The sequence below is a fragment of the Vulpes vulpes genome, chromosome X (genome assembly GCF_048418805.1).
Source record: "Vulpes vulpes isolate BD-2025 chromosome X, VulVul3, whole genome shotgun sequence".
In the NCBI taxonomy this organism is placed as follows: domain Eukaryota; kingdom Metazoa; phylum Chordata; class Mammalia; order Carnivora; family Canidae; genus Vulpes; species Vulpes vulpes.
This window is the reverse complement of record NC_132796.1, coordinates 71,062,279-71,206,457: the sequence shown is the minus strand read 5'-3', so window position 1 is coordinate 71,206,457 and position 144,179 is coordinate 71,062,279. Positions and strand designations below refer to the sequence as shown.

General features: G+C 40.0%; 2 protein-coding genes and 2 pseudogenes across 14 annotated transcripts; 2 read left to right on the top strand and 2 right to left on the bottom strand.

Moving 5' to 3' along the window:
- Positions 1-34,431: 34,431 nt before the first annotated feature.
- Positions 34,432-35,816, top strand: LOC112925754 (dnaJ homolog subfamily A member 1 pseudogene; annotated as a pseudogene).
- Positions 35,817-37,333: 1,517 nt separating this feature from the next.
- On the top strand, positions 37,334-116,357 carry SYTL4 (synaptotagmin like 4). 12 transcript variants are annotated; one of them, XM_072743866.1, is made up of 21 exons: positions 37,609-37,757; positions 38,259-38,351; positions 85,000-85,076; positions 87,123-87,248; positions 87,739-87,886; positions 89,481-89,661; positions 89,919-90,134; positions 90,270-90,379; positions 90,614-90,716; positions 99,809-99,910; positions 100,373-100,448; positions 101,553-101,643; positions 101,755-101,858; positions 102,605-102,697; positions 105,091-105,269; positions 105,569-105,671; positions 106,378-106,539; positions 110,349-110,457; positions 112,416-112,515; positions 113,274-113,482; positions 115,289-116,357. In XM_072743866.1, the coding sequence occupies exons 6-21, from the start codon at positions 89,552-89,554 to the stop codon at positions 115,435-115,437; spliced, it is 2,016 nt and encodes a 671-aa protein (XP_072599967.1). In that variant the 5' UTR covers positions 37,609-37,757; positions 38,259-38,351; positions 85,000-85,076; positions 87,123-87,248; positions 87,739-87,886; positions 89,481-89,551; the 3' UTR covers positions 115,438-116,357. The 12 variants fall into 12 exon arrangements, with proteins under 12 accessions (XP_072599969.1, XP_025862360.2, XP_025862358.2 ...); XM_072743867.1 differs by lacking the exon at positions 87,739-87,886 and adding an exon at positions 39,038-39,190; XM_072743864.1 differs by lacking the exon at positions 87,123-87,248.
- LOC112925753 (ubiquitin-conjugating enzyme E2 B pseudogene) lies at positions 50,874-51,373 on the bottom strand (annotated as a pseudogene).
- A 2,723-nt stretch (positions 116,358-119,080) lies between the features above and the next one.
- Positions 119,081-140,749, bottom strand: SRPX2 (sushi repeat containing protein X-linked 2). 2 transcript variants are annotated; one of them, XM_026006571.2, is made up of 11 exons: positions 140,392-140,749; positions 138,480-138,562; positions 134,200-134,280; positions 126,923-127,114; positions 124,971-125,147; positions 124,548-124,674; positions 124,277-124,398; positions 122,821-123,000; positions 122,337-122,470; positions 120,645-120,766; positions 119,081-119,610 (listed from the first exon to the last, which is right to left on the bottom strand). In XM_026006571.2, the coding sequence occupies exons 2-11, from the start codon at positions 138,559-138,561 to the stop codon at positions 119,430-119,432; spliced, it is 1,398 nt and encodes a 465-aa protein (XP_025862356.1). In that variant the 5' UTR covers position 138,562; positions 140,392-140,749; the 3' UTR covers positions 119,081-119,429. The 2 variants fall into 2 exon arrangements, with proteins under 2 accessions (XP_025862356.1, XP_025862357.1); XM_026006572.2 differs by lacking the exon at positions 126,923-127,114.
- Positions 140,750-144,179: the final 3,430 nt, after the last annotated feature.

The following is a 144,179-nucleotide window of genomic DNA, read 5'->3' as shown; positions in this document are numbered from 1 at the left end:
GCTTTTTTCAGAATCCATGTGTTTTGGAGTAGCTTTTTTTGAGGTATAATTGACAAATAAAAATGTATATATTTAAATTTTACAATGAAATGATTTGACATACATATAATTTGTGAAATTATTCTCAAAAACAGGTAAACTAACAATCTGTCACCTCACATAGTTACCTTTTTTAAAAAAGATTTTATTTATTTATTCATAAGACACACACACACACACAGAGGCAGAGACACAGGCAGAAGGAGAAGCAGGCTCCATGCAGGGAGCCCAATGTAGGACTCGATCCTGGGACTCCAGGATCATACCCTGAGCTGAAGGCAGATGCTCAACCGTTGAGCTACCCAGGCGTCCCCACATAGTTACCTTTTTTATGTATGATAATATCACTTAAGGCCTATGCACTTTAAAATTCCAAGTACACAATTGTTTTGTAAACTGTAGTCAACGTGTCATTATAGCATGTACATTAGCTTCCCAGGGGATTTTCACTTATAACTGAAGTCTTGTGCCCCTCGATAAGCATGACTCCATCCACCCTACCCCCAAGCCCCTGGTAACCACATTTCTACTATTTCTGAGTTATTTCTCCCATTAGATTCCATATATAAGTGAGACCAAACAGCATTTTTTGCACTAATTTCACTTAGCATAGTGTCCTCTAGGTTCATCAGTGTTGTAGAAAATGGCAGTATTTTATTCCTTTTTAAGGCTAAATAACATTCATTGTGTGTGTGTGTGTATGTGTGTTTTCACATACACTACATCTTTATCCATTTATTCAATGATAGACACTCTTTTTCTAAGATTTTATTTATTTATTCATGAGAGACATACAGAGAGAGAGAGGCAGAGACACAGGCAGAGAGAGAAGCAGGCTCCCTGCAGGGAACCTGATAAAGGACTTGATCTCCAGATGCCAGTGTCATGACCTGAGCTAAAGGCAGACACTCAACCACTGAGCCACCCAGGCATCCCCATTGATAGACACTTAAGTTGTATCCATGTCTTAGCTATTGTGAATTTGCTACAGTGAACAGGGAAGAGCAGATATCTCTTCAAGATACTAATTTAATTTCCTTTGGATATATACCCAGAAGTGGGATTGCTATACCATATGGTAGTTCTATTTTTACTTTTTCTAGTAATCTCCATAATGTTTTCCATAATGGCTGTATCAATTTACATTTCCACCAACAGTGTACAAGGGATTTGATTTCTCCACATCGCCACCAACAACTGTTATCTTTTGTCTTTTTGACAAAAGCCATCCTAACAAGGATGAAGTGTTATCTCATTGTGGTTTTTATTTGCATTTCTCTGATGATTAGTAATGTTGAACACCTTTTCATGTACTTGTTCACCATTTTTATGTGTTAGGCAAATGCCTATTCAGGTCCACTGCCCTTTTTAAAAAAAGATTTTACTTATTTATTTGGGAAAGAGAGATGGAGAGCATGAGTGAGAGAGAGTAGGGGAGGGGCCGAGTGAGAGATAGAATCTCAAGCAGGCTCCCTGCTGAGTGGGAAGCTCCATGAAAGGCTTGAACTCATGATCCTGAGATCATGACCTGAGCTGAAATCAAGAGTCTAACACTTAACTTAATAAGTCATCCAGGTGCCCTTCCATTGCCCTTTTTAAATCAGAGTATTTGTTATTTTGCTATAGAGTTGTATAAAATCCTTATATATTTTGGATATTAACCTCTTATCAGATAGATATATGGTTTATAAATATTTTCTCCAAGTCATATAATGTTGTATCATTTTCTTATTTCCTTTGCTCTAAAAAAGTTTTCTAGGTTGATGTAGCCTCACTTAGTTATTTTTGCTTTTGTTGCCTGTGCTTTTGGTGTGATTTGCAAAAAATCATTACCAAGACCAATATCAAGGAGGATTTTATCTATATTTTGTCTAGGAGTTTTATAATGTCAGGTCTTGCATGTAAGTCTTTAATCCATTTCAATGTTTTCATACTGGAATCTCTATTCTGTTCCATTGGTCTATGTATCTATTTTTATGTTAAATACCATACTGTTTTGATTACTATGGCTTTGTTAATATAGTTTGAAGTCAGGAAGTGCAGTGCCTCTACCTCTGTTTTTTACTTGGGCTGTTTAGGATCTTTTGTACTTCTAAACAAATTTTATGATTATTTTTACTCTTTCTGTGAAAAAAATGTCATTGAGATTTTGATAGGGACTGAATTGAAACTGAAGATCACTGGGTAGTTATACATATTTTAATAATATTAGTTCTTCCAATCCATGAACATGGATTATCTTTACATTTATTTGTGTCTTCCCCAAATTTGTTCTATTCTTTTAAGTTTTTATTTTAATTCCAGTTAATTAACATTAAGTGTTAGTTTCAATTGTACCATATGGTGATTCAACAATTCCATACCACACCTCGTACTCATCATGAAAAGTACACTCCTTAATTGCCATCACCTACTTAACCCTCCCAACCATTCCCCTCTGGTAACCATTACTTTGTTCTCTAATTAGGAGTCCATTTCTTGGTTTCTCTCTCTCTCTCTCTCTCTCTCTCTCTGTTTTCCCTTTTGCTCATTTGTTTTGTTTCTTAGATTCCACATATGAGTGAAATTATATGGTATTTGTCTTTCTCTGACTTATTTCACTTAGTATAATACTCTCTAGCTCCATCTATGTTGTTGCAAATGGCAAAATCTCATTAGTTTTTATGGCAGAATAATATTCCATTGTATATATACTCCACTTCTTTATCCATTCACCAATTAATGAACACTTGGGATGCTTTCATAATTTGGATACTGTAAATAATGCTGCTATAAACATCAGGGCACATTTATCGCTTTAGATGAATATTTTTGTATTCCTTGGGTAAATACCCAGTAGTATGACTGCTGAATTGTAGGGTAGTTCTATTTTTAACTTTATGAGGAAACTCCATATTGTTTTTCACAGTGGCTACACCAGTTTCCATTCCCACCAACAGTGCATGAGGTATCCTTTTTCTTTTCTATACATCCTGACCAACATCTGTGGTTTCTTGTGTTGTTGGTTTTAGCCATCCTAACAGGTGTGAGGTGATATTTCATTGGAGTTTTGATGCCCATTTTTAAACTGGATTATTTGTTTTTTTCGGTGTGTTGAGTTTTATTATTTCTTTATATATTTTGGATACTAGTCCTTTATCAGATATGTCATCTGCAAATATCTTCTCCCATTCCACAGGTTGCCTTTTAGTTTTGTTGATTGTTTCCTTTGCTGTGTAAAAGCTTTTTATTTTGATATAATCACAACAGTTTATTTTTGCTTCTATTTACCTTGCCTCAGGAGACTTATCTGGAAAAAAGTTGCTATGGTGGATGTCAAAGAAATTGCTGCCTGTGTTCTCTTCTAGGATTTTTATGGTTTCAAGTCTCACATTTGGGCCTTTGATCCATTTTAAATTTATTTCTGTGTATGGTGTAAGAAAGTGGTCCAGTCTCATTCTTTTGCCTGTTGCTATCCAGTTTTCTCAACACTGTTGAAGAGACTGTCTTTTTCCCATTGGGTATTCTTTCCTGCTTTGTCAAGGATTAATGGACCATATAGTTGTGGAGTTATGCCTGGGTTTTCTATTTTGTTTTACTTATCTATGTGTCAATTTTTGTGCCAGGACCATATTGTTTTGATTACTACAGCATTATAATATAACTTGAGGTCCAGTATTGTGATGCCTCTAAGCCCTGCTTTTCTATTTCACGGTTGCTTTGGCTTTTTCAAGGTGTTTTGTGGTTCCATACATTTTAGCATTGTTTGTTCTAGTTTTATGAAAAATGCTGTTGATATTCTCATAGGGATTGCGTTAGATGTGTAGATTTCTTGGGGGTACTATAGACATTTTAACAATATTTGTTCTTCCAATCCATGAGCATGGAATGTCATTCCATTTTTTCATGTCATCTTCAATGGCTTTCATCAGCATTTTCTAGTTTCACAGTACAGGTCTTTCACCTCTTTGGTTAGGTTTGTTCCTAGGTATCATTTTGTTTTGATGCAATTGTAAATGAGATTGATTGCTTAATTTCTCCTTCTACTACTTCATTATTGGTGTATAAAAATGCAATTTATTTCTGTACATTGATTTTGTATCCTGCAACTACTGAATTTATCAATGTAGCAGTTTTTGGTGGCGTTTTTCAGATTTTTCATATATTGTATCATGTCCTCTGCAAATGTGGAAGTTTTACTTCTTCCTTATTGATTTGGTTGCCTCTTATTTCTTTGTGTTGTCTGATTACTATGGATAGGACTTCCAGCACTATGTTGAGTAAAGGTGGTGACAGTGCATATCCTGTCTTATTTCTGACCTTAGGGGAGATCTCTCATTTGTTCCCCATTAACGATGGTGTTTGCTGTGGGTTTTTCATATATGGCCTTTATTATGTTGAGGCATATTCCTTGTATACCTACTTTATTAAGGGTTTTTTTTTTTATCATGAATGGATGTTTTACTTTGTCAAATGCTTTCTTTGTGTCTGCTGAAATGATCATATGGTTCTTACCTTTTCTCTTATTGATGTGATGTACTATGTTGATTGATTTGCAAATATTGAACCACCATGGCAACCCAGGAATAAATCCCTCTAGATCATGGTGAATGATTTTTTAAATATATTGTTGGATTCAGTTTGCTAATATGTTATTAAGGATTTTTACCTCTGTTTTCATCAAGGATATTGGCCTGTGGTTCTCTATTTTAGTAGTCTTTTGTATCAGGATAATTCTGGCTTCATAGATGAATTTGCAAATTTTCCTTCCTTTTCTATTTTTTGGAATAGTTTGAGAAGAATAGGTATTAATTCTTCTTTAAACACTTGGTAGTGCTCGCTTCAGCAGCACATATACTAAACATTTGGTAGAATTTGCTTGAAGCCATCTGGTCCTGGACTTTTGTTTGTTGGCAGTCTTTTTATTACTGATTCAATTTCTTGGCAGGTTATCAGTCTGTTCATGTTTTCTATTCTTCCTGTTTCGATTTTGCTAGTTTATATGTTTCTAGGAATTTGTCCATTTCTTCTAGGTTGTTCAATTTGTTAGCATATATTTTTTCATAATATTCTTTTATAATTGTTTGTGTTTCTCTGGTATTGTTTTTTATTTCTCCTCTTTCATTAGTGATTTTACTCATTTGAGTCTTTTTTCTTTTTTTCTTGATAAGTCTGCCTAGATAAATAAAAATGAATTTTTTTCATTTTTTTTAAGAACCAGCTCCTGGTTTCATTGATCTGTTCAGTTTTTTTTTTTTAAGTTTCTATATCATTTATTTCTTCTTTTCTCATTATTATTTCTTTCCTTCTGCTGGTTTTAGGTTTTGTCTGTTCTTTTTCAAGCTTCTTTAGGTGTAAGGTTAGGTGGTTTGAGATTTTTCTTGCTTCTTGAGGTAGGACTATACTCCTATATACTTCCATCTTTGGACTACTTTTGCTGTATCCTAACGGTTTTGGACCAGTTGTTTTCATTTTCATTTGTTTCTATGTACTTTTTAAATTTCTTCTTTTATTTACCTGATTGACCCATTCATTGTTTTGTATCATGTTGTTCGACCTCCATGTGTTTGTGGTCTTTGTGGGTTTTCTTGTGATTCACTTCTAGTTTCATAGTGTTGTGGTCAGAAAAGATTCGAGGTATGACTTCAATCCTTTTGAATTTGTTGAGGCCTCTTTTGTGGGCTAAATGTGATCTATTCTGGAGAATGTTCCATGTGCACAGAAAATAATATGTATTCTGCTGTTGGATGGAATGTTCTGAATATATCTGTAAATCCTTCCGGTCCAGTATCTTTCAAAGTCATTGTTTCTTTGTTGATTTTCTGCATAGATGATTTGCCCATTGAGGTAAGTGGGATATTAAAGTGTCATACTATTTTTGTATTACTATTTATTAGTTCCTTTATCTTTGTCATTAACTGTTTTATGTATTTGGGTGCTCCCATGTTGGGTGCACAAATATTTATGATTGTTAAGTCTTTTTGTTGGATTGTCCCCTTGATGATTATATTGTATCCTTCTTGGTCTCTTGTAACAGTCTTTGTTTTTAAGTCAATTTGTCTGATATAAGTCTTGATACCCTGGCTTTCTTTTCACATTCATTTGCATGATAAATGGATGTTAAATATTTCTCCATCCTCTCACTTTCAATCTGCATTTGTCTTTAGGTTTGAAGTGAGTCTCTTGTAGGCAGCATATAGATGAGTCTTATTTTATTTTCTCCATTCCGTCACTCCCTGTCTTTTGATTGGAACATTTAGCCTATTTACACTCAAAGTCATTATTGATGGGTATATATTTATTGTAATTTTGTTATTTGTTTTTTGTTTGTTTTCATGAATATTCTCTGTCCCTTTCTTTTCTTAAAAGATTTTATTTATTTATTCATGAGAGACACAGAGAGAGAGGCAGAAACACAGGCAGAGGGAGAAGCAGGCTCCCTGCTGGGGAGCCTGATAAGGGACTCAATCCCAGAACCCTGGGATCACAGATCACGACCTGAGCTGAAGGCAGACACTCAACCACTGAACCACCCAGGTACCCCTCTCTGTCTCTTTCTTCCCTTGCTCTCATCTTTCACCATAGTTGGCTTTGTTTACTGATATACTTGGCTTCCTTTCTCTTTATTTTTTACATATCTATTATTGCTTTTTGATTTGTGGTTACCATTAGGTGTGTATATAATACCTTCTGCATATATCAGTCTATCTTAGATTGATGGTCATTTAAGTTTGAACCCATTCTTTACTCCTCTCCTGCCCATGTTTTAGCTATATGGTGTCATACTTTGCTTCCTTTTATTTTGTGAGTCCCTTGACTGATTTTTTACAGATGTACTTATTTTTACTGATTTTGTGCTTCTTATTTATCATACTATTACTTATGGTTTTTCCTTTCCACTCGAAGAGTCCCCTTTAACATTTCTTGTAGGGCTTGTTTAATGGTCATGAACTTCTTTAGCTTTTGTTTGTTTGGAAAACTCTTTATCTCTCCTTCTATTATGAATGATAGACTTGCTGGATAGTGTATTCTTGGCTGAAGCTTATTCCTTTTAAGCACTTTGAATATATCATATTACTCTTTTCTGGCCTGCAAAATTTCTGTTGAAAAATCTGCTGATAGTCTTATGGGATTTCCCTTGTATGTAACTATTTTATTTTCTATTGCTGCTGTTAAAATTATTTCTTTACCACTGTTGTTGCCATTTTAATTACTATGTGTCTTGGTGTGGACATTCTTGGGTTGATTATGTTGAGGGGATCCCTGTGACCCTGGATCTGAATATTTGTTTCCTTCCCTGCTATTATTTCTTCAAATACATTTTCTACCCCCTTTTCTCTCTGTTCTTCTTCTGGGACCAGTATAATATGAATGTTATTACACTTGATGGAGTCACTGAGTTCCCTATGTTTATTCTCATTTTGCATAATTTTTTCTCTTGCCTCAGCTTGATTACTTTCCATCACTCTGTCTTTCAGGTCACTTATTTAGTCTTTGCTCCTTCTATCTTGCTATTTATTTTGTCTAGTGTATTTTTAACTTCAATTATTGTGTTTTTCATCTCTGATTGGCCTTTTTAATCTCTATGGTAAGGGTCTCAGTGTTCTCCAGTCTTTTATCCAGTTCAGTGAATATCTTTATGATCATTAGTTTAAATTTTCTATCAGACATGTTACTTATCTTTGTTTCATTTAGATTTCTTACTGTGATTTTGTATTACTTTTTCATTTGGGACATATTTCTCTGTCTCCTCCTTTTGTCTAGGTCTGTTTCTCTGTGTTGTGAAGGTCAGCTATATCTCTTGCTCTTCAAAGTAGTGGTTGGGGTTTACACTTTTAACAAGGTAACACTAGTCCTCTTTGGCAGGGGACATGCAACCACTCCTAAGAGTGTGCTGGCTGAGGCTGCTCTGTAACGTGTGCAGATGGGCGTGGGGTGCCCACAAGTTGTACATGTTGGTCCTCTTCCACAAGGGATGCATAGTCACTGTGGAGACAAGGGGTGGCCAGGGCCACTTCACAAAGCATGCATAGGGGGGCAGTTTTAAGAGTGTGTGTGTCCTCCACAGAAGCTAACTATCCACTGCCATAAGGACCAAGGCCCTGCAAAATGCACAGTCAAGGGATGCAGTATTAAGAAGATGAAGAGTTACTGGTAGAGCCCTTGGGCCTAACCATCACATGGATATAATACTAGAACAGTATGTTTGAAGCCTGCAATTGCACCACAGGGTAGAAAAGAGAGGAATGTTGGAGAGTTTTGTTGGAAGGGCTCAGGGCATCATGCCACTGAGACTAGGCAATGAAGGGATCAAATCCCTTTACAGGCAATTGACTTTCTGGAAGTGATGTCTAGATGACACTTACCGCACCCTTCCCAATTTCTGTACATCAATATTCTACAAACTAACTGGATCTACAATTGCCCATACATAAAACCCATCTCGTTACAGAAACTGTGCTTCCGTGATTTGTCCATCGTCCTCATGGGTTGATCCCAGGAATGCTTAAATAGCTTCTGTGAGATCTTTCTTAGCCTGGGATGTAAATATGCCTAGAATCCTTATGTGTTTTGAGAAATAATTTTTAAAGATTTTATTTATTTGGGAGAGAGAGAGAGAGAGAGCAGGAGCAAGGTGTGAGGAACAGAAAGAGAAGCAGACTCCCCACTGAGCAGGGAGCCCAGTGCAGGGCTTGATCCTGGGACTCTGGTATCATGACCTGAGCTGAAGGCAGACAACCCACTGAGCCACACAGGTGCCCCTCTTTATGTGTTAACTATTCAGGGGATAAAAGGGCAGCCACTCATTCTGTTGCTGAATGCCCCTGATGGCCCCAGGGAGTTTTAAACAGTTTATTCCACTAGCAACAGGCATCAGATACGAAGCTCAGTTCTCAAGGAAGCCTCCAAGTTGCATCAGGCTAGCCTGTCCCCAGCTCTTGACCAATACCCCAACTGTATAGCCACATGGGAACATTACTTGCCCCTTGGTGGGCGCCACTCCAGGGGACCTCACCCACAAATAATATGGGCTCTTTGCTGGAGAGGACACCATCTCACATGATATCACCCCAGCCTAGGAGTTCACACCTGGAGATGCCTGTGCCTCCTACACCAGAGATAACACCCCAGGGACATGTCATTACATTGGAGACCTCACTGCTTGCTCAGATGGCCCCACACCTCCATATATTTGTGGTATTCCTAGATTTTTTTCTTGTGATTGACTTCTAGTTTCATAATGTTGTGGTCAGAAAAGATTAGTGATATGACTTCAATCTTTTTTAATTTTTGAGTCCTTTTGTTAAAGATTTCATTTATTTATTCATGAGAGACACACAGAGAGAGGCAGAGACATAGGCAGAAGAAAAGCAGGCTCCCTGTGGAAAGCCTGATGTGGGGCTTGATCCCAAGACTCTGGGATCACACTCTGAGCTGAAGGCAGATGCTCTACCACTAAGCCACTCAGGCATCCCTGTTGAATCCTTTTTTGTGGGCTAATATGTGATCTCTTCTGGAGAATGTTCCATGTGCACTTGAAAGGAACATGTATTCTATATTTTAGGATGAAATGTTTTGAATATATTTGTTAAATCCATTGGGTCCAGTGTGTCATTCAAAGCCACTGTGTCTTTGTTGATTTTCTGTTTGAGTGATCTGTCATTAATGTAATTGGAGGTGTTAAAGTCTCTTTCTATTATTGTATTATCATCAATGAGTTCCTTTATGTTTGTTACTAATTGTTTCATATATTGGGTGCCCCCATGTTGGGTGCATAACTATTTATAATTGTTATATCTTTTTGTTTGACTGTCCCCTTTATGATTATATAGTGCCATTCTTAATCTTTTGTTATAGTCTTTGTTTTAAAGTCTAGTTTTTCTAATATAAGTACTGCTACTCTGGCTTTCTTTTGACATTCATTTATGTGATAAATATTTCTCCATTCCTTCACTTTCAATCTTCAGGTGTCTTCAGGTCTACAATAATTCTATTATAGGCAGCATATAGATAGGTCATAGTTTTTCTTATCCATTTTGACACCCTATGTCTTTTGATTGGAGCATTTTGTCCGTTTACATTCAGAGTGATTATTGATAGATATGAATTTAGTACCATTTTATTACTTGTTTCGTCATTTTTTCTGGAGATTTTCTCTGACTCTTTCTTTGTCACTTTTGGTCTCCTTTCCACTTAAAGAGTTCCTTTTTAGCATTTCTTTCAGAGCTGATGTAGTGATTAAAAAACTCCTTTAGTTTTTGTTTGTCTGGGAAACTCTTTATCTCTCCTTCTATTCTTAATGTTAGCCTTGCTGGATAGAGTATTCTTGGCTGCAGATTTTTCCAATTCAGCACATTAAATATATCATGCCACTCTCTTCTTCTTTGCCAGGTCTGTTGGGTAATCTGCAGTTAGCTTTATGGGTCTTTCCTGGTAATTAAGACCTTCTTTTGTCTTGTTATTTTTAATATTTTTTCTGTATAACTATATTTTGCAAATTCAATTGCAATATGTCTTGGTGTGGGCCTGCTTTTGTTGATTTTTAAAAGATTTTATTTATTTATTTGACAGTGAGATAGGGAGTACATGAGTGGGGGAGGGGCAGGTGGAGAGGGAGAAGTAGACTCCTTACTGAGCAGGGAGCCTGATGTGGGACTTGGTCCCAGGACTCTGAGAACATGACCTGAGCTGAAGACAGATGCTTAACCAACTGAGCCATTCAGGCACCCCTGCTATTGTTGATTTTGACAGGAGTTCTCCTTGCCTCCTGGATCTGGATGTCTGTTTCATTCCTCAAGTAGAAGTTTTCAGCTATTTTTTCTTCAAGTAATTATTCTTCCCCCTGTTCTCTCTCTTCTTCATCTGGAACTCCTATAACAAGAATACTATTACATTTAATGGGAGTCCCTGAGTTCCTAGGTCCACTCTCATGCTGCATAATTCTTTCTTCTCTCTTTTGTATAGCTTCATTAATTTCCATTAGTTTGTTCTTTAGGTCACTAATTTGTTCTGCTGCTTATTCCAGCCTGCTGTTCATTGCATCAATCCTGCTTCCAATCTTGTTTATTGCTTTCTTTAACTCTCATTGATTCTTTTTTAACTCCTTTATCCTATGGTAAGGGTCTCACTGATGTCTTATTCTTTTCTGAAGCCTAGTGGGTATCCTTATGATTGTTGTTTTAAATTCTCCATAAAGCATGTTGCTTATATCTGTTTCACTTAGATCTCTGGCTATAGCCTTATCTTGTTCTTTCATTGGAAATAAATTCCTCCATCTTGGCATTTTGTATAAATCTCTGCCTTCTCTGTGTTAGTAACCCTAGTTTATTCTCCTGCTCTTGAAAATAATGGCCTTATGAAGAGGTCACATAGTGTTCAGGGCCTGACGCTTCAGGAAGTGTCTCTGGTGTGTGCTGTGTGCTCTCTGCTGTTGTGTTTGGCTGCTCTGTCCTTCAGGCCAGTCATCTGCAGAGGCTCTCCTTGCCTATTATGGACAGTATTTGGTCCCTGGTGAGTTTTAACTAAGTTTTTTTCTGGTATGCTTATGAAATGAGACCTTACACCACCTCTACCAGAACTTAGGCCCTGTAGAACTCTGGTTCTGGGTGGGTGAGGTGTGGTGGGCAGAGGTTTGTGCTGGTCTTCTGGAGGAGGGGTCTATCATGCTGGGGTTGAGGTAAGCTTCACTGAGAAGGGCAGTCCTGCCAGAGCACTGGGGGTTTGGGTTCATTGTATGCAAGTTAGTTATTCTGTGTTGGTGCTGTACTGCTTCCTGTAGGAGACTCTATGTTTATGCTGAGAGGCTCAGGAGGGAAATGGTACCAACCAGCTCCTTTGTTTTTGCAGAGATGTCTCCATGAATGCTGCCTCTCCTTGATGCACTCCAAGAAGAGGGAATAGTCTTCCCATGGTGTGCCCCAGTCTTTAGATCACTGTTTCCATGCTGTCTGCCCTCAATTGTTTGCCTTCCTTTTCTCTAGGAACAGCACAGTGCCCTCCAGGCTATATAAAAGCCAAGCCACTGACACTTAAAACTCTAAGCTTTAAGTCCCACTGGTTTCAAGAACTCATGAAATTCAGCTTCTCTTGTTTTCTAAGCCAATGGTTTTGGGGAAATGTTCTCCTTGTTCATTCTCTTGTGTGCTTTTCTCTCTAGCCCTACTATGCAATCAGGACTCTCTCCCCTCCATAGCACCTGTGATTTGTTTCTCCCTAAATTATGTCCCCATACTTGCTACATTGTTCAATTTGGCTTCGTCTATCCCTTTAGTTGTGGAGTTTGTTCTGTCAGTCTTCAGGTTCATATCTGAGGTATTTAGGATGATTTTTTAAGGATGATTTGATAGTTATCAAGTTATGTTCATGGGACAAGATGAGCATAAGGTCCTACTCTGCCACCATCTTCCTTCTCCCTCATTTTGAGTTAATTTTTATAAATAGTGTGAGGTAGGGAGTCTACCTTCATTGTTTTGCATGTGTTCTGCACAAAAGATTCACAACAGCTGTGTTTCAGTTTCAAAAAGGAAAGGAAACTTTATTATTACAGAAACCTAATAGAAACGGAAGAGGAAAGGAATCTATACAAAGATGAAGGTAATAGTAGGCAGTAAATGAGAATAAGGCAAAGTTACATCAAATCGGGTATTTACAACATCCAACTTCATCAGCTGGGGAAGCCCTGAGGAAACAGCCAGGCTGGAGTCCCAATTGAGAGGGCTAGGAGGAACATCCTTCCCTCAGGTGATACTTCCAACTAATCATTCCCATAAGGGCCATATTTATAGCCATATTTAGAGGGCAAGTAATAGGGTTTGAAATTAAACATTTGTTTGACTATGTGCAGTTTAGAGTGAGCTGCATTTCCATGTTATCATGTGTTTATAGTTTCAAGGAGCCTGGGAGATGTGTGTCTGCCTCCTCTCTCAGATTCCATTCTTGGGGAGCCAGCCCAGCCTGGAGTAGGAGGGGATGTGAGAGACAAGATTTATATAGCTCTTGGTGTCCAGAACAGAAGGGCAAATTTTAACCTAAGGCCAGATAATAAATTTTAAAGAATTAGGCTCCCAAAGTTATTCACACAGCATGAGTCTCACAAACAACATTCTTTAGCCTGCCGGTGTATATGTAGGTCCAGGTGGTCAGTTATGAGGGACAAATCACAAAAACATGTATCTATACAGAAAGCATGTGTATATCCATTGTACCAGTATTATTGATTAAAATGTCTATTCTTTTCCTATTACATTTCCTTGACATCCACTGGTCTATATGTCTGTCTTTATGCCAATACAATAGTGTCTTGATTCTATAGGTTTGTAATGAGTTTTAAAATCAGAAAATATGAGTCTTTCAATTTTGTTCTTCTTTTCGAAAATTAATCTGACTATTCTGAGTTCCTTGAATTTTTATATGAATTTAAAATCATCATGTCAGTTTCTTCAAAGAAAGCAGCTAGAATTTTGATATGAATTGAATTGAATTTGAGAATCAATTTGGGATATGTTGCCATACTAACAATGTTGTCTTCTGATTCTGTGAACATGGGTTGTTAACATTGGTTTTCTACTGTTGGTGTAACAAATTTACACAAATTTGCAGCACAAAACAACACAAACTTACTATCTTATAGTTCTGCAGTTCATAAGTTTGAAATGGGTTTGTTTCACTGAGTAAAAATCAATATGTCAACTATGGGGAGTATATTTCCTTGCTTTTTCCACCTTCTAGAAGCCACCTCCATTCCTCATGGTTCATGGCCCTTACTCAGTCTTGAAAGTCAGCAGTGCAGCATGCTTTTAATCCTTCTCTCTAACTCATACTTTTCCCTCCCTCTTATAAAGAAACTTCTGTTACATTAGGCCCACCCAGATATCCAAGATAATCTTCTCAATTCAAGACCTTTAATCGCATCTGTAAAGTCCCTTTTTCTATGTAAGGTAATATATTCTCAGGCTTTGGAGATTAAGATGTGGACATCCTTGTAGTCCATTATTCTACTTACTACAGATATCTTTTCACTTATTTAGATCTTCTTTAATTTCCTTTAACAATGTTTTATATTTTTCAGAGTGGAGTTTTGTTAAATTTATCCGTTGATATTTTATTCTTTTGGTTGTTTTCACAAGCAGAAATGTTTTCTTATTTTTATTTTCATATTGTTCATTGTAGAAATACAATTGATTTTGGGATTTACAAAAATCCAATTGTTTTACATAAATAAAATTGGATTTTTGTATATTACTTTTGTATCCTTAAACCTTGTTGAACTCATTTGTTAGCTCTAATAGTTTTGTGTGTGCGTGTGTGTGTATGTGTGTATTACTTAGTTTTTTTATACACAAGGTTATGCCATCTAATAATAGAATGTCTTGTTTCTTCATTTCAAATTGTATGACTTTTGCTTCTTTGTCTATCTTAATAGCCCTGACGAGAACCTTCAGTAAATGTCGAGTAGAAGTGATAAGAGCAACATTCTTGTTTTGTTCCTTATTTTAGAGGAAAGCAGTCTTTTGCCATTTAGTATGATGTTAGCTGTGGGGTTTTCATAGATGTTCTTTATCAGGCTGAGGAAGTTACCTTCTACTCTTAGTTTGTTGAGTATTTTTATCATGAAAAGCTGATTAAATTTTGTCACATGCTTTTTTTTGCATCAGATGTGCTGATTATGTAGCTTTTTTTTACCTTAATTCTATTGATATTTTATGTTATATTGATTTTCAGCTACCAAACTAATTGCACTCCTGGAATAAAAGTCTACTTGGTCATAGAGTATAATTCTTTTTATACCTAGCTGGATTCAGTGTGCTAGTATTTTGTTGAGGAGTCTTGCATGTATATTCATTAAGAATATTGGTGTATAATTTTTTATGTGATGTGGTTGCCTGGCCTTGGTATCAGAATAATACTGGTCTCAATGTGAGTTGGAAAGTGTTTTCTCTCATTTTTTGGAACAATTTTTTGGAACAGTTTGTGAATAAGTTATACCAATTCACCAGGAAAGTATTTGATGATTCACCAGGAAAGCTATCTGGACTTGGGTTTTTGTGTGTGCATGTGTTCAGGGTGGGGGAGGGTAGTTTTTGGATTACTGATTCAATGTATTTTCTTGTGCTAGGTCTATTCAGATTTTATAAATATTCTTGAGATAGTTTTGGTAGTTGTGTTTTCCTAGAAATTTATTCATTTCATCTAGGTTATAGAATTTTTTGGCACACAGTTATTCATAATATTCTCTTATGATTCTTTTTACTTCTGTAAGATTAGCACTGATTTCACATCCATAATTCCTGATTTTAGTAATTTGAATCTTTTCATTTTTTGCCTTGCCACTTTAATTCAACATGTGTCAATTTTATTGATCTTCTCTAAAAACTGACTTGGGGGGGGGCAGCCTGGGTGGCTCAGTGGTTTAGTGCCAACTTCAACCTGATCCTGGAGACCTGGGATCAAGTCCCACGTCAGGCTCCCTGCATGGAGTCTACTTCTCCCTCTGCCTGTGTCTCTGCCTCTCTCTCTCTCTCTCTCTCTCTCTCTCTGTGTGTGTGTGTATGTGTCTCTCATGAGTAAATAAATAAAATCTTTAAAAAAATTTAAGAAACTGACTTGGTTTCATTGATTTTCTATATTGTTTTTATATTTTCTATTTCATTTTTTCTTACTCTAATCTTTATTATTTTTTCCTTCTATTTGTTTTTGGTTTAGGGTTTTTTTATCCAGTGTCTTAAGATGGATAGTTACAATATTGATTTGAGATTTTTCTTTTTTTTTAATTTTTATTGGTGTTCAATTTACCAACATACAGAAAAACACCCAGTGCTCATCCCGTCAAGTGTCCGCCTCAGTGCCCGTCACCCATTCCCCTCCAACACCCGCCCTCCTCCCCTTCCACCACCCCTAGTTCGTTTCCCAGAGGTAGGAGTCTTTATGTTCTGTCTCCCTTCCTGATATTTCCCAACATTTCTTTTCCCTTCCTTTATATTCCCTTTCACTATTATGTATATTCCCCAAATGAATGAGAACATACACTGTTTGTCCTTCTCCGATTGACTTATTTCACTCAGCATAATACCCTCCAGTTCCATCCACGTTGAAGCAAATGGTGGGTATTTGTCGTTTTTAATTGCTGAGTAATATTCCATTGTATACATAAACCACATCTTCTTTATCCATTCATCTTTCGATGGACACCGAGGCTCCTTCCACAGTTTGGCTATTGTGGACATTGCTGCTAGAAACATTGGGGTGCAGGTGTCCCGGCGTTTCATTGCATCTGAATCTTTGGGGTAAATCCCCAACAGTGCAATTGCTGGGTCGTAGGGCAGGTCTATTTTTAACTCTTTGAGGAACCTCCACACAGTTTTCCAGAGTGGCTGCACCAGTTCACATTCCCACCAACAGTACAAGAGGGTTCCCTTTTCTCCGCATCCTCTCCAACATTTGTGGTTTCCTGCCTTGTTAATTTTCCCCATTCTCACTGGTGTGAGGTGGTATCTCATTGTGGTTTTGATTTGTATTTCCCTGATGGCGAGTGATGCAGAGCATTTTCTCATGTGCATGTTGGCCATGTCCATGTCTTCCTCTGTGAGATTTCTCTTCATGTCTTTTGCCCATTTCATGATTGGATTGTTTGTTTCTTTGCAGTTCAGTTGAATAAGTTCTTTATAGATCTTGGAAACTAGCCCTTTATCTGATATGTCATTTGCAAATATCTTCTCCCATTCTGTAGGTTGTCTTTTAGTTTTGTTGACTGTATCCTTTGCTGTGCAAAAGCTTCTTATCTTGATGAAGTCCCAATAGTTCATTTTTGCTTTTGTTTCTTTTGCCTTTGTGGATGTATCTTGCAAGAAGTTACTGTGGCCAAGTTGAAAAAGGGTGTTGCCTGTGTTCTCTTCTATGATTTTGATGGACTCTTGTCTCACATTTAGATCTCTCATCCATTTTGAGTTTATCTTTGTGTATGGTGAAAGAGAGTGGTCCAGTTTCATTCTTCTGCATGTGGATGTCCAATTTTCCCAGCACCATTTATTGAAGAGACCGTCTTTCTTCCAATGGATAGTCTTTCCTCCTTTCTCGAATATTAGTTGACCATAAAGTTGAGGGTCCGCTTCTGGATTCTCTCTTCTGTTCCATTGATTGAGGGGTCTGTTTTTGTGCCAGTACCACACTATCTTGATGACCACAGCTTTGTAGTACAACCTGAAATCTGGCATTGTGATGCCCCCAGATATGGTTTTCTGGAATTTTATCCCCTGGCTATTCGGGGTCTTCTCTGATTCCACACAAATCTTAAAATAATTTGTTCTAACTCTCTGAAGAAAGTCCATGGTATTTTGATAGGGATTGCATTAAACGTGTAAATTGCCCTGGGTAACATTGATATTTTCACAATATTAATTCTTCCAATCCATGAGCATGGAATATTTTTCCATCTCTTTGTGTCTTCCTCAATTTCTTTCAGAAGTGTTCTGTAGTTTTTAGGGTATAGATCCTTTACCTCTTTGGTTAGGTTTATTCCTAAGTATCTTATGCTTTTGGGTGCAATTGTCAATGGGATTGACTCCTGAATTTCTCTTTCTTCAGTCTCATTATTAGTGTATAGAAATGCCACTGATTTCTGGGCATTGATTTTGTATCCCGCCATGCTACCAAATTGCTGTATGAGTTCTAGCAATCTTGGGGTGGAGGCTTTTGGGTTTTCTGTGTAGAGTATCATGTCATCGGCGAAGAGGGAGAGTTTGACTTCTTCTTTGCCAATTTGAATGCCTTTAATGTCTTTTTGTTGTCTGATTGCTGAGGCGAGGACTTCCAGTACTATGTTGAATAGCAGTGGTGAGAGTGGACATCCCTGTCTTATTCCTGATCTTAGGGGAAAGGCTCCCAGCGCTTCCCCATTGAGAATGATATTTGCTGTGGGCTTTTCGTAGATGGATTTTAAGATGTTGAGGAATGTTCCCTCTATCCCTACACCCTGAAGAGTTTTGATCAGGAATGGATGCTGTCTTTTGTCAAATGCTTTCTCTGCATCTAATGAGGGGATCATATGGTTCTTGGTTTTTCTCTTGCTGATATGATGAATCACATTGATTGCTTTATGAGTGTTGAACCAACCTTGTATCCCGGGGATAAATCCTACTTGGTCATGGTGAATAATTTTCTTAATGTACTGTTGGATCCTATTGGTTAGTATCTTGTTGAGAATTTTTGCATCCATGTTCATCAGGGATATTGGTCTGGATTCATTTTGGTGGGGTCTTTGTTTGGGTTTGGAATTAAGGTGATGCTGGCCTCATAGACCGAATTTGGAAGTACTCCATCTCTTTCTATCTTTCCAAACAGCTTTAGTAGAATAGGTATGGTTTCTTCTTTAAACGTTTGATAGAATTCCCCTGGGAAGCCATCTGGCCCTGGACTTTTGTGTCTTGGGAGGTTTTTGATGACTGCTTCAATTTTCTCCCTGGTTATCGGCCTGTTCAGGTTTTCTATTTCTTCCTGTTCCAGTTTTGGTAGTTTGTGGCTTTCCAGGAATGCATCCATTTCTTCTAGATTGCCTATATTATTGTCGTTTAGCTGTTCATAATATATTTTTAAAATCGCTTGTATTTCCTTGGTGTGGGTAGTGATCTCTCCTTTCTCATTCATGATTTTATTAATTTGAGTCTTCTCTCTCTTCTTTTTAATAAGGCTGGCTAATGGTTTATGTATCTTATTAATTCTTTCAAACAACCAACTCCTGGTTTTGTTGATCTGTTCCACAGTTCTGGTCTCGATTTCGTTGAGTTCTGCTCAAATCTTAATTAACTCTCTTCTTCTGCTGGTGTAGGATCTATTGCCTTTTTTTCTCTAGCTCCTTTAAGTGTAAGATTAGCTTTTGTATTTGAGTTCTTTCCAGTTTTTGAATAGATGCTTGTACTGCGATGTATTTCCCCCTTAGGACTGCTTTTGCTGCATCCCAAAGCTTTTGAACGATTGTATCTTCATTCTCATTAGTTTCCATGAATCTTTTTAATTCTTCCTTAATTTCCTGGTTGACCCTTTCATCTTTTAGCAGGATGGTCCTTAACTTCCACGTGTTTGAAGTCCTTCCAAACTTCTTGTTGTGATTTAGTTCTAATTTCAAGGCATTATTATGGTCTGAGAATATGCAGGGGACGATCCCAATCTTTTGGTATCGGTTCAGACCCAATTTGTGACCCAGTATGTGGTCTATTCTGGAGAAAGTTCCATGTGCACTTGAGAAGAATGTGTATTCAGTTGAGTTTGGATGTAAAATTCTGTAGATATCTGTGAAATCCATCTGGTCCAGTGTATCATTTAAAGCCCTCTTTGGAGATGTTGTGCTAGATTGAAGTCACCAAGTATAAGTGTATTATTATCTAAGTATGTCTTAACTTTGGTTATTAATTGATTGATATACTTGGCCACTCCCACATTCGGAGCTTAAATATTCATGATTGTTAGGTCATCTTGTTGGATAGATCCTTTAAATAGGATATAGTGTCCCTCTTCATCTCTTACTACAGTCTTTGGGATAAACTTTAATTTATCTGATATAAGGATGGCTACCCCTGTTTTCTTTTGAGGACCATTTGAATGGTAAATGGTTCTCCAACCTTTCATTTTCAGGCTGGAGGTGTCCTTCTGTCTAAAATGAGTCTCTTTTATACAGCTAATTGATGGGTCTTGCTTTTTTATCCATTCTGAAACCCTGCGCCTTTTGATGGGGTCATTAGGCCCATTTACATTCAGAGTTACTATTGAAAGATGTGAATTTAGTGTCATCATGTTACCTATTCAGTCCCTGTTTTTGTGGATTGTTTCCTTGGACTTCCTCTTTCTTTTACAGGGTCCCCCTTCATTTTTCTTTCAGAGCTGGTTTGGAGGTCACATATTCTTTCAGTTTCTGCCTATCTTGGAAGCTCTTTATCTCTCCTTCTATTCTGAATTAGAGCCTTGCTGGATAAAGTATTCTTGACTGCATGTTTTTGTCATCTAGGACGCTGAATATATCCTGCCAGCCCTTTCTGGCCTGCCAGGTCTCTGTGCAGAAGTCTGCTGTTAACCTAATGCTTCTCCCCATAAAAGTTAGGGATTTCTTGTCTCTTGCTGCTTTAAGGATCTTCTCTCTTTATATTTGGAGTTTGCAAGTTTCCATATGAAATGCTGAGGTGTTGAGCGGGTTTTATTGATTTTTTTGGGGGGTGGGGGAATCTCTTTATCTCCTGGGTCTGAATACTGTTTCCCTTCCCAAGTTAAGAAAGTTCTCAGCTATGATTTGTTCAAATACACTTTCTGGACCTCTGTCCCTTTCAGCGCCCTTGGGAACCCCAATTAAATGTAGATTTTTCCTCCTGAGGCTGTCATTTATTTCCCTTAACCTATCTTCATGATTTTTTAATTGTTTTTCTATTTTTTGCTCAGTTTCCCTCCTTGCCATCAACTTGTCTTCTATGTCACTCTCATTCTTCTACCTCATTAACCCTCATCGTTAGGACCTCCAGTTTGGATTGCATCTCATTTAACTGACTTTTAATTTAGGCCTGATTAGATCTAAATTCTGCAGTCATGAAGTCTCTTGAATCCTTTATGCTTGTTTCCAGAGCCACCAGTAGGTTTATAATTGTGCTTCTGAATTGGCTTTCTGACATTGAATTGTCATCCAAATTTTTTAACTCTGTGGAAGTGAGGACTATTTCTGATTCTTTCTTTTGTGGTGTTTTTCCTTCTAGTCATTTTGCTCAGTGCAGAGTAGCCAAAGACAAGTTGTTCTTGATAGAAGCGCAAACTCTTCTCAGTATAGCATTCTAGCTGTTGTCTCTTTAAATCTCAGACCAAATTCGTAGGCTTTCAGGATGATTTGAAATTTATCTAGGTAAGTTGGTGGGGACAGGTGACTTGGGGACCCTACTCTTCCACCATCTTGCCCCCTCCCCTGCTGTGTCTCTGTTTATTTGGAGTACCCTATGGGCTCCTCTTCCATTGTTCTGGCCCTCACTGGGCTCTGGTAACTCTATTACTTCCTCTGACCCATTGGCTGTAGGGATGGTAATGGTTTCTCACTCATACTTCACTACCCATTGTTTCTTCCTATGACTCTGTCCACTCACTGTAATTAGTCATTTCACAAACTATTAATCCATATCATCTGGAGTGAGTTATTCTGTTGTCAGCACCCTGCTGATAAAGTCTGTTTGTATCTTCATCTTTTGCTTTATTTCCATGATCTTAAATAACAATAATGCTGGAAGTGGAAAACTCCCCACTAGGGTGTTTTTCTGTACACTTTCTGGGCTGTTCTACAATGCTTGGAGATAGAGCACCAGGAAAATAAAAATGACTCACCTAGGAGGTTTACTGTTTTAAAAAAGAAGCTTAAAAAATCTATACAAGTAATACATGGTCCTGACAGAAAATTTAGGAAACTACAAAGTGAAAATAAAAATCTCCAGTGATCTCACTCTACAGAAATAACCACTGATAACATTTTGAAAAATACCTTTTTAAACTAAGTTGTACACCTCCTAAAACATCCACAATTCCTGAGGCAGTGCTAGCTTGAATTCTTGGGTTTTTAGAATTTTCACAACTTCTCCCATCTGTGATAGTTTGTACAAACAGGGGCGATTGAAGAAGAGAGAAACACAATGGAGGAGGAAGTAGATATGGGATGCTTTCATAATTCAGCCCCTTTCTGGACTGTCATATTTGATGCACTGGATGGACCCCACCCACACCAAGTCCTGCTGTGCTGGGCTGGGCTTGTGTGCTCTCTGGGAGGGGCTGCCTTTTCCAGTTCTCACACTCAGAGGAATCTAAGCCAGAAGCATAGGTAAATAAGCCAGTTGCATAGCTGGCTGCTCTGTACAAAGCTCCTTTGGAATACATGGAAACCTCTAGAGCAGCCAGCCCAGAGAGAGAGGTTAAGAACCAATTAATTCTTCAGCAGCCCTGAAAAGGTTAATACCAAATTAACTGCGGAACACAAATGTGTTCCCACAGGGCAGAATCTAATCTCATAGCGCATAATAACTTCAATCTTCAGAACTGGAGCTTATTTTCTATATGCCAAGGTCATTTTGTTTTCCCGCATAATCTAAAGAGCCAAAAATCCCTGCTATTTGATTCTTGTGTCTCCTCAAAAGAAATTACACTATTATGTATGTGTAGAACATCTTGTACCTATCCCCTGTATTTGCTTTTCCACTGCCCAGTGTTATGCTGACCTCAGATAATCAACCCTTTTGTCATCAAGTTTATAAATTAGGCTGGGTCTATAAAATAGACCCCAAAGCGGGGGTATCTGCACAGGCAGAAATGTACACACAGTGGAGTTACTCTCAGTTAGCTGATTGGTGCCAATGTACAACTTTTCTTCCTGGGGAATATCCCTTCTGACTTTTGTCTCACTACTTCAGAACAAGTGAAGTATCAGCTTTCTACTAGTTTCCTCTTTGGGAGAGTTAGCAGTAGTAACAGAAGGATGGAATTTAGATATCATCCTTCTTGCTTGTGCTTTCTTTCTTGTTCTCTTATTCTTCAAGCCCCTAGTTTCATTCTAAATAGATCCTTTTATGAGTCTGTTTTTTTTTTTTAAAAACAAGATTTATTTATTTGAGGGAGAAAGAGAGAGAGAGAGAGAGAGAGAGAGAGAGAGAGAGAGAGAAACACAAGCAGGGAGGAGGGGCAGAGGGAGAGGGAGAAGCAGGATCTCTGCTGAGCAGGGAGCCCTATGCAGGGCTAGATCCCAGGATCCTGGGACCATGACCTTGGCAGAAGGCAGAGGCTTAACCAACTGAGCCCCCCTAAGGACCCTATAGAGCTGCTTTTTTAAAGACATAAAGGAAGAGATATTATGTGAAAAATCTGTCATTGGCCAACTGTAGGATTCAAAGTACAGCAAGAACCAATCTTCCTATTTAAAAAAAGACTACTTTCACTTTAACTCTGCTAGTCAAATAAATATGTTTCTTTTGGAAATCTTGTTGCACCTTTTCAGTTAATGTTGAGGTGAGCTAGTTGTAACTTTACTGAGCTTCAAATAGAAAGGTATCTGGGAAGGGTGGACTCTCAGTAAATTTGTTTGCTCAAAATTAGTGCCAGGATTCAACAGATTTGCTGAAGCTTCCTAGTAACTGCTTGCACATCTAACTGAAATCTATTTTTGTCAAGCTTCATTCTCACAGACCTTTGGATACATTTTAGGAAGAGCCTCAGGATTGTCAAGCAGAAGTGCAAGAAGAACAACAAAGAGAACTTTAGGAGAAGAAAGCAGGAACTAAACCCAGGGGAAGAGATTTGCAGATAGTCTCTTGTGTAAGTCTGAAGAAGGAAATTTTGATACGCATTATCAAAAAGGAATGGCAACAGCAAGTTAGATGGAGATGTGACCTCAAGATCCTTGAAGATGAAGCTTGTGATATTAACATAAGGTATAAACAGAGTGGGTGAAAGGCCAGTAATGCAGGTTGTGGTATGAAATGCTTAGACTATATATCAGCAAAATTGTTCTTTGCATTGAGGCAACAGTTGACAATTGAGTAATTGAGGCATTATAAGGCAGACAGAATTCTATTATAATGACCACTATTCCCATGGAGAATTATATATGGTGCTAGAGCAGTCTTCAGTGGTGTTCTTAATAACAAGAAAAAAGTTGTACAATCCTTGCTTTATTTTGATTCTGGCCCATCTAATAGTCACTGCCTGTAAGGGAAGGATTTATTTAGTAATGATATAAAAGACTGCATAAAAAGAACTCTTGTGATTGTTTTCTGGAGTACTGAGATTGTTTACCACTCTACAGAATTGGGGAAGGAGAATATTGAGAACTCTGAGGAGATAGAAGAGATAGCAGCACTTTTGGAAAGAGGGAAAGGCAGACTGAATCCCAGAGGCCTTTGGCAAGAGAGTGGGTTTGGGCCTGAGAAGGGACCCTGAAGTTACACATTAGAAAGGCCTATATGTGGGGGCACCTGGGTGGCTCAATTGGTTAAGCATCTGCCTTTGGCTCAGGTCATGATCTCAGGGTCTTGGGATTGAGCCCCAGGTCAGACTTCCTGCTGAGCAGAAAGCTTGCTTTTCTCTCTCTCTCTCTCTCTCTCTCTCTCTCTCTTTCCCTCCCTCCCTTTTTGCCCCTCACCACCACTCATTCTCTCTCTCTCAATAAATAAATAAAATCTTGTAAAAAGAAAAAAGAAAGGCCTATACATGGAGTATATTACGTCCATCATGGCCTATTTTATCATAATCAAACTTTATCATTTTGCAGATGAGAAACCAAGGAATAGTGAGATAAATGCCATAGTCATGGTTTCAAGTACACATGACTACTTTTATGAGTATCTTTTGATTCCCAGGTCAGGAATGGGAATCATGCCTTATTGGACTATAGTGCCTCCAAATAGAAATGTACCAGAAGAAGATGGGGCTTACTCAAGTATAAAGAACCAAACAAAGAGTTAATTGATTTTAGAGTAGATGCCAAATTTTTTTCCTTTTAAAGTTTAACAGAAGCAAACAAAATGTGGAAAGTATTAGATGATATCTTCTGCCTTAAGAACTTGATTTATATGTGCCTTGAACACTGAATCATCCTACTATGGTATAATAGAAGGATATCGTATTTAAAGACTTATTTTTTCACTTCAAATTAATGTTACCTAATTTCTACTGAGCCACAGCTTCCTCATCTGTAGAATGGAGATAATAAAACTGCCTAATTTTTAGTGCTATTGTGAGGATTAAAAGAGATAATGCATATAAAGCACTTTATAAAAATAGCTCAACAAATACTTGTTTCTCTTTCCTTTTCCACTTGTACAGAAGCTTGTCTTGTGTGTTTTAGCTTGAGTCAAAAGCAGTGGTTCTAAACAGTTTTCTGAATTTATTGAAAGCCCTTTGAGTCATTTGTAGAATGGTCCATCTCCCTGTAAGTCAGCATTTTTCCAAATATGGGTTTTAGCATACATTCAAATGTACTTTTGCTCATCCAGCAAGACCAAGTGAAACCCCAGCCAACAAGAACTTTATCGTTATGACTTCTTTTTCCTCCTCCTTATTATCTTAGGCCCCAGAAGACAGGACTGAATTTCATAGGCAGCTCTGTAATTCAGCACAAGAGAAACAAAGCTAAAAAGCACATCATAGTTGAGGGGCTTTACTTGCTCTCAGGCAGGGTTTTCTTAGCCTTAGCACTATTGATGTTTTCAGCTGGATACTTCTTTGTTGTGAGAGACTGTCCTGTGCACTACAGGGTGTTTAGCAGCATCCCTGGCCTCTACCCACTAGATGTGAGTAGCATCCTTCCCTGAGTTGCAACAACCAAAAATGTCTCCAGGCCTTGACAAGTGTCCCCATGGGAAGGGGTTTAACATTGTTACCAGTCTTAGAAACAGATCAGCTAGCTGTTTGGCATACAAGTGTCCTATAGAGGAAGACTAATGCAATCTTTAGGAATGATTGGAAATTCAAAGGACAAGGAAGATTGAGGGAGATGAGAGTTCACGTAGCAGAACAGTCTGGATTTAGAAAGAGAACCTAGTTCATATGCCAGGCCTTATGGATACAAAGATTAGTAAGACATAGGTCCTGCTTTTGAGGAGCTCACATTTTAGTAGGATAAGCAGCCACTGGAACAATGGGAAAACTGGAGTGAGTGTTAGAGGAGCAGCACCCATCCTAGAGAGTACAGGGAAGGCTTTCCAGGAGAGATTACATTTGAGCTGAAGAATAAGTATTAGCATGGATAAGATGATGGGAGAATGGGAGACATGTAAAAGAATTTGGGATTTGGAGGGAAATGCAGATCATTTAGATTAGGAGAAGAGCACTCAAGAACAAGGAGTGGTGGAAGAGAAAGCTTATTAAGATAGATTAGATAAGAAACAGATCTTTAAAGTCCTCCAAAGCCATGTAAAAGACTCACTTCTGAGAACTCTCAGGAGTCACTGAGTTTCTCCATGATCCAATTTGGATTTAGGGAACATTACTTTGGAAGCAGTGTGAAAAACAGATCAGGAGCAGGGTGACTAGTTAGGAGGCTATTGTAGTCCAAGTGATTATGACCTGAGTAGTGGCAGTGGCATGAAATCAAGACTTACTTAGGTGGTGAGAATAACAGGATCTGGGGACTAATTATATATGAGGACAGTTTCTGGCTTGTGCTGCTAGGTAGACTGTAGTGCTGCTATTCACTGGGATAGAAAACATTGGTGCCAGAAGTTTGGAAAGAGGATGAAGTTTACATTTGGAAAAGTTAAATTTGAGGTGGTTGTGATCATTGAGGTGGGGATATTTGGTAGGCATTAAATATATGAGTCTAAAGATCAGGATAAAACTTAAGGGAAATTTATAAGATCGAGAGTCATCAGGGGAAATTGAAGCCATGGGAATGAATGAAATCATCTAAGGAGAATGTGTGAAAAGGGATGGGGGCAAGGATATTCCTGTGGTTTGCTTCTTTATTTGTGTCACCTCCTCGAAGAGTCTCTCCTTGAGTGTATAAAATATCACCCTATCACTCTCTATTTCTTTACACTGCTTTTTGTTGTTGTTGTTGTTTTTTAAATGATACATTGGTATCTTTTGTTATATATGTAACCTATTTACTTTTCGGTTATTCCCAGATATTTACAGTAGTTTAACTCACAGGCATTAAAAAGTTCAACCATTCAGACTAAAATTTTCCATCTCACATTCAATTTAAAGCTTCTTCTCCAGCCTCCAACCTCCAGCACAGCTCAATTGGAGATCCCACAGATCTCTAGTGGAAAATTGTTCTTTCATGCTCCTTTCTGCACCTCCTCCCCTACTTGCTCTGCTGCTTCTGACTCCTCTGGGGTTGAGGAGTGGGGTGGGTAGGGAGAAGGAGTCTTAAAGGGAAAGTGAGAGGCTTAATTCACTGAAGCTGGTATAATCTGGCTATCAATACCCTTTGTGAGGTTGATGTCCAAATACTGGCTTTTATTGTGCTGTGCTTTTGTGGTTTCTTTAGAGACCCCTTCACTCCACATCCTCCTAGTGGGGACATCTACCCAAACCATTTCGTGATGGGAACAATGGATCCTCTGACTGTTTTCCCACACAGCTTTCTTCTCATGAGATCATCATTCTTCTGCTAGAGTTGCCAGCTATACTAAGAAGAAACTATCTGGCCCATAGAAGACATGGTCCCTTGGAAGTCTAGATACTTTTCTTTTCCCTGCCACTGTGAACAACTTTAACCAGGCTTCTGTCTTTAGACTTCTTCAGGTAAAAGTCACGCATAAGTTTCTATGTTCTCCAGATACTACAGGACATGAGTGAGGTTCTCTCATGAACTCCTTCTGCTTCAGTGGCAACACCAGAAGGCCTACAAATTTCTGTAGCACGGTAAGCCTTCAGGCTGGAAGTAAGATGCCAGTCTCCCCCTTGAAAGGTTTAATTAGGACATGTTTACTTGGCTTGAGGAGAGGAGCCATAGTGCTTTTTACTTTCATGAATTTCCTCCAAAAAAATCATCTTTTCCTTCCTCAAATTCATCTCTAGAATTCTATGTAAACTGGAGTTGAATGGTGAAGAATTATAATTGAAACACCAGTTTGGCTACTTCTTAGCAAGCTCTATTTGATATATTTATCACTGAGAGGTGATACAGATTGCTACTTAAGAGCATGGACTCTGGAGCTATACTGTCTGACTTCAAATCTTGATTAATCATTTGACCTCTCTGTGCCTCAGTCTCTTTATGTGTAAAATGGGAGTAATAATAGTGTCCACATCATGGGATTTTTGTGAGGACTAAATGTGTGTGTGTGTGTGTGTGTGTGTGTATCTTAGATTCATACCTTAAAACAGTATTTAGAATAATAATACGTGCTATGTGTGTTTGCTGTTAGTGCTATTGCTTATTTTTCTTTGACTTAGAATGTAAGCTCCATGTGCACAAGACCTTTTTGTTTACTGCTGCATTTCCAGCTACTAAAACAGTGCATATAAGAGGCACTAGTAAATGTGAGTGCTCTTGGACACCTTCTGAAAAAATTAATGTGACATTTAAGCCTTAAATGTTAAGATGTGGACAGAGCAAGTGGGGTTTGAGATGATTAAGAAAGATAAGCAGAGAGGAGATTCAGGAGGCTGTGATGTTCCAGAAGCCATAGGAGAGGAAAATTTAACAAGGAAGGATTGGGCAACAGTGTCAAACATTGCTAGAATGTCTTGTGTCCACATCATGGGATTTAGGAAAATAAAACTAAAATACAGTCAGTACATTTTGTAATAAGGAGCCCCTATAGTTTTTCTTTCATACCCTGGTAAGTAATGGTTTTATTTTACCCAGAAATGCTTTTATTAAAATGAAAAACCACTTTGAATAGGTCTTAAAGTCTTTAGCACTGCATTATCAACCTCCAAAGAACAAACCAGTCCTGGACTTACTTAGTTTTGTCCATAAACACAAAGGACCCAGCCTCAATACAATTTAGTACATTTCCCCTTGATCTGGATTCTCCTCTTGAATCAAACAACAAAACCTACTGTGAACATCTGCTTCTAACTCCATGCTACTTCCCCTTCTGAAAATGTTCTACTTTCCTCCTACCCACCTTCTCTCTTTTCAAAAGTATAAGTGGAATGTATAAAAAGCTCTTATAACTCAGTAATGAAAAGATAGGGGCACCTGGGTGGCTCAGTCAATAAAGTGTCTGCCTTTAGCTCAGGTCATGATCCCGGGGGTCCTGGGATAGAGCCTCGCATAGGGCTCCCTGTTTAGCAGGGCATTTACTTCTCCCTCACCTCCCTGCTCATGCTCTCCCTTGCTATCTCTGTCACTATCTCTGTCTCTCTCTCAAATAAATAAAATCTTTAAAAAAGATAAATAACCCAATTAAAAAATGGACAAAGGATATGAATAGACATTTCTTCAGAGAAGATATATTAATGGCTAGCAAATACATGGAAAGATGGTTAACATCATTACTTACTATGGAAATGCAAATCAAAACTACAATAAGATACTACTTCACACCCATTGGGATGTCTATAATAAAATAAATTAGTACTAACAGATGTCACTGGGGATGTGGAGAAATTGGAAACTTCATGCATTGTTGGTGGGAATGTAAAATGGTGCAACCACTTTGGAAAGCAATTTGGTGATACCTCAAAGGTTAAATATAGAGTTACCATATGACTCAGCTATTCTACTCCTAGGTATACAGACCAGAGACTTGAAAACATGTGTTCAAAAAAATCTCATAGGGACCCTGGGTGGCTCAGCGGTTTGGCGCCTGCCTTCAGCCCGGGGCATGATCCTGGAGTTCTGGGATCGAGTCCTGCGTGGGGCTTCCTGCATGGAGCCTGCTTCTCCCTCTGCCTGTGTCTCTGCCTCTCTCTCTCTCTCTGTCTTTCATGAATAAATAAAAAAAATCTCATAGATGAATGTTTATATCAGCATTATTTATAAGAGCCAAAATGGGGCAATAACCCAAATGTCCATTGACTGATGACTGAATAAGCAAAATATGGAGTATTTGGTGGACTATTATATAGCCATAAGCAAAGAATGAAGAATGATTTGAGTGATGTCATCAATGAGAATAGAGAACGCTAGAGCTCCTTTAATGGTTGCAATTAGCCACTGAGTGAAGTCCAGATTTCTTAACATGACTCATAAGGTTTCTGAAGTTTTATTCTCTACCCATCTATTGTGTTTTAAATTGTGTCCCCCCTCCCCAATTCAAATGTTGAAGCTCTAAATCCCAGTACCTTAGAATGTACTCTAATTTGGCAATAAGATCATTGCATATGTAATTAGTTAAGATGAAGTCATTTGGTTGGGCCCCAATGAAATATGACTGTTATCTTTATGAAAAGGGGGAAATATGGGCACAGGGACACACACACAGGGAGAATGCCATGTGAAGATGAGGGCAGAGATCAGGGTAATGCTTATATAAACCAAGAAAGGCCAAAGATTGTCAAGAGACCACCAGAATCTAGGAGAGAGGCATGGAACAGATTTTTACAGCCCTCAGAAAGAATTATCTCTGCACCATGATCTCAGACATCTAGGTTCCTGAACTGTGACACTTGAACTTTCTGTTCTTTAAGCCACTCATTTTGTGCTATTTGATTATAGCAGGCCTAGAAAACTAATACACCATCTTTCTAGCCTCATCTCTTGTCATTTTTTCTTTACGCTTTATGTTTCAGCAACACCAACTTTATTGTACTTACTTCCTTTGCATAGACCTGGTGTTTCTAGCCTTTTAGTTTTTGCTTATGCTATTCTTCTGCCTGCAATGCCTTTTTAATCTAGGTTGGCCCTACTTATTCTTTAAGATTCAGAGAAGGTATTACTTTTTCCAAAGACTCTTCACTAACCACTCCCCACAAGGATATAAGTAGCCTTCCTATGTGCTTCTACATGTCCTGTGCATCTCCTCAGCTTTGTATTTTCCACACTGTATTATAATTTCCTTCCACCTCATGCAATATACTATGAACTCCTTGAGGAAAGGGCCACCAAAATCCTATGGCCTAGCACAGTATACTTTGTACATAGTGGATGCTCAGTACATTTCTTTGAATGAAGGGACTTGTTTTCAGTGTTTATTCATTTTCTTTTTTTTTCCCATAGCACCTACTAAAGTGCTTCACATACAATGGGTACTCAGTACATCTTGGCCAGTGATTCTCAACTAAGGACATTGGGCAATATCTAGAGGCATTTTTGGTTAACACTGCTGGCATCTAGTGGGTAGAGGCCAGAGATGCTGTTAAACATCCCAGAAGGCACAGGATAGCTCCCCACAAAAAAACATCATCCAGTCCAAAGTGTCAATTGTATGGAGGTGGAGAGATCCTAATCTTGACTGAATAAAAGACTGAATCTACTTTTTACACCATACACTCACTATAGATCATTAGTGTACTAAATTTGCTTTGTCAGGAAACCTGATGTTTTTTTACAGAAGTAAACTATTTCCCCACAGGAAATGAAGGGGGGGCGGGAAGCCTCCTGGCATCCAGAATTAAGATTTTGGTAATTGAAAAGTACCTGATCAATAAGAGAACAGAAATATAAATTACATTATCTTTAACTCTGAGATTCTCTACAGCAGTGAAAATGAATGAATTAAAGCTATATATATCAACAGGGATAAATCTCCTAAGCATAATGTTGAGTGAAGAGGACAAATTGCAGAAGGTACATACAGAGTGAAACTGTTTATATAAAGTACTACATATAGTTTGGGGATAGACACATGTAGTAAATGTATAAAGATATGCATGGAAAAAGATCAAGATCGAATCTGGTGAGTAGTGAAATAGTGAAAACCTCAGGATGGAGGTGTATACAAAGGGCTTCAATTGCAGTGGTAATGCCTTATTTCTTAAGCTAGGTAGTGGGCATATCCTTATTATAGTATTCTCTATACATTTATGTATTTTTGAAATATTTAACACTTTTATAAAAGAGTAATTGCTCAATATTGATGCATCCTATCACCTGGGGCTGAGGAAAATCTCCATATTACTAGTTTGCACTAGCCAGAACTCCCTCAATGTGACAAAATCAAACAACTCATTGAATCCAGTCATTCACTATAGGACAGGACTTTACATAGTATACATAGAATAATATTCCATAAGTCCCTGTTTCCATTGTCGTGCAATGTCTAAATTTTGTGATAATCATGTATTTACTGAAATTTCATGTTATGCAGTCTAAAAATATAGTCAATTTTAGTATTGTTCATTATTTTTTCGAAACTATGAAAATGCACTTTGATGTTCATCATTTAAAATAACAAGATAATGGAAAGGGGCACTTGGGTGGCTCAGTTCTTTAAGTGGCCATCTCTTGATTTCAGCTTAGGTTATGACCTCCGGGTCCTGCGATTGAGCCCCATTTGGGTTCCGGGCTCAGTGCAGATTCTGCTTGAGGATTCTTTCTCTCTCTCCCTCTGCCCCTCCCCCTGCTCTCGCATGTCCTCTCTCTCTCTCTCTCTCTCTCTCTGTAAAATAAATAAATAAATTTTTACAAAAATAACAAGAAAATGGGAAAAGGACAGTCTTTTCAAAGACTGAAAAAAAAAAGATGACTGGAAACTGGATATCCATATACAAAAGAGTGAAGTTGGACCTTAATTACAACATACACAAAAACTAATTCAAAATGGATCAAAGACCTAACCATAGACCTAAAACTATAAAACTATTAGAAGAAAACATATAGACTTTGGATTTGGCAATGATTTTTTTTTTGATATGACATCAAAGCACAGACAACAACATAAGTAAATTGAACTTCATTGAACTTAAAGAATTTTGCACATCAAAAGATATTATCAAGAGAATGAAAAGACAGTTCACTGAATGGGGAAAAATATTTGCAAAGCATATATCTGATAAAGGATTAATACCCAGAATATGTAATGAATTCCCTCAACTCAACAACAACAACAAATGGAATTCAAAAATGGGCAAAGGACTTGGATATGTCTCTAAAGAAAATATATAAGTTGAACAATAAGCACAAGAAATGATGAATAACATCACAAGCCATTGGGAAAAATGTAAATCAAAACCAAAATGAGATATCACTTCGGACTCATTAGGGATGGCTATTATATAAAAAAAACACAAACAAACAAAACTCCCCAGAAAATACCATGTTTTTGTGAGGATATAGGAAAACAGGAATCCTTGTGCATTGCTGTTGAAAACAATTTGGCAATTACTTGGAAAGCTAAATATAGAGTTACCACATAATATAGCAATTCCACTTCTAGGTATATGCCAAAAGAATTGAAAGCAGAGACTCAAAGAGATACTTGTACACCAATGTTCATGGCAGCATTCACAATAGCTGAAAGATGGAAATAATTCAAATGCCCATCAAGAGACTGATAAACAAAATGTGGTATATTTATACAATGGAGTATTATTGAGCCTTAAAAAGAAATTCTTTTTTTAAAAAATTTTATTTATTTATTCATGAGAGACAGAGAGAGAGAAAGTCAGAGACATAAGCAGAGGGATAAGCAGGCTCCTTCTGGGGAGCCTGATGCGGGACTCAATCCCAGGACCCCTCAACCACTGAGCCACCCAGGTGCCCCAAAAAGAAATTCTGATACATGTTACAACATGGGTTTGCTTATACTGGACCCCTCATGATATTTGGTTATAAGAATTTGAGCACAGAATCCTTGTGGCAAGCAAGGAGGATCAAACAGAAATGGACAGCACAGAGTCTGTGGGAATAGGCCATTGCCTAACTTTGTTTTGGTTCATTGTTTATGTGTGTCTTTCTCTGTGTATTTGCAGTTGGTGCACGAAGACTGTCATAGGGTAAAAGAGTCAGATTCTCACATCCTGTTTAATGAGGTGGATGTTAAAGAGTGAAAAACTGCACAAAAAAACCCCCCAAAATATCTGGAAATTTTGCTGGGGAATAAGGGCATTGGACTAAAATGTTTTCTGGAGTCCCTCCTGGCTGAGGGTGTTTCCAGCTTCTGCAAGCATCATCTGCAAAAAAAGGAGCAGAAAAGTGCGTGGTCTAAATTCCCACAGGCCAGGTTAGGGAGATAGAGCATATGCAAAGCCTAGGGCTGAGCACAGGTCCTGAGGGCTGAGTCGGCAAAGCTAACAAAAGGATTTCCTTTTTGAAGTGGCTTTTCTTCACACTTCAGGCAGTGCATGGGATACTGGAGGGCTAAAATATGGAAGCAAATTTTGGGTAGAACCTGGGAGCTAAATTTTACTGTTTTGTCTGTTAGAATTAAAATGATTTTTTGGGGGGGGAGTCTGGATGGCTCAGTTAAGTATCTGTCTCTTGGTTTCCGCTCAGGCCTTAATCTCATGGGTAGTGACGTCGAGTCCATGTCAGGCTCTGTGCTCAGCAGGGTGTCTGCTCAAATAAATAAATAAAATTTTTAAAATTATTTTTTCCCAAGCTTTTTCAAAAACAATTACTTATATTGTCAAAGCCATACGGTTCTCATTATAACAAAGTTGAAAAATACTGAGAAGTAGGAGGACAACCAAAAATTCATTTATTTCCATCACATAGAGACAGCCACTACTAGTATTTTGCAGATTTTGTTCTAATCTTTTTCCCAGGCAAATCGACCCATTTTCATTAACTATTGTGATCATATTTTATATTAAATGTTGTATCCTACTTTCTATTAATATTAGAGCATAAGCATTTTCCTGTCATAACCTATGTGTAAATGTCAGTTTTATTGGCTATATAATATTCCATTGTATGACTATATTAAAATTTACTTAACCATTGAACCATTAGGTTTTTTCTTAGTATTTTATTATTCTAAGTAATACTAGGGGGAACTTTCCAGAACGCTCGGTGAGATGCGGAGGAGCGGCGGCTGCCCGAGCTGCGCCCAGCAACACGCTCCTTCCCGCTCCCCCACACCGGCTTCAGCCCTCTCACCGGCTGTAGAAAATGGTGAAAGAAACCACTTACTATGATGTTTTGGGGGTCAAACCCAATGCCACCCAGGAGGAATTGAAAAAGGCTTACAGAAAACTGGCCTTGAAGTACCACCCTGATAAGAATCCAAACGAAGGAGAGAAGTTTAAACAGATTTCTCAAGCTTATGAAGTGCTCTCTGATGCAAAGAAAAGGGAATTATATGACAAAGGAGGAGAACAGGCAATTAAAGAAGGTGGAGCTGGTGGTGGTTTTGGCTCCCCCATGGACATCTTTGATATGTTTTTTGGAGGAGGAGGCAGGATGCAGAGAGAACGGAGAGGTAAAAATGTTGTACATCAGCTCTCAGTAACCTTAGAAGATCTATATAATGGCGCAACAAGAAAACTAGCTCTGCAAAAGAATGTGATTTGCGATAAATGTGAAGGCCGAGGTGGTAAGAAAGGAGCAGTCGAATGTTGTCCCAATTGCCGAGGTACTGGAATGCAAATAAGAATTCATCAGATAGGACCTGGAATGGTTCAGCAAATTCAGTCTGTGTGCATGGAGTGCCAGGGCCATGGGGAACAGATCAGTCCTAAAGATAGATGTAAAAGCTGCAACGGAAGGAAGATAGTTCGAGAGAAGAAGATTCTAGAAGTGCATATTGACAAAGGCATGAAAGATGACCAGAAGATAACATTCCATGGTGAGGGAGACCAAGAACCAGGACTTGAACCAGGAGATATTATCATTGTTTTAGATCAGAAGGACCATGTTGTTTATACTCGACGAGGAGAAGATCTTTTCATGTGTATGGATATACAGCTGGTTGAAGCCCTGTGTGGCTTTCAAAAGCCAATATCTACTCTTGACAACCGAACCATCGTCATCACCTCTCATCCAGGTCAGATTGTCAAGCATGGGGATATCAAGTGTGTGTTAAATGAAGGCATGCCAATTTATCGTAGACCATATGAGAAGGGTCGCCTAATCATCGAATTTAAGGTAAACTTCCCCGAGAACAGCTTTCTCTCTCCTGATAAACTTTCTTTGCTGGAAAAACTCCTACCTGAGAGGAAGGAAGTAGAAGAGACTGATGAAATGGACCAGGTAGAACTTGTGGACTTTGATCCCAATCAGGAAAGACGGCGCCATTACAATGGGGAAGCATATGAGGATGATGAACATCATCCTAGGGGTGGTGTTCAGTGTCAGACTTCTTAATGGGGCTGGTGAATAACACTGCTGCTGGCATTTTATATGCAGTAGTGGATGAGTGAAGGACTATAATCATAGCTCACTACTTGCTATTGTTTTTGTTTTAATATTCAACTATAGTAGTGTTTTAAAAGTTAAATGAAGAATAAACTCAAATATAAAAAAAATACTAGGATTAGCATAGTTGTACAAAAAATTTGTGTATGTCTGTTTTCCTTAGGACACATTCATTCATGCATTATATAAATATTAGTGAAGGCCTAATATGTGCCAGGTACTATGCTAGGTGTCAAGTTTCTGCCTTGGGTGGCATGTTATCATTTACTGAGATAGGAAACACTGGAGGAAGAGCAAATTTAAGAGAATATATGGTGTGTTCAGCTTTGGATGTGTTGAATTTGAGATGTCTGCAAGACATCCAAAAGGAGATATCAAGAACACAGAGTTCAGTGAAGAGTTCTGGATAGAGCTATAAAATCATAGCTGGGGTCATATAGATGGTAATTAAAGCCAAGTGAGTGAAAGAGATCATTTAGCGAGACAATATATGCAGCCTAGCTCTGAGCATGTCTGACTATCAGAGGTTAGATAGCAGAAGTAGAATCTACAAAATGCTTCAGAGGAGAGGGCAAAAGGGTAGGAGGAAAAGCAAGGCTATGGAATTACAAATATCATAGGAAGACTTTCAAGTAGGAGGAAATAGTTATTAGTGCTAAATGTAGGGAAGATGTCAAGCAAGATAATAATTAAAAATATCCCATTTATTTATTTATGCATTTATTTTTAGAAGATTTTATTTTTTTATTCATGAAAGATACAGAATGAGTGGCAGAGACATAAGTAGAGGGAGAAGGAGGCTCCCTGCGGGGAGCTGGATGTGGGACTTGATCCCAGGATCCCGGGATCACTATCTGAGCCAAAGGCAGACACTCAACCACTGAGCCTACCCAGGCATCCCTCCACTTTATTTTTTTATTTATTTACATAGATTTATTGACATGGGGGTCATTCATTGGTTGGGTATTTTGTTGAGCTCAATTTCAGTAGAGTGTTGGAAAAGGATGCCAAATTGGTAGGTGAGAAGAAGAGAATAGAGATTGCAAATGTACCTGCAAAGTACATTTTCAATAAATTTGCCCATAAAGAGGAGCTGGAGAAGTATCTAGTTTGTAGGGAGGACTTTTTTTTTTATGATGGCAGACTTGGGATGTTTAATTGAGCATGGTTAATGCCTGATGAGAAGGCAAGTGGGGGGGGGGGGACAGGAATCTACAATTACTGGGTAGATATAAATATTCTAAAGTCTAATGATGTATATTGCCCACATGCCTTCTAAAAGGGTTTTTAATCAACACACTCTCCCACCAGCAATTATGAAAGAACTTTGTTTTTGGTAGCTACTTTGTCATTAAATGTGATAAAAACAAACAAATACTTTGCCAAAGAGTCTCATTATCGTTCTAATCTGCTCTTATTTGATTACTAGTGAGTTGAATGTTTTAAACATTTGTGTCTGTGTGTATGTGTGAATTTTAGTTTAGGTCCTTTGTCTCAAACATTCCTATTTTAGACAGACGCTTTTATTTGCCGCTGTTATTGGCCTGAAAGTTAAAGGATCCGAATGGTATTGTATTTTATCTTCCCAAATCATATGGTCTAGAGTCTTCATCTTCTTATAAGGACACGACAGTTTGACAACTTTTGGCTCAGCGAAGCGGAAGAGGCAGGAGATTTATCATCTGAGTTGCCACAGATGGAAGTGAAAAGGGGGCCACGTCCAGGCTTAGACCCCAATCCTCGGCCCTTAAGCTTCTTTTCCTAACCCAGGAGGGTATCCCTCTAGTGACTTAAAAGTCTTTGGCTCTCAGAGTACACTTTGGGTGGCGCAGCCCCCTACTAAAGGGCCCAGAGAGCTGTGCGGCCCCTTTAAGAGTCCAGCTCCTCCCCGCTCCAGGGAAAGTTGCAGCTTTTTCCGCCTACCGGGAGGGTGAGTAGGGCCGGCCGCCAGAGCAGGATTGCAGTCTTCCAGGAGCCGGAGACCCTCAGTTGAATCCGGCACTGGGACGTCTCACCCTCTCGTGGCACCTGTTGCAGGTGACAGGTACGTCTGCGGCCGGGGGCCGCCCCTTCGCCCTGGGTCCCGGGCTCCTCCCGGGCCCCTCCCTGCTTTTCTCTGCCTAAGCGCCCCCCCACCCCTATCTCAGGGATCTGCGCCCTTCCCTGCCCCCGCCCCCCCGTCTGTGATCTCCCAATCTTTCCTTCTCCCTGGCTGACTGCCTGTCCCGTCTCCCTTGTCTGCCTCCCTGGACTGCACCCCCCACGCTTTGACTCCTGTCTGCTTGGGGCGGCCCCTCCCCGCCAGTTTGCGTTCCCTCGGGCCTCTTCTGGCCCCTTCCCTGGCCCACCGGTCGCTAACGGAGGCTGTACCCCTTGGGGCTCTGCCTCCTCGGGGTCTCGCCTCAAGCAGAGTGGCTCGGCTTTTCCCGCCAGTCCCGGCTCGAGCCCCTCCCGAGCCGGCCCTGGGGGCGGGTGGGGCCGAGCTCCCAGCGGGAACTGCACCCTCGGAGACGTCAAGTCACCTTTTCGGTGGTTCCTCTCTCAGCGCTTGGCCATCGCGCCCGGTCTCGGTCTCGCCCTGCTTCCGGACCCGGACCTCGCGGCGTCAGCTTCTCTGGCCTCTGTAGGTCCGCCAAAGGTAAAGGCTGGAGGCGGGTTGGCTGTGAGTCTTTCCTCAGTGGGCTCCCCCTGAGCTTGGGGCAGGGGACCCAGCTGTGTGCTCTGGAGTTGAACTGCTCTATCTTGCCACCCTTGGAGCAGGCGTTGGAGGTTTGCTCCTGGAAGAGGGTCCCCAGGGCCCTCAGAAGGGGCACAGAATGCTCTTATCCCCTGTGATGGTTTGTAGAGGGCCAGGAAACCTGTTCCTCCAGCCCCCAAAGTTGAATGAGATAGGGGTTTTTTGGCCGTGAAATCATTTGGTTAGAATTCTGGTGAAGGAACAGGTGATCCGTTTTTCATTAACCAATATTTTCTTCCCCCACTAAGTACCCTGCTCCTTTAGGACCAGAGGACCTAGCATTCCAGAATATTGATTTTGGCAGGGTTGACCCTAGACCTTGTACAGTTGTGACAGAAATTAATCGTCACTGCCTCCTGGACCTCTTATTTTTAACTGGCTTCTTTTCTGTTCTTTCAGCTCCCTACTCCCACTCCTCATAAACCCATTAATATTAAGGTGTTAATGACCTAATGTATTTACCCCACTGGGCTGTGGAGAGAACAATGCAAGGAATTGAGGCCCTGATGAAGTTTTTTTGTTGCAGTTCTAGGGGTTTTTTTTTTTTTTCATCTGTTTTGTTTTTTTACATGTTTGTTTGTTTTTAGCACCTGCTAGAATCCAAGTACAAAAAGACCACCAACTTGGCTTGTGAGACTTCTCCTGGCAGGGGATGAACATTTCTGCTAACACAATTTTAGGTGCCTGACTTTAGGTCAGAGTGGTGAAATGGACCTTGGAGGCCTATTCTGCGATAATTGGTCAGTGAGTCAATGTGGCATTCTGCTTGATGCTCTTGGAGCTCTTCCCCCTTAATGCTACTAATAATGGTTGTTAGGCTCTATTAAGCCATGTACTCTGATAAGGTCTTTACACACTTATCTCATATTATCCTCATAGTAACTCTGTGCGGCAGACACTACAGTTATAACCATGTTATGATGGAAAGGAAAATCAGAGATTTAGGTGCCTTGCCCCAAATCACCAAACTGGGCCATGTGGCTGCAGAGCTTGTGTTCCTATCCCCTGTCCCCACCGCTTCTGCTGTCTGAGATTTTAGGAACACTAAATAGCTCACAAGTAAGGACTCAATGATTGAAACTTGCCCTTCCAAGCTAAAACCTGAGTTTTGGTCCCTGACTCCATTTCAGATGTGCTGCAGAGACTTTGGCCCACTTCTCTCACTGATAATCTGACCCTCCTTCACCACTTCACTTCTAACAGGGGACCACTTGCCACTTTATTACTATAAGGACACAGCCCTGAGCGTACCTGGCTGAATGAAGCCTCTGAGGCTCTTAGCTCAGTAGGGATTGTCCTGAAGTGAGGAGAGGGTTACTACCCTCTGGATTCTAGGGATATGCGTCTGACTCAACTTCTGCCTTTCCTGCTGGCTAGGGAAGAAATGAGGGTGTGGTAAGTGATAAGGATTTCCCAACAGTCAGCCCAGAGAGACTGAGGGTGAGTGTGTGCTTGTTTTATCGTGTGGTGGACAGAGTACTGGAGGCAGGGACCATACCAAAGAAAAAATAGCCTCACTGATTCCATCTCTGGACCTTTGCTCAAATGGCTTCTTTTTCCTGAAAAGCTAACTTGCCACCCATACCTATTCTCCTGCTGTGAGCTCCTATTCATCTCTCAAGATCTAGCTCTAAGCTTCTCTCCTTTGGGACAGCCTTACTGGACATACAATTACTTTCCCTGGAACTGAATTACCAGTTACCCTGTCCTAAATCACTTTGTTTATACCTCATGAAAGCCCTTCACATCCTTTGTTGTTTTTCCACCTGGAAGGTCATTTAACCTCTTTAAGGGCAAGGTCTGGCTCTTTGGAGCTCTTTCTCTTAAGTACAAGAGATGAACAAGGATTCGTGCTAGGCTGGGGATACCAGGCCTTTAAGGCCCAAGCTTTGATGATGGTGAAACTGGAGCACACAACAAAACAACTTCCTGAGGCACTTGAAATCCGACCTGACCTTCCGGAGTTTGTACCTAAATACAAACTTCAGTGAGGCCTTCCCAAACCACGCTATTGAAACTTAAAACCCCATCCCTGAACATTCTATATGACCCTTCCCTACCTATTACTTGAATATAACACATTTTTTTCATTTTTCTTTCTTTTTTCTTGTCCCTCCTCCCTCCAGAATGTAAGCTCCCTGTGGGCAGGGATTTCTGTTTTATTTACTGGTAGACCCCAGCACCCATAACAGAGCCTGGCACATCATAGGTGCTTAACTCATATTTGTTAAATGAATTAATGAATGACATTGCCATTCTAGGAACTGGCAGTGTTTTGTGCTCTCCCGGACCTTATTTTATTTTTTTTAATAAATTTATTTTTTATTGGCGTTCAATTTACCAACATACACAATAACACCCAGTGCTCATCCTGTCAAGTGCCCCCCCCCAGTGCCCATCACCCATTCACCCCCACCACCCCCCCTCCTCCCCTTCCACCACCCCTAGTTCGTTTCCCAGAGTTAGGAGTCTTTATGTTCTGTCTCCCTTTCTGATATTTCCCACACATTTCTTCTCCCTTCCCTTATATTCCCTTTCACTATTATTTATATTCCCCAAATGAATGAGACCATACACTGTCCTTCTCCGATTGACTTACTTCACTCAGCATAATACCCTCCAGTTCCATCCACGTTGAAGCAAATGGTGGGTATTTGTCGTTTCTAATGACTGAGTAATATTCCATTGAATATATAGACCACATCTTCTTTATTCATTCATCTTTCAATGAACACCGAGGCTCCTTCCACAGTTTGGCTATTGTGGACATTGCTGCTAGAAACATTGGGGTGCAGGTGTCCCGGCGTTTCATTGCATCTGCATCTTTGGGGTAAATCCCCAACAGTGCAACTGCTGGGTCATAGGGCAGGTCTATTTTTAACTCTTTGAGGAACCTCCACACAGTTTTCCAGAGTGGCTGCCCCAGTTCACATTCCCACCATCAGTGCAGGAGGGTTCCCTTTTCTCCGCATCCTCTCCAACATTTGTGGTTTCCTGCCTTGTTAATTTTCCCCATTCTCACTGGTGTGAGGTGGTATCTCATTGTGGTTTTGATTTGTATTTCCCTGATGGCAAGTGATGCAGAGCATTTTCTCATGTGCATGTTGGCCATGTCCATGTCTTCCTCTGTGAGATTTCTCTTCATGTCTTTTGCCCATTTCATGATTGGATTGTTTGTTTCTTTGCTGTTGAGTTTAATAAATTCTTTATAGATCTTGGAAACTAGCCCTTTATCTGATATGTCATTTGCAAATATCTTCTCCCATTCTGTAGGTTGTCTTTGAGTTTTGTTTACTGTATCTTTAGTTGTGCAAAAGCTTCTTATCTTGATGAAGTCCCAATAGTTCACTTTTGCTTTTGTTTCTTTTGCCTTCGTGGATGTATCTTGCAAGAAGTTACTGTGGCCAAGTTCAAAAAGGGTGTTGCCTGTGTTCTCCTCTAGGATTTTGAAGGAATCTTGTCTCACATTTAGATCTTTCATCCATTTTGAGTTTATCTTTGTGTATGGTGAAAGAGAGTGGTCCAGTTTCATTCTTCTGCATGTGGATGTCCAATTTTCCCAGCACCATTTATTGAAGAGACCGTCTTTCTTCCAATGGATAGTCTTTCCTCCTTTATCGAATATTAGTTGACCATAAAGTTGAGGGTCCGCTTCTGGATTCTCTCTTCTGTTCCATTGATTGAGGGGTCTGTTTTTGTGCCAGTACCACACTATCTTGATGACCACAGCTTTGTAGTACAACCTGAAATCTGGCATTGTGATGCCCCCAGATATGGTTTTCTGGAATTTTATCCCCTGGCTATTCGGGGTCTTCTCTGATTCCACACAAATCTTAAAATAATTTGTTCTAACTCTCTGAAGAAAGTCCATGGTATTTTGATAGGGATTGCATTAAACGTGTAAATTGCCCTGGGTAACATTGATATTTTCACAATATTAATTCTTCCAATCCATGAGCATGGAATATTTTTCCATCTCTTTGTGTCTTCCTCAATTTCTTTCAGAAGTGTTCTGTAGTTTTTAGGGTATAGATCCTTTACCTCTTTGGTTAGGTTTATTCCTAAGTATCTTATGCTTTTGGGTGCAATTGTCAATGGGATTGACTCCTGAATTTCTCTTTCTTCAGTCTCATTATTAGTGTATAGAAATGCCACTGATTTCTGGGCATTGATTTTGTATCCCGCCATGCTACCAAATTGCTGTATGAGTTCTAGCAATCTTGGGGTGGAGGCTTTTGGGTTTTCTATGTAGAGTATCATGTCATCGGCGAAGAGGGAGAGTTTGACTTCTTTGCCAATTTGAATGCCTTTAATGTCTTTTTGTTGTCTGACTGCTGAGGCTAGGACTTCCAGTACCATGTTGAATAGCAATGGTGAGAGTGGACATCCCTGTCTTGTTCCTGATCTTAGGGGAAAGGCTCCCAGTGCTTCCCCATTGAGAATGATATTTACTGTGGGTTTTTCGTAGATGGCTTTTAAGATGTTGAGGAATGTTCCCTCTATCCCTACACTCTGAAGAGTTTTGATCAAGACTGGATGCTGTATTTTGTCAAATGCTTTCTCTGCATCTAATGAGAGGATCATATGGTTCTTGGTTTCTCCCGGACCTTAAACAGCCCCTCGTCTGTCACCCTACAGCTGTAAGTTTGCCCCAAGGCTCGGGTCCCACACGGCTTTCCTTCTGCTAAGTTTTGCTTTGAGGCTGCATTCCTGATGACAACTTTGACCTAGTTGGAAGTACTTCTTTCTTTTTTGAAGGCATGAGTCTCTGAATGGAAACTTCTAAAGTAAGCATGTAAAGAGTCTGTGCTTTTTGTTGGTTGGAAGGGAGACTAGCACTGAGAGGAGAGGATGTGGATTGTCAGATGTCTTGAGGCCTTTCAGACATTTGGTGAGCTCAGCGAGCAGCTGGGGAAAGTACTGTGTCACAGGGAAGTGACCACCCCGAAAGAATAAAAGGTGGCATGAGTTTGGCTTCTGTCCTTGCATTTCCCTTAGCTTTTCAGGCATGAGGTGGTTATTGGATAGCTTTATGGAAAAGCTATTACTGAGTGCTATGTGTGTGGTACTTGACTAGTTTAGTTTTGTTCTGGGAGAATTATACAGTGTGAGGAAACCACGATGTAACAAAAAAGAAAAAAAGTATGATTGTCTTTAAATGTGGTTTGAGGGTTCCTGGGTGGCTCAGTCAGTGAAGCATCTGCCTTCAGCTCTGGTCATGATCCCAGAGTCCTGGGACTGAGCCCTGCATTGGACTCCCTGCTCAGTGGGGAGCCTGTTTCTCCCTCTCCCTGCCGCTCCGCCTGCTTGTACTCTCTCTTCTCTCTCTCTGTCAAATAAATAAGTAAATAAATAAAATCTTTAAAAACATGTGTTTTGAAATATTCACAAAGAAAAAAAACCCTAGAATTCCTTAAAAGATAGGGTTGGAAGGAGTTGGGTCCTTTGATGTGGTGGTACATATGTGATTTCCCACCATTTAATGTGTATTAACTTCTTAAAACTAAAGTCTGTATTTAAAAACTTCTGCTTAACCTCATCTACTAAATGTATCTCCTCAACCTCTGAATATTGGAGTGACGTAGGACTCAGTCCATCCACTTTTTTCCATCCAGAATCTTCCAGGGGACGCCTGGGTGGCTGAGTTGGTTAAGCTTTTGCCTTTGGCTCAGGTCCTGGGATCGAGTCCTGCATTGGGCTCCAGTTTGGAGGGGGGTCTACTTTTTCATCTCCCTATGTCCCTCCTGCTGCCTTGTGCTCTGTCTCTCAAATGATAAATAAAATATTTTTTTAAAATTAAAGATTTTATTTATTCCTAAGAGACATAGAGAGAGGCAAAGACATAGGCAGAGGAAGAAGCAGGCTCCCTGTAGGGAGCCTGATACAGGACTTGATCCCAGGACCCTGGGATCACAACCTGAGCCGAAGGCAGCTGCTCAAACGCTCAGCCACCCAGGTGTCCCTAAAAAAATTTTTTAAACAAAACAAAACAAAGCAAAACACCCAGAATCTTCCTGAAAGCACTCATCCAGCCCCATGGCTTTAAATACTGTCTATCTATATACTCATCATTCCCACACTTAGATGTCTGACTCAAGCCTTTCTTCTTTTTTTAAAAATTTATTCATGAGAGACAGAGAGAGGCAAAGACATAGGCAGAGGGAGAAGCAGGCTCCATGCAGGGAGCCTGATGGGGGACTAGATCCCAGGACTCTAAGATCACGACCTGGGCCAAAGGCAGATGTGCTTAGCCGCTGAGCCACCCAGGAGTCCCTCAAGCCTTTCTTTTAAGCTGCATCCTCATATATCTAATGGCCTATATGACATCTCTGCTTGGATGTCAAATAGATATTAAATGTGGCATGGCCAAAATGGGACTCCTGACTCTTCTCGGATCCCTAGCCCTTTCCCTCAGCCCTCCGTATCTCAGCAAAATGGCACCATCATCCATTCAGCTGCTCTAGCCAAGAATCTAGGGTCACCCTTGATGCCTCCCCTTCTCTCACCTCCCCACATCCGATTCATCAGCAATTCCTGTTGCCCTGATCTTCCAACTGTGCCATCTACTCTGCCACATATCTCCATCTCCTTTGCCTATTACCCTAGTCCACGCAACACAAGGCTACAATAAACATCTTCATGGAGTGCTCAAAATGGATGTAGATATAGATATACCTGCACAAATATTTCTGCAGGATAGCTTTCTAGTAGTAATTATTGGGACAAAGGATATTTACATTAAAAAATGTGAATAGGTTTTGCCAGAGTGACATCCAGGAAAGTTTACATTCTTACCACAGGGAGTGCTTTTCTGTATGCCCTTGCAGAAGATGGACAGTCTTTTTAATTTTTACCAGTTTGATAGGTGAAAAATAGTATCTGACTGATGTAACTTACATTTCTCTTATCACTAGGAAGGCTGAGTGTTTTTTTCATGTGTGTTAGCTATTTGCATTTTTCCTGAGACTTGCTCCTTTATACCCTTTTTACATTTTTCTTTTGGGCTATATATTTAATTTGCTTGTAAGATCACTATGTTTGTTAGGGACAATTTATTCATTGCCTGTTACACGGTGCAAGTTTTTCTCTCTTGTCACATGGCATAACTTTGTTCATGATGTGTACCCCTCTTGTAATCAGATAACAGACACTATAAAACATTGTAAAAAACATGTTCATTAGATTTGGCAATTAGGAGGTCAGTGACGAATTGACATCAGTGCAGCAGGAAGAGAGAAGGCAGATTGTAGAGGACTGGGGAGTAAGCACTTTCAAGAAGGACTGATGACAAATATGGTATATACTTTGAAGAGGCTTGGCTACAATGGGAAGGAGAGAGTGTGCCTTATAGACAGTTAGATAGAAGATAATCTTAGAAGGTAATCTTGTTAATAATGCTTAGTTTTGAGTATAGGAGATGAGCCCATTCACATGTAGATTGCATAGAACTTGATGATACATAGTTGCTAAAGAAGCAGAAGGGTGGGGGCTCCAGAGTGAAAGAGTGGAAAAGACTGGCCTTAGAGAAAGGAAGGTAGCTCTTCCATTGAGAGGAGGGAAAGGGACAGGATTGATGAAATTGTGGGAGCACAAGATTTTGAAGAAGGTCCCATCTGATGGGGATTGGGATAGCATTTGAGAAGGATGAAAAGAGGAGCTTTTTAGAGGCCTAGCATATCACCATATCATAGTGAGCCAAGAAAAGCTTGGATATCTTGAATTTGTCTCCACCCTGTCACAGAATCCTGTATCCATTCTCTTCAGGAGCACTCATCAGTCCAGGTGTAGAAACAGAGTGTAGATGAGTTAGTTTGGGGATTTTGGGGGGTAGCTATGACAGAATATAAGAGGGCAGGAGACTGGACAGTGACGGCATAATAGTTGAAATGGTGGAACCCTGTGGCTGTCATATCTGTGAATAATTCTACTTTGAACTTGGGTAATTCTTTTTTTTTTTTTAATTATTTGTTCATGAGAGAGCCACAGACAGAGGCAGAAGCATAGGCAGAGGGAGAAGCAGACTTCCTACAGGGAGCCTCTTGCGGAATTCGATCCCAGGACCCTGGGGGATCATGACCTGAACCAAAGGCAGAGCTCAACCACTGAACTACCCAGGTGCCCCGAACTTGGGAAATTCTTAAGAGATGGAAAATTTTCACATCATCTTGTACTATTTGTTGTTTGTAGCTCTATTAATTCAGGCATCAGAATAGATTTAGTATCAGTGTCCTTAAACTGTGGTTTGAAACTTATCAGAAAGCATGGGTTGATTTACTGGGGGCTTACAATGTGCCAGTTTCTAGGTGAGGTACTCGAGATATAGTGGAGAAGAAGACCATGGCCTCTTTTTTTCCCATGGAACTTACTTCAGCAGGAGAGGTATGTGTTAAATAGCATCACGTAGGTAGTGATTTCATCACAATAGTGATAAGTTCTATGAAGTTTAATTTTTTAGAAATCACATTGTCACATTGCTTTCTCTAACAGGTTTTACCAATTTACATCTGCCAGCAAAGTATTAAAGTACCTCTTACATCGTCCCTTTTTAAAATTGAATACTGTCTGTTAAAAATTTTACTGAATTGATAGACACATATGAAAATATTTTCATTACCAGTAAGAGTGAAACTTTTTCTTTCTTATATCTATTGGCCATTTGATCTTCTGCCTTCAAGAAGTACCTGTTCATGCTCATTTTCTATTAGATACTTCTCCTTGTTTTTAGTAGACCTCTTTTCCATATTTGAACCCATTAACCACCCTTTTCTCTCTCTCCTCCCTTAGCTCAGGAAACTCTAAAATCTATTTTACCCAGTCTCTGGCCATTCCCTTTTGATCTCTTTTGAACTTATTTCTTAACTACTTTGGAAACTTTCGTGTGACTAGGGATCTGACTACATTTTTATTACTTAACCCAACAAAAATGATATATATCTTCTGTTCTCCTTTCCACATCTCATTCCCCAGAGGTAACAATATTAAATTTGTGTCTCTTTCCAGACATTTTCTATGCCTATATAAAATATTTCCTTCCTCCCATCCATCCATCTATCCATCCATCATCCATCCAGCATGTTAAAAATACAAATGGAATCATAATGTATATGTTTTGCAATGGATTTTTTTATCTAATGGATTTTTACTTAATATTTGTGGCAAGCCTTCAATGTCAGTAAAAATAGAACTCTTTCTTTTTAACAGTGGCATAGATGTCTTAAAATGTATGTGTAAAAGGAGGAGTTAAGATGGCTGAGGATTAGGGGGACCCTAAGCCTGTCTTGTCCCTCAAACACAGCTAGATAGTTATCAAATCATTCTAAATGCCCAAGAAATCAATCAGAGGTCTGAGAGGACAAAAACTGCAAGTCTACAAGTAGAAAAGTGACTACCTTTTGGAAGGCAGGAGGTGTGGAGAATTGAATTGGGGGAGATACTGCTGTGTCTACAGCAGTAGGGAGGAAGCCTCCTTATGGAGGATACTGTAAAGTATCATACACAGCAGAGCACAAAATCTGAACTTTTAGAAGTTTGCTGTGGTTGGGGATATTCCTGGCTTACAGGTGCTCAGGTGACAAGCTGGGGTAGAATCCCAGGTGTGACACCATTGTCTGATGTCTTGGAATCCATCCCCTGGATTCCAAGAAGAATGAGTGGTACTTAAGTGCAGCACTATTCCCAGGCATAGGAACAGGGATACTGGCTGAGTCTTGGTGTCAGCTGTCTGCTCTGTTTTGCCATAAACTGTGAACTGTGAACCTCAGTCCTGCAACTGCTTTCCTGTGATATGCTGGCAAATGGCAAAAGCATGATGAGACCCTCCCTCACAGAAACATTGTGGGTCCAAGCCACGGAAGTCCCTAAAATTTGGAGTTTTGAAACTCAGTCACAGGCCTAAGATAAAAAAAGCTCATACACAGGCAGGGTGAATGCAGGGTTCTGACAAAAACAGGGGACACAAGAGTGATTGATTGCTCTTCTGTGAGGTTTCACTGAAGATGGGGGATGCAGACTTTCACCTCCAGGGCTAGAGAGCTGGGCACTGCCATATTCATCCCATCAATCAGCACTAAAAGCTTTCAGGGAGCAAAAGACTGCCACCTCGTGGAGGCTGGAGCTGCTTACACGAAGGCGCACACCACTGTGCCCAGGAGTTGCATTTCCACTAGGGCAATTCCACCTGAGAATCAGTAAAACAGGCCCCTCCCCCAGAAGACCAGCGTGATCAACTTGCTTGTACCAAGTTTACTGATCATAGACTACTGCAAAGCTTTAACTGTAAGGGGAAAACAGGATCTAGTTTCCTTTTTGCTTTTGTTCTTTATTTTATTATTATTTAATTTCATTTTATTCCTATTTTTAAAATTCCTTTAAAAAACCTTTAATTATTGGGATCCCTAGGTGGCACAGCAGTTTGGCGCCTGCCTTTGGCCCAGGGCGTGATCCTGGAGGCCACGGGATCAAATCCCACGTCAGGCTCCCAGTGCATGGAGCCTGCTTCTCCCTCTGCCTGTGTCTCTGCCTCTCTCTCTCTCTCTCTCTGTATGACTATCATAAATAAATAAAAAAATTAAAAAAAACCCTTTAATGATTAATTTAAAACTTTTAAATTTATATATTAATATGTATATTTTTGTTTACTTTTCTTTTATTATTTTTTGTTTTGGGACCTAAGTTCTCTCTCTCTCTCTCTCTCTCTCTCTCTCTTTTTGGTCAATTCTCCCAAATTAATATCCAAGTTTATTTTTTGTATACTTTTTATTGGAGTTTGATTTGCCAACATATACTATTAACACCCAGTGCTCATCCCGTCAAGTGCCCCCTCAGTGCTCATCGCCCAGTCACCCCAACCACCCGCCCACCTCCCTTTCCACTACCCCTTTTTCGTTTACCAGAGTTAGGAGTCTCTCATATTCTGACGCCCTCTCTGATATTTCCCACTCATTTTCTCTCTGTTCCCCTATAATCCCTTTCACTATTTTTTATATTCCCCATATGAATGAAACCATATAATGATTGTCCTTCTCCGATTGACTTACTTCACTCAGCATAATACCCTCTAATACCATCCACATCAAAGCAAATGGTGGGTATTCATCATTTCTAATGGCTCAGTAATATTCCATTGTATACATAGACCACATCTTCTTTATCCATTCAACTTTTGATGGACACCGAGGCTCCTTCCACAGTTTGGCTATTGTGAACATTGTTGCTATAAACATTGGGGTGCAGATGTCTCAGCTTTTCACTGTATCTGTATCTTTGGGCTAAATCCCCAGTAGTGCAATTGCTGGGTCACAGGGTAGCTCTGTTTTTAACTCTTGGAGGAACCTCCACACAGTTTCCCAGAGTGGCTGTACCAGTTCAAATTCCCACCAACAGTGCAAGGGGGTTGCCCTTTCTCCGCATCCTCTCCAACAGTTGTTGTTTCCTGTCTTGTTAATTTTCCCCATTCTCACTGGTGTGAGGTGGTATCTCATTGTGGTTTTGATTTGTATTTCCCTGATGGCAAGTGATGCAGAGCATTTTCTCATGTGCATGTTGGCCATGTCCATGTCTTCTTTGGTGAAATATCTGTTCATGTCTTTTGCCCATTTCATGATTGGATTGTTTGTTTCTTGGGTGTTGAGTTTCATAAGTTCCTTATAGATCTTGGATACTTATCTTGGTGAAGTCCCAATAGTTCATTTTTGCTTTTGTTTCTCTTGCCTTCATGGATGTATCTTGCAAGAAGTTACTGTGGCCAAGTTCAAAAAGGGTGTTGCCTGTGTTCTCTTCTAGGATTTTGATGGAATCTTGTCTCACATTTAGATCTTTCATCCATTTTGAGTTGATCTTTGTGTATGGTGAAAGAGAGTGGTCTAGTTTCATTCTTCTGCATGTGGATGTCCAATTTTCTCAGCACCATTTATTGAAGAGACTTTTTTTCCAGTAGAGAGTCTTTCCTCCTTTGTCGAATATTAGTTGCCCATAAAGTTGAGGGTCCACTTCTGGATTCTCTCTTCTGTTCCATTGATCTATGTGTCTGTTTTTGTGCCAGTACCACACTGTCTTGATGACCACAGCTTTGTAGTACAACTTGAAATTTGGTATTGTGATGCCCCCGACTCTGATTTTCTTTTTCAATATTCCCCTGGCTATTCGGGGTTTTTTCTGATTCCACAGAAATCTTTTTTTTTTTTTATTTGAAAAAAGTTCAGATTTACAAAATGTGTATCATTCTGTCATGAAAACTCTGCACCAACATTATACACTTGGAAAAAAATACAAACAGGATATATTACAAATTTATGTAAGCAATAACTTAGTTCACACCATGCAATAAAAAGTACAATAATCAATATATACAAGCTTTTGTAGCTTCTAAACTGAAGGACTTCTTTTTTCTGCAGAATCCTTAAAACTTATGGCACTTAAAATTTGTTAGCCTTTCTACTGAAAGGTTAATTATACACAACAATGATGAAAAAAATTAACAGACAAGTTGTCTATTATGAATCATTCCAGCTTTGTTCAACAATGGTTGAAACTCTTTTCTCATATTCTCGTTTGTTTTCCTGATAAAGCTGTGCTGCCTGGCTATTGGCTGGACTGTTTGGATTTGGATAATCCAGCAGAGACTGAATTGATGTTAAGATAGAAGGTACATCATATGCTGGACTCCATCAATTCTGAAGGATATCATTTGGATGAAACATTTTGGATAAAAACCCAACAGTTAGTGGTTTATTTGGATACTCTTCAGAAAATTCTATTACTAGTTTAAAAGTACCATCTTCAAAGGGTGTCTCCCTTGGGTCCAAATATAACTGCATTCCACTGCATAATGTTGTTTACAGATGGCATGCCACTGACACCCACAGGTGGGTCCTCTTGGAATCGCTTCAATCCCGCATGAGCCTCCTCCGGGCCAGAGTTGACATGCTCCCCAGCTGCCCCGGGGTCAGTCTGATTCCACACAAATCTTAAGATAATTTTTTCCAACTCTGGGAAGAAAGTCCATGGTATTTTGATAGGGATTATATTATATGTGTAAATTGCCCTGGGTAGCATTGACATTTTCACAATATTAATTCTTCCAATCCATGAGCATGGAATGTTTTTCCATCTCTTTGTGTCTTCCTCAATTTCTTTCAGAAGAATTCTGTAGTTTTTAGGGTATAGATCTTTTATGTCTTCGGTTAGGTTTATTCCTAGGTATCTTATGGTTTTGGGTGCAATTATAAATGGGATTGACTCCCTAATTTCTCTTTCTTCTGTCTCATTGTTAGTGTATAGAAATGCCACTGATTTCTGGGCATTGATTTTGTATCCTGCCACACTGCCGGATTGCTGTATGAGTTCTAGCAATCTTGGGTTGGAGTCTTTGGGTTTTCTATGTACAGTATCTTGTCATCTGTGAAGAGGGAGAGTTTGACTTCTTTGCCCATTTGAATGCCTTTTAGTTCTTTTTGTTGTCTGATTGCTGAGGCTAGGACTTCTAGTACTATGTTGAATAGCAGTGATGAGAGTGGACATCCCTGTCGTGTTCCTGATCTTAGGGGAGAGGCTCTCAGTTTTTCCCCATTGAGAATGATATTTGTTGTGGCCTTTTTGTAGATGGCTTTTAAGATGCTGAGGAATGTTCCCTCTATCCGTACACTTTGAAAAGTTTTGATCAGGAATGGATGCTGTATTTTGTCAAATGCTTTCTCTGCATCTATTGAGAGGATCATGTGGTTCTTGTTTTTTCTCTTGTTGATGTGATCTATCATGTTGATTGTGTTACGAGTGTTGAACCAGCCTTGCATCCCGGGGATAAATTCCACTTGGTCATGGTGAATAATCTTAATGTATTGTTGGATCCTATTGGCTAGTATCTTGTTGAGAATGTTTGCATCCATGTTCATCAGGGATATTGGTCTATAATTCTCCTTTTTGGTGGGGTCTTTGGTTTTGGAATAGAGGTAATTCTGGCCTCATAAAATGAGTTGGAAATATTCCATCCCTTTCTATCCTTCAGAACAGCTTTAGTAGAATAGGTATTATTTCTTCTTTAAACATGTGCTAGAATTCCCCTAGGAAGCCATCTGGCCTTGGACTTTTGTGTCTTGGGAGGTTTTTGATGACTGCTTCAATTTCCTCCCTGGTTATTGGCCTGTTCAGGTTTTCTATTTCTTCCTGTTACAGTTTTGGTAATTTGTGGTTTTCCAGAAATGCATCCATTTCTTCTGGATTTCCTAATTTATTGGTGTATAGCTGCTCATAATACTTTTTAAAAATCGTTTGTATTTCCTTGGCATTTGTTGTGGTATCTCTTCTTTTATTCATGATATTATTAATGTGAGTCTTTTCTCTTTTCTTTTTAATAAGGCTGGCTTGGGGTTTATCTATCTTATTAATTCTTTCAAAGAACCAACTTCTGGTTTTGTTGATCTATTCTACAGTTCTTCTGGTCTCTATTTCATTGAAATCTGCTCGAATCTTTATTATGTCTCTTCTGCTTGGTGTAGGTTTTATTTGCTCTTCTTTCTTCAGTTCCTTTAGGTGTGAGGTTAGCTTGTGTGTTTGAGTTTTTCCCAATTTTTTGAGGGATGCTTGTATTGCGATGTATTTCGCTCTTAGGACTGCTTTTGCCATATACCAAAGATTTTGTACGAGTGTATCTTTCTTTTCATTAGTGTCCATGAATCTTTGTAATTCATCTCTAATATCCTGATTGACCTATTTATCTTTTAAATGATGCTCTTTCACTTCCACTTGTTTGAGTTTCTTCCAGATTTCTTCTGTGATTGAGTTCTAGTTTCAAAGCATTGTGGTCTGAAAATATGCAGGGGACAATCCCAGTCTTTTGGTATCAGTTGAGCTGATTTGTGACCCAGTATGTGATTTATCCTGGAGAAAGTTCCATGTGCACTTGAGAAGAATGTGTATTCAGTTGCGTTTGGATGGAAAGTTCTGTATATATCTGTGAAATCCATCTGGTCCAGGGTATCATTTAAGGTCCTTGTTTCTTTGGTGATGTTGTGCTTAGAAGATCTGTCATTTGCAGAAGTGCCATGTTGAAGTCTACTACTATGAGTGTATTATTATCTAAGTATGTCTTCACTTTGGTGATTAATTGATATACTTGGGAGCTCCCACATTAGGGGCTTAAATATTCATGAGTGTTTGGTCTTCTTGTTGGATAGACCCTGTATGTATGATATATTGTCCCTCTTCATCTCCTACAACAGGCTTTGGAATAAACTCTAACTTATCTGATATGAGGATTGCTACCTCAGCTTTCTTTTGAGGACCATTTGAATGGTAAATTGTTCTCCAGCCTTTCATTTTCAGGCTGTAGGTAACCTTAGGTCTAAAATGAGTCTCTTGAAGATAGCAAATAGATGGGTCTTGCTTTTTTATCCAGTATGAAACCCTGCATCTTTTGATGGGATCACTTAGCCCTTTTATGTTCAGAGTAACTATTGAAACATATGAATTTAGTGTCATCGTAATACCTATTCAGTCCCTGTTTTTGTGGATTATTTCTTTGGGCATCCTCTTTCTTTTACAGGGTCCTCCTTAATATTTCTTGCAGAGCTGGTTTGGTGGTCACAGATTCTTTGTTTCTGCCTATCTTGGAAGCTCTTTATCTCTCCTTCTATTCTGAATGAGAGCCTTGCAGGATAAAGTATTCTTGGCTGCATGTTCTTCTCATTTAGGACCCTGAATATATCTTGCCAGCCCTTTCTGGCCTGCCAGGTCTCTAGAGCGGTCTGCTGTTAATCTGATATTTCTCCCCATATGAATTAAGAATCTCTTGTCTCTTGCTGCTTTAAGAATTTTCTTTTTGTCTTTGGAATTTGCAAGTTTCACTATTAAATATCAAGGTATTGAACAGTTTTTTATTACTTTTTTTTGGGGGGGGGTCCTCTTGGATCTGAATGCCTGTTCCCTTCCCCAGATTTTGGAAGTTCTCAGCTATGATTTGTTCAAATATACTTTGTGGTCCCCTCTGTCTCTTGGGTTTTTTGGAATCCCAGTTAGACGTATATTCTTCCTTCTCAAGCTATCATTTATTTCCCTAAGCCTTTCCTCTTGGGGTCTTAATTGTTTTCCTTTTTTTTCCTCAGCTTCCTTCCTTACCATCAATTTGTCTTCTGTGTCAGTCACTCTCTCTTCCATTTCATTAACCCTAGCAGTTAGAACATCCAGTTTGGATAGCATCTCAATTAATCTATTTTTAATTTCGGCTTTAGTAGATTTCAATTCTGCAATAACAATGTCTCTAGAGTCCGCTTATACTTTTTTTCCAGAACCACCAGTAGCTTTATAATTGTACCTCTGGGTTGAATTTCTGACATCATATTTAAATCCAGATTCTGTAACTTCTTGGCAGAGAGTACTTTTTCTGGTTCTTTCTTTTGTGGTGAATTCTTCCTTCTAGTCATTTTGTTCAGTGCAGAGTGGCTGTATGAGTGGGATGAGTCAAAAATATCAACTATGACCTAAGTAACATATGCCCTAGATGATTCTGAAGAGATCAGAGAACAGAAAATAATGGGAAAAAAGAACAGAACAAAATAAAACAAAAGGACCCCTAAAGTAAAAAACAAATTTTAAAACAGATTAGTAAAAATAAAAAGCAAAAAACCATAAACCATGAAAAAAAAAGAAAAAGAAAAAAATTAAAGAGGGAAATGAAAAAAAAGGAGGGGATGGTGGTGGTGAGGAAGTGGTAGTGGAGAGACAATGTAGTGTACCTGAGGGTCTTAGAGGGTGATCCTCTTGATTCTGAGTGTATCAAGTTCTGTATGTTAGACGATGCTCAGTCCCAAATTAATATAAACCAGCAATACTTGTAGAAAACCCCAACATTGACCACCAAAACATAAACAAGATAAAGGGGGGGGCAGAATGGGAAGGAAGAGAGAATATAATCTCACAGAATGAACCAACATGGTATTTCACTTGGTTCTGGGTGTATGTTGGTCGTGTTTTTGAAGGTACTAACTTCCACCATTGTAAAGCAAAACAAGGCAGAAAAAAGAAAAAAGAAAAACCCCTATCTCTTATATCTACCAAAATTAAAATGAATACGTTGAAGGGAGTCCAGAAGTGAGAAATATAGCGAAGACATGTAACTGTAGAAATATGAAAGTCAAAAAAGGAAAACACTTAAAAATGGAGAGCTGGTAAAATATTGTAGTTAAGGTGGGAAACCGAAAGGATATTGGAAATTTTTAGTCTGATATAAAGACAAGTCATAATGGAAACATAATGGGAAAAGAAACAAAAAAGGACCCTCTAGTTCTACATAATATTTTCCCTCAGTCCTGGAGATTTCCAGTACTGCTTAGTCAATAAACTTGTTCTTTCTTTTTTCTTCCAGCTGGTCTTCTGGGGGAGGGGTCTGCTCTGCTGATTCTCATGTGTCTGTGCCTGGGCATAGATGTCCAGCTCCCTGTGGGTTGCCGGGCTCAGTGAGAACTGTTTATCCTGTGAGGCCCCTATTCCCTGGTGGCCCCACCCCTCCCAGGCAAAGGGTGAAACAAGGATGAAAAAGAACAATGTTGGCAGCCAGATTTCCAGCTCTAGAGTCAGCTCCCACTAGTGCAGTCTCCCAATCTGCACTGGCTTAGATGCTCCCGGGGCTGGCGCAGGTGCACTGATCTGCACAGCTTGCAGGGTGCCCAGTGGCAGGAGAGTTCTCACTGTCATATGCCCTCCTCACTTCCACCTGTCCCAGGGGGAGTGCAGGATCATGGGCTTTGTCCGCTTGGGGACCTGGGATCTGGGGCCCTGTGCTGCTGGAATCGTGCTCCTGGAGCACACGGCTCCTGAAGGTAGCAGGGCACAGCCATATCCATCTGGAGTCAGTCTGCCTAACCAACTGGCTTCTCCCAAATGCCCCACCGGCTGTGCGCTCCAGCCCTTTATCGAGATTGGTCCAGTTTGTGGGGCCGGGATCTAGGTTCTTTTAAGAGGCAGACAAAAACACACCCAGGATCTAGTTTGTTTTGCTTTCTTTTCTTTTCCTTCTTTTTTATTTTGTTTTGTGTTTTTCTTTCTTAATTTCTTTTCTGGACAAAATGATTAGACAGAGAAATTCACCCTAAAAGAGAAATGGGAAGTAGAACTCATGGCCAAGGATTAAACCAGTATAGATATAAGTAAGATATCTGAACTAGAATTTAAAACAATGGTTATAAGCGTACTAGCTGGGTGTGAAAAAAGCTGAGTGTGAAAAAAGCATAAAAGACACTAGAGAATCCCTTGCTGCAGAAATAAAAGAACTAAAATTTAGTCAGGCCGAAATTAAAAATGCTATAACTGAGATGCAATCCCACGTTGAGGCCATAAAAACTAGGAAGAATGAAGCAGAGGAGCAAATCAGTGATATAGAAGATAAACTTATGGAAAATAATGAATCTGAAAAGAAGAGGGAAAGAAAGGTAATGCATCATGCAAGTAGACTTAGGGAACTCAGTGACGTATTAAAACATATAACATTTCTGGAGTCCCAGAAGATGAAGAGAGAGGAAAAGGGGCTGAAGGTTTATTCAAACAAATTATATCTAAAAGTTTGCCTAATCTGGGGAAGGAAACAGACATAAAAATCCAGGAAGTACAGAGAACTCCCATTAAATTCAACAAAAGCCAACCATTGCCAAGGCATATCATAGTTATATTCACAAAATACACAAGGAAGGATTCCTAAAAGCAGCAAGGAAAAAAAAAAGTCCTTAACCTACAAGGGAAAACAGAACGGTTCATAGCAGATCTATCCACAGAAACTTACCAGGCCAGGAAAGAGTGGCAGGAAATATTAAACATGCTGAATGGGAAAAATATGCAGGAAAGAATTCTTTATCCACCAAGGGTGTTATTCAGAATAGAAGGAGAAATAGAGTTTCCTGAACAAACAAAAACTGAAGGAGTTAGTGATTACTAAACCAGCCCTGAAAGAAATTTTAGGGGGGATTCTTTGAGTGGAGAAAAAAAACACCAAAAGCACCAAAGACTACAAATGACCAGAGAACATTACTAGAAATATCAACTTTACAGGTAACACGATGGCACTAAAATTATATCTTTCAGTAATCACTCTGAATGTGAATGGATGAAATGTTCCATTCAAAAGACATAGGGGACCAGAATGGGCAAGAAACAAGATCCATTTATATGCTGCCTCCAACAGACTCATTATAGACCTAAAGACATCTGCATATTGAAAATGATGGGATGGAGAACCATTTGTCATGCTAATGGACATCAAAAGAAAGAGTAGCCATACTTATATCAGACAAGCTAGATATTAAAACAAAGACCATAATAAAAGATGAAGAAGGGTATTATAGTTAAGGGATCTATCCATCAAGAAGATCTAACAATTGTAAATATTTATGCCTCCAACATGGAAGCATCCAAAATATATAAATCAATTAATAACAAAGAAACTCATTGATAATAATATAATAATAATAGGGGGTTTTAACAACGTATTTACATCAATGGGCAGATCATCTAAGGAAAAAATCAAGGAAACAATGGCTTTGAATGACACACTGGACCAAATGCACGTAATCGATATTTTCAGAACATTTCATCCTATAGCAGCAGATTACACATTCTTTTTGAGTGTACACGGAACATTCTCCAGAAGAGATCAAATACTGGGTTACAAATCATTTCTCAACAAGTACAAAAAAATCAAAATCATGCTATGTATATTTTCAGACCGCAACACTATGAAACTTGAAGTCAACCACAAGAAAAAATTCGGGAAGACATCAAATACATGGGAATTAAAGAACATGCTACTAAAGAATGAATGGGTTAACCAGGAAATTAAAGAGGTAATTTAAAAATACATGGAAGGAAATGAAAATGAAAACACGATAGCCCAAAGCCTTTGGGATACAGCAAAGGCAGTCCCAAGAGGAAAATATATACCAATACAAGCCTACCTCAAGAAGCAAGAAAAATCTCAAATACACAAACTAACCTTAAACCTAAAGGAGCTAGGAAAGAAACAGCAAATAAAGCCTAAAGCCAGCAGAAGAAGGGAAATAATAAAGATCAGAGCAAAAATAAATTATATGGAACCAAAAAAAAAAAAAACCCTAATAGAATGTATTAACGAACTAAGAGCTGGTTCTTCGAAAGAATTAACAAAATTGATACATCAAAAAGAAACGAGAAAGGTTGCAAATAAATAAAACCACGAATGAAAGAGGAGAGATCACAACCAACACCAGAGAAATGTAAGCAATTATAAGAGAAAATTATAAAAAATTATATGCCATTGAACTGGGAAACCTGGAAGAAATGGACGAATTCCTAGAAACCACCAAACTACCAAAGCTGAAATGGGAAGAAATAGAAAATTTGAAGAGACCCATAACCAGCAAAGAAATTAAATCAGTAATAAAAAATCTCCCAACACACAGAAGTCCTGGATTAGATGGATTCCCAGAGAAATTCTATCAGGCATTTATTTTTTTTCAAAGATTTTATTTATTTATTCATGAGAGACACACACACAGAGAGAGGCAGAGACACAGGCAGAGGGAGAAGCAGGCTCTATGCAGGGAACCCAATGTGGGACTCGATCCCGGGTCTCCAGGATCACGCCCTGGGCTGAAGACAGGTGCCAAACCACTGAGCAACCCAGGGATCCCCCTCTACCAGGCATTTAAAGAAGAGTTAATAGCTGTTCTTCTCAAATTGTTCCAAAAATGGAAATGGAAGGAAAACTTCCAAACTCATTCTATGAAGCCAGCATTACCTTGATTCCAAAACTAGACAAAGACCCCACTAAAAAGGAGAATTGCAGGCCGACATCCCTGATGAACATGGATGCAAAAATTCTCAACAAAATACTAGCAAATTGAATTCAACAGTACATTAAAAGAATTACTTACCATGATCAGGTGGGATTTATTCCTGGACTGCAGAGGTGGTTCAGTATTTGCAAGTCAATCAACGTGATACGCCACAATAATAAAAGGATGAGAACCGTATGACCCTCTCAATAGATGCAGAAAAACATTTGATAAAACGCAGCATCCTTTCTTGATTAAAAAACCCTCAACAAAGTAGGGATAGATGGAACATACCTCAGTATCATAAAGGCCATAATGAAAGGCCCGCATCTAATAACCTCCATCTCAATGGGAAAAAACTGAGAGCCTTCCCCTACTGTCAGGAAGAAGACAAGGATGTCCACTCTCACCATTACTATTTAACACAGTAGTGGAAGCTTTAGCCTCAGTGATCAGACAACAAAAAGAAGTAAAAAGTATCCAAATTGGCAAGGAAGAAATGAAACTTTCACTATTTTCAGACAACATGATACTCTGTGCAGAAACCCTGAAAGACTCTACAAAAAAATTTTTAGAATACATGAATTCAGCAAAGTTGCAGTATATAAAATTAATGTGCAGAAATCTGTTGCATTTCTATACACCAATAATGAAGCAGCAGAAACAGAAATCAAGGAATCAATCCCGTTTGCAATTGCACCAAAACCCATAAGATACCTAGGAATAAACCTGACTAAAGACGTGAAAGATCTGTACTCCAAAAACAATAGAACACTTATGAAAGAAATTGAAAATGACACAAAGAAATGGAAGAGCATTCCATGCTCATGGAGTAGAAGAGCAAACATTGTTAAAATGTCTCTACTACCCAAAGTAATCTACTCATTTAATGCAATTCCTATCAAAATACTGACAGTATTTTTCACAGAGCTAGAACAAATACTCCTAAAATTTTATGGAACCACAGAAGACCCTGAATAGCCAAAGCAATTCTGAAAAAGAAAAAAGAAACTGGAAGCATCATGATAATGGATTTCAAGCTATTTTACAAAGCCATAGTCATCAAGATAGTATGGTACTGGCACAAAAACAGACACATAGATCAATGGAACAGAATAAAGAACCCAGAAATGGACCCACAACAATATGGTCAACTAATCTTTGACAAAGCAGGAAAGAATACCCAATGGAAAAAAGACAGTCTCTTCAACACATGGTGTTGGGAAAATGGGACAGCAACTTGAAGAAGAATAAAACTGGACCACTTTCTTACACCATACACAATTTCAAGCTGGACAAAAGATCTAAATGTGAGATAGGAAATCAAAATCCTAGAGGAGAACACAGGCAGCATCCTCTTTGACCTCAGCCATAGCAACTTCTTATTAGACATGTCCCTGGAGGCAAGGGAAACAAAAGCAAAAATGAACTATTGGGACTTCATCAAGATAAAAAAAGTTTCTGTGAAGTCAACAATCAACAAAACTAGTAAGTAGCCCACAGAATGGGAGAAGATATTTTCAAATGACATATGTGATAAAGAGTTAGGATCCGAAATCTATAAAGAACCTACCAAACTCAACACCCAAGGAACAAATAATCCAGCTAAGGAATGGGCAGAAGACATGAATAAATCCTTTTCCAAAGAAGATATCCAGATGGTTTACAGACACATGAAAAGATGCTCAATATCACTAATGATCAGGGAAACACAAATTAAAACCATGATGAGCTACTACCTCACACCTGTGAGAATGGCTAAAATTACACAAGAAACAACAGGTGTTGGTGAGGATGTGGATAAAGGGGAACCCTCCTGTACTGTTGGTGGGAGTGCAAAGTGGTGCAGCCACTCTAGAAAACAGTATGAAGGGTCCTCAAAAAGTTAAAAATAGAGCTATCCTATGATCCAGCAATTGGCCTACTAGGTATTTATCCAAGGAATACAAAAATACAGATTCAAAGTTGTACATGTATCCTGATGTTTATAGAAGCACTGTCAACAATAGCCAAACTATAGGGAGAGCCCAAATGTCCATAAACTGATGAGTCGATAAAGATGGGTAAGGATGTGATGATATATATGTGTGTGTGTGCGCGCACACACACATACACACACACACTATGGAATATTACTCAGCCATCAAAAATGAAATCTTGCCATTTGCAACAATGTGGGTGGAGCTAGAGTATATTATAATGTTAAGAGAAATAAGTCAGAGAAAGACAAATACCATATAATTTCACTCCTATATGGAATTTAAGAAAGAAACCAGGTGAACATATGGGAAAGGGGAAAAGTTAAAAAGGAGAGAAGGAAACAAGCCATAAGAGATTCTTTTTTAAAAAAGATTTTATTTATTTGAGAGAGGGAGTGTGAGCACAGGAGCCGGGGATTGGAGGGAGAGGCATAAGGAAGGAGAGGGAGGGAGCCCACCCAACGTGGGGCTCTATCCCAATACCTAGGGATCGTGACCTGAGCTGAAGACAGATGCTTAATCAACTGAGCCACCCAGGTGCCCCTCCCCCACCTTTTAAAAAAGATTTTAAGAGTTTTTAAAGATAGAGAACAAACTGAGGGCTGGGGGAGGGAGGTGAGTAGGTGACGGGCTAGATGGGTGATCAGTGTTAAAGAGGGCACTTGATATGATGAGCACTGGGGTTGTATGTAAGTGATGAATCACTGAATTCTATTCCAGAAACCAATATTACACTGTATGTTAACTAAGTAAAATTAAAAAACAAGAGATCATTTTCATATTTACTGGGAGGCATAAAAATGAAGTTTTTATTGTTGAAAAACAGGAATATATGCCAAAAAAAAAACAAAAGAAAAACAGTGACCTAGTATTCCATTATATGTATGTACCATAATTTACATAATCACTTTCTTATTGATATGTTTGTGTTATTGTATACCTTTTTTTTCTTATTCAAACACCAAGCATCCCTATGATATATATTTGTGTCTGTACTAGAATATCAGTAGGATAGTTTTTCAAAATGGAATGACTCCATGAAAAATGGTATGTGGTGCTCAAGATCCAGAGTGGTCTAGGAAGGTAAAGCCTGATTGCCATCCACTGGATTTAGGAGGTTCCTCTTGACCTTAGAGCAATTTCAGGTGGTGATTGGGGTGGAATGCTAGACTTTGGTAGGTTGAGAAATGATTGAGGATACGAGGAGGTATAGATAATGAATATAGAGAATTCCTTGGAGAAATATGACTCTGAATAACAGAGAGAGTGTAGTATGGGAAAGGTTGAGATCTAGGGATGGGCTTTTTTTTTTTTTAATTTAGCAGGGACTAAATTTTTTTAAGGCTTTTAAATCATTTTTAAAAGGTGATGGGAAGGAAGGGATAATTAGTGGAGCAAATTCTTTGCCTTTACAGGGCAAAGTTTTTCTGCTGGATGGGAGAGGAATCAGAATGAAGTAGAGGGTTTACCCTTAAATAAGAGGAAGTACATTACAGGTGGGAAGAACAAAAAGTGAATATAGAGGAAAATAGGTTTACAGATTTGGTGACAGGAACTTGTCTGAGGGCATTTATGTTTTTCTGTTATGTAACAGGAAAGGTCATCCTTTTGAGCAGTGGTTGAAGTGGGGCAAGGTTTGGGTTGGAGATCTGCAGTGTTTGAGGAAGGTTTAAAATAGTTATTGTGGTGAGCAGGAAAGCATAGTTGGAGTGTCAGGCAGTGTTGACGTGAGCTTGGTGACTGAGAATTCATATTGATAACCTACCAGACTGTGATTTTTTTTCCCAGCAGATCTCAGCAGCCCCGGTGCAGGCATAAAACACAATTGGGCTTTTCTAGGGTTATGTTTTTTTTATAAGATATATACAATTAAAATGGGTTATTGAAAATATTGACAGAGTGAAGTTGAAACGATAGAATTCAAACTGTCTAGGAACAGAAGTGAAGAAGCAGAAGGGTATTTGAATTAGCGATATCAAAAGGGAAGTCCTGGATGATAAGCTCTTAGGTGTGCCTGAATGACATTTAATATTTTTGATGCCAGCTCATTTAATCAACAAATATTTATTGTATGCATATTATGTGCCAGACAGTGCTCTGGGCACCGAAGGTACAGAGATGAACAAAACAAAGTCCCTTATCTCATACAGCTTACTATCTAGTGGGGGAGATTATTCATTTTTCTGAAAGGGCATCCTCATTCATATGCTGATTACTGATTATGAGTTATATTTAGAACTAATAATGATAAGGTCAAATATTTACATATGCAGAGTGAGGAGAGTTCAGCTAGACATTTTGAGTGCCTTGCTTTATTGTAAGTTATATTAACTGAATTATGAAAATTTATACCTCCCCCCTTAAAACTTTTTAAGGTACTTTCATTTGGTATGTCAGAATTGAAGATAAAACAAATATATACACGTGTGATTTGAACATTTTAGCAGTTTTAATTTTTATATGCTTTAGGAGTTTTTAATATCAGGTTATTTCTTCTAGCTATAGACCAGATGTTGATAATGCATGTACCAATCTTGTTCTAGGGATTTGATATAATGTGTTAAGTAATTATGGTTAAGCAGTTTAGAAGGGAAAGAAGGCTTGTAGTATGTTCATATTTTTACCTTTATTTTGTATTCTTCAATCTATACCTACTCTTCTATGTATATATATATATTATGTATATATTTATTGATATTTTATTTGAAAGAAATTAGCATTTATTTGATGTCTTATAGGCTTTAAATAAACCTTAAAATTATCTGCTACACATACAGAAAAATTTAAGTTCAATCATAGGTCATTTGATTGTGTTTAAGGTTTCTGTAGCCATAGCTAGATCACAGCTCTCCTAAAATCAAAAAAGAAACCAAATGCATGAAATCACAGTTAGGTGTGAACATGGGCTGGATTTGTCACAAACCATCATGATTTCTCATCTAAGGGAACTGCGTGGGTGATTTTTAGGTGACATGGCCTGCAAGAAAGAACTAGATGATTAGCGAGAATTCAGTTTAGAAATCCCTACCATCTGTGATCCTGGTAGGAGAGGGTCTCCTATGCAAGGGTGATGGTTTATAAAAGCTTGTTGACTAAGGAAAGATAGTGGTGTTGCACACAGCCATGAGACTTCTTGAAAAATGACAAGGTATCAGCTCTTACCAGACCTAAAAAAATTGTTTTATGCATATGAATGAGCTGGATTTTAAAACAGTATATATTTTTTCAGTTGGGGATTTTTGATCTTTTTAAACCTTTGGGCTGTTAAGGAAAGGGACTTTGGCAGAGAAGAGGATGAACTGGCCATATCCCAAACCCCATCAACCTCATGGGGCTCTTGTGAACCTTCCTGGTTTATGTGAGAGGTAGCTTTAAGTATAGGTCTTGCAAGCTGGAAAGCCAAATGGTATTTGACATATATATGCATTTCTCCTGTTGCCAAGGGTGGTATTTGGACACATGGTCTTGTTTTTATGATCTTTTATATAGACTTATTCTATGCCCCATGTTTATGGAGATCTTTCTTCGAGGATTCATGGTAGGTTTAAGATGTCTGGAGTTGCGGAGGAGCATGAAAAAAGTGTGAAATCATGAAAATAAGACCATATTTCTTTGTATCCAAAAAACCACTCTGCAGGAGAAATATATATATTAAGACACCCAGCTTCCCCCTGGGCCTTACTTTAGAGAAGTATGTATTATGTTTAAGTGGGAATTTCTTCAAACCATTTATGAACAGAATTTGGTGGTATTGAAAGGTAACCATGTGGTTTCAGTCTGGAGCAAGTTGTCCCCAACTATGATTCTCAGAACTAACAAAAGAGATTATATTTTAGTTACATCCCCCATATGCTCCTACTGCCCTTTAGAACAGATATCCTGGATGAGGGGAGGTCAGAGGGCTGAAATAGTAAGCCTGACTGAGGGCCTCTCAAATGTTCACTGTTACTGAGGACTTTTTAAAAAACTACAGTTACTGAGGGTAAGGTGCCCCTTTTCCAAATATTACCACATATAAGCAATATTATCAGAAAAAAGTAGAGACTGTATAGCATAGCAGTTAAGAGCTCAAACTCTAGAACCAGCCTGCCTGGGTTCAAAGGCTAGATTGCCAATTACAGGATGTATGACCATGGGCAAGTTATTTATTTGATCAGGGTGTGCCTCCCTTTCTTCACTTGTAAAACATGAGAATATAGTATCTGCCTCACAATATGATCATGAGGACTACCTCATCTATATGAAGTGCTTAGAAAAAGTGCCTGGTACACAGTAAGCATTATAGAAATATAAGTTGCTTTCTTCTCCTCCTCTTTCTTCATCTTCATCAATTGGTGGATATCTTTAAGATATCTAAAACTGCTAATGCCTCAGTATATGCAAACTCTACTTTTGTAGAACCAGTTTTGAAAAACGATTGTCAGGGGCCAAAGAACCTAGTGCAAGCCCCAGATCTTGAGAGGTAGTTATAAATTTCTCATTGTTAGGGGAAAATAACAACTTGGCTACCAAAACACTTTTGAGGATGGACCCCAGTGTAGGGAGGCCTAGGCACATTGTCTGCAATTGTGGGGGTCTGGACTCTAGTGGACCACTGGGAAGCCTCAGTTGCCCTTTGGGTTTGGAGCCTTGATTCTGATTCTCTACTTTATCACCACTCTTGTTTTTCTTCTTTTGATCCTATTTTTAAAATTATGCTATTTTGTTTTGTTATATGTATCCTTTTAAGTCATTTTAAATCCTGTCTGGAACGGTGTGTAAATAAATATATTTTAAACTAATCATATCCAGTTACTAACATTTGCTTAATATTTATGCCTGTCAGCCTACCTCCATGCAAAGTGGTATGGTGACTTTCCATCTGGGAAAGACTACTGATCAGATTTCTCAAATATCATAGTAAGATGTCGAAACAGCCATATGCTTGTATCGTTTTCAAAGCATATGATTAATAATAATTAAAATTAAACAGCTACCAAATTGGCTGCTTATTCTAGACTGGGCACTATGCTATGTCCTTTACTCATGATGTACACTGGAATCCTCACAGCCTTAGGCAAGAGCTCCTATTATTAATCACTACTTTTACAAATGGGGAAACAGATTCAGGGAGGTCAAATAACTTAACCAAGATCACACAGCTAAAAAAAAGTGGTGAAGCTCTGATTGGGAGTCAGGCAGTCTGGCCACAGATCTAGTGCTTAGAGGCACTATTCTAAGCAATAATGCTCTTAATTAGAAATCTAGCACACCAGAACTCAAAGTCCTAGTAGAAGAGGCTGTTCTGTGTTACAGAACATTCATGGGTTATGCAGGTTTTACCTGAGTGTTATGCTTTCAATATGCCCCTTCCCATCTCTACTACCACTGCCTTCTCCTTTGGGCTCTCATCATCTGCCCCCTGGATTTATATCACAGCCTTCTCAAACCTATATTCTACATAACTGTCAGAGTGGTCTAATAAGCTTTTGCCTTACCTAAAACTCTTAAATGCTTCCTGTTGTCAAAGGCTAATTATCCATGTTTCAGAGCATAGTACATCAAACTCTTCCTCTTGCATAATAGGATCCCCACCCCCTGTTTCTTCCACACCTTCCCTTACTGTTTACTATCCAGTGTTGCTGTACTGCTTGCCCATACCATGTTGCTTTAATGCTTTGTGCTATACTTCATTAACCAACTGGTACACAGTACTTAAAACCAGTTCACGTGCTATCGCTGGTATCTTTTTCTAGTTCCCTTTCCCTTTCCCCAAGTTGGAGTAGGTGTCCCACCTTGGTATTCTCATAATACTTTGTGAATATATTTCTTTGATCACCATGTTCTTTTATGAGGATCTATTTAAGTATTTCTTTTTTTTAGATTTTGTTTTTATTTATTCATGATAGACATAGAGAGAAAGAGAGGCAGAGACACAGGTAGAGGGAGATGCAGGCTCCATGCAGGGAGCCTGACACGGGACTCGATCCCTGGACCCCAGGACCATGCCCTGGGCCAAAGGCAGGCGCTAAACTGCTGAGCCACCCAGGGAACCCCTATTTAAGTATTTCTTTCAATAGACTGTGAACTGCTTTTGGGCAGGGCTATGCATGATTTTATCCTTAGCCAGTTAGCATAGCACTTAGCAAGTAGCTGGCCCTCTTAACCAGTGACTATTCTGTAAACAGTGCAGAATATAGAGCTTCAGGTCAGAGGAATGAAGTAGGATTTTGAAGGCCTGAAACCACACAGACATTCAAAGGTAACTACCAGGACAGTAGAGGGAAGTCTCACAGAAAAATCTTTGGGCCAGATACATTAACATGATTTAATCCGGGAACCAGAAGGGGCTTGGCGGGGGCGGGGGGTGGGGGTGGAGGGGGGGCAGATGGGGGGGAGTAGGAGTCTGTATCCAAAGAAAACTTCGAAAGACTGAGAAACCAGATTTAGCAGTTTTGCAGTTTGAATCTACCTTAAATTTGTTTGAATGGACTTATTAGATATCTAAAACCAGGTACATTTTAATAAAATATTTAGAGTTATTTTCTTGCAGGGACATCACCCTAAAATTGAAAGGGACAGTTGATAAAGTAACCAACACAGTATCCAGTAGAAACATATTATGGACTATAAGCAGTGTTGCATGTTCACTCAGCTGTTACCAACCAAAAAATGATATCAGTTGGTGCCTTTATGCATAGGTGGCTAAATCCAAACAAGGAGGTTTAGGGAAATCCTGCATTTCTGGGAGCTTTCTTTTCATGGAATCTTTTCCTTTTTTTCTTTTTTTTGTGAAGTGTACAGACTTACACATAATCAGTTTTGGTCTCACTTTTCTGTGCTCTGAAATCCACTCTGTTACCTTTAAATTTTCAAATAGTGTGTTTTTTTTCCCAAAGGGGGGTGGATTTTGCCACCTTTTAAGGCCTGTGCTTCACTGTGTTTTGGAAACCCATACATATAATAAGTATTAATTTTGACAGTGCTTAAGATTGGTCCACCTTACACTTGATGGGATGAGCACTATGTGTTATACTATATGTTGGCAAATTGAACTCCAATTTAAAAATTTACAAAAAAAATAATAAAAAAAGATTGATCTATCTCAGAAATTGTTACTGTCTTGGTTACAATTAGTTAATAGAGTTCACTTTGGAATGTACTTTATAGGACCACAAATCCCTATTCATTATGCTGCCCTACTTGCATCAGGGCAACTGCATTGATTTATTCTTTCCTAATTAGCATACATTATAAATATATGCAAGCAGAATCACGATAACATAGGCTAGTCAGTAAAAAAGGATTCCCTTCATCCTTCTTTAAGCAACACGTTTCCTAACTTTTTTGATCATTCTCCCTTACCACTAAAAATTTTGATCACCCCTAATACATGTATATTTATTTATAAATAATGTATTAACTGTACTAATATTATATAAGACATTCATTTCTATAAAAATAGAAATAAAGATATAAGATGAACACTTTAAAAATTAATTTTAATATTTATTAATGGTATAATAACCTTTGCTCTCATTTTTTTTCTCTGCTCTCATTTTGATGAGAACACTGACATTAAATGTGCTTTGTTTAAACAAAATATTGGTTTATGATACAGCTATTTGTAGGTCTGATTCTAAGTTCTGTTTATTTTTTTTACTTGATTCAAGTGACTGTCAGAGCTGGAAAAAGGTACTTCACAAAACATATAAATCTAAAAATAAAAGAAGCCCATTGTTGATGCACTTACTAAATAATGATACTCAGTTCTGGGAAACAATTATGCAAACATTTTGTTGCTATTTCATCTTCTTGGCTCTGAGCATGCTGTCTTTTCACATTTTTAAATTCAGGTATAATTAACATACATTGTTATATTAGTTTCAGGTGTACAATATAATGATTCAACAATTTTATATGTTTCTCAGTGCAGCCACTGTGGGAAATACTATGGAGGTTCCTAAAAAAATTATTAATAGGGGTTCCTGGGTGGCTCAGTTGGTTAAGCATCTCCTTTTGGTTCAGGTAATGATCTCAGGTCCTGGGATGGGTTGAGCCCCAGTGTCACTGGGCTCCCTGCTCAGCGGGGAGCCTGCTTCACCCCCTCCTGCGGCCCATCCCCCTCCTTGTGCATTCTTTCCCCACTCCCGTCTCTCAAATAAATAAAATCTTTTTAAAAAATAAAAAGAGAATTCGTATATCATCCAGTAATTCCACTATTATCTTTTAACATTTTACTTTTTTTAAAATAATAACTTTATTTTTTATTGGTGTTCAATTTGCCAACATACAGAATAACACCTAGTGCTCATCCCGTCAAGTGCCCCCTCAGTGCCCGTCACCCATTCTCCCCTACCCCCCGCCCTCCTCCCCTTCCACCACCCCTAGTTTGTTTCCCAGAGTTAGGAGTCTTTATGTTCTGTATCCCTATCTGATATTTCCTACCCATTTCTTCTCCCTTCCCTTCTATTCCCTTTCACTATTACTTATATTCCCCAACTGAATGAGAACATATAATGTTTGTCCTTCTCTGATTGAGTTATTTCACTCAACATTATACCCTCCAGTTGCATCCACGTTGAAGCAAATGGTGGGTATTTGTCATTTCTAATGGGTAATATTCCATTGTACACATAAACCACATCTTCTTTATCCATTCATCTTTCAATGGACACCGAGGCTCCTTCCACAGTTTGGCTATTGTGGACATTGCTGCTAGAAACATCGGGGTGCAGGTGTCGCGGCGTTTCACTGCATCTGTATCTTTGGGGTAAATCCCCAACAGTGCAATTGCTGGGTCATAGGGCAGGTCTATTTTTAACTCTTTGAGGAACCTCCACACAGTTTTCCAGAGTGGCTGCACCAGTTCACATTCCCACCAACAGTGCAAGAGGGTTCCCTTTTCTCCGCATCCTCTCCAACATTTGTGGTTTCCTGCCTTGTTAATTTTCCCCATTCTCATTGGTGTGAGGTGGTATCTCATTGTGGTTTTGATTTGTATTTCCCTGCTGGCAAGTGATGCAGAGCATTTTCTCATGTGCATGTTGGCCATGTCTATGTCTTCCTCTGTGAGATTTATCTTCATGTCTTTTGCCCATTTCATGACTGGATTGTTTGTCTCTTTGCTGTTGAGTTGAATAAGTTCTTTATAGATCTTGGAAACTAGCCCTTTATCTGATAGGTCATTTGCAAATATCTTCTCCCATTCTGTAGGTTGTCTTTGAGTTTTGTTTACTGTATCCTTTGCTGTGCAAAAGCTTCTTATCTTGATGAAGTCCCAATAGTTCATTTTTGCTTTTGTTTCTTTTGCCTTCGTGGATGTATCTTACAAGAAGTTACTGTGGCCAAGTTCAAAAAGGGTGTTGCCTGTGTTCTCCTCTAGGATTTTCATGAAATCTTGTCTCACATTTAGATCTTTCATCCATTTTGAGTTGATCTTTGTGTACGGTGAAAGAGAGTGGTCTAGTTTCATTCTTCTGCATGTGGATGTCCAATTTTCCCAGCACCATTTATTGAAGAGACTGTCTTTCTTCCAATGGATAATCTTTCCTCCTTTATCGAATATTAGTTGACCATAAAGTTGAGGGTCCACTTCTGGATTCTCTATTCTGTTCCATTGATCTATGTGTCTGGTTTTGTGCCAGTACCACACTGTCTTGATGACCACAGCTTTGTAGTACAACCTGAAATCTGGCATTATGATGCCCCCATCTCTGGTTTTATTTTTTAAAATTCCCCTGGCTATTCGAGGTCTTTTCTGATTCTACACAAATCTTAAAATAATTTGTTCTAACTCTCTGAAGAAAGTCCATGGTATTTTCTTAGGGATTGCATTAAAAGTGTAAATTGCCCTGGGTAATATTGTCATTTTCACAATATTAATTCTTCCAATCCATGAGCATGGACTATTTTTCCATCTCTTTGTGTCTTCCTCAATTTCTTTCAGAAGTGTTCTATAGTTTTTAGGGAATAGATCCTTTACCTCTTTGGTTAGGTTTATTCCTAGGTATCTTATGCTTTTGGGTGCAATTGTCAATGGGATTGACTCCTTAATTTCTCTTTCTTCAGTCTCATTGTTAGTGTATAGAAATGCCACTGACTTCTGGGCTTTGATTTTTTATCCTGCCATGCTGCCAAATTGCTGTATGAGTTCTAGCAATCTTGGGGAGGAGGCTTTTGGGTTTTCTATATAGAGTATCATGTCATCGGTGAAGAGGGAGAGTTTGACTTCTTTGCCAATTTGAATGCCTTTAATGTCTTTTTGTTGTCTGATTGCTGAGGCGAGGACTTCCAGTACTATGTTGAATAGCAGCGGTGAGAGTGGACATTCCTGTCTAGTTCCTGATCTTAGGGGAAAGGCTCCCAGCGCTTCCCCATTGAGAATGATATTTGCTGTGGGCTTTTAAGATGTTGAGGAATGTTCCCTCTATCCCTACACCCTGAAGAGTTTTGATCAGGAATGGATGCTGTCTTTTGTCAAATGCTTTCTCTGCATCTAATGAAGGGATCATATGGTTCTTGGTTTTTCTCTTGCTGATATGATCAATCACATTGATTGTTTTACGAGTGTTGAACCAGCCTTGTGTCCTGGGAATAAATCCTACTTGGTCATGGTGAATAATTTTCTTAATGTACTGTTGGATCCAATTGGCTAGTATCTTGTTGAGAATTTTTGCATCCATGTTCATCAGGGATATTGGTCTATAATTCTCCTTTTTGGTGGGGTCTTTGGTTTCGGAGTTAAGGTGATGCTGGCCTCATAGAACGAATTTGGAAGTACTCCATCTCTTTCTATCTTTCCAAACAGCTTTAGTAGAATAGGTATGGTTTCTTCTTTAAACGTTTGATAGAATTCCCCTGGGAAGCCATCTGGCCCTGGACTTTTGTGTCTTGGGAGGTTTTTGATGACTGCTTCAATTTCCTCCCTGGTTATTGTTCAGGTTTTCTATTTCTTCCTGTTCCAGTTTTGGTAGTTTGTGGCTTTCCAGAAATATGTCCATTTCGTCTATATTGCCTACTTTATTGACGGAGAGATGTTCATAATATGTTTTTAAAATTGTTTGTATATCCTTGGTGTGGGTAGTGATCTCTCATTTCTCATTCATGATTTTCTATTATTTTGAGTCTTCTCTCTCTTCTTAATAAGGCTGAGCAATGGTTTATCTATCTTATTAATTCTTTCAAAGAACAAACTCCTGGTTTTGTTGATCTGTTCCACAGTTCTTCTGGTCTCGATTTCGTTGAGTTCTGTTCGAATCTTAATTAACTCTCTTCTTCTGCTGGGTGTAGGATCTATTTGCTGTTTTTTCTCTAGCTCCTTTAGGTGTAAGGTTAGCTTTTGTATTTGAGTTCTTTCCAGTTTTTGGATGTTTGCTTGTATTGTGATGTATTTCCCCCTCAGGACTGCTTTTGCTGCATCCCAAAGATTTTGAATGTTCGGATCTTCATTCTCATTAGTTTCCATGAATCTTTTTAATTCTTCCTTAATTTCCTGGTTGACCCTTTCATCTTTTAGCAGGATGGTCCTTGAGCTCCACGTGTTTGAAGTCCTTCCAAACTTCTTGTTGTGATTTAGTTCTAATTTCAAGTCATTATGGCCTGAGAATATGCAGGGGACGATCCCAATCTTTTGGTATCAGTTCAGACCTGATTTGTGACCCAGTATGTGGTCCATTCTGGAGAAAGTTCCATGTGCACTTGAGAAGAATGTGTATTCAGTTGAGTTTGGATGTAAAGTTCTGTAGATATCTGTGAAATCCATCTGGTCCAGTGTATCATTTAAAGCTCTCATTTCTTTGGAGATGTTGTGTTAGAAGACCTATCGAGTGTAGAAAGTGCTAGATTGAAGTCACCAAGTGTAAGTGTCTGATTATCTAAGTATGTCTTAACTTTGGTTATTAATTGATTTATATATTGGCAGCTCCCACATTCAAGGCATGTATATTGAGGATTGTTAAGTCCTCTTGTTGGATAGATCCTTTAAGTATGATATAGTGTCCCTCTTCATCTCTCACTACAGTCTTCGGGGTAAATTTTAGTTTATCTGATATAAGGATGGCTACCCCTGCTTTCCTTTGAGGACCATTTGAATGGTAAATGGTTCTCCAACCTTTTATTTTCAGGCTGTAGGTGTCCTTCTGTCTAAAATGAGTCTCTTGTAGACAGCAAATAGATGCGTCCTGCTTTTTTATTCAGTCTAGAACCCTGCGACTTTTGATGGGGTCATTTAAGCCTGTTCACGTTCAGAGTTACTATTGAAAGATATGAGTTTAGTGTCATCATGATATCTATTCAGTCCTTGTTTTTGTGGATTGTTCCACTCAACTTCTTCTTAAGGGGGAATTTTAAGAGTCCCCCTTAAAATTTCTTGCAGAGCTGGTTTGGAGGTCACATATTCTTTCAGTTCCTGCCTGTTTTGGAAGCTCTTTATCTCTCCTTCCATTCTGAATTAGAGGCTTGCTGGATAAAGTATTCTTGGTTGCATGTTTTTCTCATTTAGGACCCTGAATATATCCTGCCAGCCCTTTCTGGCCTGCCAGGTCTCTGTGGAGAGGCCTGCTGTTACCCTAATAATCCTCCCCATAAAAGTCAGGGTTTCTTGTCTCTTGCTGCTTTAAGGATCTTCTCTTTATCTTTGGAATTTGCAAGCTTAACTATTAAATGCCGAGGTGTTGAACAGTTTTTATTATTTTAGGGGGGGATCTCTCTATTTCCTGGATCTGAATGCCTGTTTCCCTTCCCAGATTAGGAAAGTTTTCAGTTATGATTTATTCAAATACATATTGTGGACCTCTGTGCCTTTTGGTGCCCTCAGGAACCCCAATTAAACGTAGGTTTTTCTTCCTCACGCTGTCACTTATTTCCCTTAATCTATCCTCATGGTCTTTTAATTGTGTGTCTCTTTTTTCCTCAGTTTCCCTCTTTGCCATCAACTTGTCTTCCATGTCACTCACTCCTTCTTCCACCTCATTAACCCTAGTCATTAGGCCTTCTAGTTTGGATTGCATCTCATTCAATTGATTTTTTAATTTCTGCCTGATTAGCTCTAAATTCTGCAGTCATGAAGTCTCTTGAGTCCTTTATGCTTTTTACTAGAGCCACCAGTAGCTTTGTAATAGTGCTTCTGAATTGGCTTTCTGACATTGAATTGTAATCCAGATTTTGTAACTCTGGGAGAGAGGACTGTTTCTGATTCTTTCTTTTGAGGTGAGGTTTTCCTTCTAGTCATTTTGCTCAGTGCAGAGTGGTCAAAAACAATTTGTATTGGGAAAAGGAGAAAAAGAGAGGAGAGAAAGAAGGAAGGAAAAGAGAAAAAGAAAAAAGAAAAAAGGAAGAAAAAAAGAGAAAAAGAAAAGAAAAAGAGAAAGAAAAAGAAAGGAAAAAAGGGTGGGGAAAGCAAATATAAATCAAAAAGAAAAAAAAACAAAAACAAAAAACACAAAACACGGGGGAGTATCTTCTGCTTCTGTATACTTTAAGTCCCTTGACTTCCCCTGGAACTTGTCCGTCTAGCTGGTCTTCTGGGGGAGGGTCCTGTTGTGCTGATTTTCAGGTGTTAGCACTTGGGGGAGCTGCTCTGCCCCCTGCCTGGTGCAGGGCTCAGTGAGTAATGTTTATCCTGTTTATCCTGTGAGGCCACCGTGAGGCTCAGTGGGGGTTGTTTACCCCGTGAGGCCCCAGGAGGAACAACTGCAGTGGCGGCGGCCAGGTCTGGAGCCCTGGATTCAGCTCCTGCAGTAACTACGGAGCTCTCCATCTGGAGGGCCTGGATGCTCCGGGGGTGGGGCCCCTGATCTGCTCATATCGGGGCAGGAGCGTCCTTGCTGTCCTGTGTCCTCCTGGCCTCTGCCTGTCCCAGGGGGAGGTCGGATCCTGGGCTGTGTCCCCGGTGCCCTGCGGTCCTGGGCCTGCGCTGTTGGAATTGCACTCCTGGCTGTGCAGCCCCCTCTCTGCGGAGCCACCGCCTGAGCCCCTCAGAGCTGCTCCCGGGTTCCGCCGTGCGCGCGGCAGCCCTTTAGGGAGCTCGGCGCACTCTCCCCGGGGCGCAGGTGTCTGTTAGTGTCCCCGGGAGCCCGAGGGCGTCCCCGCCCCTCCTGGGATCCTGCTCTAACTCCCTGGCAGTGCCTTTCCTTCCGGGAAGATTGGTGAAGCTCCTGCTTCTCCGGGATGGTGCTTTCCTTTTTTTTTTTTTGCCATTTTCTGTTTGTTTGTTTGTTTGTTTATTTATTTATTTATTTATTTATTATTTTTTAATAATAAATTTATTTTTTATTGGTGTTCAATTTACCAACATACAGCATAACACCCAGTGCTCATCCCGTCAAGAGCCCCCCTCAGTGCCCGTCACCCATTCACCCCCATCCCTCGCCCTCCTCCCCTTCCACCACCCCTAGTTCGTTTCCCAGAGTTAGGAGTCTTCATGTTCTGTCTGCCTTTCTGATATTTCCCACACATTTCTTCTCCCTTCCCTTATATTCCCTTTTGTTATTATTTATATTCTCCAAATGAATTCTGGGGACACTCGCCCAGGCCTTAGCCCGGCTCCTCGTGGGGCCCCTCCCCCTGGGATGCCTTTTTTTGTTTGTTTGTTTGTTTTTCTGTCTTCCTACCTTGATAGAAGTGTGAACTCTTCTCACTGGAGCATTCCAGCTGTTCTCTCTTTAAATCTCAGGCCAAATTCATAGATTTTCAAGATGATTTGAATGTCATCTAGGTAATTTGGTGGGGACAGGTGACTTGGGGACCCTACTCTTCTGCCATCTTGCCCCTCCCTCTCTTTTCACATTTTAAACAAATGATTCAAAACTCACTGAAATTCTTCATGGAAGAGGTACAAGATAAAACACATTTTAGGCTACAAAACTAAATAATAATGTTAACGATGTCAAATTTATTGTGTATTATTTAATCTTTATTAAAAAAAACATCTGCACAGTGAAGGAAACCATCGAAAAGGCAGCCTACCGAATGAGAAGAGATTTGTAAATGATATATCTGATAAGGGTTTAATATCCAAAATATATAAAGAATTTACATAACCCAACACCAAAAAACCCCCAAATAATGTGATTAAAAATGGGCAGGTGAACTGAATAGATATTTTCCCAAAGACATATAAGTCATCAACAGACACATGAAAAGATCTTCACAGTATCACTAATTATCATGGAAATGCTATTCAAAAACCACAATGAGATATCACCTTACACCTGTCAGAATAACTAAAATAAAAAAGACAGGGGTGCCTGGATGGTTCAGTTAGTTAAGTGTCTGCCTTTGGCTCAGATCATGGTCTCGGGGTCCTGGAATTGAACTCTGCATCAGGCTCCCTGCTCAACGGGGAGCCTGCTTCTCTCTCTCCTTCTGCCCCTTACTCCCCTGTTTGTGTTGTTGCTTAAATAAATAAGTAAATAAAATCACTGGGGAAAAAATGCCCCAAAACCAAAAAGACAAAAAATGACAAGGATGTGGAGAAAAAGGAACCCTTGTGTGCTGTTGGTAGGAATGCAAATTGGTGTAGCCTCTGTGGAAAAGAGTATGGAGGTTCCTCAAAAAATTTAAAATAGAATTACTGTATGATCCAGTAATTCCACTGGTGGTTATTTACCCAAAGAAGAAGAAACTACTAATTGAAAAAGATATACGCACCTCTGTTTATTGCAGCATTATGTACAATAGCCAAGATATGGAAGCAACTCAAGTGTCCACCAATAGATGAATGGAGATTGTGTGTGTGTGTGTGTGTGTGTGTGTGTGTGTGTGTATAGATAGATTGGTAGATAGATAGATAGAGGAATATTATTCAGCTGTAAAAAAAGAATGAGAACTTGCCATTTGTAATGACATGGGTGGACCTAAAGAGTATAATGCTACGGGCAATAATTCAGTCAGAAAAAGACAAATATACAATTTCACTTATGGAATTTAAGAAACCAAACAAATGAAAAAAGAAAAAAACAAAAACCCAGACTCTTAAATACAAGAACAAACTGGTGGTTCCCAGAGAGGAAGTGGGTGGGGGGGATGTGTGAAATAGACAAAGGGGATTAAGAGTACACTTCTCTTGATGAGCACTGAATAATGTATAGAACTGTTGAGTCGTATTGTACACCTGAAGCTAGTATACCACTATATGTTAATTATACTTCAATAAAAAATAAGATGCATATAAATAGATATGTCCATTTAGATGCACATTTTATAAAACACCTCTTAGAAGAAAAAACCCCTCTGACATAAAACAACATTTTATTGTTTGAATACATTTAGAATTTCCTAGTGTTTTATAGGTATTCTGGGGTGGTAAAACCTCTGATTACAAGATATAGTTATATTTAATTTTAAAACTTTAAAAAACTAACTTTATGGAGGTATAATTTACATATGATAAAATTTACATATGATAAACTACATTTTAAAAAGTATAGAGTTTGATAAATTTTGACATCTGATATATATATATATATATATATATATATATATATATATATAAACTATCACCAAAATCAAGACAGTAAACATTCTTTACCTTCAAGTTTCCTTGTGCCATTTTATAATCTTTCCTTCCTATCCTTCTCTACTATAAAACCCCTATCCAGCAGCTACTGATCTGTTTTCTGCCACTATACATTAATTTTCATTTTCTAGAGTTTTATAGGTATTCCTTTTTGTTCAACTTTTTTTTCAGTCAGCATTATTATTCTGAGACTGAGCTGTATTGCATATTGTAGTAGCTCATTCCTTTCTATTATTGAGTAGTATTCCATATACCACCTTTTAAAAAATCCATTCACATCTTAATAAACATTTGTGTTGTTTCTAGTTTTTGGCTATTATAACTAATGCTGTTATTAGCATTCACATGCAAATCTTTGCATGGACATATGTTTTTGCTTTTCTTGGGTAAATACCTATACATAGAAAGGCTGGGTCATATGGGAGATATATGTTTAACTTTTTGAGAAATTACTAAAATCTTTTCCAATGTGGCTGTACCATTTATATTCCCACTACAGTGCATGAGAGCTCTACTTGCTTCAAATCCTGGTCAACATTTGGTATACTTTTTAATCTAGCCATTACAATAACTGTGTAGTGGTATCTCATCATGATATTAGTTTGCATTTTACTTAATGATTAATGATGTTGAGCGTATTTTCATGAGTTGATTTGCTATTCATATGTTTTATCTGGTGATATATTAAAATTTAAAAAAATTAAAATATAATCCACTTAAACCCATTTAAATTTAAACCATTTAAAAATTTGGGTTCTGTAATTTTTCTATTTTTTTATTTTTTTCTGTAATTTTTTTAAATTATAGTTTTGAGATTTCATTATATATTAATATTCTGGATACAAGTCCTATTAGATATACTATTTGCAGATGTTTTCTTCTAGTAAATGTCTTTTTATTTTTTTTATCAGCATCTTTCAAAGGGGAGAATTTTTAATTTAATTTAAAAAAATTTTTTGTATATTTTTTATTGGAGTTTGATTTGCCAACATATAGTATAACACCAGTGCTCATCCCCTCAAGTGTCCCCTTCAGTGCCCATCACCCTGTCACCCCATCCCCCCGCTGACCTCCCCTTCCACTACTCCTTTTTCATTTCCTAGAGTTAGTAGTCTCTCATGTTTCGTCACCCTCTCTGATTTTTCCCACTCATTTTCTCTCCTGTGCCCTATGATCCCTTTCACTATTTTTTATATTTCCGATATGAATGAAACCATATAATGATTGTCCTTCTCCGATTGACTTACCTCACTCAGCATAATACCCTCCAATACCATCCACATCGAAGCAAATGGTGGGCATTCATCATTTCTAATGACTCAGTAATATTCCATTGTATACATAGACCACATCTTCTTTATCCATTCATCTTTCATTGGACACCGAGGCTCCTTCCACAGTTTGCCTATTGTGGACAATGCTATAAACATTGAGGTGCAGGTATCTCCGCCTTTCACTGCATCTGTATCTTTGGGGTAAATCCCCAGCAGTGCAATTGCTGGGACACAGGGTAGCTCTATTTTTAACTCTTGGAGGAACCTCCACTCAGTTTCCCAGAGTGGCTGTACCAGTTCACATTCCCACCAACAGTGCAAGGGGGTTGTGCTTTCTCTACATTCTCTCCAACAGTTGTTGTTTCCTGTCTTGTTAATTTTCCCCATTCTCACTGCTGTGAGGTGGTATCTCATTGTGGTTTTGATTTGTATTTCCCTGATGGCAAGTGATGTGGAGCATTTTCTCATGTGCTTGTTGCCCATGTGTATGTCTTCTTTGGTGAAATATCTATTCATGTCTTTTGCCCATTTCATGATTGGATTGTTTGTTTCTTGGGTGTTGAGTTTCATAAGTTCCTTATAGATATTGGATACTAGCCCTTTATCTGATATGTCATTTGCAAATATCTTCTCCCATTCTGTAGGTTGTCTTTCAGTTTTGTTGGCTGTTTCTTTTGCTGTGCAGAAGCTTTTTATCTGATTTGAATTAACTAATTAAAATTTAATTGATATTTAATTTTAATAATCATAATTTATTTAATAATTAATTTATTTGTAATAATATTTAATTATAACAATTATAATTTATTTAATTATTTAATTATAATTTAATAATGATAATTTTAATTAATTAATTATATTTGATTTGAATTAATTTTTTCTACTACAAAGTATAATCTGCTGCTAACCCCATTCTGTGTATTTTTTCATCTCAGATGTTGTAGTTTTCATCTCTAGGTTTGATTTGGGTATTTATAAAAGATCTTCCATGTCTTTATTTAACTTTTAAAAATTGGAATGCAGTTAAAATGACTGTTCTAATGATTTTTTTTTTTTTGCTAATTCTAACCTTTTTGTCAGTTCTTGGTGAGTTTATTATGATTTATCTCCTCTTCATGGACTGTATTTTCCTACGTTTTTGCATGCCTGTTAATTTTTTAAATTGAAGTATAATTGACACTTAGTGTTATATTAATTTCAGGTTTACACCATAATGATTTCATAACTCTCTAAGTTATGCTATGTTGAATTCGCCTCAAGTGTAGGTACAATCTGTTACCTTACAACACTATTAAAATGTCATTGACCGTGTTCCCTATGCTGTACCTTTCATCATTGTGACTTATTCATTCCAAAACTGGAAACCTGTACCTCCCACGCCCCTTCACCCATTTACTTGTTATTCCACACCCCCTGCACTCTGCCAACCACTAGTTTGTTCTTAGTTTCTTTTTTTGTTTATTTATTTGTTTCATTTTTAAAGATTCCACATACAAATGAAATCATATGGTATTTGCCTTTCCGTATATGACTTATTTAATTTAGCATAATACCCTCTAGCTTCATCCATTTCATTGTAAATCATGCCTGTTAGTTTTTTATTGGGTACCATATATTGTGAATTTTACTTTGCTGAGTGCTGCATATTTTTATATTACTACAAATATACTTGAGCTCTGTTCTGGGATGTACTTGAATTACTTGGAAACAGATTGATCCTTTCAGGCTGTTTTGTTTAGATTCATTAGGCAGGACAAGAGCAGTATACATATTCTGGGGCTAATTAATTCCCATTATGGAACCAAGACTCTTATGAGTACTTTGTCTCATGCCCTGTGAATCATAAAGTTTTTCAATTTGTGTGGTAGAACAGGCACTATTCCTGGCCCTATGTGGGTGACAGTGTTCTTTTGAATCCTTTCAGTTGGTTCTGTCCTTGGCCTAGGGTACTTTCATCACAGGCATGCCATGCACTGACCAGTGCTCTGCTGAATACTCAAGGGAAACCCTTGGCAGCTCCCTAATGATCTGTGTGCAACTCTCTCAGGTACTCTGTCCTATGAACTTTAGCCACCTGAGTTTTCTGACTCTCAGCTCTGTCACCTCAGCTCAAGGAATTTACCAAGTTCTGCTTACATCCCTGTTCCCTGCACCATAGCCTGGAAACTGTCTCAAGACAGTGAGCCTGGAAAATCAGAGTTCTCACCCTATTATTATCTCTCAGGGATCTCAGATCTTCATTGCCTGATGTTCAGTGTCTTGAAAGCAACAACTGTTTCATATATTTTATCCATTTGGGGCAGTGGCTTGCTTCAGGCAAGGTGGAAATCCATTTTTTTGTTACTTCATCTTAGCTAGAATTAGAAGTACACTGACATTCAAAAATCCCAAATTTTAGGGGCAGCCTGGGTGGCTCAGTGGTTTAGCAGCACCTTCAGCCCACGGCCTGATCCTGGAGACCTGGGATTGAGTCCCATGTCAGGCTCCCTGCATGGAGCCTGCTGCTCCCTCTGCCTGTGTCTCTGCTGCCGCACCCCCCGCCCCCGCCGTGTCTCTCATGAGTGAATAAAATCTTTTAAAAAATCCCAAATTTTCATTACCAATTATAATTTGTAGCCCAGTTTCATTCTAACCTTTCAAAATATAGACACTATCACATTTTTGTCATAGCTATATCAATTCTGATTATCTATATTCAAGAATATACAGAATCTGACACATAGCAGTGTAAATCTCATCACTAGTCAGTTCCTGTATAAAACATAGTATCGTTTGCGTAACAACAGCAGTTTAATTTGGAGCTTCTTGGTTAAACTAATATACTTTGAAAGACTCTGGTTCACTTTTTCATGTTCAGTTAAGTATAAATTTTACCAAAATTGTCCGTTTTCCTTGGTCCAAACAGCAAAATGCTCTTAACATATCACTTTGATGGGACATAACCGATAATCCAATAGAATTTATATGCAAGACCATCACATAATTACTACTTGTAGGTTTATAGGAACACATTAGTACCAGTTCAGTCTTTTTGTCCTTGAACATGGATCAGTTTTTCTGAAATTCTGTCACTTGAATATTGTCAGCATAGTTTCTCATTTCTAAAAACAATGAAACTTTAAATGGTGTCTAGATGCACTTTAACTCGCGATTTGTCTATATTCTTTAAAAGAAAGTAAATGCCATTTTCAAGTCCCAGTTAAGTCTTTTTTTAAAAGATTTTATTTATTTAGTCGAGAGAGAGAGAGAGGCAGAGACATAGGCAGAGAGAGAAGCAGGCTCCGTGCAGGGAGCCTGATGTGGGGCTCAATCCTGGGACCAGGATCATGCCCTGGGCTTAAGGCAGGTGCTCAACCACTGAGCCACCCAGATGTCCCCCAGTTCAGTCTTAAAGCATGAGTACACATATAAACCTGACAAAATAAAGTAACAGATAACATTCTCTGTTATCAACATTCTTTTTTAAAAAGATTTTATTTATTTATGAGAGAGAGAGAGAGAGAGAGGCAGAGACACAGGCAGAGGGAGAAGCAGGCTCCATGCAGGGAGTCTGATGAGGGACTCGATCCTGGAGTTCCAGGATCATGCCCTGGGCCAAAGGCAGGCGCTAAACCACTGAGCCGCCCAGGGATCCCTCTGTTATCAACATTCTTTTTTGTTGTTGTTGTTATCAACATTCTTGAACACTACTTCAAGCACTTTACATATTTTAAAAACTCATTTAATCTTTATAACAAGCCCCAAAGGGTAGGTAATTATCTTCATTTTACAAATGAGGAAATTGAAGCAGTGAGAGGTATAGTAACTTGCCCAGGGTCACACAACTATTGAATAGTGAGGTTGGAATTCAAATGTAAGCAGTCTGGCTCCAGAGTCTGTACTCTTAACCATGACACCATCCTGCTTCAGGAAAACAAAAACCACTTTTCTCTCACCTCTATTACTGCTCTTCAAATTCTGTGAGTTAAGTTTAAACACATACATAGATTTCTGGGTGAAGACATTCAGTAAACATTTATTGAACGTATATTGTGTATCAGACACTGTGCTAAGTAAGTTCCTGAGGATATGAAGTCCAGTTACAGTGCCTGCCCCCAAGGAGGTTGCATATGGTATAAGTTTCTAGTTTGAACATGCACTATGTATTTAGGAGAGAGAGAGGTACCAAGGTGCCCAACAAAGTAAACACAGTTTCAACTTTGGGAGCACGAACAATGATTTTTAATGTAAATACTATTTTTATAAGGATTTCTACATTTTTAATCATATTTTGGGCCCTTGTCCAAGGTCATATACCTAATAAGTAGCAAAGCTAAGATTTGAATCTAAGTCTGTCTTACACCATTATGTTCATTCTATGCTTCCTACCAGTTGACCCAGTTTTTTGTTTTTATACCTCATCTTCAGAATTTAAAATAACTCAAGAGCAGTCTCGCCACCACTTCTTGAAAACTAGCTGTTAGTATTAATGTTCACTTATTAATTATTATTATCTTCTAATCTCTAGGTTTAGGGTATAATTAGCTATATCTACTTGGATCTGTAATTGAGAGAGTATGTTAACCTTCCATTTTGATAGATTTTCAGCTTCCCCTGGCTTTTGTATTTGGGTTAAAATATCCTGAATTTTGAGTGGTAAGTGTATATAATTTTCCAAGTCAACAAACCATCCTTTCTAAAATAACTTCCCATGGGTATGAGGTCCCACAAGGGTGCCATATTAAGATATTTAATCTGAGTCTTGACACCCCACAATTAACATGGAACAAATTGTCCATCAGAGTTTGGGCATGGAAACTCATGTTACCTGAGCTGTGGTTTTCTCAATAGATAATCCTTGCTCTTTTGACAACACATCTGGGACTGAATTTCAGTGAAGAGTGTTAACAAGTAATTTTGGGGTTTGGTTTCTCCACTAAACCGTAGTATTCATCAGTTGGGAGAATATGAAAGGTCACAGGTTTCCTAACTTCAAACCTGTCTGGTTTTACCTGTGCATCCATGATTTTTCTAAGTTATGCTTTTCAAGATGTGTTATATCACCTACCATAAAACTATTTGCATAAAAAGCATTACTTTTATTCCACATTTTCCTTTTTGAATTTCTAGAAGACATTCTACAGTATGGGAGTGACAGTGGTGGTAAAACAGCCAGCAGGTTTTCTTCTATTAAGATATTAATGATAGATTTGGTACAGTTCTAATTTTTTTTAAAGATTTTATTTAGTTATTCATGGTAGACCTAGAGAGGGAGAGGCAGAGACACAGGCAGAGGGAGAAGCAGGCTCCACGCAGGGAGCCCCACGCAGGACTCGATCCCAGGACTCCAGGATTGTACCCTGGGCCAAAGGCAGGCGCTAAACCACTGAGCCACCCAGGGATCCCCTACAGTTCTAATTTTTGTTTGACCTATGAGTTACTTAGAAATGTCTTTAAATTTCCATAATGTTTTGGGATTAGAAATGATCTTTTGTTATTGACCTCATATTTAATTCCATTGAAGTCAGAGACCCTGATCTGTATGAGAATGGTTTCTCTGAAATTTACTGAGACTTGTATTATAACTTAGTACATGATAATTTTTGAGGTAGATGTTCCATTTGTACTTGAAAAGAATGTAATTTTCCAGTTGGATATAGATTTCTATATATGTCCACTAAATCAAGCTTACTTTGTTGTTGAACTTGTCTATATATTTATTAATTTTTTATCTGCCTGTTCTGTCAGTAACTGAAAGAGGTATGTTAATCTTTCATTTTGATGGTTGAATTTTTAATTTTTCTTTGGTATACTTAATCTTCCTTTATATATTTGGAAGTGTTAAATTAGGGCATACAGGCTTATTTACTCTATGTACTGATTTTCTTTATGTGTTATAATGCTTTTATTATCTCAAAGTTTTATTTTTTAGATGTTAATGTAGCTACATCACCTTTCTTTGGGTTGGCATTTACCTGGTATATCTTTTTCCATCTTATTTTCAATCTTTCCTCATCTTTGTTTTAGATGTGTCCCTTGTAAAATGGCACTTAGCTGGATTTTTAAAAATGTTATCCAGTCTGTTAACCTCTGCATTTTAACGGGTGAGTTTTGCTCATATATGTTTTTTTAACGTTCACTAATAACATTGGAGCTTGTTTTTACCATCTTCTTTTTGCTATTTGTCTCATTTTTTTCCTATGCTTTCCTTTTTGTCCTTGCTTCAAAAATTTTTTTTCTTATCCTGTTTTCTTCTCCCCACTACTGATTATGCAAGATTGCATCTCAAGCGAACTGACTGGTGACAGGGTTAGGGTTTGAAACTACCCATGGTCAGAGGTGGGGTTGGAGTGAGATGGCTTTTCTGAAAGGAGTCATATTGGCAAGTTATGGGGGAGAGGAGGCAGGGAGCTGAGGATGTCATAGGTGGTGGATTCTAAATCCTTTTTCTTTACAAATGTGAAACAAGGATGTCTGATAGGAACTGGAGGAAAGGGAAGTAGGAGTATGAGATGGGACTAATGAAGGCTTAAAAATAGAACCTGAAGCAAAACTAGGTAAAGCAAAACTAGGTGAAAACCTGAACTAAGAGCCAGTAAAAAGACATAAAAGTGACAGTGAGGGTCCACCTGAGGTTGGAGACCAAGAATTGTGTAGGGCTTGGGTATAGGAGCATAAAAGGCAAGACTATAGCTTTGGTACAGATTTGGGATTTTGATGGGCAGTTGTAGCAGAGGGATGAAGATGCATGGATATGGAAGATACTTGTGAGAATGGTTCAAACATTGAGTCATTTGGAGTCCAGTTTGGTTTGGAAAGGAAAACAGATCAGCAGGAGGCAAGGAGACCAAGAGAAAATGAAAGATGGACTTAAGAGACTGTGGTCTTTTTTTTAAGATTTTATTTTTTATTCATGAGAGATACACAGAGAGAGCCAGAGACACAGGCAGAGGGAGAAGCAGGCTCCCTGCAGGGAGCCTGATGTGGGACTCGATCCCGGGACTCTGGGATCATGCCTTGAGCTGAAGGCATATGCTCAACCACTGAGCCACCCAGGCATCCCACGAGAGAGACTGTGGTCTTGAAGTGGTTGAAGAACAGCTCTAGTGGGAATGAGCTATGGTCAGAAAAATGGGGATTACTGAATTTAAGATTTTAGGAGGAAGCAGTTCTGGTTGATCTGGTCCATAAGTGAAAAACAGAGAGAAGATATACAACATTAGCAGTTCCATTTTCTTATGGTGCTGTATTTATTTCCTCAATGATGTTCTTACATCTGTCGGTCTTAATATTACTTGGTCTCATTATTGTGTCAGTGTGCCTGTTTTATTACTTATCATTCCCAGTGTACCTGTGCCAGCCATCCTTGGTCTTTAGCTGCTAGGCAATTGGTAGATACCTATTTTATTCATGAGCAGCTGATATTTTAGCCAGTGCTCCATTCATAATCACATAGAAGAGAATCCATTTGCACAATGCTTTTGATAGCTCTGATAAACATTTTACAATAGTTTTGGCCATGATCCTGCCTGGACAGAGCCTGTAGAGTGCTAGCTCTAGAATCAGATTGCCTGGGCTTGAATCCCAGCAACTTTACTTACTCTGTTTACTACTGGGCAAGTTAACCTAACCTTTCCTGGATCCTCATCTATAAAATAGGGATAATAATACTACTGCGTTCTTAGGGTTGTTGTGAGGATTAAATTAATATATATAAAGTACTGCATTGTCTGCCATTATTGTCAATTCTCAATAAATGGAACTAATGGGGTGATGATCAGCAGTAGTGGCAGCAGGTGCAACACTTTTTTCACAATATCATGTTAGGTGCTGGGCCAGATACAAAGAAGAATATTGAAAAAGCCCTTGTTCTCAGAGAGTGTAATATTCTCCTTGGTTTGAAAACTAAGAATTCTTTCTCAAGATTATCTAAGAAAGGGTCCATGAAGGAAACTTCGTGTCTTACAGTTCAATAAAGACCAGGAAATAGCCAAGTCAAGAAACTGTTGATGGAACCTTATAACTATGCTGCATTGTTTATAGTCTTTATTGTCCTGTAGGTAATTGGAAAAAAAAAGAGTGGAAAAGGGCTCATGGTCTAGTTTTAAGGGAGAGCAGAAAAGGTAAAGATGATCCTCATTTCCTTTCAGCTTTGTCTACCCTGAGCACTTTGACTGCCATGACTACCAAATCTGTACTTTCAGATACAGTCACTCTTCCTGAGGACCAGCCCTGTGCCTCCAACTACTTTCTGAGCCTAATTACCTGGATATCCTGTATGTAGCACAAACTCAATATGACTAAAATGAACCTTCTTGCTTTACTTCCATACCTGTTTCTTCTCTTATAACTCTTCTCACTGTTAGGATTATTACTAATCTATCAGTTGTTAAACCAAGACAGGTAAGGTAAGGCATCTTTGTGCCTTCTTCATCCTCTTAGTCACTCCATTCTGTTACTTCTGCTTCTCAAACTTGATTCTCTGCTCTTTGTCTTGCTGCCCTGGGTTACGCCTGCCCTGTAGCAGATTCAGCAAGTATGTGTATTGTTAAACATGGATTTCAAACATTGTGATTGGCCCTGTAACATACAGTATTTCACTTTCTTGATAACTTTGTGAAATATATCATTTTGCACATGAGAAACTAGAGGGTGACAAATAAAATGACTTGCCAAGTTGGGTAGAGGTGCACTTGGTAAACATAGATTGTCTTTTGTCTGGACTATTACAATAATCCCCTGTCTCCTCTGAAATTTCTTTTTTAGGACTTAAAAGTAAGACTTCTTTACGTAAAAAAATCATAACTATATACAGTAAAAAAAGTGAAAGTTGCCCCTCCCAATCCTCCGCAAGAGAAACCAATGATCGTGGTTTTTGTTCCAGACTTTTTTCTCTGCATATACAAATGTATAGGTAAATACTTTACCAAACAAATCATTCAGTATAGTCTGGCAACTACTTATTTTTTCTACTCCAAGATGCATTTTCAAACAGATCTACCACATTTCTTAATGGTTGCATGGTATGCCATTATATGGAAGTATTTTTTTTAAAGAACTTCTTTGTTTTGTTCTTACAAATAATGTTACAGTAACATTCTTGTATATATATTGTTCTATGCACATTTGTATGAATATTTCTATAGGTAGATTCTTAGAAGTGGTATTGCTTGGGTAAGGAATGCACATATTTTACAGTGTGTTATGTACTTCCAGATTGCACTTCAGTTTGTCTTTTGAATCAGTTCTTTTGTACTAAAGCTAGAGTAAAATGGATTTAATCATTTAATTTCCCAACATCAAAAACAAAGCAACAACAAACATGTTTGATGGACTTCTATTGTCTATGTAATAAATGCAAAAAATCTTAATTTTCAAGAATGCAAGTTATAGGGGTGGCTGGGTGGCTCAGTCAGTTAAGCCTCTGCCTTTGGCTCAGAGTCCTGGGATAATGCCCTACATTGAGGCTCCCTGCTTAGCAGAGAGTCTGCTTTTCCCCTCTCCCTCTGCGTCTTTTCCTGCCTCTCTCCCTGCTCATTCTTTCTCTCTCTCTCAAATAAGTAAATAAATAAAACTTTAAAAAAAGAATGAGAGTTATAAAATTTAGCCCAAACCTATCTTTCCTACCATTTCCTCCCACCAACAAAAATATGCTGCTTTATAAGGAAAAATTCACCTCTTCTGTGAAACCTTCCATGTATACAGGTCATTCTCTTCTCTCTCTATGCAAGATAGAATTAATTGCTTCCTTCTTTAGGTTCCCATAGCATTTAATTTATTATCCCTCTGATAGCACTTAGTGCATTGTACTGTATTTATGCGTATCTGTGTCCCCTACTAGTCTGCGAACTTAAGGACAGGAATTGTGTCTTAGTCATCACTGTATCCCTAGCACTTTGCACAATGCACGTCAGAGTGAGTGCTTAACAAATGTGCATGAAATGGATGAAGATATTCTTCAGGTAGTGGTAGCAATAAGAACTTTGGGAGATAGAGTAGGTGATGGAACTTTTAGAGTATAGCATAAAGCTATCTGAGTCCTGAGAACACAGAAGCTGGTCAGGAAAGGAAAAATGGGCTTCAACTGGCAGAAGTCCCCATGTGGTTTTCTTCTCTACTACAGAGACCAGCTGTCTGATTATTTGGTTTAATAGATTTGGAACTTGGGAAAATGTAAAGTATTGAAAAATTGGATGATCTAGGATTCACTTGCTCTAGGGAGAGTTCAACTCAGCTGTTCTGTGCTTATTCCAGACTAATGTGCTCATGCTGAAAGACTCAGCCCTTTTCCAGAGTCATGAATAAGTTATCCTTCTTGAAAATCTAGAGCTGCCTCATTTTCAAGGGCAGGATTCAGGTGGGAGTAGGAATGGTAAATAGGTCAGATATTTCTACATTGTCTTTTTGTCCTGGCTTAAGGGGAAAGTAGCCTACTAAGAGGTTCTAGGGCTGTGGGACTACTCTGGAGTAAATTATCTGTGTGAAAAATAGTCCTTATCTTATTTCAGGCAACTGTGGTGGCTTTCCTGGTCTGATTGATTTGAAGAAAGAAGAGTAGAATAAAAATATAGAATAAATCATGTCAGAGATACTTGACCTCTCTTTTCTCTCTGAGATGGAGAGGGATTTGATCCTCAGTGTTCTACAACGAGATGAGGAGCTCCGGAAAGCAGATGAGAAAAGGATTAGGTAAGCATTCCGGAAAAAGCATGGGTGCCCAGACCTTTGACCAATTTTATCTGGACCTTTCCTTATACCTCCCATGTGACTTTCAGAAGAACTTATGTATAAGTATACAATTCCTCCCTTGGGCTCTGAAGTTGTTGCTTCTGTAGAACCAAATTTTAATTACCAAACCAAAGTCTTACTGTCTACCACTCAACAACTCTCCATGCAACCTATGCAGACTGTGAACGCACTTGTGCTTCTCTTTGGGGTCTTGGCAGGCGACTGAAGAATGAGCTACTGGAGATCAAAAGGAAAGGGGCCAAGAGGGGCAGCCAATACTATAGCGATCGGACCTGTGCCCGGTGCCAGGAGAGCCTGGGCCGTTTGACTCCCAAGACCAACACTTGTCGGGGTTGTAATCACCTGGTGTGTCGGGACTGCCGCATCCAGGAAAGCAGTGGTACCTGGAGGTGTAAGGTGTGCACCAAGGAGATGTGAGTATCGCCTGTGGAGAGAGGCAAGGAGGCCCTGGCTGTGGGGAGAATTTCCCTCCTTGGTCTTTGTTAGTTGAATGGCAAGAGCCATTTAAAAAAAAAATTCACTTGTCACTTTCCTTTATTCCTTCTCAGAGAGCTGAAGAAGGCAACTGGAGATTGGTTTTATGATCAGAAAGTGAATCGCTTTGCTTACCACACAGGCAGTGAGATAATTAGGATGTCCCTGCGCCGCAAACCTGCAGGTACTGGCCCTGTCTGGAAATGGTTTTGTTTTGTTTTGTTTTTGAGGTACTTGACGTCAGTGAAAGATCCCTTGGCTTGGAATCCTATTATATATTCTTACTAGTGGTGTCTTTACTTCATGGGCTCTGTGGGGAATATAAAGATTATATTGCCATCCCTTCTGCAAGTGGGATGTGTTTCCATCCCCCTCCTCTCATTACCACCACTCTGCCATGCTTTTGTTTACCTCAAAGTGAATAAAAGAGAGACAGTGGGACAGTCCCTTCTTCATCAGTCACAGATGGATGATATCTGGCCAGGAAGAAGGATCGTTCAGGAGCAACAGAAGGAGCCCAGGTAAGAACTAGCAATCATTTACAGAGATGCTACACATCCTTTGAATTCTATTATTTTAAACTTTGTTCTATTTATCAAAGAAGAGCTGTTTATGACAGGAAAATTTGGAAAGTATAGAAAAGAATAAAGAAAGAGGGGGAAAATCTATTGCTACCACTCACATGTTAACATTAACATTTTGGAATATTTACTCTCTTCTTTTTAAGACCAATTTAAAGATGAATAAAAATAACACATACTCATGATTAAAAATTTAACCTGTACAGGAAACAATAAAGAAAGCAACTAATCACCCAAATTCCTAATACCCACAGTACTCATATGTGAAAATTATTTAAGGTATCATTTGTCTATATATGCAGGTAGAAGGATGGGTGGGTGGATAGGCTGAAAAACCTGTATAATATTGGATCATAATATATACATTAAAAGCATGCTATTTAATTTTACTTGAATTTAACAGAATAAAACAGAAGAAATAAAATTGAAGAATTGCTCATCTTCAGATAAATGTTTCTTTACCATAAAAGATACTAATCTTTAACATCCCTCTAAGAAAAAAAATCATAAAATCTATTGAGTAGTCATTTTTTTCCTAGTGTCTTTTAGGGAATAGTTTTATTGAGATAGAATTCACATACCATACAATTCACCCACTTATAATGTATAATGCAGTGGTTTTTAGTGTTCATAGAATTGTGCAACCATCGCCTTAACTGATTTTAGAACTTTTCATCACCTTAATAAGAAACTCTATACTCTTTTAGCTAAAACTCCCAACTTCCTTATCCTTTCCCACCCCTAAGCAATCACTGATCTACTTTCTCTCTATATATATTTGCCTATTCTGGACATCTCATTTAAATGGAATAAAAGAATATGTGATTCTTTGTGACTGTCTTTTCTCATTTAATGTAATGTATTCAAGATTCATCCATGTTATAGCATGTATCAGGACCTAATTTCTATTTATTGCCAAACAATATTTGATTATATATTCGAATGTTCTATTGTATGTATATACCACATTTAATTTATCCGTTCATCTGTTGATGGACATTTGGATTGTTTTTACTTTTTGGTTATTATAAGTAATGCAGCTATGAACTTTCATTATGAGTTTTTGTATGGACATACATTTTCATTCCTTTTAGGTAGATACCTAAGAGTGGAGTGCTGGGTCAGTCACTTAGTCATTTTTAAAAAATCTACCTGTTTCAATATTATCACTGTACTCTCTGCTATGAAAGAGAAGGAAATTAGGGGCACCTGGGTGGCTCAGTCGGTTAAGTGGCTGCCTTCGGCCCAGATCATGATCTCAGGGTCCTGGGATCAAGCCCCCATTGGGCCTCCTGCTCAGCAGGGAGTCTGCTTCTCCTCTCTCTCTGCCTCCTCTCCCCTGCTCGTGCTTATGCTCTGTCTCTCTCAAATAAATAAATAAAATTTTAAAAAGAGATTAGCTTTCTTATACTTTCTCCAAATACTTTACCCTACTCTCATTTTTTATACTCAAATTACTTTTACTTTGACAGCACTTCTAACATTTACATTCTGTTATGCAACCATAAACCATCTGCCTATTTTTTTTTAAAGATTTTATTTATTTATTCATGAGAATACACAGAGAGGAGAGAGAGAGGCAGAGGGAGAAACAGGCTCCATGCAGGGAGCCCGACGTGGGACTCGATCCCAGGTCTCCAGGATCACGCCCTGAGCTGTAGGCGACGCTAAACCGCTGAGCCACCGGGGCTGCCCCCATCTGCCTGTTTTATCTGTTTAGTTTTGTTCATATTTAACAGGAGTATACTTATAACCTTGGACCATGGCTTCTCTGTATTTCTGAATTTTTTCCTTTCATTTTTTTCTTGGTTGTTTGGATTTTATCACTGAGAAGTTCCTTCAAGAAGGGCTTGCAGAAGCAATATTTATTTTACTCTTTCATGTTAAGAATGTCTACCTACTGACTTAATACTTGAATGGTATCTTGGCTGGATATTGTATTCTTGAGTCACACTTTTTTTCCCTTATAATTTGTAGACATTATTCCATTGTCTTCTACTATTGAGTGTGACTGTGATGAAGTCTGAGGTCAGCAAGCCTTCTGTTTTTCTCCCTTGTAGGTAACTTACTGTGCGTGTGTGTGTATGTACACACATGTCTCAATGGTGATCATTCTGTATCATCCTAATATGTACCCTTGATGAGTCCTTTGTTCATTGCTGGAATATTTTTCTTTTTTTTAAAGATTTTGTTTATTCATGAGAGACACAGAGAGAGGCAGAAATATAGGTAGAGGGAGAAGCAGGCTCTCTGCAGGGAGCCTGTTATGGGACTTGATCCCTGGATCACACCCTGAGCTGAAGGCAGATAGATGCTCAACCTTATGCTGGGCCCCTTGGCTTCTGCTGGCTGGCATTCATCCATACACCAGCCAGCCTTCTCTGTTTCTGCTACTGCTAGAAATGTCCCTGTTACTGTTCAGACATTCTCTAGTACATTCTCAAACCTTCCTTAATTGTCATCTGAGAGTGCCCACCTCCTATGCATACAAATCAATCATGATAATTTTCCCCAAGAAATTCTGGGAAGAGGAAGTGGTGGTTGGGCTGGATGAGAATATTTCTGCTCTAATCACCAAGCCTCTCTTATTGATGATGTAAGGACAATTTCTACCAGCTTTGGGGGAGGCAATAAGAAGAAAAAAAGGGATCCTTTGCTCTCCCCTTGACAGAGGTAATTGCCTTACCTGCTACACAATGTTTCACTCTCGACCTCTTACACTCTCATTCCTTTTTTTTAAAAGATTTTATTTATTTATTCATAGACACAGAGAGATTGAGGCAGAGACACAGGCAAAGGGAGAAGCAGGCTCCATGCAGAGAGCCTGATGCGGCACTCGATCCCAGGTCTCCAGGATCACAACCCAGGCTGCAGGCGGCGCCAAACCGCTGTGCCACCCGGGCTGCCCACACTCTCATTCCTGAGAAACCCCTGAGTTGCTCTCTTTTCTGGCCTCATATTGTTTTTCAATAGGTTAAGATTACAACTATTAATAAGCTTGGGCTTTTGCTCCGAGGCTGTCAAAGTAGCCCTTTCCAAGTCTGTAAAACTTGTGTAGCAATTAAGAGATATGAAATCTCATATATTCATGTAAGTAGCTCTTCCATTCATGTTTTTGCCTGGCTATAACTGGAGATGCGTTTAAACTACAAGCTTTTTTATTAAGTAGAAAATATGCTTATTGAGAGGAAGGGCAAGATGCTCCTAGTGACCTGTCTAAAGAATCCCTTTTACCAAAGACAGCTTCCATCAAATGAGAGCAAGAATTGTACTGATTCTGAACAATGTAGGGGCAGGACAATAAAATCAGGACATTTTTTAAAATTGCCTTTTTCTTTTTTTTAAAGGATCTTATTTATTTATTCATGAGAGACACACACAGAGAGAGAGGCAGAGACATAGGCAGATGGAGAAGCAGGCTCCCTGCAGGAGCCTGCGATGGGACTCGATTCCAGGATTCCAGGATCATGACTTGAGCCAAAGGCAGACGCTTAACCACTGAACCACCCAGGTGCCCCTGGAAAATTTTTCTATGTCATATCCTCTGAGCTTTTTTTCTGTTTTTTTTTTTAGTTAAATTTCCCACCCTAGGGACGTTGGATTTCCTATTTATTTATCCTCCTTTTCTTTTAGTATCAAATGCAAGAGAAAAGAAAGGTAAAAGCAATTCACTGTGATTAACCCAACCTTTTCCTCTATGCTTTGATTTTCAGCCATTTTCTTTCCTCCCCCTTTCCCCTTTCCTTTTGCTATATCTAATGTACTTTTAGAATGAATTATCTTGGGATACCTGGGTGGCTCAGTCGGTTAAATGTCAGACTCTCGATTTCAGCTCAGATCATGATCTCAGGCTCATGATCTCAGGGTCCTGAGGTCAAGCCCTGCATTGGGCTCTGTGCTCAGTGCTCTTCCCCCTCTGCTCTTCCCTACCTCGTGTGCCTCTCTCTCTCTCTCTTTCTCTCTCTCTGTCTTTTTTTCTCTCTCTCTATCTCTCAAATAAATACCTAAAAAAGTGAATTATCTTGATTAGGTTTTAATTTATTCTTTGCTCTCAATCTTCCTTTTACCCCAATTTTGTTGTTTTTCCATCTTTCCTGTTTGCACTCTTATGCTTTATCAAATATATATTCTTATTGGGTTTCTATATAGTATAAAGCACTCACAAGCAATCTATTTTCTGAGGGTTATACTCTTCTCCAGAATAGTTCTTTGACCATCTTGCAAGTTGTTTCTATTTCTCCACCCCATGGCAATTTATATATTTATCTGCCAGACCATTTCTTCTCATTTTACTCATGTTGAAGCTAGGAAGTTCTTCTGCCTATATCTTTTATTTGCTCTGATATAGTGTGTGAATTCTCCTTGACACCTCCTTCTCACCTCAACCTGAAACAATTTATCTCTTCCATACCCCCAACTGTACTTCAAGCGTAAAATATTGCTTTCTATATACTTCTTTTATTGGAACCTAAGGGGAAAGCAAAAGGCAACTTGGGGGTCTTGGGGTTTGGTCTGCTGAAATTCTCTTAAATGTCCAGGCTCACATGGTCCAGCTTTGGGTACATCATCTAACTCCTAGCAGTGTCCTGAGAGATGACATACCCCAGCAGTCTTGTCTGCATCTGTTGATACCTGGGACTACAAATCTTGAGAACTTTTGTTTTCCTTGTCTTATTCCAGGACTGCCTACTCACTCTGTACATCTCTGTATTGGATGGAATTTTGCTGAGCTAAATCATTCTTCTGTTTTCTTAGCCATGACTTTTTGAACTTTATGACAGGAGCCTTTACTCCTTATTTGGTAGCTGCTGGTGTTTCTTTTTTTTTTTTTTTTCTTTTTTTGGCTTTTTACTTGTGTTTTTCCCCTAAATTTCCCTGAGCCAAAGGGAAATGACTTAATCATGTTTTGTATGATTGTTGAAAAGCAATATTAGAAATATGTAAAACGAGTCCCCAGTAACCTCACTGCTTCTGCCCCAGACTATTATTGTTAATGGGCATTACTAGTTTTGGTGATGGACTACCAGACTATCTAAATGTACAAATACGGATTGGATTCTTACATTTTTAATTTCTTTTTAAAAAAACTGTCATACTACATACATAGTAAATGGTAAAAACTGAAAGAGAGAGAATTTTAAAAACTCAATAGTATAGATAATCCAGTAGAAACTTGGAAAAATATTTGAACAGACACTTTGCCAAAGGCAAGATACAGGTATTGAATAAGCACATAAAAAGATGCTCTCAACACCTTTAGTTATTAGGGAAATATGAAAAAATCATAATAAAATGCTACTGTATAACCATTAGAATGGCTAAAATTTAAGAACTAACCATACCAATTATTGGTGAGGATGTAGAGCAACTGGAATTCTCCTACACTGTTGGTGGGAATGTGCAGCAGTGCAGCCTCTTTGAAAACCAGTCTAATAGGAGTTTAGTTAAATATGCTTTACCTTGTGTTTCACCCATTCCATTCCTCAGTATTTACTCAAGAGAAGCAAAAGCATGTGTCCGTGCAAAGACTTGTACATGGATGTTCATAGCAGCTTTGTTTGCAATAGCCAAAGCCTGGAAACAGCTCAAATGTCTATAAACAGGTAAAGGGATAAATTGTGGTTTGTTTATACAGTGGAATACTACTCAGTGATGGAAAGGAATAAACTATTGATACGAGCAATAAATAATATGTGTGAATCTCAAAATAATCATGCTGAGTTGAAAGAAGCCAAACAAAAGAGAGGGCATACTGTATGATTCTGTTTATATAAAGCTCTAGAAAATGCAAACCAAAGAGTAGTGGCAGATGCAGATCAGCACTTTCTGTCTGGGAACAGAGGTAAGCAGGGAGGAATGGATTATGAAGGAGTGAGTGGAAGCTGTTGAGAGTGATAGGAGTATTCACTAACTTAATTGCGGTGATGGTTTCACAAGTGTATGTACATGTTAAAACTCATCAAATCACACACTTAACCATGTGTTACTTATGTCAGTTATAACTCAAGGTGTAAAAGGAACAATTGTAGAAAAATAAAACATCGGCACCTCTCCATGTCTGCACTAAGGGTCTATCATTCTTTTTGCCATATGTATGGTGTTTCATGGTATGTATGTACTGTGATTTAATCCACACAGCATTGGGTGGGTGACTCATCTGTTCTAGGTGATGAGGCCCCCTTTTTCCTTGGTGGATAAGGATAAAAACAACTTTTATTTTCTGAATCTGATTAACACATCTGACATCATCGGTCAGAATGTAATTTCTGAGACCTACTGCTTCTGGCTGTCTATGACCTCTTGTCTCATTGGATCCAGAAGACTTATTTATCCTAAACATGGAAGCAGATTAAGTGGCCATAAATGATCTTTGCCATCAAATTATGGAGTCTCAGAGGTAATCAAATTCAGCCCTCTTATTTTTACAGAAAAGAAAACAGATAAATAATTTACCTGAGATCATACAGATAGTTAGAGCCCAGGACTCTCATCTCTTAGTCTATTTTTTACTGCACAGATGCCAATAATTGCCTTTTTGCCCTAGGGTTATTTGTATCAGCTTTGGATTAGTACGTATTAATCATTAGGAAAAAATACAAGCAGAAAACACACTCCATGGGTTATTGTTAAACTACTTCTCTAGAGGAATGGTTCTGCTTTGGATTCTTTATTCTTTGCAGCAAAGGGAGAAAAAGAATGATTCTAAAGTAAAAATGAAATCAACTTCCCTGCTGCGCCTTGAACTATAGAGCTATCTCTCAGGAAATGACCACTGTTTCACCTCTTGCATGCCCTAGGATTTCAACCCCTGCTGCCTTTTTTCATAAAACTATTGCAAACATGATGTCATAAATTGGAATGTTTATTCTTTACTGCCTAAGACATTATAGATTCTGGTTTCTTTGTTCTTTTTTTTTTCCTGGTTACTTTGTTCTTTGTTCATATGTTAATTGACATATTTTTAAAACAAATGTCTACAAATGCCTACTATTTGTCAGGCACTGTTTTAGGCCTTGGGATACACTGGTAAATACAATAAAGTTCCTTGCCTGTGGAGCTTAGATTGGGGACAGGGAGACACAGACAATAATCAAGTAAACATATCAAATCAGATGTTGACAAGTGCTATAGAGAAGACAAAGCTGTCTAAAGGGATAGGGAGTGGCAGGAAGACATGTGTGTACACATGCTGTTTTACTTAGGATTGCCAGGGAAAAGTCTCAATAATACAGTGATATCTGAGCAAAGACATGAAGCAGACGGGGAGCAAACTTTTGAGAGGATCTGGGGGAAAAGCATAATGGGCAAAGAAAGCAGAAGATGAGTTTGTATTTGGTGCGTTTGAGTAATCTGGAACTGAGCGAGCAAGGGGGGAGTGGTAGGAGATGAAGACAGAGAAGGGATTAGAAGCAGATCACAAAAGACTGTTGCCGCTTGTAAGGAATCTCACTCCGAGTGACATGATGTTTTTTCTATTTTGAAATTGAGGTGAAACTCACATGACATACAATTAATTGTTTTAACAATTTTAAGGTATGACATTTGGAGGCTTTTAGCACTTTGAGAATGTTCTGTAACCATCGATTGCCACTGTCTAACATCAGAATATTTTCATGACTTCAAAAAGAAACCCCACACCCATTCAGCATTCTCTCTCTGTTTCCTCTAGTCCCTAATCTTCCTCCTGTCTCTGTAGATTTGCCTGCTCTGGATACTTCACATAAGTGGAATCATATAAAATATGTCTTGCTTCTTTCAGTTAGCATAATGTTTTCAAGGTTCACCCATGTTGTAGTATGTATCAGAACTGTATTTTTTGACAGTAATATTTCATTGTATGGATATACTACATTTTGTTTATCCATTCATCCATTGGTGGACAGACTATTTCCACCTGTTGGCTTATTGTGAATAATGCTGGTATGAACATTCATGTACAAGTTTTTGTGTGGACACATGTTTTCAGTTCTCTTGGGTATATACCTAAAAGTGGAATTGCTGGGTCATTTGGTAATTCTATATTGGATTTATATTTTAAAAGCTCATTTTGACTGTCTATTGAGGTTAGATTGTGTAGGGAAAAGGGTAGAAGTAGGGAGTTCATTCAGGAGGCTATTGTGACCATAATGTGACCAGTAGCTAGGTGATGGTGGTTTGGACCAAAGCAACGTCAGTTGAGGGGGTGAGAACCGGTCAGTTTCTAGATATAATTGAAGACAGAGCCAAGAGTATTTGCTAACAGATTGGGTTTGTATTGTGAGAGAATAAGGGGAGTCAAGGGAAACTGTTAAGATTTTTGACCAGAGAAATGAAAGGAGGAAGTTGCCATTTGATGAAATTGAGGGAAAAGCAGATTTGGGGGAGGATTAGGGCTTTAGTTTTGCCCTTGCTGTGTTTGAGACATCCAAGCAGAAATGTCAAGTAGGCTGTTGGAAATACAAGCCTGGCATTTGAGTGAGAGATAAATTTAGGAGTTATTGGTTTATAGAGGATATTTAAAGCCATGAGACGAGATGAGATCATTTAGGAATAATTCTAGATAGTGAAGAGAAGCAGTCTAAGGAACTCGCCTGGACACAATCCAAAGATTAGAGCTTTAGGAGATGAAAGACCAGCAGAAGACCCTGAGAAGGGGACCCCAGTGAGGTCAGAGGACCAGGAGAGAGTCATGTCCTGGCAGCCAAGTGAAATTAATTGAGATCCTTTAAAAAAAAAGATTTTATTTATTTATTCATGAGAAATACACACACACACACACACACACACACACAGAGGCAGAGACATAGGCAGAGGGAGAAGCAAGTTCCTTGCAGGGACTCGATCCAAGAACCCTGGGATCATGACCTAAGCTGAAGGCAGACGCTCAACCACTGAGACATGCAGGTGTCCCAGCCGAGCAGTTTTAAAAGTATACTCAGATATTTATCTAGAAAGACCACTCAGGCTCCCATTGTGAATGGGTTGGGAGGAAGCCTGATTCCCAGCAGGAGAGCCTACTTCCTTTACATATTGGCCTTTGGTTTTTATTCTAGTGTGCCATTTGATGTGCCTAAGCTGAAAAGTGGAAAGAGTGCACTGGAGGCCGAGAGTGAGAGTCTGGACAGCTATACAGCTGACTCAGATAGCCTGTCCAGGTGAAATCCCTGCGAGTGCCTGCACCTCCGACTACATTTTGTTGTCAAGTTCAAGATGCAGGGCTCCTATACCTTCAGTGTGTCTTCCTTCTGTCCTCAGCAAGTCAAATTAAGTATTTTCTCTGACCTTGCCACAAGTTTGTCAGTAGTACATCTGCTGTTGGCTCTGAGCACAGCCTTCTGGAGCGTGCTAACTTCCATGGGCTGCTGTATCTTAGAGGAGTCTCCCCGGACCAGTAGCAACTGCCCCTGCTGTCCCTTAGGAGTGGGGGAGTAAGTGTGTTTGTGCACAGTTGCTTATATGATTGTCTACATTCCTTCAAAGGTAAATCAGATGTGATGTTTACTTTCTGGATTTGGTTACTGCAGTGACCCCAAGCCAGTGGATCTCATTCCATAGAGCTTCCATAGATGGGGAAGTTGAGCAGGTAATTTTGTTATAACTTCTATATCTACCCCCAGGAGAGACTCTCTGGATAAATCTGGCCTATTTCCAGAATGGAAGAAGATGTCTGCCCCCACATCTCAACTGGAAAAGGTAAGCTTTAGTTATTGGTCAGTTGGGCGCTCTCTCTCTCTCTCTCTCTCTCTCTCTCATTTTTCTTCTCTCTCTTTCTTTCTTCTCAGGAACAGTTTACATTGAGAATTCATCTAAGTGGGGTACCTTGGTGGCTCAGTCAGTTAATCATCTGCCTTGAGCTCAGGTCGTGATCCCAGGGTCCTGGGATAGAGTCCCACATTGGGCTCCCTGCTCAGCGGGGAGCCTGCTTCTCCCTCTCCCTCTGCCACTCCCCCTGCTTGTGTTCCCTTGCACTCTATCTCTGTCAAGTAAATAAATAAAATCTTTAAAAAATATATTTCCTTATTTATTTCCTTATTTATTCACGAGAGACACAGAGAGAGAGAGAGGCAGAGACACAACACAGGCAGAGGGAGAAGCAGGCCCCATGCAGGGAGCCCAACATGGGACTCGATCCCAGGTCTTCAGGATCATACCCTGGGCTGAAGGCGGTGCTAAACCGCTGAGCCACGCAGGCTGCCCATAAATAAATAAAATCTTAAAAAAAAAAAAAGAATTCAACTAAACAAATTTCAGTGCAGATTCACTTGGGAGCATTTAAAGTTTTGGTTGAACCACGTGAAAAAATAGGTTTTGTACTACTTCCTAGGATTAAATTAAATTCCTAAGATTAAAGTGATCTTTCCTGGGATACCTGGGTGGCTAAGTGGTTGAACGTTTGCCTCTGGCTCAGGGCATGATCCCAGGGTCCTGGGATTGAGTCCCACATCGGGCTCCCCTGCAATAAATATCTGAGTATACTTTTAAAACTGCTCAGCTGGGATGCCTGGATGTTTCAGTGGTTGAGCGTCTGCATTCAGCTTATATCATGATCCCAGGGTCCTGGGATTGAGTCCCTGCAAGGAGCCTGCTTCTCCCTCTGCCTAAGTCTCTGCCTCTGTGTGTGTGTGTGTCTCACGAATAAGTAAATAAAATCTTTACAAAATTAATTAATCTTTCCTTTAACTTTGTATGGTTTAGCAAAAATCTGACCTTTATTCTTCTTAAGGCTATTTTTCCTTACTCTATCCTTCCACCTTTCCTACAGTCCTTTTCCATTTCCTTGCCCTTATTCCTTCCTAGGAAACTCAACCTGGGGGTCAAAATGTGATATCTGTTGATGAGGGTGAAATGATATTTAAGAAGAACACCAGAAAAATCCTCAGACCTTCAGGTAGGTTTCCTGTCATGGCCTTAGAGATTGAAGTCCTGCGTACCCTGGATGTGTTCTTGGTGTGGAAAAGAATGGGTCTCTTATGATTTGGGTTTTTGGTCTTCCATTTAGAATATACTAAATCCGTGATTGATCTTCGCCCGGAAGATGTGGGACATGAAAGTAGCTCCTTGGGAGACAGAAGCAAATCTGTCCCAGGCCTCAGTGTAGATATGGTAAGTACCAGTGTATTGGTCACTATATGAAATTTGATAAATCTAGGGTTGACCTTAGTACTTGATACTCTTAATCAACCTGTTTAATTCTTTAGGAAAAGACAACATGAATCTTGATTCCTTCAAATTTCTAAAGTAAATCTGGTTGCTGAATTGCCTAAAGAAAAAGAGTGTCTTTGCTGTCTCTTTTATCTTCTAACATGATGCTTGATATCTAGTTGGGAGCTTAAATGAATATTTATTTTGATTAAAATATAAAGGGATGGTTGGGTTGGGGCAGTTGAATGGGAAAGAGATATTCTTATCTTATTCTTTTGAGATTGGAGAAAAATGGTTGGAATATAGTTTGGAAACCTGAAATTGGAGACACAGAATAAGGATTCATGTGTGCATGTGCACAGGACATCTCAGAGTTTAGCGATAATTATGGCTCCCACTTAAAATCTGGCATTGTGATGCCCCCGGCTAAAGGAAGCTTATCAGTTTTTTTTTTAAGATTTTATTTATTTATTAGAGACACACACATACAGAGAGAGAGAGAGAGAGAGAGAGAGAGAGAGAGACAGGCAGAAGGAGAAGCAGGCTCCATGCAGGGAGCCCGACGTGGGACTCGATCCCGGGTCTCCAGGATCACATCCTGGGTTGAAGGCGGCGCCAGACCGCCGAGCCACCCGGTCTGCCCAGGCTTATCGGTTTTTGAACTTTTCCTTACTTTATTAACTCTCAATCTTTATTTATTGTTCTAGGAAGAGGAAGAGGAAGAAGAGGACATCGACCATCTGGTGAAGCTGCATCGCCAGAAGCTAGCTAGAAGCAGCATGCGAAGTGGTTCCTCCATGGTAAGTTCTATTAGTTCTGTAGACATGTTGGAGTACCAGGAATGAAGGAATATCTCTCTAGAACAGAGTCAGGACCTGGGGAAGCATCCTAGTCACTCTTTCCAAGTAAGTGAGATACATCTGTCTGTTCATATCCTCAATTTAGATAGTGATTGCTTAGTGGACAGCTAGGTGACTTTCCTTAGCCTCTCCCTTGGAAGTAGTAAGATAATTAGACAGCTAGGGCTAAAGACATTCTTTTTTTTAAAAACTTAAATTCAAGTAGCCAACATATAGTACATCATTAGTTTCAGATGTAGAGTTCACTAATTCATCACTTGCGTATAACACCCAGTGCTCATCACATCACATGCCCTCCTTCATGCCCATCACCCAATTACCACATGACCCCACCCACTACCCCTCTAGCAACCCTCAGTTTTCTATGGTTAAGAGTCTCTCATTTTTCTCCCTCTCCGATGACTTCCCATTCAGTTTTCCTTCCCTTCTCCTATGAGCCACTGCACTGTTACTTATATTCCTCATATGAGTGAAATCATGTAATTGTCTTTCTGATTGACTTATTTCACTCAACATAATACCCTCCAGTTCCATCCACATCAATGTAAATGGCAGATATTCATTGTTTCTGATGGCTGAGTAATATTCCATTGTATGTATATGTGTATGCACATACACACACACACACACACACACACACACACACACACTACATCTTTATCCATTCATCTGGTGATGGACATCCTGGATCTTTCCTCAGTTTGGCTATTGTGGACATTGCTGCTGTAAACATTGGGGTGCAGGTGACCCTCGGATCACTACATTTTTATCTTTGGGGTAAATACCTTGAGGTACAATTGCTGGGTTGGAGGGTAGCTCTATTTTTAACCTCTTGAGGAATCTCCATCCTGTTTTCCAGAGTGGCTGTACCAGCTTGCACTACCACCAATAGTGGAAGAGGGGTCCCCTTTCTCCGCATCCGTGCCAACATTTATTGTTTCCTGATTTGTTTATATTAGGGCTACAGATGTTCTTGATTACAGCTTTGTGAACAGTAAACCATAACTTCTCCCCTATTTTGGGGGAGAAGGCCATGAAGTGAGCAAGATAGTAAGCCATAACTTCTCCCCCATTTTTGGGGTAACAGGCCATGAAGTGAGCAAGATAATATTTCTTCATCAGAGTCCATTCCAGATCTCACATTCAAGAGCATTGTCATGAGAGGGGGCCCTGGCAGGGTTAATTGGCATCAGGGTATGATTGAGAAGCAGCAATATCAATCAGAATCATGAAGTTAAAAGGGCATTTAAGAATCAGGGCCTAGTTCTGTCAGAAGTATGAAGATCAGTGTTTAGGGGACAGAGAGTCAGGAACTGGGGTGATTGGAGTTTGTTCCCACTCACACATGGAAATAGGGTGGCAGGCATACAGAACTGATTACTACCTGGGAGAAAGAGGTCTTTTTACCTCTGGTGGGATTCCCCCCCCCCCAATTCTGACATAATCACTTTTTTCTGTAGGTCTTGATAGGGATAAGGCAGATAAAAGAAACCCACACATGTATATATATATATACACACACACACCATGGAATATTACTCAGCCATCAGAAAATGAAATATCACCATTTGCAACAATGTGGATGGAGCTAGAGTGTATTATGCTAAGTGAAATAAGTCAATCAGAGAAAGACAAATACCATATGATCTCACTCATATGTGGAATTTAAGAAACTAACAGATGAACATATGGGAAGGGAAAAAAGAAAAAAAAGGAGAGAGAGAGAGAAGCAAGCTGTAAGAATCTCAATGATAGAGAACAAACTGAGGGCTGATGGAGGTGGGTGGGGAATGGGCTAGATGGGTGATGGGTGTTAAAGAGGGCCCTTTTGTGATGAGAACTGAGTGTTGTCTGTAAGTGATGAATCATTGATTTCTATTCCAGAAACCAATATTGCACTGTACTTATGTTAACTAAAATTTGAATAAAAAAAGAAACCCACAGATGATTAAGGCACTTTGTTTTAATTAGTAACTGACCCCTCGAGCCCACATTTTAGCAAATATAACATATACCAAAAACATAGTTTCATTTTACCTGTACTCCTTGTCTACCTTCTGGGGCAGGTGAAAACTAAAAATGAAATCTCTAAAAAGAGGGGAGAAAGAGAAGCTAAGAGCATAGGTGAGCCATGAACTGATTATTAAGCTCAAAAATTCTGAGTGTGCTCCTGGCTGTCTTGTACAAGACTATTGGCAGTGCTGGCTTATTGCAGGGGCTTCTGAAGCTTTTGTTTTGTTCGGTGACTGTGGCTTTATTATGAGGGAAGATTAAGCAACGTGAGAGGGGGAGCTATGCCTTTACCAGATGTTTATGTTATGCTTTATCTTCAGAGTACAATTGGCAGCATGATGAGCATCTATAGTGAAGCTGGTGATTTTGGAAACATCTTCGTGACTGGCAAGATTGTCTTTACCCTGAAGTATGAGCAGCAAACACAGGCTTTGGTCATCCACGTGAAGGAGTGCCACCAGCTGGCCTATGCTGATGAAGCCAAGAAGTGCTCTAACCCGTGAGTTCTTCTGGAACCTAACTGATGCTGAGATGAGAGCTTAGACCCTCGCATCTATGTGGGTGCTCTTGAGCCGAGGTTATCACCTCCTGGGCAGACAGGGAGGTGTGATTGAGAGTGGTTAGGGGAGATACAAGAAAGGAAGGGACCAGGACTGGGAAAATGCAATAAGGACATGTTTAAGAGGGTTTGATGTGGCATTTTCATTTCATCATGGCATATATACATGGAGAGCAGAGAGCTGAAGAATGGACTTGAGAAAAGACAACAAATGACTCAGTACTTTCCTTGGGTTCTAGATATGTGAAGACTTATCTTCTGCCTGACAAGTCCCGCCAAGGAAAAAGAAAAACCAGCATCAAGCGGGACACCATCAATCCACTGTATGATGAGACCCTTAGAGTAAGTATCTAGATCCTGAGAGTAGAACATGTTCTGTCTTGTGCACTAAGCTGCAGCTATTCCTCTGCCACATGACTGGTTGACATGGTTTTCAATGAGATATACCATGGGCATCTGTTCATATACTAACCTCCTGGAGAAGAAAACAAAAGTGATCTGGCATTCTTGGATTGTTGTGAAATTGGAGATGCATGGAACCACAAAATCTCATTTTATTTTATTTTTTAAATATTCTATTTATTTGAGAGAGAGAGAGAGAGAGAGAGAGAGAGAGAGAGAGAATGTGAGTGGGGGGAGATACAGAAGGAAAAGCAGGGAGCAGGAAGCCCAAGACAGGGCTCCACCATGATCTGAGCCAAAGGCAGACCCTTAACCAACTCAGCCACCCAGCCGCCCCCACAAATCTCATTTTGAAAAGTCTTTTGGGATCAGGAGTTTCTGTGGCAGTCCTTTCTGAATACTCCATTGTTCTTTCACCTAGTCAAGGAAAAATTAATTTTCCAGGTCCTACCATGGAATATGGTAGGTTTTTGTGAAATGGGGTAAGTGAAGACTTTGATTAAGGAAACTCAAAGTGCTTAGGGACAAAAGTGATTTGGTATTCAGGATTAAGGACTTTGGGTATGGTTGCTCAGATTTTGGAATAATCTTTTCTGAGGAATTACCATAAACTAATCATCTTGGGCTTCTGCGTTTCTTTTCGCAGTATGAGATCCCAGAATCTCTTCTGGCCCAGAGGACTTTGCAGTTCTCAGTTTGGCATCATGGTCGTTTTGGCAGAAACACTTTCCTTGGAGAGGCAGAGGTCCAGATGGATTCCTGGAAGCTTGATGAGAAACTGGATTATTGCCTCCCTTTACATGGAAAGGTAGTCTGCTTTGACAACATACACAGTTTGGATCTCTGTCTGCAGGAACAGCACTCTGCTGGAACATCTTTAAATGTAATCTGTAGAGTTCTAGCGCACTCTGCTGGGGTTTCTGAGTTTGACAGTAACTTTAGATGCACTAGCATGTCAAGTGTGTTATCTCTCTGAGGGCCAGGCAAAGGATGAAGCCATGGTTTTCCTTTGAAAAGTCTTTCATATGTGTGCCAAGCTTTGCCTCATATCCTTTCAGAGTCTGGGCCTATCCTAACATCGTCACTTGCTCCTCTTCTAGAGCTGACTTTTTGGGTGTATCTTAACATGCACTCCTTTTCCAAGCTAATCTTTTCACTAAAGAAGTAGGAAGTAACATAATTCATGGTGTTCTAATTGTTGTGCTTTTTGTCACACAAGCCAGGGAAAATTTTACTTTGGAGATGGCATCTCAGGTGAGATTGTAGCAGTGTGCATAATAGTGCCTGGGATCTGAGTGCAGATCTGGATTTGAATCCTTGTTCTGTTAATTGCCAGCTAGGTAAGTCACCCCTTTTATAAAATAACTTAGGTGAATCACTTAACCTCTGTGAGTCTTAGTTTATTCATCTACAAAGTGGAGAAAACAATAATATTCCTGTTTCACAGGATTGTCCACAAAGTGCCAATGGACATTCAGTAGGTTACTGTCATTCCAGTTAAGATGAAATTGCTAAAGCAGAGTTAGGATTGAATCATGATATAAACTGTTCAATGGCAAGGTTCCTTGGTAAATTTTTTTTACACTGGCATTTTTGATGCTAAAAATAGTACGTGGTGCATAGACTCTTTGGAAAGATAGACAAGAAACTAGTATCAGTGGCTGCCTCTGGGAAGAGAGACCGAGGTGAGAGAACAAATTAGTTTTTTTTCTATATGCCCTTTTAGAACGTTTGAACTTTTTACCATGTCTATGTGTATTGCTTATTTAAAAAAAATTAAGAGTTTGAAACACATGTTTGCATGTGTTTCAAAATTACAATGATGTAGAAATAAGTACATTAGGAGAAAAGTACATTCAATTCCCTAGAAATAACCACTGTTATCGGCTATTTGGATATCTTTGCAGAGATTTTATATTAAGTAGCATGGATAATCCCAGCATACATGCAGGGATTTATATTTTTTCCATTTTATACAAATAGGCTTATATGAACCTCATAGTGTACATGTATCTTGATTTTTCTCATTTAACAATTTATTGTTTATCATGGGCATCTTTCTCTGCCATCACTTACATATCTATCTCATTTTTATTGCTGTATAGTATTCTCTCATTTGCCTATATTATAAATTGTTTGCTTTTTTTGCTGTTAAAACTATGCTGTAACTTATCTTGGCCTTCTTATGTGGAGGTAATGTAGGAGAAATTTCTAGTGGTAGAATTGCTGAGTCAGTCATGCAATATTTTGATAGCTACAGCCTTTCATAAAAAATATTAACAATGTTAAATCTGCCCCTTTAAATACTAATAAAAACAGGAAGGCAATTATCACCAAACTATAGCATATTATTAGAAATGTAGAATTTCTTTTTTAAAAAAGATTTTATTTATTTTTTGAGAGAGAGAGAGTGTTTGAGCATGAGCTAGGGGAGGGGCAGAGGGAGAGGGAGAAGCAGACTCCTCGCTGAGCAGGGACCCCTGCCCCCTGATGCAGGCCTCCATCCCAGGACCCTGGGATCATGACCTGAGCTGAAGGTAGATGTTTAACCAGCTGAGCCAGAAATGTAGAATTTCTTAAGCATTTGACACAGGAATCATTGAGGGGCCTACAGTTGATATAATTATATTGGAAATGTCACCGTAAACCATTACGTCCTACTGCCAATAAAAGTGTCTTACATCAGAAGAAAAAAAACTGCATTACAATGGAGACATTTGCTCTTCAAAATTATTTTGAGCTAGAATGGAAATATGCCACTGAAAAAATACACCAATTTCTAGCTAAGGCTAAACTCCAATTTTAAGAGTCTACTGAAGTTCACAATCTGGAAATTAGTAAGTTTGTAGACATTTATAAACAACCAAAAGTCCACTCCGGCATCACATATCTATTTTAACTTAAAAATTCTACATTTATTGCCTCTGATCTATCCTTTTTTTTCCCCTTAGCCATCCATTTGCTCCCATCCAGTTTTCTCTTCTTGGCATCCACCTCCCTATTTTTTTTGTATCATTCCCACACAGTAAACTGTATGTACACATTCTGGGTATGTGTACATTTTTCCAAACCAAAGGGGAGTATACCTTCCTGGCATTAGTATACTGTATGCTAAGACCTAGGTGAGAGGAGCCCCAGTCACCACAGGCAGGTGATAGGGTATGTCTGATCTGCACCAGCTCATGTTCTGGACACAAAAGTGTAAAGAACAGAACCATGCCGAGAGAGCCAATAGAGCGAAGCAATTCTGGTCCCAACAGCCAAAGATAATAGGCCAGTTGCTGCTCATTCCACACATTCATGCATTCACTCTTACATTCATTTCTTAAATATTTGTGGAGTACCTACTATGTGTCAGGTACTTTGCTAAGTATCAGGCATACTAGGCTGAGCAAGACTAGGGTGATTCCTATCCTCCTGGCATGTAGGTTCTAGTGGTAGAGACAGCCAATTAATCAAAAGTAGCACAAATAAATATAAAGTTAGAAATTGTGGCATGTTCAAATCCTTGTAACAGAGTTCCACTTAGGCCTCAAATCTTTTCGAGCTCTCTTACAAAAAATACTTTTCACCTTCAAAAATCCTACAAGCAATACATACCATTCTCTTTAAAAAGACTGTACACATATACACAGGAAAAAGTAAAAGCCCCTTTTCCTTTCCCCAATCTAGTCCTCTCTGTAGAATAAACAAGTGTTATATGTATCCTTCTGGGTTTTTCTATGCCATGTAGTATAGTGGTTAAAAGCATGGACTCTGGAACCAATCTGTCTGAATTTGAGTCCTGCCTCTGCCAATTGCTGTGTGACCTTGGGCAAGTTACTTATTCTCCCTGTTCCATAATCTGTAAAATAGAGATAATAGTACCTATAGGGATTATCTTGAGGATGACACAAAATGATATACATAAAGTACTTATAAAAGTGCCTGGCATGTAGTAGGTACAATATAAGTGATAATGATAATAACCAGTATTTATATACATACATATTCACATGTACAAATTAACATATTTCAATATAAATGGGATACTTTTTCTTCATTTTGCTTTGTTGACTTAATTGTACATCTTGGATAGCTTTCGGAGTCAGCATGTATGGATTCCCTGCATGCATTCTTTTTGATGATTGTGTGCCATAATCCATTCACCATATGCGGGCATTAAAATCACTCATTTAACCTTTTCTATATTGATCACTACCATTTAGGTTGTTTACACTTTTGGGCTTTTACTAACGATGTTGGTGGTAAGATTCTTTTTTTTTTTTTTTTTTTTGGTAGTAAGATTCTTCGTCATGGTATCAGTGCTCTGTGAGTCTGTGGCAACTTTGCTGGAAGACCTTTGTGGGTATTTAGAATCTAGTAACTGTATCCCCAAAAGTAGCAAAATAGTGGGCATAGCAGAAGACTTAGCTGGTTCTTCTGTAGCTCCTTCTGAAGGAACTGCCTTGGAAACCAGTGGCTGCCATGGCCAAAGGTCCCAGGATTGTATTCATAAGGAGGATTCTCTTACATCATGAAGCTGTTCTTGGGGTTAATTTTCAAATCTCCTCTATGAGAGGTCCCAACAACTCCTGAGAAGCCCAGCATGACCTGTCGGGTTTCCCTGTGTTTCAGATCAGTGCTGAGTCCCCGACTGGCTTGACATCACACAAAGGCGAGTTGGTGGTTTCACTGAAATACATCCCAGCCTCCAAACTCCCTGTTGGGGGTGACCAGAAAAAGAGTGAGTTTTGGGGGGAGGGGCCTGTTGTAGCCCTTAGTGTTCAAGGGTGTCTGTGAGATAGGGCAGCTGGTGGCCAACACTATTGGAGAGGCCAGATTGAGATACTCCCTGGATCATCTTCTAGGGAAGATTCCTTTGCTAAGGAAGCCCTTTTCCAAATTGTTTTCAACCAGAAGGGAATATCTTAGGGTTGGCACTCTTTTTTTGGCCATGAAACTGGCTTAGTCTTGGTCCAGCAATGGCAATCTATTAAGAGGGCAGAATAGAGCAGAAACATTGGGGATGAGAAAGGTGGTTGCAAGGGGTCGTGAAGTATAAGGGACAGGGACTTGAAGGTGGCGGAAGAGTAAACCAACGTGGGAGGCACGGCGCTAGTGACTATGGATGTGTAGATGAATAAGACACATTTGCCCTCCCTTGAGAAGCTTCGTTTAGCAAGGAAGACAGTCATCTGCTAAAAGAGCACAGACACAGGAGTGATAAATTCTCTCTGGTTACATTTGGGAGAGTTTTAAAGAGGAAGTAAGGATGAAACCGGACTGCATATTTTACCTATTAGAAAAGGAAGTGGATGGGGTGAGAAGAGCCATTCTAGAAGAGATAGCATGAGCAAAGGTCTTTATTAAAAAGGCATGGTAAATGTGGGGTCATATGTAAAGTGTGAGGTAGTGAACTCCTTATTTCAGTGGTGCTGGAGTCATGGTTTGTGTATATGAGAGTGGAGCTGGAATTGTTAATAAGGCTGGTTCCTGACAGTAAAGGGCTTTGAGCATAACGGTAGGGCATTAGTGCAACGAGAAGCCAAAGTTCTTAGAAAGACACCTGTAGTAAGGTCTAATCTATAGGCTACAGGGATGAACAAGACCCCCAGGAAGGGTGTGCAGGATCATTAGAGACAACAGGTAGTGATAGTGCACTGTAGGGAAGAGCAATATTTTAAAGGATGAAGACTGGATGAAAAGCTTGTGAGGGAGAGGGTTATTAGGAAAGAGCTCAAAGAATAAAAGAGCAGAGATAGTAGTGCTGAAATCCTATTGGAATGTCAGGCCGGTGAGGACTGAGAAGGCATGGCTCATTGGCGTTAGGTAGTATTTTCAGTGGATTAGTGGAAGCAGAAGCCAGGTTTCAGGAGAAACTGGGCTGAGTGAATGAAGCAAAGAATTAGAGGTAGTGAGTATGGGCTTTTTTTTTTTTTTTTTTTTTTTTTAGAATAACTGATGGTGAAAGAAAGAGATAAGGGTAAAGGGAGATTTTCTTTTTAAAGGATTCTTTTCCTTTTTAAAAAAAGATTTTATTTATTTGAGAGAGAGTGAGAGAGCACAAGCGAGGGTGAGGAGCAGAGGGAGAAGGGGAAGCAGACTTCCCACTGAGCAGGGAGCCTGAAGCTGCTGGATCCCAGGACCCTGGGATTAGGACCTGAGCCAAAGGCAGATGCTTAATGGACTGATCCACCCAGATGACCCCTTTTTAAAGGATTTTAAAAAGAAGAGGTGAGATTAGTGTATATTTAGACTGAGGGGATAGGACTAGGAGAGAAAGAAATATTAAAAATGGGAGGTGGGAGTTGAAATTGATGATGCCTGATGAGTCCTGTGAAGTGGGCATGGGATCAAGAACACAAGTAGGGGAATTCCCTTTTTAGAAATCATTCAACAAATATCTGGCAACTTTACTTCTCTAAGCTTCCATTTTCTCATCTATAAAATAGGAATAATAGTATATATCTTATATGGTTGCTTTGACAATTAAATGCTTAATGTAGAATCTGGCACATATAGCCAGTTCTTATTGAGTCAGTCACTGTGTTAGGTCCTGAGAGTGGAAGCCAGGTGTGGTCTGATTTTTATGGAGCTTGCTGCCTTCAGGAGCAAGGGATGGAAGGGGCCATGTAGATAAAGAGCAAAAAGAGAAATCTGAAGGGGTAGGGGCTCACTTGCTATGCCTGACATACCTCACAGGTAAAGGTGGGGAAGGGGGAGAGCTCCAGGTGTGGATCAAAGAAGCCAAGAACCTGACGGCTGCCAAATCAGGAGGGACTTCCGACAGCTTTGTCAAGGGGTGAGTCCCTGGATCAGCAACAAACTAACCAGTTCCAGGACAAGAAAGCTAAGCGAGGAACCCAAATTAACCTTTCTCTGTGGATGTTATCCTTGTATATCCTACCACCTCCAGCAACCAACTTTGTTCCTGAAAATAGGTAATAGCAAAATCTCCACAACCACCTTTGTACCAGTCTTGAGCTCAGTCTGGACTGTGCTGTAGTGTGGATTTCCAAAGAGGAGGGTGGTAGACAGATAGGCTGGACTTTTCCTTTGTTAAATAGACTTAGGCTTTTAATCAATCCTAAATAAAAATCCACGTCCCCTGACTGTTCAGATTTAGGAACTCAGGACTTTGTTTCTCCCAATATTTAAGTAATGCCACCCAAATTATAGATCACCATACTAACTTAAGTTCTCTAGCAAATCATGTTTGGCTAGGCTTCTAGTTATTACTATTGTTTTTATCAAAAGATGACCTTGTCCAGTATCAAGGGAGTCAAATATTTAAAGCCCATTTTGGGGAGGGTATAGATAACAATTTACTGATAACACTCTATCAATTTTCTCTCCAGGTTAAAGGAATTGAATCAGCTGAATGATCCAGTGGGGGTAGTGGGAACTTTGCTTCAGCATATTCAAAGGAGGGAGTGTATGTGCTAGGATCTGAATAATGACTTACCTTCCTGGGCTAGGCCTGTGGTCAGGGAAAGGGGAATTTAGATAGATATTTGCCAGCTTTGAGTAGGTTGTTGATTACTCCCCACCCTCTGCCAGATACCTCCTTCCCATGAGGAACAAGGCCAGTAAGCGTAAAACTCCTGTGATGAAGAAGACCCTGAATCCCCACTACAACCATACATTTGTCTACAATGGTGTGAGGCTGGAAGATCTACAGCACATGTGCCTGGAACTGACTGTGTGGGACCGGGAGCCCCTGGCCAGCAATGACTTCCTGGGAGGGGTCAGGCTGGGTGTTGGCACTGGTGAGAGCCTCTCTCCTGTCCTATTTTAAAGACGTCTTATGCAGTTTCCTCCTAATATGCCCATACCCCTTCCTTCAAAGCTGCTCTATAGCAAGAGTTGTCTTCTTTTCTTTCAGTTAACATTTGGTCAATATTTACTGGGTGCCTACTATGTGCAGACCTAGGGGAAGGCTGTGCTCATGCACTGTTATGCGTACAGATAAATGTGACCCTGATCACCAAGAATGCCATCATCTTACCACCAAAAAAATCTAATTTCTTAAAAGGAATTGTCTCTATTGCCTCACATCTTAATCCACTGTGATCTGGCTTCTGTCTCACCACTCTGCTGAGCAGTTGCTCATGACAAAGTTTTATTTTCATCTTACTAGAATTTTCATGCTATTTAGTGTAATTACTCCCTTTTTCCTGAAATACATAGCTTCTACTAATACTATACTTGTTTTACGGGTTTCTCAGTCTCTACCCAAATTCTAAATCTTGGTGCCTTCTTTTTTTTTTTTAAAGGTTTTATTTATTTATTCATGAGAGACACAGAGAGAGAGGCAGAGACAGGCAGAGGGAGAAGCAGGCTCCATGCAGGGACTTGATCCCAAGATGCCCGGGATCATGACCTGAGCCAAAGGCAGACAGTTAACCAACTGAATCACCCAGGCACTCCTTGAGTCCTCTTTTTCCTCTCTGCAGTCTCAGCATGCCTACGGCCTTTATACTACTTGTATATTAATAAGTCACACAAAGCACTTAACACATGGTGTCTAAAATGATGTTTTTACAAATGTAAGCCAGTTCATATCAGTCCCCCACTTAAAACCCTTCAGTGGCTTACTACTGTACTTGGATGACAATCCAAAGTTCTTGCCATTCTGACAGGCCCCTATAGATTCTGGACCCTTTGTTCTTTATGATCCATCCTATATTACTCTCCTGCTTGCTTACTGTGCTCCGAACACAATGACTCTTTCTGCTCTCCAAATATACCTACCTCATTCCAACTTCATAACCTTTGCAATTATTGTTAACCTCTGTTTGGCTCCTTCCCATCCTTCAGAGCCTGACTCAAATGTCTCCTTGGAGAGGCCCTCAGACCACTCCATCTAAAGGAGGCCCTGATCTAGGCACTACAGATCACCCTGTTTATTTACTTCAAGACATTTATCTCACTATCTGAGGTACTCTTGACTTACCTGTCTATTTTCTGTTTTCTTTTCAAATGTAAGCTGCCTGCAAGGCAGGACGTTTTTGTTTTTGTTTTTGTTTTCCCTTTGTTCACCACTGTATCTCCCAAGCCTAGAAGAGTACCTGGTACACAGTCGGCACTCAAAAAATGTTTGTTGAAAAAAATGAATGTACAAGACAATAAGAATGAGGTCACAATCCAAACTTTGGGCCTGTAGCCTACAGCTAGAGACAAATGGTGTTTAGCTGCTGCTTCTTCCTCCCACCGCCCACCTTTTTAAAAATAGAGTTTCAGTCAAGTTGGCAATAACAGAAGGGCAAATACCTCTGGCATGAGGTGTCAGACACAAGAGCTCTGTAATGGCCTCAGAATAAGAGGTCTGAAGCTACTGTGTGCTATTTGGAGTCTTCATTTCATCAACCTGAAGTCTCCTGATAGGCACTCAGGAGCACAGAGATAGCTTTGCAGAGACCACAGGGAGCAGTTCCCAGACTACCATACCCATCAACCTGTCTTTGTAACATACTGTCTCTTATGGGATGGCTACCCTTGCCCTATAACTCATCTTTCCTGGTGGGCTGAAGGAGTGGGTTCCCTGTTCAACCTCCTCTGGTGATTCTCCTCAGGGATCAGTAATGGGGAAGTGGTGGACTGGATGGACTCGACTGGGGAAGAAGTGAGCCTGTGGCAGAAGATGCGACAGTACCCAGGGTCTTGGGCAGAAGGGACTCTGCAGCTTCGTTCCTCGATGGCCAAGCAGAAGCTGGGCTTATAAGCGAGCCCCTGATCTTCTCTGCAGGTCCAGCCCTGTCCAGGGCAAGTGAGAGAAAGTGAAGAAACCAAGAGCAAAGATATATAATTATGTGTGTGTGTGTGTGTGTGTAGATATATGTATACATATATATATGTGTGTGTGTGTGTGTGTAAACATATTTCTACAAATCTCATTATGCTAGAGTGATGCAGACTTGTTCCCCTTTTTAAAGCAGGCTCAACAATAAGGGTCTGTTCAAAATGTTTTTGTGCATAATCTAGTATATTTCCAGAGTCCATTCTTATATCTTTATGATGTTTAATTAACTTAAAAATCTTTTAAAACAAGTTTTACCGTGGTGTGGTACCACAAAGAATATTGCCTACATTACCAGAAGAGCCAAGTACTGTCCAAACGGGCCCAGTGTTTCTCCAGCCTGGCCACTGTTAGTGCTCTAAGAGAATGTGTTCAGAGAATCCCCCAGTTATTCTGACTTCCTTCTTGAAGTGATTTCAGTTTCTATTTTTTTCTATTGTTTCCTAAACTTGACTTAGATGTAACATGGGTGTGATGTGATGAGACCTTTCTTAATAGGGTCTGGTGATCTGAGGTTCATTTTCTGAAACTCACTGTACCAAACTGACCTTTTTTTCCTTGCAAGTGTATCTACACAAAGTTGTTTGTGAAAGGGATCTACCAGAGAAGAAATCCCTATTGGTAGAATGTGCTGATTGTCCTATAAGGCCACTAGCTGAAGGGCAGCTTCAGTGGTTTCTACTGTAGAGATGAACTGAATGGAGGGGTGTTTTTAAAAGGTTTGTTTGGTATGGATTGATATTGTAACGGAAAGCATGATTTGGGATCCTGGGCTGTAACTTGCTGCTTTGTTCTCTATCCCCTGAAATGTATGTGTGCTCCAATAAAGCTTTCTCACCTGTCAAGTGTTTTCGTTTGTTAGTTCTATAGATGCTTTTCTCTCTGATGTCCTCACTTACTGTTGTTGCTGTTCAGTGGCTTGAAGGAGAAAAACCAAAGTGACAAATGCCCTTCCCTAACCATGCAGTGTACTAATTCAAAGAAAATTTTCCTTTCCCCACATTGTTGCCTGATACCTCTGCTGAGCTCCAATCTATTGACTTTGGTGTTTGGTCTCTAGGGAGAGACCTGAGAATCCATCTTAAAAGCGGCACCATTTCTTGATTTCTCTCTCAAGTACCAAGGGAACTCCTCCTCTCATTTTGTAGCCCCCTACCACTAAGAAGGAGAGGGGGATTCACAAGGGAAGGAAGGTGTTCTCTGCTGTGTTTCTTTCTGGATCCTTCAATATCTCTAGGAGGTAGGGCCTTTTTCCTTCACGCCTACTACCGTTATTTAGTTTTAGGAAAGAAAGAATACAGATGCTAAGCAAGCCATCTCAGAAATAAGGCCCTAGGGTTAAGAAACCTGGGTTTCTAGGTAGAGCACAAGTGAATCTTGACCTCTTGTGCAAAAGGCGTTAATATATGTTGCATGTCTTTTGAATATGGAGCTTTGTGCTAGTCACATTATATATTATTTCCTTAATTTCTCCAAGTACCTTGTGAAGTAGGAAAAGTCCCATTTTTACAGATGAGGAAAGTAGAATCCACTATTACACAACGGAGTTGGGATTTGAATCAACGTCTGTTTCTACTGTGCCATGCTACTTCCTGTAAGGGTGTTATATGTGTTTTTAGCAAAGATGTAAAAGAAGGGATGATTTGTTTCTTCTAAAATATCTCAAAGAAATAAATTTAGTTTACAAAGGAGGATAATCAGAATGCTTTGGATGTTACCTAACCAGCTGCTGACTTGATAGTTTGTACGTGTGTGTGTGTGTGTGTGTGTATGAGACAGAGAGACAGGGAGATGGGGATGGGGATAGGTGGCAGGCAAAGAGAGAAAAACAAACACATGTACAGGGTTGGGGTGAGATTGGCCCCTTGTCTGGCCGTGAGCCTGATTCTGCTGCTGCCTGCCCCTCCTAGTTAGTAGCTAGAATTTCCTGAAGCATCATGCAAAAGAGGTTATGGTAAAACTTTACCTAAAGAAAGCAAGATTGACTTGCCTGTCTGACTACTCAGTAGAATGAAACAGAACAAAAGCTTCCCAATTTTTCTAAGCTACCGGAGCATTTCTATGCAAGAGTCAGGTCCAGGTAGAAACTTTGTTCAAGAGGCAGTGGGCCTCGACATGTTACCATTTGGGCCTTGACCTGCTAGCATGCCCTGGCTTGCCACTTGAGGTCTAAGTGATAAAGACAAGGAAGGGCATTTATTTTGACTCATATGCAGTCTTTGCCTTTGGAACCACAGACCTTGTCTGACCGGAGATATGCCATATTAGCTCATTGTATTTTGTCTTCTGCCCATAACTTGTCTTTTGACTTTCAAGCTCCTGTATTTCCATGCAAGGAAGAGGGAGAAGGGACTTTTTTTTCCTTCACATTTGATCATTCACTCCATGCCCTGTTCCACTCAGCAACTGGCTAACATTTTATTTTGCATTTTATAAGTGAGATTTCCACTAAGCCTACAGTGGAAACAGCCTCTCTCTGATTCACTACTACCCCCATACGTTCTGGGCTTGTGATTTATGTCCCATCCCTCTTCTTTGGAGAGTGAATTTTCTTGGTTGAGAGCCTTCCATTTTCCTTTTCCTCCTGGGCCCACTCCTGAGTCTTGTGTCTGAGTAAGATTATATATAGAAGGTGAAATCGCTGTCTTTGCTGGGAGCAATCAGCTGTCTTTAAATGAAATATAGAAAAAATAGAGGCAGTCTAGTACAATAATTAAGAACACTGACTGGAGCCAGGCTGCTGGTGTTTAAATCCCAGCTCTGTCACTTACTAGCTGTCTGATCTTAGGCAAGTTGCTTAACCTCTCTGTGCTCCCATTCCCTCATCTGTGACATGAGGCTAATAGCGGTACCTGCCTTATAAGGTTGTTGTGAAGGTTTCAGAGTCAATGGATGGAATGTTTAGAATGGTACCTGGTACGTGGTGAGTGCTTAAGCATTAGCTCTGCCTCTCTGCTCAGCCTGCTTTCTTCTCTCCCTTAATTTTCCACTGGTGATCCCCTAGGCCAAGCTGAAGGAGAAAAGCTGCTTAGTCTTAACCATGACCCTGCATTCCATGAGTGTAAAAGAAGGTTCTAAGCAGCATGGGAAGAATACCTTTTTTTTTTTTAACCTTCTCCACTAGTTTTACAGAGGCTTGGAGTGGTGGTTTCCAGGTTCCCTAGATCATGAGCTGGGGGCTTCCCTGAGGAAGGGACTGCCCTGGCTGCCTTTTGTTATGGAACTGGAGGCTCAGTAAGAAGAGGCTGTTGCCTGTGAGCCAGCTGGAGGGGCCAGGACAAAACATTGTGCTCTGGCCTGATTCTTCTTCTTTAAGCTGCCTCCTGTTGCAGCATATTCCTTACTCTTAGATGAAGCAGTGGTTAACATAACATTTGTAACCCAATACCCTAAAAGGACAAATGACAAGTTCAAGGATATTTTCAAGCTCCCACCACCTCCAATGATAGAGTTAACCTGTAGGGGGAGAAAACCAGCTACACTTGCTTTAATGTCCCAGTCGTCTGTTGTGACAGTGCTGCCCTCTGCTGTCACCTCAGGGTGGAGGAACCATTTAAAACACAGCGGGTTAGTGAATGAATTGAGAATTTACTTATCTGGAAGACTTTGGAGAGCTGCGCAGAGGCCTCCGGTTGGGAAAAGACTTTCACCCCCGAGCCCATTGACCAGGACCTGTCCTAAGTCCTTGCCTAGCTTATTATCTCCTCGAGTGCTACTTAAAGCAGAAACTTGCTTAGGGAAACTATTACACAGCCCTACAAAGGGCATCTGGGAATATCCCAGGATTGGTGAATCTCACCCACCTCAGGGTCCTAGCCCTAGTACCGTGGGGAGCCATTTCCTCCTTTTATTAGGCCCCAGTTTCAGCCGACTAGGGGAACTTTGCCCTTGACCTCCATCCATGCCCTGGCTCCAGTTCACTCGCATATGTCCCTTTGCTCCCGACGCTGGATCAGCTCCTGGTTGCTCAGTAGATAGTCATCAATGAATGTAAAGATTTCCTCGGGGGTGACAGGTTCCATGTAGCGTTCCCGGTCAATTCCTTGCTTGTCAATCAACACCATGTTGAAGTAGGAGGGAGTGAGGCGCTGAAATTGCCTAAGGAAAGGAGCCCATGAGGTGTGAGACCTTGTCTGGGCTTCATCCCACCAAGCTTTACTACCCTCTCACTTTTCACAGTTCTACCCATGGACTAGATCCTTCCCTACCTGGTCTCTTGTCCCCATCCCCTCTACTACTGATCTTAAGCCCCTTTGTTTTTCTCTGCTCAGACTGTAGTCTTGCTGTCCCTTTGCATATAACTCTCTGCTAAGCTGTCCCATCCTTACCCCAGATGGAGCAACTTTGTTAATACCAGGCTCTGCTTCCCTCGTGGGAATATGTGACTAGTGTCTTCTAGAGTTGGGCTGAACATAACCTGCACAACCGTACATGGCAGCCCTGAGGTTGATTAATATTGCCCCGTCAACTCTTCTATCTGTAGATGCAAGTTCGCAATCTCCTTCCTCTGCATGTTTCTCAGTCTCTCCCCTACCTGGGGCTATGTCCCCACTGGGACTGAACCCTAGAGGCAGGTATTGTTTATAGAACAGAAAGCAATGATAGCTTTATTGGCACTGAGTGTACGTGGAGGCATTTGAAGGGGTTGATAATGGATAGATGAGGAGAAAAGTCAACTCCTACCACCTGTCACCTGTAGTCTTCTCCTTGCCCAGGGGCAGAGGAGTAGGATTCAGATTTTAGTGCCTAAAGATGCCTTTTGCTCCTTTGGAGACTGAAGAAAAAGAGATGAGGCCATGGCGCGATGAAATCAGAGGCTTCTCTTCTCTGAGTCATGTTTGGGTTCTGTGTCTCAGCCCTGCTGTGCTTCGGAGTCACCTAAGGTCCCTCATAAAAGCACAGTCTTCGGGTAGTTTGGGGTCGAGCCTGGTCCTTGGTCTTTTACAGGCTCCCTCTGCCCATTTAAGTCTGATATTCTACCACTCTCTGGTTTTACCTAATGCATCCAAAGGATTCAAACACAAGGCATGCCTCAAGACAGTAGTGTCTGTTGACTTTCCCCCAACCTTCCTGTTGCCAGTGTCCTGCCTGGGGTTGCTGCCCACCCCTTCCCTGTGGCCTCCAGCCTGGACCTGAGCTCCTCGATGATGTTGGCTGACAGCTGTTGCTCCCGGATGCGCCCCACCTCCTGAGGTGGCTGCCCCACCAGTTCAATGATGGTCATGTGGCGTAGGTCCAGTCCACAAGTGGATTGCTGGGAGAAAAGAAAAGGTTTTGTGGAATAGGTTCTCAGACTCAAATCTAAGGCTACTTCACTGATTCTTCCTGGGACCACACTGAGGCAGTGTAGGAAAGGAGGGGCTTCTCCCCCAACCATCACACCGTGGGGTTCAACAACCACTTTCCTCTGTCATTCCTAAAGCGTTTGCCCTAACAGTATTTCTGTTATTCTAATGAGACCATACCAAACCTGTCACACGATGTGGTGTAGAGAAGCAAAATGTAACTGATGCATTGCAGGAATATAATCTCTCCTTGTATAGTATTGCATTGGGTTTAAACTACATAGGTTCTTAACAGATGGCTGTGGTGATATGATTATAATGGCTCTTGTTTATGGAACACATATACCTAATGCTTTGCAGGAATAAGCTAATCCTTATAACGCCACTAACAAGATAGGTTAGTGGTCAAGATAGGATCATTCTTATTCTGTAGGGGGACAAAGTAACTTTGCCTAAATTTGCAGGACAATAATATCCTGAGCCAAGATTCAAACTGAGGGCTGATACCGCCCAAGTGTATGCTCCTAACCACTAGGTGACATGGCCAGGGCCCTCTCTCAGTCTCCAGGATTTCTCCAAAGTAGTGCCACTGCTCTCTCTTTATTACCCTCTGTTGCCTTCCTCACACTGGGCAGGACACCCTGGAACCTTACCCTGGCTCTTCATCAGTTGCAGGGTCGCCTCTAAGCCAGTTACCTAGAGTGAGGCTTAAAGCAACAGTAAAGGCTCCCTGTGCCCAACTCCTTGTTGAATCTTTGGGCTACTCCTCTAGTCCATAACCTACCCTCAGAATCACTGTCCTTACTGGCTGGTTCCTGTTCTTGTTTTTGCTTTCTGTTCAAGCTGAGGTATTGTCTTTGTCTGCCCTTTCTTTGGCAGGGGGCAGGAAGATGGGGTTGCTGGAGGAATTAGGTTTTTTTTTTTTTTTTTTTGGTATGGACACTCAGGGTCATCCCTTTAATAAAGCTGCTGCCATCATGGGCTTCTGAATATTGATTTAGCAATTTCTAAGATTTAACCTGTAGAAATCCTCCTAAGTAGCATTGTCTCTTACCTGGGTATCTAGTCCCTTGCAGCTCCTCAGAGCCATTTCTCTTAGTCCTGTCCGTATACCCTGAATTCTCTTCAGAAACCTTTTCCTAAAACCCAGTGGATATATCTGTTGTGTCTCATCTACCTCTCCCTCCCCCACAAGTGGCTTTGGCTAGGTAACTCTTAATATGTTAAAAATAGTCATGTAATTCCCTCATTTTCCTTTGAAATGTCACAACAGTTTTCCTTCTATTCTGCTACTATGGTGGTTAAAAACACATACCCTGGAGTCAGACTGCCTGGGTTCAGTAAAAACATAGCAGTTTTTAAAATGTGCTAAATCTGTCCACCATAAAACTGATCAAATGTTGCCCACAAAAAGTTTGAGGAAATGAGGTTTGTGCTGCAGAAAGCGCAACTCTTTGATTTGAAAGAGGTAAGGGAATAATGGGGTAGGCTTAGGGGGTAAGTAAAGGAGCTAAGCCCTGATGAGGGTGTGGGTCTCACCTGCAGCATAGAGATCTGCATTTTATAGTATCGGTTGGAGGGATCAGGAGCCGAGATGATGAGGAGTCGCTGTTTCTCATAGAACTGATCCAGAAGGCCAGCAGCTGAGTTGACATTGACGTTAATCTTCATAGCTAGGGCAAAAGCATATGGTCAGAGTAGGGCTCATCCTTCATGCTAGCATAGTAACAACACTTTGAGGACTTTTAGTCTTTCATGTTGACCCTTTTGTTTGTTTTTTCCTTTCCTTGGGGGAAATTCTAAAAGAACACTTGGAGATTTTGAACCCTTCTACTTGGTGGGGGGGGGCAGGTAGGGGTATTCTCTGGGGAGAACATTAGCCCCTAGAATAAACACATCTCATAAAACCCCATTCCCACATCATACACATTGCTATTGGACCCCTGTGCCATCCATAAGGACAGATCCTCCAAAGTAGCCCTGATTAGTTGTGTCCACTCCCCCTGCCGCTGGTTTCACTCACGAGCACAGATGGGTGGTGATCCTGACCACTGGCGGCTGGACTGGCAGACCCGGGAGGGGGTTCCTTGGCGTTCATAACCTCCATCACAGTGGTATTCACAGGTGGCACCATAGTTGTCCCCTGCTGAGGTGCAGGTGAGGTAGCCATGCTGTGGTGGTTTTAGAGTTGGGCAGCGTCTCACTGTCAGGAAGGAGTTCAAGTTAGGGGCTATGGTATCTCTTCCAGGGAAAAAAGTTTAAGAGGGTGGCTGGGCTGTGTTTTTTAGACCAGGAGACCTAGGATGATCAGAATGAATGGCTTCTCTGTTTCCAGTGGCCAAGGGCAGAGCCAGAATTTTCCTCTTAAGGAATTAAATCTGAAATGCACACGAAGGTGTTCCTAAAATCTGGAGGTGCAAGTAAGTATACATATTATCATAAAAAAGACTATCAATCTGTAAAAAAAAAAAAGTTTGTTTTCAGACTTTGTGGATACCCCGCACGAAGACGATCACCTTACACAATTAATTTGAATATCAAAAATAAATTGGAGAAGACTTAAATACCCATAAGTGGTAGAACTGTTAAGCAAATCAAAATATATTCTTAGAAGGTTATGATGTTGTCATTAAAAATACTTCTGAAGAGTTTTTAAAAGCATGAGAAAACTACTTGTGTTGTAATGAAAGTGAAAAGGGTGATCTAAGATTGGATATACAGTATGATCTCAACTATATATTTTTTAAAAAGTATGTGTAGATAAAAGACTGGGAGGAAAATACCAGAAGATTAACAATAATTGCCTCTGGATGATGGAGTAATAGATTTTTCCCCTTTATATATTTATTTCCAAAATGTTTAATGACAAGTATGAGTTATTTTTATAGTGAAAAAAATCAAAACAATACACTACGACACAAAAAGGAAGAATCAGACAGCCAACACCACCAATTTCAGCAGAGGTGAAAGAGAATGAAGGCTGCTTAGAGTTGATAATTGGAAAACTAAGAAAAGAAACAAATGCAGAGTATCATCATGAATTTTATCTAGATTTAGAATGAGAGGGATGCCTGGGTGGCTTAGCGGTTAAGCGTCTGCCTTCCAGCTCAGGGTGTGATGCTGGAGTCCTGGGGATCGAGTCCCACATCAGGCTCCCTGCATGGAGCCTGTTTCTCCCTCTGCCTATACCTCTGTTTCTCTCTCTCTCTCTGGATGTTTCTCATGAATAAATAAAAATCTTTTAAAAAATAGATTTAGAATGAGAAAGTCTTCTTGGGGAGTCAAGGTTCCTGAAACATGTATGTACATGTAATGCAGCTTCCTGAACAGCCCCGTGTAAGTGAAATTTTTCCCCCTCTCCCAATATAAAATAGGCCTCTGTTTCAGGCACAGAGTGGGGAGGGTTGTGGTGGGCATGTAGAGGGTCAGGGCAGAGCACGAATAATGAACAATATAGAAATGGAAGACTTCTTTCTGACCTTGTACTTTCACAATGAACTTGCAGCTGGCTCGGTTATAGGCTCGGTCGTAGGCAGTGTAACGAATCACATGCTCTCCTTCGGGAAAGTGAGAGCCTGGTTCAGGGCCCCGAAGTGTCACCCTGCATGGGACCAGGTAAGACAGCCACTGAGGAAAGAGACTCTTAGAACTGGGGTCTGGAGCACATCACCACTGTGGCAGCAGCCTGTGCAGTTGGGTGTGGGCAGCCTGAAAAACTGTGGGGAGGTATAAGGGGAATCCATTACTCACCTGGTGATAGTACCATCAGCAGAATCTTTCACCAAGGGTGGATCCCAATATACTCGAGCAGTCAGTTTCTCCGGCTCTGCCATCTTCTCACGTGAGTGGGGACAACGGATCTTGGGGGGATCTATGTCTGCCAAGGTCAGAAATCAAGTGCTATCTCATGGGCCCCCGACCTTCCCTGGAGGGAACTCAGAGAAGCAGTACCACACTACTGGGTAAATAAAAGGTGTACTCGGTTCAAGACGCTCAATGAAACCAGGGAAGGAAGCCCAGCTCCAGAAGTGATCACTTTGTTAAGCTTGTGCCCTGGGTGCCACCTTCATGGCGAACAGGAATGCTTTCTGTGGTGAGAACTCCACATCCTCTGTGGCTATAATGCCAGGATGGCTCTTTGTAGAAGGACAAATGGGAAGGACCGCCATTTACCTACACATACAGGTTCGCCTCCACTCCATCGCCCATCTTCCATGCAGATTCGGCTGCGGTCACCTTCCAAGTGGTAGCCACTGGAACATCTGTAGTCACAGCGGGAGTCAAGAAGCATCCCGTTTGTGCAGGTGTAAGTGCCACTAGTGATGAATGGCAGTGCGTGGCATCTCACCTCTAAGAGAGAACCAAGCGGCAAGCTCAGTGGCCTGTGGGACTATCTGGAGGTGATGCCTGGGCATCTAGCACAGGGATAACCATATCAGAGACAGCAGAAAATACAGAAAACCCTACCCTAAACTGTCCTTATATTCTTGTGCCCAATTGCCTTTTTATTTTCATATTTTAAAACACAGCAATGCTCTTGGAGGGGAGAGGTCTTAAAGAGGTAAATTACTTGTCCAAGTGCATGGGCCTCAGAATCACACCCAAGTTTGGATCCCAGCTCCACCTCTTACTAGTTCTGTGACCTGAGCAAATCACCTCATCTCTGTCTCAGTGTTTTCATCAGTAAAATGTGGATATTCCACAGGATTGTTGTGCAGATTAAGAGACAATGCATATAAACCTCTGGGTTCATTTAGGGCCCCAGGAGCTGTTTTCATATCTTGTTCCTCAAATCCTAGATGCTCTTTAGCAAATTCAAAGCTCCCCTTTGAATATAATTTTGGTGTGACCACAGCACCCCTCAGCTGAGGCTCACTTTCATGCAGAAGCAGGCTCATCTTATATCTGGGTAAGAATACAAGTCAGCTCAGTGCCTGGAATCCATGTGCTTTAGACACCACAAGACCTATAGAAAAAGAACTTCCTTGAAATCAGGGCCAAGGAAAAAGGTTAGTCTTTTCAGATGAATCTGTTTTCTTAGTATTATCTCTAATAAGGAAGGACAAAGCCGGATTCAGTGTTCTAACATAGTAATTAACTCATTCTAAGCACCTGGAAATATGTATGTCTCCATTCTTTTAACTGATTTTAGGTTCATGTATAGACATTTTATTTTAGTTTTGTAAGCCCAATTCACATTCATTTTGGAAATGATGGGATCTAAGTCCTAAAACAAATTACTTATAATCACATAGAGGCATGGAGTGGTTTCCTTCTTTCTGGCTATCAAGCTTCCCCTTTTCCTCCACCGCATTTTCTCTGATCAGTCCCATTTCTCTCTAAATGCTCATTGCTATGCAACCACTTTCACTGCATTCACGTGCACATATTTGCATTTCTACCCCATTAGTCTATAAACAGCCTGGGAGTAATTAAGGAATTGAGTGAGCTCCTGAGGAGACCAATAGGGGTCCCTCACACATGGATGTCCATTTGTTTTTTTTTTTTTTTTGGATGTCCATTTGTAAATGGCATTCAGCGATGGACATATGGATAGACAACACTCAGCTGCTAAACATGGGTAGGCTGTAGAGCTTGAATAAGAGGTAGGGATTTGGGAGCTGACGGTGACATGATTTAGAATGTGTGTATTAGTATTCCCACATTCTAGCCTTAGGGATTCTTCTTGACTTTCAGAAGAGAATGAAAAATAGCAGATGTGTCAAACCTTCAATGCCAAGGCCTTCTAAGGCCTTAGGGCAAGGAGTACAGCAGTTTACCATGAGTAGGAAAAAATCTGAGACCACACACATCCTTGAGAGCTCCAGAGAAAAGCCTAGGTTCACATAGGCCCCAGGCCCAAAATTTATACGTACTCCTGGGTCCTCTGAGTCAGAAGGGCTGGTTGTTACTTAAATGCCATTTCTTGGGCAATAACCAAAGGGAGAGGAAAGGAGCTAGAATGTTAGGATAGAGAAAGGGCCTGCAGGGCACCTGTGGAAAATTCTCAATTTGCACTTGACAGAGGGCACAGTAACACCTCCAAGCATATACCCTCAAGTGGCTGACTGGATCGCTGGCCTCTCTCACACACATACGTCAGTACATGCACACATACCACTTACGCCTGCAGTAGGCAGTTCCAGACCAACGGCGGCTTGACAGGCATTGCACCGACCTTCGTCCAATCAGTCGAAAGCCCCGGTCACAGGAGAACTCACAACGAGTACCCAAACTGCTGTGATAATTCCCTCCCCTTGGAGAGTAGCATGTGGCTTCTCCATCCTGGATATTTAATGTATAACACCATCGGGGGACTGTAGCAATAGAAGAAAAGTAAGCTAGGCATACAGTAATCAAGACAGTGCGGTATTGCTGAAAAGACAGACACATAGATCAATGGAACAGAACGAGAGCCCAGGAAGTAAATCCATACAAGTATATCTATCAAAATGATTTTTGACAAAGGTGCAAAAGCAATTCAATGGAGGAAAGTTAGCCTTTTGAACAAATGGGGCTGGAGTAATTGAACTTCCAAAGGCAAACAAAACAAGACAAAATAAAACAAAACTTCAGCCTAAATTTTATAACTTATATGAAAATTAACTCAAAATGGATCATGGGCTCAAATGTAAAAAATAAAATTACAAGGGCGCCTGGGTGGCTCAGTTGGTTAAGCATCTGCCTATGGTTCAGGTCATGATCTTGGGGTTCTGGGATGGAGCCCTACATTGGGATCCCCACAGGGAGACTGCTTCTCCCTCTCTTTTGCCATCTTGGTCTCTCTCTCTCTCTCTCAGATAAAATAAAAAAAATAAAAATAAAATAAATAAATCCTTAAAAATAATTACAAAACTTTGAGGAAAAAAAACATAGGTGAAAAATCTCTGGGATCTAGCACTAAACAAAGACATCTTAAACATGACACCAAAAACTCAATTCATGAAAGAAAAACACCACAAAATTTAACCTTGTCAACATTTAACATTTTTGTTCTGCGAAAAGCACTATAATAGATGGGGAAAAAAATCACAGACTGGGAGAAAATACTTGCAAACCACATATCTGACAAAGGACAGGTAGCTGCAATATATGAAGAACTCTCGAAACTCAACAGTAAAAAAGCAAACAATCCAGTTAGAACATGGGCAAAAGACATGAACAGACATATCACTGAAGAGGATATATATACTGACAAGCAAATAAATACATAAAAAGATGTTCAGCATCATTAGTCAGTAGAGAAATGCAAATTAAAACCACCATAAGATACCATTATACACCCATTAGGATGTCTAAGCTTAAAAAATATATCAAGTGTTGGTGAGGATGGAGAGAAACTGGAACTCTCATACCTTGCAGAGGCAAATACAAAATGATACTGCCACTTTGGAAAATATTTTGGTAGTTCCTTGTAAAGGTAAATACACACTTCCTGCACGCCTCTGCAATCCCACTTTATGTATTTACCCACGTGAAATGAAAACCTGTGTTCATACAAAATGCTGCAGACAAATGTTTAAAATATCTTAATTCATAATTAACAAAAGCTAGAAGCAATTCAAATGTCCTGTGGCTGAATGGTTAAACTAACTGTGGTTTATCCATTCCAAAGTAGGAAGTGCTGACACATGCAAGAGCATGGATGAATCTCCAATGCAGTTTGTGAAGTGAAAGAAGCCAGATTCAAAAGTCTGCATACTGTAGGATTCCATTTATGTGACATTCTGGATTAGGCGAAAATATAGGGACAGATCAGGGGTTGCCAGAGAACAGGAGAAAAGATTGGGGACAACTTCAAAGGTGTATCCCGGGGCAATTTCTGAGGTGAGGGAACTGTGGTAGTGGTTACCTGACTATATGCATTTGTCAAACCTCATAGAACTGTACCCCAAAAAGAATGAATTTTACAGTATGGGAATTTAAAATGACTAAAAAATGTATAACATAAATGTATAAGCTAGAGAGAGGAAGGGAACGTGATACCAAAGAAGGCTGCTTAGGAATGAAAGTAAGATCCCAGTTCAGTACTGAGCACAAAAGGTAATAGAGCCCTTTAAGTAATAAAGACATTAGAAAGACGTCTCATTGGCTACACAAAAATAAATGACTCTTCAGGGGGTTCAGAATCTTTTTTAAGATTTTCTTTATTTATGAGAGAGAGAGAGAGAGAGAGAGAGGCAGAGACACAGGCAGAGGGAGAAGCAGGCTCCCCGAAAGGAGCCCCATGCGGGACTCAATCCTGGATCCCGGGATCATGCCCTGAGCTGAAGGCAGATGCTCAGCCACTGAGCCACCCAGGCTTCCCCAAGAGGTTCAGATTTTAAAGGAGCACATATAAACAGGCAGAGGCCACATGCCCAAGGATGGCATACATAGGATGACACAGATCTTTTAGCCTGGGGTTGGAAAGGCTAAAGCCCCATAAGAGCTCATTCGGTTCCCAAATCCTAACAGACAAAAAGAGGGTTTTTTTTTTTAAAGGGCATCAGGAGCTAAAGGAACAGAGAAAAGCTAGGAACCTCTGCTTGAGGGCAGCTGGTGAATGAAGACAGAAGATATTGGGAAAACTATCCTTTAAGCAACAACATGCTTGTGGCTTCCAGTGTTAGTTTTGAGCCTGTTCCTGTGATACATGACTGCCATCTGGAGCACCATCTCCAAATTACAGAAAGTCTCATAAATACTATACTTGCAGAGCTGCTGATTATATGTCACAACGATTTTATTTTTTTTATATAACACCTGTTTTATTGATTATATGTGGCAAAAGTTTCTTTCCTTTTTTTGTATATTTTTTATTGGAGTTCAATTTGCCAACATATAGCATAACACCCAGTGCTCATCCCATCAAGTGCCCCCCTTCAGTACCTGTCACCACAAGGGGTGGTGGAAACAACACGATTTTACATGGGAGACTGGGACCCCAACGATCACTCCCATTCTCTTGCTCACCTATATTCTATCAAGGAAAATATACATCTGATTGGAATGAATGGATTGAGCAAGTGTAGTAAAGGGAAATATAAAGCTCAGGATAAATGCAGAGATGGTAAGAGAGGGCCTAGTTATTGCAAATAAGTTCAAATTTGCTGGCCCAGAGGAATCTTAGCATAGAGAAAACACATTGGAAGGCTGGAAAAGAGCAAAAACACTATTCCAATTTAGTTTTTGCCCCAGCTTTATTAAGGATACAATAGACGAATAAAATCATATATATTTAAGGTGTACATTGTGATGTTTTAATATACATATACATTGGGAAATGGTTACTGCAATCAAGTCGATTAACACATCCATAATTTCACATGGTTACCTTTTTTTTTCTGTAGTGACCACACTTAAGATGTAGTCTTCTAGCAAATTTCAAGTATGCTTATTGACCATGGTCACAGTGTTGTACATTCCCCAGAAGAAAGAAGGCAACCTCTGGGAACTACAGCCTGGTGAGGCTGACAGCACTGATAGCAAAGGCTTCTAGAATATTTAAACACAGGCTTATGAGCAGTTAGAAAGAGAAGTAGTTATATCCAGGTGCCCTCAAGAACAAGTAATTCAAGATTGACCTCATTTCCTCTTTGGGTATAGTTACCAGACTGGTAGAGCAAGGTAACTGGTGGCTACACTATATGGAAGTGAGGCATGTGACAATGCTTTTCACACCATTATTGTGGAGTAGATGAAGACATACAGGAGAGGTGACAGTACAGTTATGAAGATTTACACTTGGTTGAACAACTGTACCCAAAGAATGCTCTTGGAAAACTGAAACTAAGAATGTGGCTAAATATTGCTTGGTAAAAATGTCTGGTGGGAAATGTGTTAGCTGTTACTGAGTAGCTACCATGTGCTGGGCATAATGCTTGAACATTTTTAAAAATTTTCACATCCCTCATTTCATATAGTTTCCAACAGCCCTGTGAGGTAGGTAGGTGTTTGTCTCTATTTTGCCAATGGGGAAGTAACTTGCCCTCGAATCCCTCAGCAAGGAAGGAGCAGAGCTGGGATTTGAAAAGCTTTGCCTAGTTCCAAAACCCATATTTTTTCTAATCACAGTATCTACCACTGCAGCATGTTAGGTTGCTATTTTGAAGCATACATTTACGTTTTTGAATAGGTGACACAGCCACATGATTTGAAACACAAAAAGTATAAAAAGTTACACGGTGAAAAGTTTCTGTCCCACCTCTGCTCCCATGTCCACCCCTCTTAGTACCCCCATAAAGAACCACTATTGTTTCTTTATGCATATAAAGCAAATTTTGCTATAGATTCCTTTTACCCCCTCCTTTTAACACAGAGTAGTATATTATGCTGTTTCCACGAATGCTTTTAAAAATAAACTTAATGTGTTTTAGAGATCTTTCCATATCACTACATAGCAAGCATGCAATTTATTTTAATAAAATAACATTTATAAAATACATAGCACAACGACTGGCACACAATATGTTTGTCCAGGGTGAAATTGTGAGAAGGTGGAGGGGCTGGGACTTGAAACTCAGACCCGTGTCCTCTTCTCTGTGCAGCTGTCTGCCTATCTCTTTTGGGGGGATTATAAGAAAACAAAGTGCTGGCAACAGAGGTGAAAGGGCCTTGTCTGTGATTATCTTCAGATAACCCAGACAGAGTTACCAGCTTGCCCGGGGCCAAAGCAATATGCTGGGAAAGCAGTGCCTCCAGAAGACTGAGGGCATACCTCAGAGAAGGGTTTCTGACTCCATGCCAGGAGTCAGGATTAGGGGATAAAAAAGTTCAAGATCAGTGAAAATGGCACCAAACTACATGGTTACCTTGCTCTAAAATCATGATCTGGCTTTTACTAGTTCACTCTTTTTCTTTTTCTTTTTTCTTTTTTTAAAAGATGGGTTACATTTTTGATGAAAGAGATGGAATGAGTGTGGCTTTGCAGTCAGACAGACCGACCTGGGTTTAAATTCCTGCTCTGCCACCTCAGAGCTCTGCAACTCTCTGAATTTACCTTCTCTAAGTTTCCTGATCTGTAAAATGGGGATAATATGCCAGTTTCAAAGCGCTGTTCTGAGAATTATATGAAATTGCATGTGCAAAATATATCTAGCCCTGGGAATGATATTCCCTAAATAAGCATCTGGGTTTGAGCCACCAGCTCATTTTGCTTCAAGCAACAACACACTGCTGACAGACTTTTTTTTTAATAGAAAGTCTCAAGCACCAGAATTGCAGAGCTATTGTAAAAACACAAAGATTTTACAAGGGAGACTGGGATCTCAGGTTGTACTTTCCCAGCCACCCCTCCCCACTCAACAGTGATAACCTCACTCAATTAATGTCCTGAGACCAAGTTCCAAAAAGAGCCATGAGACACTTGACCTCAAGGCCAAAGGCCACCATGTCACTTATGTTTTTCTAAGGGGCTTTATAACATTTAAAAACAACCAATTAGGCAGGTTAATATTCATCATAGGGCTGCTGGACCCTCTGAAAGAATCTTCTGCATCTGTTGCTTTTTCCTATCCACTTTTCCCATTTACAGTTCCCTACAATCTGGCTTCTGCTCCCAGGGTGCCAACCAGCCAGTAAACATTTCTTGAGCACTACTTTTTACATAGCTCTCCAGGGGTATCATATATGGCTCTTTCTGTTAACCTGCACCCCAATGTTTATAGCAGCAATGTCCACAATAGCCAAACTGCGGAGGTAGCCTCGGTGTCCATCGAAAGAAGAATGGATAAAGAAGATGTGGTCTATGTATACAATGGAATATTACTCAGCCATTAGAAATGATGAATATCCACCATTTGCTTCAACGTGGATGGAACTGGAGGGTATTATGCTGAGTGAAATAAATCAATCAGAAAAGGACAAACATTATATGGTCTCATTCATTTGGGGAATATAAAAATTAGTGAAAGGGAATAAAGGAGACAGGAGAGAAAATGAGTGGGAAATATCAGTGAGGGTAACAGAACATGAAAGACTCCTAACTCTGTGAAACGAACAAGGGGTAGTGGAAGGGGAGGTGGGTGGGAGGTTGGGGGACTGGGTGATGGTCACTGAGGGGGGCACTTGACGGGATGAGCACTGGGTGTTATGCTATATGTTGGCAAATCAAACTCCAATAAAAAACGATACAAAAAAAAAAAAACCCACCAGGTAACAATTTTGCTGAGATTAACAAAAAGTAAACCAAAAGGGCAGTACATAATGAATGCCAAATAAGTGGTCCATATGAGAAATAAATATTTCAGAGGGGGTACATAGTAGGTACTCAAATATTTATTGAATAATGAATGGAAGGGAATGCATGGCTTGGAAAGCAAAGAATCTTAGAAATGGAAGAGATACTAGATATCACCTGGTCTTACTTCCTTTCTAATGCAGGAGTCCCTCCCTAGTTGGCATTCTTCACAGATACTTTTCCTGCCTGAACTAAGAAGGGTTCCTAGATCATGGAGCTTTTCCTAATTTTTGTCTCACTCTCTCTCTCTCTCTCTATATATATAATAAATTTATTTTTTATTGGCGTTCAATTTGCCAACATACAGAATAACACCAAGTGCTCATCCCGTCAAGTGCCCCCCTCAGTGCCCGTCACCCATTCACCCCCACCCCCCACCCTCCTCCCCTTCCACCACCCCTAGTTTGTTTCCCAGAGTTAGCAGTCTTTATGTTCTGTCTCCCTTTCTGATATTTCCTACCCATTTCTTCTCCCTTCCCTTCTATTCCCTTTCACTATTATTTATATTCCCCAAATGAATGAGAACATATAATGTTTGTCCTTCTCCGATTTTCTCCTACTTCCTCCACATCCCATCTCCTCCTGCCAGGCTGGTTTCTTCTTAGCTCCTTCCTCTGGTTGCTTTGTTCTTACCTCTATATCTCCAGCCAACTGCTTTGCTGAGTGCCCTCCCCTCCCTCTCTAGTTCTCAAAAATCCACCCATCATGCAAGGCCTAATCTAAATATCATCTTTCAAGATCCTTTCCCTGACTTCTTTTTCTTAAGCCTTATTCACATTTACTGCTACCACTAGTTTCACACTTACTAGCCCTACATGTGCTAATTTTATTTCCCTCTCACCCATCTCCCACCCCCATCCTGCCCCCAGCAGAATATAAGCTCCTTCAGGAGGACAAAACCTTACCTTAGATTTTTGTATCATCCACAGGTTTACCCTGAACAGGATCAGGCATATAGCAGGTATTCAGTCAATACTTACTGATAGATGGGTAACCTTAGTGCTAAAGGGGTAAGGTCATACAGCAAGTCAGTAACCAAGGTCATGATTGGAAATCACAGTCTGATTCCCTGAGCAGCAGTTTTGGCACATATGAGCCAAGCTGGATGAGCATGCTTCAGGGAGGGTCTACATCTCAGGCTAGAAAAGGCCCTTCCTGAGCCTGAGAAGCAGGGAGGTTTACCTCGGTAGTCTAGGGCAGGGGCCTGTGGGACCTCTTCAGCATATACTTCATTGTAGCTTTCATCTGGGTAGTAGCCTGAACCTACAGTGAAGAAGATAATACCAAGATGACATACTAATTTCTCACTCAAGTCCTTCCCAAGTCTTCCCCTATCCAATGTGGTCCCTTCCTGAGGACGTAGCACTCTATAGGGAGGGAGCCAGGTGGATATTTAGTGGGGGAAAATTCTGCCTTGTAAGGCAGCAGAACTATTGTATGTAAATCTCAGCATCTCAGGTGCATAGAAGGTGAACTCCTGGTTGTGGGGGTGGGAGTGACTTTCTGGTAGCACAAAAAGCTTCCATTCAAAAGAAAAAAAATGAACTTCTCAACTAACCTTCAATCCCACAATCTGGACTATAATTGACCCGTTTCCTTGATGCAACATACAATACAAGGTCTTGCTGAGATACTGTTGACCAAGCTCTGAGGATAGGCTGTCATCCCAGGTAGGAGGAAAAAATTAGTCTGAGTAAGAGTCTCCCCACTAGTGATAGGCCTGCTCATGGTCCCCAGAGATAAACAATTCCTCAACCTCCCACTAGCCCACAGGGCACCACCCTTTTGCCACCTGGTTGCCATTGCTAGGGGTGGCATGCCAAAGCCAAGGGAGGGTTCAAAAGGCAAGTGGGAATGAGCATAGTTTCATGCCTCGAGCAGTTTGTCCTGGTCTGTAGGAAAACAGAAGGCAGAGTCCTTTGGAGAAATTCCCTGTTCCCCTAATTATCAGAAGCTTTAGCAGGGAGCTGCTGAGCTGGTGAACATTCCCAATCCACCCCCATTCTGTTAAGTGGCCCAGACCCTGTGGGGGCAGGTCTGTGGCTGTCTGGCAGACTAAACAGTGTGTTCCACCAGACGGCAGGAAATCAGTCATGAATACAAACTAATTGGAATACAACTTAGTCCTTTCCGGAGTGAAGTTTCAGGAAGCTCTGTTTCCAGCCTCTCTGAGCCCTAATGAATGCATGCGAATAGAGCAACCAGCCATGTCAGTGTCAGAAAACAATTCCTCATTTCCAGGAGAAGGTGTGCTTTCAGGACAGCGCTGGGTTTTAGTGCTGGAGCCCTTTGGCCTGTGTAAACACTCAGACCACAAGCTTGTCTGCCTCCTCTCTGGAAAGAGACACGGGCTCTCTGCACTAAAGAGTGGAGCAGAGGACTAGATGATGAAGCTCCTCCATTCCCCACAAGCCAAGACTGGGTGGTGGGGGGTGTTGGGAAACCATTCCAACTTGATGAACAAGGGAATGAATCAAACTGAAAGTTTGCCTTATGAAATCATGTCTTCTTGGTTTGCCTTCATTCCAGAGGAACGAGTTCATTTTTTCTTTTCCTTTATTATTTTTTTTTTCTGTTTTCCCAGTTCGGTTCCTTTCTTGGCTTTCTTATATTTCTCCTTAGGCTTCCTCTCCCTTGCTCGCTCTCTTCCCACATGGGAGGGTTCTTTGTGGGGCATGGAATTCCTGTCAGCTGTTTCAGTTTAGTATTAGCCTCAAAGCCTCACAGCTTCTGTAAACAGGAGACCAGATGTGTGTGATTCCCTAAAGGATTAGTCCCAGCACTCTTGTTCCAGTGTTCACTTGTGAAGAAATGTCCAGCAGGGAGGAAGCCTCTGTTTACCAGAAGAGCAAACAGAAGTGTCAGAAGCCTATGGCTTGATAGCAGTAGCAACAACAGCAGCAGTACCAACACCACTGCTAACGTCACTCAGCACGTACTTACTTGTATTCTGTGTTCAGCCCATTGCATGTGTTATTGTATTATGTCACTCTTACATTTCAGTGAGGTAGACACTCTTATTGTTCTCTGATATACAGATGAAGAAACAGGCTCAGAGGAGTTAAGGGAGTAGCCCAAGTTCTCCCAGCTAGGAAGGAGCAGAGTGGGCCTTCCACCTCAGGGTGGTTTGATCCCCTGATACCAAACTCAGATACTCTGCTAAAGATGGCAGATGGAGAAAGCTTTAGACAATATCCAGCAGAGGAAAAAAATCCAAGCTCTTTCTTGCAATCCAGCTTTTTTTACCCTGTGTGTGGGATCAAAGGCCACAATGCAATTTCTCTCATTCCAGAATTACAGGGGATGTAGGAAAGCTGAGAGGAAGACTCAGTCAGATAATTCTAGTCTCCAGCAGGGTGCAGAGGTAGCTGGACTAGGGCCACGTTTGCATCGTGATAGGAATGGGCTTAGGCCACCATACCAGTTTAAGCCTTTCCATTTCCTCTCTTTGCCTTTCTTGGGGTACTTTATTTTGCAAATATTAAGATACCGAGGTGATATATAAGAAAACAGAGGGGCACCCTCCCCACTTTGTTCTATCCGCTTACTCCTTTTCAGTACTGGAGAAGAGAGGTTTGGGCAGCATTCCTCAATTCCTTTGCATCAGTCAGAGATTACTGTGTGGTCTGTTACTGGGTCCCTCCAAATTCCATAGTACCTATTGCCAGACCCTCTAAGCACTGCCCTTCACAAAGGTATGGTTGGAAATGTAACTAATAGTTGAAAACTATTTTAAGATCCACACTAATGCTTGGCTTATGGTAATAAATATAATCTGACAACTTCCTGAACTACATAGATATGCCAATCCACACTTTATAACCCACTGTTCACTTTATCAATATTCTTAACTCTTCCCAACACCTGCTGATTATTCCTGGATCCTTTTTCTGATTAGTCCTGAATCCACACTTGGCTCCTTTCCTTGTGTCATTCCTATTTGAGGACAAAGCTATAGCTAAGAATAAACAATGTTGGATGCACAGAGTGGTCAGTAAGTAGTTGTTGAATGAATGAAGGGACAAATGAGTAGAGAAAGCTCAGATAGCTGAGCTAGTTGATGTAAGGGAGGATTATAAACATATTTCTAAATTTCTCCCATCATGTAGCTAGCCTTCTAAGAACAGAAGAAGACAGAATTAGTAAGTTTGTAGGGCTGTGAGAGACCTCACCAACCTGGGCTCCTCAGAAGGAACCTCATGATTGTTATGGAAGTGGAGAGTGCCACCCTTGCAAGCAGCTCTTAGAAAGCTTTGAATGAGACTAAGTTTTTGTTTGTTTGTTTTAAACTGCTCTGTCCTCAAGACTCCAATAGCTTAGGTAAAGGCCCTTGTCCTGCATGAGGTTTCTTACAGGTGTCCAAAATTGGGCCTTGAGCCATTTAATCTCTACTCCCTAGTTCTCTGGCCTTTAGCTGGATTTTGGTCTTAGGTATTTGAACTGAAGCTAGAGGGAGTTTGGCAAGGGCAGCTACACATATTATCTCCTGGAGACCTGGGGGTTCTTTAACCCCAAACAGTGTGTACTCTGCCACGGGCTTGACTTGAATTTCTTTATCTCAGCATCAGCCCTTGTGCTTCACTTCCTACAAAGCCAGGTTAAGCCAAAGAGGGGAAGAAGTTTGCATATTTGTTTGAAAGCTTGGTGCAGCTGTTTCAGACAAACAGAGTTACTGCCAAAGGCCTCCACCAGGAGCTAAGGGCATGTGGAAAATTTTAGCTGCAATGACTGTGGCTGTGATTGAAGCAGTTTGTTATTTATTCATCTCTGGATATTTTCCTTACTCTATTGGTTGGGTCTAACTCCTTCGCCTACTCCTCCCAGCCCCCAAGAGGGCAGACACTGCAGGCCACAGAATATTCTTAGCACTTGAAATGCCATTTGGGCCCCAACAAAAACCTCTGTCTGCCACCTCGTTATCCATCCTTCATTTCTCCCCTTCCCCCTTTCCCTCTCCTCACTGAGTCTGTTCTCTTCAGCTCCTAGGGGCAAAGGATGACACATTCAAGAATCCAGAAATCTCCATCCCTTCTGAAGTAAGAAATGAGCCAGAAGAGACCAAAGAATTCCTGTTTAAGTGAATTGATCTGTATTGTCATTAACATCTTTGGCAGAAAGGGACCATAAAAGTCTTGTCCTATAAGTAAGGTCTAGAGAGAGAGGGAGGGAGAGAGAGAGAAGGGAAAAAGGAGAGAGTGCAGAGGCAAGTAAGACAATGGCTTCAAATACCATGTTGTCCAACTTTCTCATTTTTGTGCTGATGTAGCCTGTTTTCAAACATCTCTTGTTTGCCTCCAAAGCCTCCCTTGGTAGCCAGTTGCAATGATTAACCGTCTTTGTTGTTGCAAATAGTTATTTATTTAATTTCAGTGTCTCTTACTGCAGTCTAATTCCCCCTTCTCCAGGACTGAGTCTGGGTCCTGCCTTCCTTGGAAATAATGGCCAACAGGTCTTTCACTTACCTGCATACCATGTTGGTGTCACTGCTGGAGTGAGGAAGAGCAGGATACATAGGGCTCCTCTTTGGGTTAATTGACCGGCCATCCTTGAAAGGAGTTAGGATAAAAGGAGGTTAGGGAGAATAAGATAGAGAAATGTGGCCAGAAGTACCAGGGAAAAGGAAAATATCTTTCAGAAATCAGCCAACAGGGAACTTTCAAAAGTGAGAAGAAGCAGAAATGCAGGATCTGTGAGGAAGAAGAGAAATTTTTAAATTATTGAATGCCGGTTATATTGTCCCCTTTGTATGGATCTTCCGTTTTACAGAATAACAAGATTCTATTAGTTATTTCTGAAATCTTTTCCTCCCAGGAGGAGGATGACATAAAACAGTCAATTCTCAATTAACCCTGGTAAGATCAGATGCAAACGTTTCATTGCCCAAGTTATAGAGAGGGACATGGAGGAATCAAGATCAGGAAAGGGCCAACATAAAGTCATACAGAACCAAGAGGGAATTCTGTGATCTAAAATCTGCCAATTGATGGTTTCATCCATTTAACTAGTATTTCCTAGCCACTGGTCTGGGAAAGCATTAGCGTGTATGGACCAAGAGCTTGAACTCTGGAGTCACACAGATCTGTTTATGTATCCAATTCTGTCCATGTTAGCTATGGGGTCTTGGACAACTTCCTTAACTTCTCTGAGCCTCAGTTTCCTTACCTATAAAATGGGAATAATAATAATATCTACCTATATAATAGATTATTGCCTGGCACATAGGGAAAGCAATCAATATATATTAGATATTATTTATGCCCGACTTCATATTAGACAGAACTAGATGTTTCCTGTTTCTAGTCTCTTAGGCCATTAACTATAGCCTGGCTCTTTTCTTAGCTTTGGATTTTGAGACTTAGTGGTTTGGTAGTGGCTTTTGGCTTTCATGTCCAGCCTAACCTTCTAGTTTTATTCTGCTGAGGCAGCAGGAGGTCAGTGAGGTTGGGAAAAACCTATTGAGGTACGTGAGGAGAGGGTAAGCAAGCTTCAGTTGCCCTCTCACTTCCTGTCCTGTCCTCACTCTAATGGGATGAGAGTTTTGTGGTTCCCAGTAGGCAAATACTTCATACAGGACAGTGTTAAAACTTGCTGCCCATTGGTATAAATAGGCCACTGAACTTTTCAGCAAACACCCATTTACCCAACATGCTCTCAATGAAATGCAATGCTCAGGGGAGGAGTCAGTCCCAGAAACGGAGAAACAAAAAGATGGCAGATTCTGGCCAGAGTCCCTAAGGGACATGAGAAGTCCAAGAATGGCAAAAATTCATTTTCCAATTTATTGCTACTTGGCTTCAGATTTTGTCCAGAGACTGGAGAGGAAGCAGGATAGAAAACAAAATTGAGAACAAGTGAAGGAGGCAAGGAAAGTGGAAAGGTGTGGGAAGGAAGCTAGAAAGAAAAAAAAAATCTGCCAGGGTTGAAGGAAAGAGATAAAAGCAGAAAGAATAAACAAAAGGACAAGAAAAGAGAGATTAAAGAGAGATCAAGGAAAATGAACAGCTAGATAAACTCATCACTGACCCTTGTCACATAGGCATTCTCAATCCAATTCCTTGGTTCTGGAGCAGGGGCTGTCCTTTTTAGACCCACTACTCTGCATCTGTGACTGCTTCCCCGCCTGCCTCCTCCCCTGATCTAAGACTGAAAACCTAACTCTCGGAGCCTGCCACGGCTGCTGGGGGCCGGGGCTGGGAAGGTAGTGGGAACCTGTATCGGCAGCCAGGTCATGACTCAAATGGCAAGCAGGATATGATCCAGTTTCATAAAAGAAGCCCCCACCACCAGTCATGTTGCTCATGTCCTGGGTCTCATTAACCCCCATGGTTGTGAAATGAAGTAGTATAGTGTGGAGGGTTAAGCAGCAGATCTTACCTGTTTTATAGATTTTTGGTGCTCTCTTCTTTTTCTCCTTCCTCTCTGCTCCTCTCATCAGTTGGAAAAACTTCTATTTTAACATTCCTAGAACGAGTGGCTCGTCTGTCCGGGCCTCCGGGATTCTGTTAACACTGCCCAGATGTTAGGACATCCGCATCTGCCAAAAGTTTCCTTAAAGCTATATTATCCTCAAAGCTATAAGCTATTCCTCCCTCAGAGAAGGGTTTTAGAGAGGTAGGGGAGAAAGAACACAAGGATTAGAGGCAAACAGTCCGTCTGCCACAGAACAGGGGGAAAGTGTGAATGGCGCTGGCCCAGAGCCCATGAGTATAGTAATGACTAACAGAGACTGGCTGAAGGGCCTCCAGAAATGTGGTGTACTGAAGAACACTTCTTTTTTATGACTCAACATGACATCAGGATTGAATGAAAAGGAATTTCACAAATTCAAAGGAGAAGGGAAGAGTGTAGCTGACTTTGACAGTCTCTAGAGATTTCCCCAGTGATTCCTTAGTACTTCCCAAATCTGGGTTGCCTTGCCATCCATATACACAGGGTCAAACACACTTTGAAACTCTCACTTATGATCTGACTTCTATGGACTTCAGTTTCTGATAAGATTATGTTGTCTACAAAAATTACCATGCACTTTTTGCCTGAAGAATCAAGACTGATTTCCTGTAATAAGAGTGGAGGGAAAACATGCTTAGAGAGGCTTTAGTGAGAGGCTGTTTAAGCAAACCTAGATGATCTGTGCATGGCATGGCAAGGTTATAGCTGTTGCTAAGCTGTTTCCCAGTGACCTCTGATGGAGGGATATGCTTTACTAAGCAAGCTTTCTCTTTAGTATCTGGTAACAAGAGTATTCTAACGTAGTGCGGACCAGCTTCCCACATTCTCCCCCCTCTCAGAGTGGACATTTTCATCCTTGAAAAATCGGTGATTGTAAAATAATTTTTTTAGATGCTGTAGAAAGGGCTTCTTTCTTGTGTTCGCAAGCAAATTGTTAAAACCTTGTCAGTTATAAAGGGCAGAATTGTGCTCCTGATAATAAAAAGTTCAGTAGCAAGCTTGTTTCATTTCCAATTCATCAATCAGAAATATGTATTGAGGGATCCCTGGGTGGCGCAGTGGTTTAGCGCCTGCCTTTGGCCCGGGGCGTGATCCTGGAGACCCAGGATCAAATCCCACATCGGGCTCCTGGTGCATGGAGCCTGCTTCTCCCTCTGCCTGTGTCTCTGCCTCTCTCTCTCTCTCTTTGTGTGACTATCATAAATAAATAAAAATTAAAAAAGAAAGAAATATGTATTGAATGTCTACTATGTGCTCAACAGTGTGATAGTGGTATAAAAACTATATAAGACATGATCTTGGCCTCATTTATTCAATAAATTTATCATTCTTCTACTGTGTTAAGGAGGGTGGACAAAGACAAAATCCTTGACATCCTAACATACAATGAATTCAACAGTATTTATTGTCTATTATGTGCCACACACTGTTCTAGGTACTCGAGAAACATCAGTGAGTAGAAGAGACAAAAATTCTTGCCCTCATGGAATGGAGGAGGCAGACATTCAACAAAAATGTTCTTGATTACAATTGTGTGCGTTTAGGGAATTAGCATTCATTGGGCATCTATTATAAGCTCAGAATGGGGAACAGAGGTGAATATGAACTGTGTGATCCTTCATCTAATGAAGCTTACTCTCCAACAACCAGAGGGTTTATGTTTAGGAGGGGAGATAAGAGGGACACAAATAATTTGAAAACAGTAAAATTCTAAATAAAAGACCATATAAAATTCTAAAAGCCATGGTATAGACTGTGAGGACTGTATGAAAACTCTGTGGGAAGACATAGGCCTTGGTCTCTTCTCAGGCAAGGGAAGTGACATAAACAAGAGCTCATTGTTAGGTGGGGGTGGGGGATGGGCTAACTGGTTAGAGGGATCAAGAGAGTGATAGTGAACAAAATTGAATAAACAGAGTAGGACCAGTTTACTAGAAACTCATATGTTAGGAAACAGTAAATCTATTAACTGTGTGTGTGTGTGTGTGTGTGTGTGTGTGTGAGAGAGAGAGAGAGAGAGAGAGAGAAAGAGAGAGAGATGAAGAGAGAGCATGAGCAAGCACAGGGAATATATTCTACTTGAGTTATTTTCTTAAAAAAAAAAAAAAAGCACAAACCTTTACTAGTCCCCCTTTTGGCAAAGAGTGCAGTCCGAACTCTTAGCAGGGCATACTATACCCTTCACAAGCAAGCTCCATCAATGTCCTCAGCTTAGTTTTAAACATTCACCTCATGACTTGTACTGGACATACTGAACCTTCTCACTATTTATTTCATACTTTGGTGCCTTTGCACAGGTACGTCAACTCTACCCTGTATTCCTTTCCTTCTTTTCCTGGACTGTTGAAACCGTATCCACCTTTGCTGTTGAGAAGTTTCCCTCAGCCCACGCCAGCCAGATCTGGTTTGCCTGCCTTTTCTATCACATCACTTTGTACATGTCTCAATTATAGGTTTATCACACTTATTGTCATTGTTCACCCATGACAATCTCTGTCCCCTAATCTACTAGTTTGTTCATCTCAGACTGATCTTTGTCCCCTCCTAGACCGTGAGAGCCTAGGGGCTCAACAACCTTGCCTTAGTCTTCTTCATTTTACCAGCACCCAACACAGTCTAGCACATGCTAGGCAGAGGATGCTGCATAAGGCCTCATGTCCCACTCAGAGCTGGAAGGAGCAGGACAGAGGGGTGACAGAGAGATGCTAAAGAGGAAAGTGAAGGGGGGGAATATGGAAATCATATGGAGATCAAAGTAAAAGGATAAATAAGAGGGACAGCATCACTCTGAAGCACTGCAATGGGCAGTGTGAAGAGCTTATAGAAAATCAGGGGGCTAATTTCTAAAAAAACAGCATTTTTTTTTCAGTTCCCGCTACTATCTGTGGATAACATCCTATTAGACACTGTGGGGTATAAAGTTAAATAAATCACCTCTCTGTATGATTTGGTTGGAAAGAAAAGACAAAGACACACAAAGAGACCAACAACATCTATACATACAAACGCAAAGTTCTTAAAGTTCAGTACCATTTTCAATATCAAGACATTTAGTATGAAGTTCCTTAGCAGTCAATAAGATACAGTTTTAAGAAGTATTAGATACGCAAACTGACTTGCCTAGATAATATCTCAGGCAAGATCTCAGGCTTAACAAAACCAAACTAGAAACAACTTTTCTAGAATACTGACTATGGCAAATTGATACAAAATTGTGAATTCTAGTATCATTCAAGAGTATTTCTCATTTCTCTGTGTCCCCAATTATATATTATAAGCTTTTTTGAAGAAGGCAAGATCAGGGCTGGGAAGGAGGAAAGACATTCATGGAGAATCTGAAAGGAGTGGATGGAAAAAAAGTGAATGAAAACTAGACACAGAAGAGAATTTCAGAGAAAGGATTCTTGAAAAGGTATTAGAAAGTGAAAATGGGAAAGGCATCATGTGAATAAGAGATAAGATGTATTCTGAGTGAAATAGTTGATTTTTTTTAATGGTTCCTAAGACAGGGAGTAGTAATGTTCCAAGACATTAACCAGCAGCTCAACTTAATTGTTTTGTTTATGACAGGGTGATACTGGGATAGCTTAGGCATTTAGTTTATTTAATTTAATTAATCAAACCTCAAGTCAGTACTAAGTGGTTTAGTCTCACTAACTCACTAATCACTAAGTGGTTAGTCTTTGGTCCCAATTATGGCCAAAAGCTCAACA

Bases quoted from the DNA above. Each gene is read 5' to 3' on its own strand.
- SRPX2 (XM_026006571.2), bottom strand. From the start codon at position 138,561: ATGGCCGGTCAATTAACCCAAAGAGGAGCCCTATGTATCCTGCTCTTC. The intron at 124,399-124,547 runs GTGAGTAATGGA...GGTCCCATGCAG, and splicing joins GCTGATGGTACTATCACCAG to GGTGACACTTCGGGGCCCTG. The intron at 123,001-124,276 runs GTCAGAAAGAAG...CCTTCCTGACAG, and splicing joins GTTCATTGTGAAAGTACAAG to TGAGACGCTGCCCAACTCTA.
- SYTL4 (XM_072743868.1), top strand. From the start codon at position 89,552: ATGTCAGAGATACTTGACCTCTCTTTTCTCTCTGAGATGGAGAGGGAT. The intron at 106,540-110,348 runs GTAGTCTGCTTT...CCTGTGTTTCAG, and splicing joins GCCTCCCTTTACATGGAAAG to ATCAGTGCTGAGTCCCCGAC. The intron at 113,483-115,288 runs GTGAGAGCCTCT...GATTCTCCTCAG, and splicing joins CAGGCTGGGTGTTGGCACTG to GGATCAGTAATGGGGAAGTG.